Source organism: Halichoerus grypus, chromosome 15 (assembly GCF_964656455.1).
Source record: "Halichoerus grypus chromosome 15, mHalGry1.hap1.1, whole genome shotgun sequence".
Lineage (NCBI taxonomy): Eukaryota > Metazoa > Chordata > Mammalia > Carnivora > Phocidae > Halichoerus > Halichoerus grypus.
This window is the reverse complement of record NC_135726.1, coordinates 25,754,313-25,881,277: the sequence shown is the minus strand read 5'-3', so window position 1 is coordinate 25,881,277 and position 126,965 is coordinate 25,754,313. Positions and strand designations below refer to the sequence as shown.

General features: G+C 42.9%; 3 protein-coding genes and 2 long non-coding RNA genes across 17 annotated transcripts in view; 3 read left to right on the top strand and 2 right to left on the bottom strand.

Annotated features, from left to right (window-relative positions):
• CSNK2A2 (casein kinase 2 alpha 2) overlaps positions 1–3,958 on the bottom strand; it is a 39,777-nt gene extending 35,819 nt beyond the window's left edge. For 2 of the 4 annotated variants that reach the window (XM_078062785.1, XM_078062786.1), the window contains exons 1-2: positions 3,777–3,958; positions 2,874–2,985 (exon numbers count right to left, since the gene is read on the bottom strand). In XM_078062785.1, the coding sequence (XP_077918911.1) occupies positions 2,874–2,985; positions 3,777–3,880 (216 nt within the window). In that variant the 5' untranslated portion in view covers positions 3,881–3,958. The remainder of the gene's footprint in view (positions 1–2,873; positions 2,986–3,776) is intronic. The other 2 variants (XM_036124308.2, XM_078062787.1) reach the window with 2 other exon arrangements.
• Positions 3,959–34,448: 30,490 nt separating this feature from the next.
• Positions 34,449–35,933, top strand: LOC118555872 (uncharacterized). Its single transcript, XR_004927192.2, has 3 exons — positions 34,449–34,569; positions 34,958–35,060; positions 35,805–35,933. It is a non-coding gene; the product is annotated as an uncharacterized LOC118555872 (long non-coding RNA).
• A 3,794-nt stretch (positions 35,934–39,727) lies between these two features.
• On the top strand, positions 39,728–71,996 carry CFAP263 (cilia and flagella associated protein 263). 9 transcript variants are annotated; one of them, XR_013444168.1, is made up of 10 exons: positions 39,728–39,928; positions 40,999–41,125; positions 42,124–42,285; positions 44,973–45,128; positions 46,175–46,255; positions 48,612–48,767; positions 53,206–53,313; positions 63,252–63,423; positions 64,395–64,523; positions 71,363–71,996. XR_013444168.1 is itself a non-coding variant. In XM_036124299.2 (10 exons), exons 1-9 carry the CDS (start codon positions 39,828–39,830, stop codon positions 64,479–64,481), a joined length of 1,134 nt encoding a protein of 377 aa, XP_035980192.1. In that variant the 5' UTR covers positions 39,728–39,827; the 3' UTR covers positions 64,482–64,523; positions 71,363–71,993. The 9 variants fall into 9 exon arrangements, 8 of the variants coding, with proteins under 8 accessions (XP_035980192.1, XP_077918910.1, XP_077918908.1 ...); XM_036124299.2 differs by having other exon boundaries at positions 63,268–63,423; positions 71,363–71,993; XM_078062784.1 differs by lacking the exon at positions 64,395–64,523.
• Positions 64,809–76,439, bottom strand: PRSS54 (serine protease 54). Its single transcript, XM_036124312.2, is given in 6 exon segments — positions 64,809–65,458; positions 68,636–68,767; positions 69,363–69,621; positions 72,873–73,044; positions 76,351–76,399; positions 76,401–76,439. Coding segments are annotated over 6 exon segments (1,185 nt in total). The 5' UTR covers positions 76,437–76,439; the 3' UTR covers positions 64,809–64,921.
• Positions 76,440–89,293: 12,854 nt separating this feature from the next.
• Positions 89,294–122,723, top strand: LOC144380312 (uncharacterized). 2 transcript variants are annotated; one of them, XR_013444398.1, is made up of 4 exons: positions 89,294–89,615; positions 104,100–105,995; positions 107,252–107,362; positions 122,471–122,723. It is a non-coding gene; the product is annotated as an uncharacterized LOC144380312 (long non-coding RNA). The 2 variants fall into 2 exon arrangements; XR_013444399.1 differs by lacking the exon at positions 89,294–89,615 and adding an exon at positions 101,369–101,417.
• The last annotated feature ends 4,242 nt before the right edge of the window (positions 122,724–126,965 follow it).

Genomic DNA, 126,965 nt, shown 5'->3' with positions numbered 1-126,965 from the left:
CAAAATGCCACAAGTTGTCCGAAATGGCCAAATGCTTTTATTTCTATGTATACCTTCCAAAGAGGTACTACAAAGGAACTGAGGCAATGGATTGTTCGGAATCAAAAGATGAAACTTTCAGCACTAAAGTGGATTTCTGCCCTCCTGTTAACCCTTTCCATCCACCCTCTCTTTTTTTTTTTCTCCTCAAAACAATTTTGGCCAAAAAAGATATAACCTTCCTATTGACTGGAACATTTAAAAAATTTCAACTTCAGAATTTTCACTTCAAAATAGACAATAAAATTTTGCTCACCAACTTCTAAATTCCTAAAACCTCTTAAGAGCTCCAATATGTTTTGACCAAAAAAAATACTAAAAAAAAAAGTCCATGGATACAAATTAAATGATAGAATTCCTCTGTGGTCATTCACCATCTGACCATCCTCATATACTGGAAAGAACTGAAGGAAAATGTTATTGACCAAAAGGGAAGACAGCCCTGTCTTCAAGGAATATACCTTCTATCTCGGTCACTGTGTGTACATGAATACATAAGTTCCTTCCTGCCATTGAAATATAGTAGGCCTTTTATGAAGAGGAAGTTTTTTCTAAATTCCTCTAAATTATGAGCAGCTGGTACTCTGTTAAGGACCTAATGTCCTATGACCAAACACTGTAACAGCAGATGTTAGTCATAACTTATCTGAATAGGGGTGCACAACTTGGGATCAAGACCCTGTCCTTTTTTTAAAAACAAACAAACAAACAATACTTTTAATCCACTTTAATGCAGCCTGTGAAAACGAGAAAACCACAATACCATTAGTAGATTCTTACCCCATCCTTCAGATAGAACAAAATCTGGATAGAAATGCCACAGGGCTTTGAAAAAAAAAAAGTGAGGGTGGTTTTCACCAGTGGCAACGAAGTTGGTTCAGGCTGTACCCTGAAAAGAACTTGTATGGAAAAGATACAAGAACACTTCATTAACTAGAGCATCCAAGGAGCCTCCCAAGTCTTATTCCAGAACACGGGAACTTATTCTGAAGCTCTTACAAACCCATGCTAAAATGAGGAAAGAGAGGAAGACGTAGGAAACAGTTCTGGCTAAGGGTCATTTCTACATAGTGGTATCAGGTAAGTTTTCTTGTGCCTAGGTTTCTTGTCCGTAAAAATAACCTTTAGCTTCCACGTTGGGTTCCCTAAACATATCCTGTGAATCTTTAGGGGGAAAACTATCCAGGAACGGATGCTATGAAGATCTCTAGAAGGAAGACTAAAGAGCAACTCGATGTTCTTTTGCATGAATGTGCTGTCACTTATATATATACCTAAAGGCCATTCCTCCAAAAAAGACACCACAGGAAGTTACACACGTATTCTAAAAATGTTGCTATTGCATAAAAGTTTAGTTATTTTTCTGAAATTGTTCCGGAGTCAGCAGTTCATTCTTCCAAATGCACAGCAGTGGAATATGGATATTCCTAAGTTCAATTTATGCCTTGCTCACTTCCTAGAAAGATTTTAAGCAGCTTACATTAAAAACATTTATGCTTATGTATAAAGGAAAAAATCATATGGCTTACCCAGGTGACTTCCCTGAAGGGAAAATTTCTTTAAATATTTATGCTTGTAAAGAAAAAAAAAAAAGACCATGTGACTTTTCAGGTCCAATTCACATTTGGGGAAGAGGAAAGTCAAACTCCACATCTTCAGTATCAATTCCTCACTTCTCACCCCCAGTGCCTCTGAGGGCACAGATAACTTTGCCTACTTCTGTCCACTGCAACTCTGCTTCTGCATCACTAGGCTCGGATGGTACTGAGTAACAGAGCTGATCACTTTTCTGAAAACTGATTTTCAGACAGTGTAAGCCTGACCAGGGACACAGCTGCCCTAACTCTATCCTTAAGACACAAAAACAGCTTTCCAATTCCATATCCTTATTCACAGAGCTTCTCCAAAATGGCCACACTGGAAATCTTGTATATGCAAAAGTGCTTATATTAATCATTCTTTAGTCTTTTCGATATTTCACTGAATGACATGCACACACATTAAATGATCTGGCAACAATGAAGACCCTTCACGGAGTCTAGAATTACCCTTTTTTTTTTAGTACACCCTATAAAATATTATTAAAGCCATCCAACCAGCTACCTGAAGGAGAATTTAGCCAACTCTTCATGCTCATTAAGATCCTGTCTTCACCGAAGAGACAACAAAATATCTTTATCAAACTTAGCGCGACTAAACCAGACACAAAGACTGCTTGTTTCAACTATTAATTTTAGCGATTGTAAGCGTACTCTTCTACTGCTCCCAATTTCACTTTTACTATTTGATAAGCAACAATGAACCTTCTGGGCACTATTGGTTCACCATATCCAACCCCACCTGACACACTTTTACTGCCAAAGGAGACGAATCAACTGATCATCCACTGAGGTGTTTCTACCCAAGCTTCAAACTCATCTTTGGAGCTGCCCTAATTTCTTCCAACTTTCTTTCTGGAATCATTTTAAGCACCAAGGGTAACAAACTCCGTGCTCAAGGAGCCCTTGAATTGATGGGATCTTCACTGGAAAAACTTTTCTTTCATATGAATCCCTATTTCTTTTTGTAACAAATGGACCCCTTTGGAATTTTCACTTTGGGAGCCCACAATGACATTTCAGGACAAGTACGTTCCTCAACGATCATGCTTTGATTTCAAACAGGTCTACATACTTTCTTCAAAGGAAGAAGGAAAACAGGTGGGAGGAGTAGCAAAGGGACATCAGACAGAAGATGTGTGAAATGAGAGCTTGCACTGCTCATTCTACAATGTGGCTCGAGTTTACCTCGGGACCCGTGCACAAGATTTTCAATGCCACTCATAAGGCACTCACCTTGAGAATTTTTACAACCACTCTCTCATTGTTGGTGATGTTAATGGCCTCAAATACTTCACTATACTTTCCCCGACCAAGTTTTCGAACCAGCTGGTAATCATCTTGATTACTGTGAAAGGCAAGAGTGACACATAAATGCCAGGACTTGGGATTAACCAAGCCTATGCCCACTCTACACCCCCATCCAGTCACTTCCATTAATCAAGCATTGGAAGCGTCTATACGTCAGGACACAACTCATTCCCTAAATGAAAGCCACAACATAAACTTGGCTCCTTTCACTCTGCTCACAGCTCCTAACCTAATTGGTCAATCACAACTTGGGGAGCAGAGGCAGGAAGGCACGGCTCTGAGCCAACCTAGAAGGGTGAGCAAAGCATCCATCCTGGAGGCTCAGAGGGTGCCCCACTGCCTGGGGCTCCACAGCAACTGCCTTATACCTCACACCCCAAAGGTAGACAGCGCCTGCTTTGAGAATGTGGATGTCTTTAAAAGATTTCCTCCCACCCAGCCTCATTTCAAAAACTAAAAAGACAGAGAATTTTAATAGCTCCAGAGGACAGCTGCTGACTGCCCACCCCAAATAGAAACCCAGAAGTGTAAGGAGGAAGGGCTGCTCTCTCATTTTCATTAGGCTCCGGTCCCTGGACCCTACACTTCTCAGTAAGAAAGCATTCTTTGGCGTAAGGGGGAGAGAGGGGTGCGCAAGGCGGGGAGAAGGGGGGGCAAGGAAACGAGGACATGTGCAGCGGCGGGGGGGGGGGGCTCTGCCTCCCACCCCACACCCGAGAAAGCGCCGGCCAGCGGCGGGGCTGCTGGGGAGGCAGACCGCGCGGGGTGGGGGCCAGTGCGGTTTGCGCCGGGGGGGCGGCCGGGCGGGGGTGGGGGCGGCGGCTTTACCCCCAGCTCGGAACGTGAGCCTCATAGTCCCAGTACTCGCGGCTCCTCAGGCTGTTCACCTCGGCGTAGACCCGGGCCCTGCTGCCCGCGGCCGGGCCGGGCATGGCGGGCGGGACCGGGGGGCGCCGCGGGGCGCAGAGGGCGGCGGCGCGGCGGGGGGCGCGGGGCGGCGGGCGGAGGAGACGGCGGGCCGCGGGGCGCCGGAGGAGGAGGAGGAGCGCGGCGGCGGGGGGCCACGCCAGGCCGGGCCCGCGGGGGCGGGCGGGCTGGGGGCGCAGGGGGCGCCGGCCGAGCCGGCCGGGCCCTGGAGCGGCCGGCGGGGCGGCGAGGCGGGCGGCGCTCGCGCTCCGCGTCGGCCTCCGCTCGGCTCGCGGCCCCGAGGCGGCGGCTGCGGCGGCGGCACCAGCAGCGGCGGCCGCCGGCCGGGAAAGGGGCAGCGGCGGCGGCGGCGGCGAAGAAGGAGGAGGAGGAGGAGGAGAAGGAGGAGGAGGAGGAGGAGGAAACCCGGAAAAGGGGCCGCGCTCACTAGGAGCGGCCGCCGCCCGGCCCGGGGCCGCCCAGCCTCACAGCGCCCCCTGCAGCGCGGGGGGACCGGCCGGGCGGCGCCGGCCCCGCCCCCGGCCCCGCCTCCGGCCGCCCGCCACCCCGAGCCCCCTCCCAGAGCTGCCCCGCCGAGGTGCTGCGTGGTGCGCCCGCCACAGGGCCTACCCCACGCGCGGACCGCTGCCTTTGAGCCTTGCAGGTCGCGGGCCCTTTCAGGACTGTCCTGGCGAGACCCCTACCTCAAGCCCTCCACCCTCTCGTCATCCAGAGTTTGCCCGCCCCGTACCGACCCCGCTCTGACCCTCCTGTCAACCAACCCGTCCCCATCAAGCCCCTCCCCAGTGACTCACTCTTACCACCGAGAACGTCCCCCACCTCAAGATTTCTCCCTCCCTCCCGGAGACACCCCCTCTTTCTCCGATGGACCCTGCGCTATCACCCATGGATTCCTTAACCTCAAGACTTCCCCTTCGCCCTTCAACCAGAGCCTTCCTCGCAAAACCCTTCTCTTTCACTTGCCCCTAATTCCCTTCCAGAGCCTTCCCTGAGAACCCGCTGAACGCTTACTTCTGTCACTCGGTTAAGCTGGAGTGGGCCAGGTAGCTCGTTGTAAAGTTCCTGTTTTTCCCTTTGAAGTTCATAAGCAGTCTGTGGGGAGACACTTTGAGGCTATGAAAATGTCCTGTTTTGCGGGGGAGGACAGAGTGGAAGAAGAATAGTGAGTCCTGCCCGAAGGGACCGGCGAGCCTTTGGGCATGGATTGAGGTGGTCAACCAAACTTTGTCCTATTTTATTATGTCGCTTTTTAGCTCCTAACACTCTTCTCTCTTTGATCTTCTGGGCCTTTTATCTTGCTTTCCCGTTCCATATCCTTTATCAACAGCACTTCTGACTCAGCCCAGGTTGCTCTGACTCGTCTTTATATTCTGTTTTCTAGGTGAGACCCTGCTTCTCCTTCTTGATATAGTTAAGAGCATAGACTGTAGAGTCAAATCCCATCCTAGCTGTGTTGCTTATAAACTGTGTGACCTTGGCCTGATAACTTAGCTTCTCTGTGCTGCAGATTTTACAGCATAAAAACAGTAATGGCCTTCTTCACAGGGCTATAGGGAGACTTAGAAAAGGCAAACCATGTAAAACACTTAAAACGAAGTGCTCAGTACCATTATTAGCAGACCCGGAGCCTTTTTCCTATCACTTTTCCCTCCCTGAGACCACCACGTGGTCAGCATTTGGTTCCTTCCACCCTCCAAGCTTGGCCATGGCTGCCTCCTCTCCCTCCATCCCCACCTTCCCATGCCTGCCTTCTTTCTCCTCCTCAAGTCTCACCTTTTAGGCTCATTTTATTTACTTGGATGTAGATTATATCTAGTTGTAAACATGGAATGGCGTGAGCTCAAGGTCCTCCTACTCCGCCATCTTCCCAAACTCTTTTTAAGTTCATTTTATAATTTTTTTAAAAAGTTTTATTATTTTTTAATGGATTTTTTTTTTATTTAGGTGCACCTGGCTGGCTCAATTGGAAGAGCATGCCACGCAATCTCAGGATTGTGAGTTCAAGCCCCACATTGGGTGTAGAGATTACTAAAAAAAAAATTTTTTTTAAAGATTTATTTATTTATTTATTTATTTGAGTGGGGCAGAGGGAGAGGGAGTGGGAGAATCTTAAGCAGACTCCTGGCTGAGCGTGGAGCCTAACACGGGGCTCAATCTCGCAACCCTGAGACCATGACCTGAGCTGAAATCAGGAGTTGGACGCTCAAGTGACTGGGCCACCCAGGCGCCCCATGTTAAAAAAAATTTTTAATGGATTTTTTATTTAAATCTGTACCTTTTTTTAAAAGTAAGCTCTACACCCAACGTGGGGTTCAACTCAAAAGCCCAAAATCAAGAGTCGCATCTCTATGGACTGAGCCAGCCAGCCAGGCACCCCTTTAAGTTCACTTTAAATGGTAGAGTTGATACTTCTCTATCTTAGCACTCTATCCTTCAGAAAACTGCTTATTTTGTAATTGTAATTCTTTTTCCTCCAGTGTAAAACAGCATGAGAGCAAGAACTGAATCTGGATGCTTACCACTGGCTCACCAGCATTTGCTACATTTAAGGCTTTCCACGAATACAGTGTAACCCCATAGGTCACTAACTAATTAGAAAGTGGAGGTCACTGCTTTAACCAAATTTAAGTCAAGTCAAATTTAACATCATCAGTAAGGGATCAACAGACCCTGTGATGTGATGCACCAAGAAGGGACATGGCATCTGCCCAAAATGCTTACCTTGAATCTCGTTATGAGGACACAGACAAATCCAAACTGGGAAACATTCTGCAAAATAGCGAAGTCTGGTACTCTTCAAAACTGTCAATGTCACAAGAGAAAACAACACAAAAGAAAACAAAACTTTGGAGTAGTGCTCTTGACTAAAGGAGCCTGAGAGAGAGAACTGTGTAATTCCGGATTCAATCCTGAATGAGAAAGGTAAGAAGGAAAGGAGGGAGGGAGGGAGGGAGGGAAGGAAGGAGAAATACAGCAAAAAGGACCCTAATGAATGGGACTACTGGGGCAATTTGAATATAGGATGTACGTTACATAATAGCATTGCATCAGTGTTAAATTTTGTGAGTGTGAGGATTATCTTGTGGTTATGCAGGAGTGTCTCTTGATCTTAGGAGTTACATGCCAAGTGTTTAGGATGAAGTATCATAATATCTGCAATTTATTCTCAAATGGTTCTCCAGAAAAACGTGGGTTCCCTAGAGCACAAGCGTACATGGGAAGAGGAGTGCAATTAGGCAAAGATGTTGACAATTGTAGAATATAGTTGAAGACTACATGAGCTCACAACTTTTTGGTAGATTTGAAAATTTTCAAAACAAAAGCTGGAAGAAGATAAATAAAGCATTTATGGAGTAAGTAGACTTTGGAATTTAAGTCCCAAACTGGCAAACCTCTCTAAATGTCTTCCACGCAAGAAGGCACAAACATTCTCCAGCTCTTAACGCAGCGTTTGGATTTTTTTCTGACAAGTCCCTGTGAACTAGTTTAGGCCAGAGGTTCTTAATCCTGAGCCTCTGGATGAGCTTCCTGGGTTCCAGGAATCCCTGACACAGTAGGCAAAATGTGTGGGTAACTGCGCATGCGTGTGTTTGTGTATGTGTGTGCATTCTTTCCTTAGCATCCATCAGATTCTCAAAAGAAGCTGTGACCCAAAAATGGTTCCAAACCCCTGGTCTGACTACTAGGTCCAAGGTCCAACCCCAGTGGGGGCCCCATTCCTTGCCCCCACCCCCTCCCACCTCTGACCCCACACACCCTCTCTGCACCTTCCTCTCTTCCCTCACCACCTAACCCACACCCATCTCACGTAACCTGCTCTCACACCTGCTGGGATGCCGAGGATTCACCCACACATCACTCTGGTGCAACATGCTGCTGGATTTGGCTAACACTTCGCTAACTCAGCCCTGAAACCTGCAGCCAGTCCTCCCACGGCAGCACTGAGTATGTTTTTATGATGTGTTGGTGGTAGGTAGGTTGGGCTCCCCATGGCCTTGGTGGAGACCAACCACCTCTCCTTCCTGCCAGCCCACTGTACGGTGTGCTTGGTGTGAATTAAGATTGGCAGTTGGGAATGGTACCAATGCAGTCCTCACTGGAGTAAGTCTCACCAGGATATGAAGAGGGACAGGCCGGTGGCTCTGCAGGGTTGGATGACAGTAAACCATAATCGACTTTTCCTAATTACCGTGTGTGTGGGTTTAGGGGTGAGTACAATCCAGGATTACACAAGGGAGAATGAAAGAGAGCATCTTGGGTCAAATAGGCCAACAATTTCATACCAACTCTTATGCTCCCAAATTCTATGTAAACATACACACACACACACACCACAAAAATATAAAACCCTCAGAAGAACATCTTCTATCTTCACAAGGTCTATTTCTAGAACATTTGAGAGAGCTACAGGCTTTTATCTCATAGGGCTGGTTCTAAGAACTTAGTCCAAGAAAATAATATAAATTACGATCAAAGAAATATTAAGAGTGGTGACAATTCATGTGTTCAATATCACTGAATCCTGCAAAAACCCTGAGACTAAAACCCACTGAATTTGTACTTTAAATGGTTGAATTATATGGTATGTGAATTATAGCTCAAGAAAGCTGTTAAAAAAATGCTGAGGTTGGAGTTGTAAGGATCCTGTTTTTGTAGTCGAGGAAACCAAGACTCTAATGACATGGAGAATTGAGGCAGAGCCTGGATTTGAACCAAGACTTTTCTGACCACCAACTCCATTTCTGTAACCCTTTTCTAATTCTACATATCCCCCTCCCGAAAGAACCAAAGACATTCATCATGAAAATCATGAAAGACAAAACAACCCAAATATCCCAAATTGCAGGACCACTTAAATAAATTGTGTTATATCCCTTGCAGTACAATATTAGGCACCATGAAAAATTATGATTATCCTGAACTTTTAGTGATGAGAAAAATTTTATTATATAAGGCTTTTTAATGAGGGTTATTTATTTTTTAAAAAGATTTTATTTATTTATTTGAGAGAGAGAGAGAGCGCTCGTGCATGCGCGAGCACGAGCACAAGTAGGGGGGAAGGAGTAGAGGGGGAAGGACAAGAAGACTCCACGCCAAGGTTGGAGCCTGACTCGGGGCTTGATCCCACAACCCTGAGATCATGACATGAGCCGAAATCCAGAGTCAGACGCTTAACTGACTGAGCCATCCAGGCACACCAAAAAAGGTTTTATAAAAGTTACATAAGTAATGGTGGTAAGCAGAATAATGCCACCCTCCCTGCCTTGTTCCCCAAAGATAATCTGCTTCCAAATCTCTGTAGCCTGTGAATATGTGACTATGTTACCTTACTCAGAAAAAGAGACTTTGCAGATGTGATTAAATGCAGGATTTTGAGGGGCACCTGTGTGGCTCAGTCGGTTAAGTGTCTGCCTTCAGCTCAGGTCATGATCCTGGGGTCCTGGGATAGAGCCCCACGTGGGGTTCTCTGCTCAGCGGGGAGCCTCCTTCTCCCTCTCCCTCTGTCTGCTGCTCCCCCTGCTTGTGCTGTCTCTCTCTCTCTGTCGAATAAAAAAAAAATCTTAAAAAAAATAAATGCAGGATTTTGAGATGGAGAAATTATCCTGCATTATATCCAGGTGGGTTTAATGTTGTAGGGATCCTTAAAGGGAAGAGGGAGGCAGAAGCATCAGAGGTAGATGTGGTGATGGAAACAGAGGTCAGGAGGGTGGGCCTGCTGGCTTTAAAGAAGGAAGGGGGCCATGGGCCAAGGATTGTGGGGAGCCTTTAGAAGCTGGGAAAAGGCAAAGACATGAAAATCTCACCTAGAGCCTCCAGAAGGAACCCAGCCAGGCCAACACTTTGATTTTAGTCAAACGAGATCCATTTCGGACTTCTGAGCTCTTGAACTCTAAGATTATAAATTTGTGTTGTTTTATGCCACTAAGTGCAGTGATTTGTCATGGCAGCAATAGGAAACTCACTCAGTAGTATGTGGTTACTAAACATTTACCGGTAAGTGCACAAGTCCATGACCCGAGAGTTGCTCTTCTTTGCCTTTCACATTCCCACAAGTTGGCGTGTATCTTTCAAGGCCCTTTGCTGTGCAGTAAGGACAGAGACTACACGCATGTTCTTTTGTATTGCTTCGCTTAGTTTCAAAAGCAGGATTACTGGAGTGTATGTATAGATTTAGCAGGTAAGTTCTCGGGCATGTAACAAATGCATAGGAAAAGAACTGGAAGGAAATACACTAAAGTGCCTTTGAGTCTTTTATAATCAGAAAAAATAACCAATGTTTACAGGTTGTTGACTATCCTAGCCTTTCCCCCAACAACTTGTGAGTTAATGGGGGCTTTTTGCCAGTTGGGAAGGGAATAGAGGGTAGGGCAGTAGGATCTTAAATTCTCTCTGTAACCAAGGAGTCTACAGGGAATGCTGGATCCTCATGTCAGGGTGTCTTTGAGGCTCCAGACAGGTGAATAAAATAGGTTAATTAGGCCCCCACTGGCTGCACTTCACCTGGGTACGTTTATATGCAACTTGCTTAGAGCTATCACTTTTTGATTCTTTTTTTTCTCCTGATTATCCTTAAAGGGTGACCCACTCAGCTCTCCACCCAGAAAGTGCCTCTGAGGGGACTGGGGTGGGGGGCCGGGGAGGATGGGGCAGAGCCTGCCCAGGCTAGAAGTGATAGAAACAGAAATTTTCGGCTGGTGCTCCAGTGAGGTCCCCTTTTATTCAACGTTGCCCGACTGGGAAAGTGGGCACACTTTTAGCCCCCATCCCTCAATACCCACCTATTCTCAGAAGCTCAGTGAACTCAAATTCTCCTAATACTCTCAGGGAAGGATGGATAAACTCATTTGGGCTAAACTGTGAATAACAGCTCTCTAAAAGGGATTTGTATTTCAAGAGGGTCAGGACTAAGAGGTCTTGCAGAATGGGTCCTTAATCCTGGATGGGGGAGGGGTATTTTGGAGGGTAGATGGTACTTTCCCTGGGGGCCACACCTGGTCTGGGAGGTTGTGGGAAGCATTTGGAGGGAAGTGGGCTAACCTCTAAAGTAGCAGGCCCCGGGCCTACGGTAAGGCCATTGTACTTCGCAGACATTCATCTGCTTCCTGCCCAACTGCTCTTCCAAATTGTCCAGAATCAACCATCACCTTTCATGCCCCTTCTGTCACCAAGCCAGTTGGCTTTCTGTCCAGATGACAGCTCCCTTCTAGCCTCCCGTCTGGGCGCCCATAGCCTTTGCCCTGATTTAAGCCCGTTTTCTGAAGGGATTTCTGGGCTGTCAGACTCACCACGTGATAACTCAGGATCCTTAACCTGGGTCAGTGGCTAGGACTCAGTGTGTTCATAAACTTAGATGAAAATAATTTCATCTTTATTCACAAACCTTTAAATGAAATTTCGCATTTCTTTCCATGATGGATATAGTAAACACTCAAAAACAAAAATAAAAGCCAAGCACACGAGCTGTACCTGAGAGTCCGTCACCACTAGAAATCACAGATATTTGCTTATCACTTTGCAGTTGGTGTTATTTTAAAGTAGAAAAATTTGCTCTCCAAAAGGACCAGCTGCTCTAATTGTTGGAGGCAAAAGAATATGAAGGAACCTCCTGACATTGGGCTTTCCTCCCTAGGTTCTAACCCCCACTCTCTTCCTTGTCTTAGGGTATCTGTTTAGAAGATTCTGAGCCTGAGATTTCATAGCTTTTTATTTCCCCCAATAGATACTAGTGACTCTATCAAGGAATTAAAAACACACACACAAACAACAACAACAAAACTAAAAGATGTTGCACCTGCAGGCTCTACTTTTTGTTTTAGGAAACGCATCATTTCTGGGTACTTGCAGAAATCTTCCTGTTTGACTGGAAGATGACCTGGGAAGCCCAGATGCTAGCAATGGGCCCTGGGAATGTGCAAGCCTGGCAGCCCAGATGCCCACGTGGGCACAGAGGACAAAAGAAGTCTGCACAGAGGAACTGCCAGCCCCAGAAAGCACAATCCAAGCCCAGGAAGAGAATCCAAACTCCACACCCCTAAGGTGGGGATCAATCCCTTCCCCGAGAAAGTAGAGGAGGGGACACAGGTGACAGTGGCACAGATGGTTGGGATAAGGAGGCCCTGCCCATAAGACATCGGTGGCATTGTGGAACCATCATGGAGTCAAGCAGGGACTCCCCCTAATTCGAACAAGAATCGTGTTATTCTGCAACACCCTAATGCTTAGACCGTGTTCTAATTTTGCCATTTGCCCCAATAATGTCCTTTAGAGCCAAAACATCCCCCTCCAGAACCACGGAACCACAGTTAGTTGGCATGTTTATTTTTTTTTAAATCGAGGTATACTGACATATTATTAGTATTAGTTTCAGGCGTACGACATAATGATTCAATACATGTATGTACCATAAAACAATGATTGTATGAAGTCTAATTAACATCCAGTGCCACACATAGCTACGGAGTCCTCGCTCATTCATCTCGGTTTAGAGCAGTTCCTCCATTTCTTGTCGAAGATGATTATCAGTTATTTTGTAATCTGTTCCTCAATTTGGGGTTATCCAATGTTTTTTCATGATTTGATTTAGGTTATATATCTTTGGCAGAAATCATAGAAATAATACATATCACAGGAAAAATTTGTATATAATCACCGAAATAACATATATGTCACAGAAAAATACATACAGATATATATATGTTATATATATATTATATATATATAATCATGGAAATAATGCTGTGTACTTCTCATTGCCTCCTATCAGATGGTGGACAATTTCTATTTGTTCCATTACTTGGGGTATTAACTTCAATCACTTGACTAGCATCTGCCAGATTTCTCCATTGTAAAGTTACTCTTTTTACCTTTTTAAGAACTATTTTACGGGGAACTATTTTATGGGGAGCTATTTTGAAAACTGTGTAATTATCCTGGTCCTCATCAAACTTTTTATTTATTCGTGTTGGCAGGGACTCGCAGATTTCTAGTTTATTCAGTGAGTTAGAATCGATTCTTGTCATTAGTTATGTTGATGTTCAAGCTGTCCTTTATTTGGCTAGTGGGAGACCCTTCAAGCTAGATCCTGTATCCTTTTGATGTGCCACACCATCCTTTGAGCACTTTCTTAGTGGGTTTTTTGTTGTTTTTTTTTTTTTTTGATATTTTATTTATTTGTTTGAGAGAGACAGAGAGCATGAGTGGAGACGGGGAGAAGCAGGATCCCTGCTGAGCAGGGAGCCTGATGCGGGACTCAATCCCAGGACCCTGGGATCATGTCCCGAGCTGAAGGCAGACGTGCAACCAACTGAGCCCCCCAGGCACCCCAGCACTTTCTTAGTTTTTGGCACAAAGAATGTTCCAGGCTCTTCTTGAACTTTCCCTGCCCCAGGCCTGGAATCAACCATTTCTCCAAGGGGGTCCTGATTCCTTGTAGTGGAGAATAATATTTGGAAGTGAAGATCTGGACATGAGGTGTGTTCATTGTTATTGGACTGTTGCTCCCCAGGCCTTCTCCAGTGGCCTGAGCTAGAGAATATATGTATGCGCGCGTGCGCGCACACACACACACCCATTTCCATCTGTATTTATTTCTATATATATCCGTGTCTATTGAAAACCATGAGTTCACTCCATATCTCTGATTCCAATCTATCACCATAAAATTCATTCTCGTCTTCTCCCTTTCTATATTCCTAACCCTCTTTTCTGACCGTGGGCAATCTGGCGCATGCGGGGCTCTTTTAGGTGGAGGAGGGTGTGCTAAGAAAGGTCTCTCTAAGGAGGTGACATTTAAGCTGAGACTGGAAGGAAATGAGGGCAGAAGCCATGCAGATTCTGGGAGAACGGTGTTCTAGGCAGAGCACTGCAGTCACTGTGGTGACCCTGAGCAGCCGGACTCCTGCGGCTGAGCCAGTGGGCAGATGAGGTCAGCCAGGTAAGAGAAGGTAGTTCAGGTAGCGCTTTGTAGACCATTGTAAGGACTTTGGTTTTGATAGTGACAAAGATAGGAAGCCAACAGAGCATTTCAAATATAGAAGGGACGTCCTTTGGTAAAGAATTGCTCTGACTGCAAAATGGGGAGGCAGGGAGACCAGAGGGAGATCTGCAATAAGACTGAGAGGAGGCGTTGGCTGAGAAGGTGGTGAGAAATGGTCAGATCAGGGAATCATTTTATAGGGGAAACCAACAGAATCTGTATGAGATTATAGATGTGGGACATGGAGTGTGAGAGATGGGTGGCAGTACGTGGGGCTCTGTAAGTGCTTGTTACGTAAATAAAACAGAAAAATTGTATGCAAAGCACTAGTACACCACGCAGCATGTAATAAACTAATTATGATCCCTGTTTATCTTTGATGAATGAAGGTGAAGGTGAAGGTCCCGCAGATCCAATGCTGGCCCCGTCCTGGCATTCTGGAATGTTACCTCTTGAGCAGAGCTACCCGTTTTCCACCAGAGCTCCTTCCCATCCCTCCCCACCCTGTCCAGTGAGTCAAAACGCCCACTTGCTCTGAGCCCTGTCTCGGCAGGGTGTGGGTCGGCATCTGATAAGCTCATTCACAACCAGCTGTTGACTTCTTGCAAGATGGCTACCCCTCCCAGAGGTATTCACATTTTCAAAAGGCGTCAACTTATTTACTAAGTTTGGGGATGTGGTAGAATCTCTGACTGTGATTCTGAGTGGTGAAGGAGGAGGTGAAGGAGGTCATTTGATTGTGGGCAGCACACAAATGACCCCTTGCAGAACTTGGGGACATTCTTGAAAGGGCCCGGCCCAGGGCCAGCCTGCATGTCTCCTCTCCCTTGCCTCACACAAAAATCCTGGGCATTTACCGCCTCCTTTTACCCTGAGGATGGTACAGTCCATGTTTGGCCAGAAGATCATGCATTCTAGTTGCTTCCTCCTAGGTGGGTAAAGTTTGGTCTAGGCTTCCTGCCCCTTTGGGGGCTCTTATCTGTGGGATGGCTCAGCAGGGCAGTCTTCACTCATCCGTCAGACTTAACCCACAGTAGAGGCTTAGATCCATGAGGCCACTGTGCTCCATTCCTCGATTGTGTGCAAAATTGTTTTCTGTGCAAGACTGATTTAAGAAGCAAGACCATGAAAGCACCATAATACCACTTCCACCCACTAGGACAGCTATAATCAAGAAGGCAAATGATAACAAGAGTTGACAAGGATTTGGAGAAACTGGAACCCCAGTTTCCCATCCTACACTGTAGGTGGGAAAATAAAAGCCACTTTCGAGAACAGCTTGACAGCTCCTAAAGAGGTTAGGTATTTGTTACGATTATGGCTAAGAAATTCCACTCCTAGGTAGATATGCAATGAAAACATGGGTCTTCACAAAAACTTGTAACTCAGCTTTATAGCAGCATTTGTCCTAATAAACAAAATGGAAACAACTCATATGTTCACCAACTGATTAAAATGAGGTATATCTGGGGCGCCTGGGTGGCTCAGATGGTTAAGCGTCTGCCTTCGGCTCAGGTCATGATCTCAGGGTCCTGGGATCGAATCCCGCATAGGGCTCCCTGCTCCTTGGGAGCCTGCTTCTCCCTCTGCCTCCCTCTCTCTCTCTCTCTGTCTCTCATGAATAAATAAATAAAATCTTTAAAAAAAAATGAAGTATATCTATCCAGTGGCATATTATTTAGCAATAAAAAGGAATGAAGTAGTGATGCATGCCAAAGCATGGATGGACCTTGAAAATATTGTACTAAATGAAAGAAATGAAACACAAAAGACCCACATATTGTATGATTCCATTTGTAGAAAAGGTCGTTCAGAAAAGACTAATACATAGAGATGGGATGTGGATTACCAGTTGCTGGGGGCTGGGAGGAAATGGGGAGTGCCAAGGGCACCACATAAACCATGGCCACTTTCCCTTAGGGAAATCTTGCAAAGAATTTGTTTGGGGAACCAGGGAAAAGAATGAGAATATTAAGAAAAATTATCCCAAACTTGGAAATAAGGCAAAAAGAGGACTGCACATCCTTTCAGTGTGGACTGGAACACTGTCTAACAAACAGACCACCCTGGGATTATTTCATTATCTGGGGGATATACCCCTGTTTGACTTGAACTTTCCTCTTGACTGGGGCCCTGATTCTGTAAGGCTGTGTGCTAAGTTGTAGAACTTTTTTTGGTGGAGATGCAAATGATTTTCGTTTGGAAGATAACCTGAAAGGTTACGGTTTTATTGCCCTGTAGGAGATGAGTCCATTTTGCCTCTAACCCAGCACACTGATTTTCGTATGCCTTTCCTGATGGACTATATAACCTCCTTTCCTCTACTTCTCCTTTGTACCGGTTTTTACCATCCTGCTGATTCCTTCATTAACAAGTTAACTATATCTGGGGTGGGTGCTCATTTGTCTGAGGGTACCATGTTTTTAATGTTCTTCACGTTATATTTTGACAAGGAACAGAGGTCATTTGCTGTATTTCGACAATGGTACAGGCAAGGGAACTCCTGATCAGTGCCATCAGAACCCGAGCAGTAGGACAGAGCCCTCGGGATGCACCAATAATGAGTGATTCCAAAGGATTCTGTTGCTTAAAGCAGGAAGAGATATTACAATGTTATCATATATTTTTAAAAGATTTTATTTATTTGAGAGAGAGCAAAAGCAAGAGCGATCACAGAGGGAGAGGGAGAGGGAGAAGCAGACTCCTCGTTGAGCAGGGAGCCTGAAGCGGGACTCGATCCCAGGACTGTGAGATCATGACGTGAGCTGAAGGTAGATGCTTAGCTGACTGAGCCACCCAGGCACCCCTATCATATTTTTTTAAAAGAGGATTTTGCTTAAAATTTTATGCACACACATAGGTATATATACAGATTTTACACAGGGGAAGAGAGAGAAAAAAAGACTGGAAGGCTGTCCAAATAATCACCAAAATTATGTTATCAGTGATTATCTAGAAGGGGTCCAGAGGGAAGATTTTAATTTTTTATTTATAGAAATTTCTTTTTTTTTAAGTTACATTTTTTAAAAAAGATTTTATTTATTTATTTAACAGAGAGAGACACAGCAAGAGAGGGAACACAAGCAGGGGGAGTGGGAGAGGGAGAAGCAGGCTTCCCACTGAGCAGGGAGCCCGATGCGGGGCTCGATCCCAGGACCCCGGGATCATGACCTGAGCCGAAGGCAGACGCTTAATGACTGAGCCACCCAGGCGCCCCTATTTATAGAAATTTCTATATATTTTTTTCTGTGTGTGTGTGTGTATGTGTGTGTGTGTGTGTGTGTGTGTGTGTGTATATATATATATATATATATATAGCATGATCCATTTTTGTAAAAGTAAACTATACAAAGAGGTACTAATGCTTGCTTATGTGCATAATGAGGCATTATTGCAGCAATTTCTATTAGGGAAAAAAATGGAAACATAGCACTTTTAATTGAAATAATAGATTGAGGATATATATTTTCCTTTGCCCCCTCCCCAAAGCCTGACCAAAATCAGAGTAAATGAACCAAACAGGTATTATTAGCTCACAAAAGAACCAAAAAGAACAGGAGAGAGGACAATAGCAGATGAGAGGTGTTGACAAATTTGGGGGTGGGTGGAGAGCAGAGAGTGAGCAGAGCTGAAAATGCCTGCAGAAGGGGGTGCCAGCAAGCAGCCTTAGGCTAGACATGTGCTGCCCAGCTTGCGCATCTGCACATGGGGGCCCCCACAAGAAGCAGGCAGATTCATGGCCCAAAACCCAAAAATGCCAGGAATTGAATCAGAATGATGTGTCAGAGATGGGGAGGGAATGCCAACAGAAGCACGACTGGAACCCTGTGTGAGAAGCTGTGGCAGGTTGGATTTTCCAGAGATGACCACAGCCGTATCTCCCATTGCACATGATGTGTTCCACAATGTGACTGTGACACACCTCCTATTGAGAGATGGGGTCTATGTCCCCTCCCCTTGAATGGGGCAGGCTTGTGACTCACTTGTGACAACTGAACACCCTGTGTAATTTCTTTTTTTTATTTTTTAAAAAATTTTTATTGTTATGTTAATCACCATACATTACATCATTGGTTTTTGATGTAGTGTTCCATGATTCATTGTTTGTGCATAACACCCAGTGCTCCATGCAGAAAGTGCCCTCTTTAATACCCATCACCAGGCTAACCCATCCTCCCACCCCCCTCCCCTCTAGAACCCTCAGTTTGTTTTTCAGAGTCCATCGTCTCTCATGGTTTGTCTCCCCCTCCGATTTCCCCCCTTCATTCCTCCCCTCCTGCTATCTTCTTCTTCTTTTTTTTTTTTTTTTCACCCTGTGTAATTTCTGAAGCTGGGACTCTTGGCTGGAACCCTAAGACTCCATATAAGCAGTAGGACTATCCTGAGACCATGATGCTCTGAGGAAGCCCAGATGGAAGAACCCATGGAGTGACCCTGAGACCAGAGAGAGAGAGACAGAGACAGACAGACAGACAGAGACAGAAAGAGACAGAGCGGTAGATACCTGGCCCCTGTTATTCCAGCTTCTCACCTCACGAGAGATCCCAAACCAGAAATGCCCATTCTGAGCTTTTCCCAAATACTTCAGCCACAGAAACTATGAGAGATTTTTAAAAATGAATATTGTTGTTTTGATTAGCTTTGGGTGATTTCTTACTTATCAATTATAACTGGAATAACCACCTACTTAGGGCCCCTTTCAGATAAATTACCCCTTCCCGACCTTGGCAGAAGTTTGTTCTACAGAAAAATGGGACCAGGGAGGCTCCAGACCTAAGGGCACCAGGCAGAGCAGAAGGCAGGAGAGACACTACATGAGAAACAAGGATGTTATGTGAGAGGCTGTGTGCTGACCCGGGAGAACCCTGCCCCTCAGCCCCCTCGCTCTTAAGGCTGCGGCCAGTCAGGCACATGTCCTCATCACAGTGGGAACCGGGAGAGTTACCTGTGGAGAAACCCCAGAAAACTAACCTGTACATATTATGAGCCAAGCTAAGTCTCCATATAGCAGCAGGAGTGAAACTTTTTAAACAAATGTTAGATCTCACTGTAATTAACATCCTCAGAGAGATAACAAGGTATCACATCCATGAAACACAAGATTCTATTTAAAAAGAAAAAAAAAAAAGGAGTGTTTTGGTTTGGGTTTCCCCAGATGGCCGTTTCTGAGGTAATGATTCCAGTGCAAGTGATTTTTGGCAGGTAATCCCAGAAAATATGGGTTGCGGAGTTGGGGAGTGAGGCAGGGAAGGGAAGGAAGCCCGCAAAAGGTGTGTTATCCTAGGCAGTTACTACTGCAGGCACCTGGAGCTTGATATTTCTGGAAACTTGGGAGCCAGTATAGAACCTGCCTCAGAGGTATCGCAACCAGTGCCCAAGGATCCACTAACTGCTTCCAGGGTGGGGGTGACCTTCTTACTTCCAGCTTGTCCTGCACTCAGGCTGAAGATGCTGTTGGGAAGAAAATAGCCCCCAGGGCAGAGCGTCACAGATATTTGTAGTAAACAGCCTTGGGCAGCACTCAGGGGTGAATGCTAAGGGCCTATGCCTACAGTGTTTGCTGCAAGATGCAATCAGAAAGCAAGAAAGAGTTCTTGTAAATTAAAAATGTAAGAGCAGGAATAAAACATTCAGTGGAAGGTTGACAAGGAAAAAGTTGAAGATAGCCTGACTTAATCGATCTGGGGTGCAGGCTGGGCTTCAGGATTATTTAAAGCTCCCTGGGTGATTTAAAAGCTCCCTGGGTGCCATTAACGTTAAGAACCTCGGCTTGGCAGGAAAAAATAAAATCACAATAATGTAAACAGAGAATACTGATTTAACCAAAAAATTGTCATGTAATTATATAGGAAGAACAGAGAGAGAAAGCAAGTGGGTGGGTGTGGTATGTACAAAGCACACCTATCTCAGTAGGAAGGCAGGAGATCATGTCTCAGGTGGATAAATCAAGAAATAGCATATAAGCGTCTGATTCACAAATATGGAGGTCAGTGCCAGAAAAAACGGCTGGAAGAGTAGAAAGTAATTTTCTCAGAGGAGCAGGACTCAGGTTGTGTGTGTGTGTGTGTGTGTGTGTGTGTGTGTGTGTGTGTTGCATTACTGATATTTGCTAGAAACCTTGTAATCTTATTTGATTTTTTAATACCAGTAACATACATGCATTTGATCAAAATTTTAAAAGATCATTTTTACAAAGGGACTAAAGAAAAAATCAGAAGTCACCTAAGCATCTATCAACAGGGAAAGGCTAATTACGTTGTAATATGTTCATTTAATGGAATACAACACTACGCTTAAAATGAGGTAGTTGTTTATGTGCTGACATCGATGAATTTTCAAGACTCGGTGTGACTGTAACTGGCAAATAATAGATGTGATATGCCAGCATTTGTGTAAATTGCACGCACACAAAATAGAGCTATTTATTCCCCCATGGAAATAGAAATATGTACAAATAAAAACACGTGGAGAAAGGTGAGGAAGAATACACTCAGAAGAGATAATAGGCATAACCCATGGGCTGTAGTGAGAATGGACTCAGTTGGAGGATAAACATCAAGGCAGATTTTGTACTGTTTCATTTTTTTCCCCTACAGACAGTACATTTTTGTTTTACTTGTAAAATCAAATTAAATTTTTAAAACTGAATATTCATCAAGAAACCGAGAAGATAAGCCACAGATTGGGAGAAAATATTTGCAAAAGGCATATCTGATAAAGCACTATTTCCAAAATATACAAAGAACACTTAAAACTCAACAATAAGAAAGCAGACAACCCAATTCAAAAATGGGCCAAAGACCTTCACAGACATCTCACCAAAGAAGATATTCAGATGGCAAAGGAACATATAAAAGATGCTCCACGTAATATGTATCAGGGAAATGCAAATTAAAACAACAATGAGATACCATCACACATATTTTAGAGAGGCCAAATTCTAGAACACCGACGGCACCAAATGCTGGAGCTGATGTTGGGCAACAGGAAACTCATTCATTGCTAGTAGGACTACAAAGTAGCGCAGCCACTCTGGAATACAGTTTGGCTATTTCTTACAAAACTCAGTATACTCTTACTGTATGATCCAGCAATCACACTCCTTGATATTTACCCAAAAGAGTTGAAAGCTTATGTCCACACCAAAACCTGTACATGGATGTTTATAGCAGCTTTATTCATAATTGCCAAAACTTGGGAGCGGCCAAGATGTCCTTCAGTGGTGAGTGGATAAATTGTGGTACTTCCAGACAGTGGAATATCATTCAGAACTAAAAAGAAATGGGCCACGAAGCCATGAAAAGACATGGAAGAAACGTATGTGCATATTCATAAGTGAAAGAAGCCAATCTGAAAAGGCTGCATACTGTATGATTTCAGCTATATGACATTCTGGAAAAGGTAAAACAGTGGAGACAGTAGAAGGATCAGTGGTTGCCAGGGGTTGGGAGTGAAGAGAGGGGGTGATTAGGCAGAGCACAGAGGATTTTTAGAGCAGTGAGGATAGTCTGTGTGGTAGCAGAATGATGGATACAGATCATTGTACATTTGTCCAAACGCTTAGAATGTACAACACCAAGAGTGAACTGTAATGTCAACTATGGACTTTGGGTGATTATGCTGTGTAACTGTTGGCTCATCATTTCTAACAAACGTACCACCCTGGAGGGGGATATTGGTAATGAAGGAGGCTGGGCATATGTGGGCAGGAAGGATATGGTAAATCTCTACACCTTCCCTTCAATTTTGCTGTGATCCTAAAACTGCTCTAATAAAATGAAGTCCTAATAAAGAAAATTGAATATGTATTATACAGAATCTGGAATGTTCCACACGAAGCTGTTAATAATGGTTTCCTCTAGGAAATGGATTGAGGTGGAAGGCAGAGAGGAAGGGAAGGGTTTCTCTTTACTCTATGTCAGTCAGTAAGAATTGTTTGACAAAAACTATGATAGTCTGAAAGACTTTGCAATAGAATGGGGTTCTAGGGTCCTGGTACTTCTGGCTCGCAGGTGTCTCTTGCTTTTGACAGAGGACAAGGGTGAGCGTTCTGGCTTGGCAGGGGCAGGGCCCAGCTCCAGGGGGATCTGGTAGAACCAGCTGTGACATCAGAAGGGCATGTTGACAGGGTGACTCACTTTTCAGGAGGGGTGGAGATGGCTCCCTCCTCTTCTTCCATGTGAGCGGCCCGTGGGACTGGAGCCTGCAGAGCACCCTATTTTGGCAATCCTAAAGGAGGAGTTCTTTCCAAATCAATAGAAACAGGAGACCATTTCAACCCAGGCCTTTACACAAAGATCCCTTGGAGCCAGCCTGGGGTGGGGGGGTATATATTGCTCAATCAGGGTTCATTGATTAGAGCAAAAGAAAAAGAGGAGGGAAGGACGGGGGCTGGGGACGAGTCTTAAAAATGGAGATCTGAACACCCTTGGGCCTATAGGTGTGTAGGGGGGTTTGGGGATAGCAAAAGCTTCTCATCATCTGTTGAGCTTCATTAGTGACCTTTCATTTAAAGGAGTTTTAAGTATAACCATTTCTTATTTGGCCCTCAGGACCACCTGTGAGGTAAATGGAACTGGTTGTAAATATCCCCATTTTCCAGATGAGGAGACTGAGACCTTGAAATATTAGACCACTTGTCTGAAGGGCAAGGACAAGTTAGTAGCTGTGTGCCATGTCCTCTCAGCGAGGCCACAGGCCCTCTTTGCTTTTTTTTATCTGTTGCAGAGTCCCTCCTTAAGACACAAGAAAGATGCCTCTGTCCAACGCATTGGTTTCCCTCCTTGGGATCCGGTGTTTGCTAAGCAGCTGATGCTAGGCTAGTAGGAGCAGAAGAACCTTCAGACAAGCACTGGTCTCTGAGTGGGTCATTGCTTCTGCATCCACCCAGGGTTGATGGGACCCTTGCTCTGGGCTGGCTCGGCGCCAAGCACCCTACATGCACAATCTCATATCAGTCTTACAACGAGCCTACAACATAGGTGTTCCCATAGCCAGACTGGCCATGAGGGCAATTTTTATAACCCCGTTTCTATGCTTCTTCATTTTGCTTTTTAACATATAGGAGTCAAACAGCAACCGTTGGTCTTTCTCGATGCCTGTTTGCCTGTGTTCATTCAACATGTACTTACTGAGGACTTGATCTGTGCTGGTGGGCGTATGGCAGGGGACAAAGTATGGTGTCCCCGCCTTCAAGGAGATTACAGTCTCCTGCTGGTGGGGTGGCCCAGAGAGACCATAAACAGACATTATTGCTCTTGATCTTCATAGCATGCTGTGACGGGGGGATGGGGGTAAGGGAGATCATCTCTAAGGTCACGTAGAAAGTGGCTGACGGAGGACTGGGATCTTCTGTGGTCAAAATGGAAACAAACGGAACAACAATAGTACTTATGGGAAAATGGTACTTATGGGACAGTGGTACTAATGGGTGCCCCATAAGTCCTGAGGCCCTGCAACACACAGTAGATGGAGAACTCCAGACATCAGCCATTCCTCCCCATAGCCAAGTTTATCCAATTCTGCTAGCAGCCCTTTGAGAGAGGTAGGCAAGTTTTCTTCACTTAAGGGAGGCTCGGAGAAGCTGAGTTCCTTGTTCAGGTCACACGATTATTGGGAGATATAAAAAAGAGGGGGTGATTGGCCTTGGACTCCAAATCCAGTTCCCTTTCTCACCCTACCACTCAGCGGAACTTAGAAGAAGGAGGATGAAAGTAAGACCAGGAGGGACCCTGGCTTTCCAGACTGATGCCCTCACCACGGTCCCATGCTTTGAGGTTGACAAGGCACTCTGACATTCACATCTTTGTTGCACTCTGTTCCTTCTTTTGTGGTCACTGAAGACCTCACCTGTGCTCCAGAGGTGAGCATGGGCATCAGCAGGACACAGGTTGCATGCTCAACTGGGTCACTGAGGAAAGTATAATGAAGGGTCTTTTACAAAGGTGAAGGCAGGATCCAGGGAAACCAACAAGAGCTGGTAGTACCCTGGGGCCTCCAGTGGCTAGTAGCCATCATCCCCCCTAACCTAGAAAGGTAAGAAGAGGGACTGATTGCAGGGTCCAGGAGGAATGGTGTTGTGTGGAGAAGGTCCCTTGGCAGGAGCTGGGACCTTTAGTGGAAACACACAGCCAGCTCAGAGCAACCTGGAAGGGAACGAGCTGGAAAATCCACACCCTGACTATAACCTCTTTCTATCCTCCAGGCTCTTGCATATGCCTCCCATTTGCTGAGCCCAACCTCAACCCAGAAGGCAAGGGAGTCTGTTTTTATAGTCTGCATGGGTCAGTCTCCCAAGGCACAGAGGCGGGTGGAAAGGGTGGAGAGTGGCCATGGAGGAGCAAATAGGAAAGATCTAGCATCACATGACCCAAACAGACCCATAGGCATCAGCCTTAGGACCTTTGCTAAAGCTACTAGGAGAGACGCATTCTCTCTCTTTTCTGGGGCCCCTCAGCTGGTAAGATGTGAGGCTGGGGCCGTTGGTCATCTTGCTGCCACATAAAAGCGAAGCTTCAAAGTAAAGCCAACACAGAGGAAAACTGAGTCCAGAGAGATGGAGGGCATTGGTGGTGTAATTGTGTCCCTGGATCCAGCCATGCCTGAAGGTGGAGAAAACAGCCTTGGAGCCAATGGGTCCTTACTTTGTGTCACCTGGTAGGAGCTGGGATTCTGTCACTTGCCCTGGAGAGTGTCGTGACTGATGCAGACGTCTGATGCACAGGTGCCTGCAGGTGGCCAGGACTGAAGAAAGGCTGGAGTGGGCCATGACTTCTGGTTTATGAGCTCCAGTTCTTGAGGGCAGGGAGAATCCTGAGGCCCAACTGAAGTGATGAATCTAGAATGGGAAGCTGTCTCTAAAGGCAGCAGCCTTCAAGGGAAGTCATGACACCGACATAAAAGTCTTATGTGCCAGTGCTGTTTCTTGTGCTTGACATACATCCGATAGTGTCACCCTCTTCAAAATCCTCTTACAATCCCCATTTTACAGATGAGGAAACTGAGGCATAGAGATGTTAAGTCACTTGCCAGAGCCAGCTTTTAAAAAGATTTCATTTATTTATTTTAGAGAGGCAGGGGGCAGAGGAGAGAGAGGGAGAGAATCTCCACATTGAGCATGAAGCCGGATGCGGGGTTGATCCCATGATCCTGGGACCACAACCTGAGCCGAAAACTGAGAGTTGGACACTCAATTGACTGAGCCACCCAGGCACCCCCAGAGCCAGGATTTGGAATCAAGTAGCCTGGCTCTTCTTGACCACCTTCCCTACCCCACTGCCCTAAAACGTCCCCAAATAAAACTGAGTAAAATCCCATTCTATCAATATATAAAACAAATATTAGCACAGCTGTTCTGGGGGTGAGGGGGTCAAGGTCAGGGTTCAGAGAAGAAAGACCTCAGCTCCCTGAGATTCACCCTTGCACTGTGGGTTTCCCTCTCCCCCACATTTAAGCACTGCTGGCATAGGACCATATGGACTGTGCTGCGGAGGCAGGGAGGTGATTTGGACCTGTACTCAGGAAGAACCTCAAATGTAGACTTGGTGTAACTATCTTATGAGGAGCACCATTATATTTGCATCATGCTTTTTGTTTCAAAACCACTGATTTGTTGGGGCACCTGGGTGGCTCAGTCAGTTGGGCATTTGACTCTTGATTTCAGTTCAGGTCATGATCTCAGGGTTGTGAGATGGAGCCCCGAGTCAGGCTCCCCACTGAATGGGGAATCTGCTTGGGATTATCTCTTTCCCTCTCCCTCTGCCCCTCCCCTGCTTGCATGTGTGCGCATGCTCTCTCTCTCTAATAAATAAATAAAAATCTTTTTTTTAAAAAAACATTGATTTATTAAAACACATACTATAATATTTGTAAACCTCCCTGCCCCCTTTTTGGGTATTTCTCCTCCTCTTCCTCCTTTTCCTTCTTCTTCTCCTTCATTGTTTTTTAAAGTTGAGGTATAAATTCTCCATTAAAAGAAACTAGGGCTGTTTGGAGAAATGGCTGATTCCAGATTTGGGTAAGGGAAATATAGATGAACATCTAGTTTGCTAGAAAGTAAGCAAACACACAAAAAATGGTGGAAACGTGTCAAAAGGACAAAGGAACCAGCTTTAAGGAGCTCCCACTGGCCAAATTTGGTATAAACTGAACATCAAATTAAATAATGATAGTAAGGGATTACAACTCATGGAATAAAATAAGAATCCATGAGTCCATATTGATATAAGTAAATAAAGTAGAATCCCTTAAGAAACATAAAAGGAATGGTGGAATTAGAAAAATCGCCATTTGGCAGCCGTCATAGTAACAATTTACTCAGGCAAGAGTCAACAATGAATGAAACTGGTGGGTGAAGGTATGATGGGAAACAGGATATTTACATAGACTTAAAGTATCTCCCTACAAGATACTTAAAAACAACAAAGAGAAAAATAGTAACTTTACAGCAGAGAAATCTGGCAGGCAACTTAACCTTAACCAAGTGATCAAAGTTAAAACCACGTGGTATCACATGCCTCCTGACACATTGCCCTGAGAATGACACATCACTTCTGCAATATTCCTGCCCAACATGCAGAACCTGAACGTAATCACGAGGTAACATAGGATGTCACGAGGTAACATAGGACAGGTCCAAAGTGCAGAGTGCTGTTCAAAATAATCAGCCTTTACTCTTCACAAATGTCAAGGTCACAAAAGACAAAGACTAAGAAACTGTTCCAGATCAAAGGAAACTAAAGACACATGACCACTTAATGCAATTCTGGACCAGAAAAGTTCATGTTGTTATTTTGCTATAAAAGGCAGTAGTGGCCAATTGAGAAAACTTGGGTATGATCTCTAAACATTGATTTAATGTTTATGTATTGATTTTTATAATCTTGTAAGAAAATGTTCTTGCTTTTAGGAAATACACACTTGAGATATTTAGGGATAAAGGGGACACATCAGATCTGCAACTGGTCTCAAATGTTTCAGAAAAAAGGAAACATTTGGGTAAGGGATATAGACCAACATCTGGTTTTATACATATATATATGTATATATATAGACATATATGTCTATATATACACATATATAAATTTATATATGTAAGTTATACACACATATGTATAACTTATATATATAAATTTATATTTATACTTATATTATTATATTTATATATATTGCATGTATAATTTATTTAATAATAAATATATTACTATATATACTATTATATTATAAATATTTTCTATATTATATATATTTTATATATTTATATAAAAATAAAATATAAATAAAATAATATATAAAATATATATAAATATAAATATATATAAATAAAAGAGAATGATAAAACGAATCTAGTAAAATGTTAACCTATGAATAAAGTGGAATATCTGTGTAAAGGGTGTATGGCAATTCTTTATTATATTTTCCAACTGAAATTATTTCAAAATAAACAATTTAAGGTAGCACAGCATTAAAAATACACCTCTTGGATTGGGATTTTTAATGTGATCCCAAAAAGGGTAATTTATGATCTGAGGTTGGTGTCTGGGGTAACATAGGCAAATTCCAGATGAATGGAATAAATGCCAGATAAAATAAATTAATTATTGTCTAGTTAAATCTGAAGGTCATAACTTATTTACAGGCCACTACTAATCATAAGTATATGATTGCAAAACCATGAATTGTTAACATATACGCACTAAAGTATAATTTTGCATTATATGTCAAATGTATATATAAACACACATATTTAAATCTTGCAAGCTCTACTACCATTGATGCTCACCCATTACTTAATCTGCTCAGGAATCAGGGGAGGTGGGCATCATTAACCCTACTTTACAGAAAAGAAACTTAGGAAAATCACAGACAAGCAAGGGGCAGGATTCAGATTCAAATTATCGTCTTTTGAATTCATTTTATTTTATTTTTTTAAAAAGATTTTATTTATTTATTTATTTGAGAGAGAATGAGAGAGAGAGAGAGAGCACGCACACATGCATGAGCGGGGAAAGGGGCAGAGGGAGAGGGAGAGGCAGAGAGTCTCAAGCAGACAGACTCCCCATTGAGTGCAGAGCCTGACACAGGTCGGGGGGCAGGGGAAGGGTTCCATCATGACCCTGAGATCATGCCCTGAGCCATAACCAAGAGTCGGACGCATAACTGACTGAACCACCTGGGTGCCCCCAAATCATCGTCTTTGGAATTCCAAGGCCAGCATTTTTAAGCACTCTGCTACACTAATTAATGATGCTATTGTCATCAACAAACAGCGATTGAGTATCAGTTACTTTAGCTCCTATGCTTCAATTCCTATCTGTAAAATGTGATCATAATACCACATGCTTACTGAGTTAAGACCTGTCCAGCGTGCAGACCCATACTTGCACATAGTCAATGCCTCATGTGGGAATTATTAATATTTACTGTGCATAAGGCACTGGGAACACCATGAAATCTAAGATGCCATTCTCCAATCCAGAAACCGCTCCCCGCAAAGGTAAACAGCCACCACAGGCGACTCACTCTGAGGAGCAGCCTGCAGATCTCTGGTCCATAGAACCAGACAGAGGGATGCTTTGGAAGGAGCGGCCTCGGCCAGTAGGGCACTGAGGTGGGCATGCCAACACTGCTCCTTGGTCTGGGAGGAGCAACTGACCCTATTTGATGAGGTCCTCCTGGTGACCACCCAGGCAACCTAGAGCAGGTGCAACTGGCCACCCTCCCTCCCCCCATCTACGTTTCTTATCTGCTACCATCAGTGCAATGGGCTTGGTGAATGAGACTTATCCTTTTCTCTGAAGATCTCCCCACTGACCCTGGAGGTCTCTGCCAGGATCAGTCAGGGTCCAACCTAGAAAAGAGAAATCATTCTAAAGCAACTAAAGAGGGTATGATGACAGGGAATTGATTGGATGCACAGGTGGTGGAAGAGGGGAGAAGCCTAAGAGCCACCAAGTGTAAAAAGCCACTGCTCCCCATCAGCCAGAGGGGCAAGAGTCCCCTGAGGAAGTTGGAACCACAACAGGCCTGTCTTTGGGAGCTGGAGCCATGGAAGAAGTGCAGCCACAAACAGAAACATTGTCCCAGGCCGAGAGAAGGAGGAAACCCTTTACCCCCAGCTTTTTCCTCTCTCCTGTCTGCTGAGCTCCAGCCAGTGCCCACCAGCTGACCCAGGAGCCTGGGAAATGCAGCTTGAAGGGCTCCCTAAGCTACCCCTGCCCTGCCTTCAGATACACATTCAAAGGGAAGAAAAAAAGAGGGGGGATGGAAAGGAGATAGATCTCAGGGCACACAGGGCCCCACTAGCCCATGGCACTTCCACTGTGGCCTTCTGAGAGCTCATTCAGTGCCCGGCACAGATCCAGGCTTCATAAATGTGTGTGAAGAAATGATTGTGGGGAAGGAGGGCACAAGGGCCCATGTCACAGACTGTTTTAAAAAGTGAACACCTGGTATAATCACTCTGGAAAACTACTGGCAGTATCTCCTAAAGTTGAACATATTATGACCTAGCAGTTGCACTCCTAAGTGCATACATAACAGAAATGTGTACGTATGTTTGCCAGAAGACATTTACTAGAATGTTCATAGTAACCCTTATTACAATAACCTCATACTGGAAACTCCCCAAAAGCTCATCAACAGTGGAATGGATAAACACAGTGGAATACTGTACAGCCATGAGAACGAACGATCTATGATTACCCACGTCAATGTAAAGGACTCTCATCAAAATGATGGTGAGTGTAGGAAGCCAGACCCAAAAGAGTATGAGCTGCATGATTCCATTTGTATAAATAGAAAAAGGCAACACCAAGGTCTGCTTCAGAAGTCAGGGTCATGGTTACCCTGGGAGGTGGGGGTGACAGTTAAGGAGTATTTGGAGGGCCTCTGGGGTTACTGGTAATACTCCGTTTCTTCAACCTTGTGCTGGTTACACAAGTGTGTTCAGTTTTTGAAGTTTTGTCAAGCAGTGCATTTATGATTTGTGTACAGTTTCCTGTACAATATTCTTTTTTCCAGTTTATATATATTTTTTATTATGAACAATATTCTTTAATAAAAAGCTTACTTTAAAAAAGTGATCCAGTGAACAAACACTAATTTGAAAAGATATATGCACCCTGATGTTTATTGCAGCATTACTTACAATAGCCAAACTATAGAAGAAACCCAAATGTCCATTGATAGATGAACGGATAAAGAAGATGTGTGTATATATATATATTAGAATATTACTCAGCCGGGGCACCTGGGTGGCTCAGTCATTAAGCATCTGCCTTCCGCTCAGGTCATGATCCCAGCGTCCTGGGATCGAGCCCCGCATCAGGCTCCCTCTTCCACGGGAAGCCTGCTTCTCCCTCTCCCACTCCCCCTGCTTGTGTTCCTGCTCTTGCTATCTCTCTCTCTGTCAAATAAAGAAATAAAATCTTTAAAAAAAAAAAAAAAAAGAATATTACTCAGCCATAAACCAGAATGAAATATTGCCATTTGCAACAACATGGCTGGATCTAGAGGATATAATGCTAAATGAAATAAGTCAGTCAGAGAAAGAAAAATACCATATGATTTCACTCATATATGGAATTTAAGAAACAAAACAAATGAACAAAGAAAAAAAGACAAATAAAAGAATAGACTCTTAACTATAGAGAACAAATTGATGGTTACCAGAGGGGAAGTGAGTTATACTGGAATTTTTTAAAAAGTGACTACCCTAGTGGAAGGACTGTTTTCTTTTTCCATTTTCTGCTTTCTCCATCTCAGCCCAGGGAGCTTCCCTGGAAACTGGATGAAGGAGGAGGGTGGGTCTGGGTTCATGGTCAAAGAATGAGAAAGAAACGAAGCTAAAGGCCTGGGTGCCAAGTCCTGTGCTAATCTCTTACTGGAGTGGTTTTGTGATTCCCTCAATTGCATACACACATGCTCCTCTAGGGGCAGCACTATGATAATGAGAAATGAGGTGACTCGTTTCAAGTCACACAACTAGGAATGGTCTAGGGCTGGATTTGAACTCAGGTCGTTGGCTTCGGAGCCCAGGCTCTTAACATCTTTGCTCCTCCATGATCCAGAGAGAGCGCGAGACACAGTGATGTTGACTCTGGGTCCTGGTCCTTAGCTTCATGCCTCTGCTTCTGTTTTTCAAAGTGGGGGCTACCTTGTGAGGGAACTAGCCTCAGCTCTGGTGCTTACTCAGGACTTTCTGCCTCTGCCTCACCCTGGCTGGGACAAAGCAATTTCTACACATTTTATAAGACACCAAAGATATCTGGTTATGCCTGATGTTCCCTTCTGCTTCTGGATGAGGTCAAAGGCCCTTGTCCTGATCTGGGGATCAGATCTAGATGGGGGTCCCTGAAGCTGAGAAGGGAGTCAAGTTCAACATGGACACCAAGAGAAAGCATCCAATAGCAGCTCACATTAGAAAGGGAGGTCAAAGGCAGTCCCTGGAGGACAAAGAGGAAAACCAGAAGGTGGACCTTAGCAATGACCTTCTTTGCTTTGTTCTTCTGTGGGGGTGAAGCCTAGACTGACCTTCCTTCAATTCCCCAAACGTGCTTGCTCTCCCCTCTGGGCCTTTGCACAAGCTCTCTCTTCTCTCCCAATCCTACTCTTCCTTTGGTCTTTGCCTGGGGGCTAAAGCTGTGGTTGACTTTGGACTAATGAGCCCGACCCACCTGCATTTGAATCTTACTCAGTCTTCAAATCTCAGCTTAGACCTCACTTGCTCTAGAAAACCCTTTATGACCCCTTGAAATCTGAGCACCGTGGATTTCCCTCCTATAGCACTTGACACACTGAATTGTAAGTGTTTATATCAGACTGGAAGGTTCATGTGAGCAAGCACACCAGCCTTGCTGCTCACTACTGCATCCCCAGGGCTAAGCACATAGTAGGTGCTTAACAAATATTTGTTGAAAGAATGGAGGAAAGTGCCTTGGCAGCCATCAGATGATGGTCAACCTCGCAGGGCTGGTCCCTTTCCCATAACTTGCAAAGAGTCACTTGTCCACAAGCTCCAGTTTCTTTCTCTAGTTTTTGAGTATCTTCCCTTTTGGGAAAGAAGAAGCCAGGCATTTCTTATTTATGACTGAAGCTTAATACTTTGGGTGGATCTGACCATATCATTCCTTTTTTTTTTTTTTTTTTTTAAGATTTTATTTACTTACTTGAGAGAGAGAGAATGAGAGAGAGTGTGTGTGTCAGAGGGAGAAGCAGACTCCCTGCTGAGCAGGGAGCCCAATGCGGGACTCAATCCTGGGACTCCAGGATCATGACCTGAGCTGAAGGCAGGTGCTTAACCAACTGAGCCACCCAGTTGCCCCTGACCATATCATTCTTAAGTCAAAATGCAAAGTGCTGTAAAAATGCCAGGCAGGGGGCAGCATCCACATGGAGAGACTGGAGGCTCTCAGAAGAAAGAGTGATCCCAGAAAAGTGGAAGGAGAGGGTGACCTCTGGACTTTCAGGCACTCTGAGACCCCTTCTGTTTGTAGTGGTGTGGATTAACAGAGGCACATTCTCCTTGCTTCCCAGAGAAGAAATGCCTCCCTCTAAAGCAGGGTTTCTCAACCTCAGCACTACTGACATTTTGAACCAGATAACTCTTTGTTGTGGGGGGCTGTCCTGTGTTTTGAAGGGTTAGTGGGTTGAATAGTGTCCTCCCAAATTCATGTCCACATAGAATTTCAGAATGTGACCTTGTCTGAAGTAAGGATCTTTGCAGATGTAATTAGTTAAGGACGGTGAGATGAAATCATCTTGGATTTAGGGTTGGCCACGAATCTAACAACTGTTGTTCTCATAAGAAAAGGAGAGGATACACAAAGACACAAGGAAGAAGGTCGTGTGAAGATGGAGGCAGAGATTGGAGGGAAAAAGCTACAAGCCAAGGAAGGCCAAGGATTGCTGGGAGCCACCAAAACCTGGGAAGGATTCTTCCCTAGAGCCTTCAGAAGGAGTGTGACCTTGCTAACACCTTGATTTTGGACTTCTAGCCTCCAGAACCATGAGACAATACATTCTTGTTGTGTTCAGCCACCTGTGGGTGATAATTTGTTACAGCGGCCCCAGGGAACAGATGTAAACACCACCACTGTCTACTGTCCTCTAGATGCCAATAGCAACCCCCCTCAGTTAAAACAAAGTATCTCCAGACATTGCCAAATGTCCCCTGGGGGTGCTATTCCCCCTCACCGCCCCCAACTGAGAACCACTACTCTAACAGGCGGATATGATGAGAGAACAGAGTAGGATGAACCTGCGTTTGAATTTCAGCCCCAGGACAGCCATGTAATTTGGGGTAAGTTGCTTAACTTCTCTGAATATCAGTTTCCTCGCAGGTAAAATGGGAGTTAAGAAGGTATCTGTATCTCACAGAACCATCAAACTGATGCAATGAGAGAATGTGTAGAACGTGCTTAGCCCAACGTCCGACACATAGCTAGCAGTCAATAAATAGTAACTGAAACAATAATTGTTATAAGTGTTTTCATTAAGCAATAATAATATTACCTAATTGGTAATAAATATATTAAGAAATAATAATGGCAATTATCATCACTATTATTTAAGGCCTGCAAACTGAGTCAGTTTTTCACTTAATAATCTACTACAGATGATCAAAAACTAATGATGTAATGTATGGTGATTAACATAACAATAAAAAAATTAAAAAAAAATCTACTACAGATGGTTGTCAAACTGGGGTTGTGGCTCCTTCCAGATGGAAGAGTTGCTGGGTCCCCATCTTAGTGTCATACTTTCCAAACTACTACTTTTTCTTCCTCCATCTCATTTCAGCCTGAAAATACACTTGTAAAATGCATAGGGTAGTCACTTAAAATATGTCATCCTCATTTTACAGAGGTGGAAATTGAGGGACAAAAACAGAGTGACCTATCCAAGTTCAGTGGCCAGTAGCCAAGCCAGCCTGGAACCCTAGACCACTAAACCACTCCGCTCCTGACTCCCCCACCTCTAAGTTACTCCCTTTCCCACTTCTTTTAGATATCTGATACTACCTGCCTAACAAGACTTGACTCGTAGAAAGGGAGCTGATGGCCTACTGTTTTGAGTGTCTCCATATTTAACAATTGTCTCTCCCAAGGGTATCTTCACAGCAAACATCTGTGGCTACTGGGCAGATAGTTTTTGGAGCTGAAATGAACTCTTCAGGAAGGTGGAGTCCAGTTGTATTTATTAGTCAGAATTCCACTGACTAATGAAACGGAATTCCACTCAGTTCAACCTTAGTGAAGGGACTATTTACACTCATGTGGGCAGAGCTAAGGAACCAACAAGGATGGTGAGGTATCCAGGGACCAGCAGCACTTTAGATATGAAAGGAAGGGAAGGGATGGTGAAACCAGTGTCTATCAATGGCTAGTACTGTGATTGAGGGGATGCCAGACAGAAGGTGTGGTCACAGAGGGGTTATGCCCCACCAGGACTATGGTGCTCAAGCAGGCAAGCAGCAGGGAAGAAATCCCCCCGATGCTCTCTCTTCCCACCCTCCTGTCTCCTGTGGGTGCCTCTCATTGGTTGAAGCCTGCAGGAAGTCAGCCAGCAAGGGAGCCTGGGAAATGGAGTCCACAGGAACTAGTCTCCCAGGGCATAGAGGATGGAGGGATAGGGTTGCAGGAGTGGAAAATACACCAGCACAAAGATGGAGGGGTGCTGATGTGAAGGGGGCAGAGGTAGAATCAGCAAGCAGCACAGGTGAGGAGTTGATGTGATGGTGGGCTATATTTGTGTGAACTCTTTGGTCATGTGCAGGAAGGCTGAACATATTGACTCCATCTTTTGTATCCTAAATGTTTATTTCAAAACCAACCAATTTTGCTTACTAAATTGCCAGGACTCTATAGGGGGCAAGAAGAAGGAGATATCCTTGAAAGATAATTGAATCTAGTAATTTATGTCCTCTGAAAACAAGCTGTCCAGTTAACTGGTGCTCACAAGGGGTGTGAGGAGAATAGAGATTATGTGCTTTAATTGGCTTTTTGAAGGGCATAGATGGTGGGGGTAGGGGTGGGGATGTGAGTGTGCAGGGAGAGCCAGGGAAGCTGGCAGTCAGATGGCTGAGTTTGGCGGTGCTCTTGTGAAGAAGCAGATGCTTTCTGAGACCAGCTACACCCACCCATCCTGGGGAGAGGAACCTACTGTCATTTACCTGGCAAGGCTGGATTCTGGATTACAAATGGAAGGAGGTAAAAGGGGTTGTGCATGGAAGGTTGTCTTTGGGAGCAGTCTCCACCTCTCCTTCCTTACCAGCCCACCTCAGGGGAGGATTCGACATCTGATTTAAGCCCAGAAGAGGGAGGCATGCCCAGTTGACTTAGCTTTCCTCCCTAGTGTCTAGAAATTCTCAACTTGGTGCTAGCTCAATGGCCTCCCTGCTGGTCCCCAAGGTTTACTGTCCCCTCCCAGGTGGGAGTAAAGACAGTGGCAATGCAGTGTCAGAATTAGATCAAGAATGACATCTTCTGTCACCTCTCTTCTAAACCTCCCCTCTGCCTTAGTGAATCTCCCTGGCTGCCCATGAGCTAGGTATTTATCCCATTTATTGACCTTTCTCTGAAGGAAGAGACCTTGGGACGGAGGTGATGAGGGACTTGCCCAGAGTCACTCATACAACAATGGAATGACTGTGCCCAGATTCCATCCTGAATCTGTTTGATCCCAGAACCTGAGCTCTTAAACCCCTCATAGTCTTGCCTTCACATTCTTGCATGTATTTAACAAATATCAGGCATCTACTATATGCCAGATGCTGTTTTAGGTACTGGGGATAAAGCTGTGTGCAAAACAAACAAAATTCCCTGCCCCCGTGGAGCTTATATTTTAGTTGCTAGGGGTAGGGTGGGACTGGGGAGGAAAGACAGATAAATGAATAAGTGGGGCGCTTGCATGGCTCAATTGGTGAAGCGGTCTGACTCTTGGTTTTGGCTCAGGTCATGATCTCATCATGAGATGGAGCCTGCGTCGGGCTCCACACTCAGCAAGGAGTCTACTTGGGGTTCTTTCCCTCTTCCTCTCCCTCCTCCCTGCTCATGCTCACGCGTGCTCTCTCTCAAATAAATAAATAAATAAATAAATAAATAAATAAATAAATAAAATCTTTAAAAAAGTTAATCGGTAAGGGGCACCTAGGTGGGTCAGTTGGTTAAGCGTCCTCCGACTCTTGATTTCAGTTCAGGTCATGATCTCAGGGTTGTGGGATTGAGCCCTGAGTCGGGCTCCATGCTCAGTAGGGAGTCTGCTTCAGATTCTCTCTTTCCCTTTACCCCTCCCCCCGTTTGCACGTTCTCTCTCTCTCAAACTAAATAAATAAAATCTTTTCAAAAAAAGAATAAATAACATATACGGTAATTTATTTATGATAAGCATTACAGGAAAAATAAAGGATAGAGAATACCAAGGGTGGCGTGGAGAAGGGGGTAGGAAGGGGGCTTCATTTTACCAAGGGTGATGAAGAGAGACTCATTGCAAAGATACTAATTTAAGCAAAGACCCAAAGGAGGTGAAGTACAAAAGGGGTGAAAATTTGGCAAATAGGTAGTGTTTTCTCCTCCTCACCCTAGGTTTTATAGGGGGTATGACTGACATGTAACAAACTGCACAGTGAGGGGTCAACTACAATAATTCAGGCAAAAGATGATGGTAGGTTGGACTAGGGTGGTCATAGTAATGAGCAGAGTTCTAGATTTATTCTGAATGCACAGTCAGTGGGATCTGCTCACAGTTCCAATATAAGGGTGAGAAAAAGAGGGGAGTCAAGGGTAATTGAGGATTACTCCCCGTTTTCTGGCCTGAGTCCCTGGAAGGATGGAGTTGCCAGTTACTGAGATGGAGAAGAATGGGTGAAAAGCAGATTTGGAGGAAGGAGAAAAATGATGAGTTTAGTGGCTGTATGTCAAGTTTGACATGCCCACTACACATCTGAGTGCAGCTACTGAGTAGGTGCTTTGATGTATAAGGCTGGGGTAGAGAAGAGAGTGTGTTTGTTTGCTTGCTTGCTTTACAGCTTTACTAAGGTATAATTGACATACAATACACTGCACACATTTAAATATTGAACAGTGTACTACTTAATAAGTTTTGAAATTTTGTGTTTATTTGTGTTTAAAACTTAAAGCACTATGAATGCAACCCAAGTGTCCATTCATCTGAATAGAGAAGCAAAATGTGGTGTGTACATGCAATGGAATATTATTCAGCCTTTAATAGGAAGGAAACTGACACGTGCTATACATGAATGAACCTCGAGAACATCATGCTAAGTGAAAAAGCCAGTCACAAAGAGACAAATACTTTCTGATTGAGCTTATATGAGGAATTTAAAGCAGTCACAAAGGGCTTAGAGACAGAACGTAGAATGATGGTTGGCAGAGGCTGGGAGGAGGGGGGGGGAATGGAGAGTTATTGTTTAATGGGTACAGAGTTTAAGCTTTGCAACATAAAAAAGCTCTGGTGATTGGTTGCACAACAATGTGAATATACTAAACACTACTGAACTGCACACTTAGAAATGGTTGTTAAATTTTATGTTATGTGTTTTTTACCACAATTTAAAAAGTAATGCAGTGAAACAGAGTGCAAACAGCAAGGTATTTTTTTAGTAACTGCAGATTTCAGTTCATACATGTATTATGTTGTTAGCTCAATTTGAATAATATCTTTATGATGGAAATTTATTATTTGTATTAGTTCAGGTCCTCTAAGCCAAGATGGAATTCAAAAGAAGAAATTTATTTAATGGGGGAAATGCCTGTGGTGGACAAAGGAGATGAAGCTGGAGTAGCCAGTGAGAGTGTTCAGACCATAATACAGGTCACGGAAAGAAAAGAGGGAGGATTGGAGAGGAAATTTCTCAGATGATAGCATCTAACAGCATTTCAGCCAGGCAGATGGGGAGTCCCTAAGCCAAAGTTGCCCATTAGATGAGTCCCTGTAACCACTTCTCACCTGAGATCACTTCTCCTTCCATACAAAATAGATGACCAGGTGAACCACTCACAGCTTTGCCCCTTGAAAAGATTTTCCTGCTTTACTGTCTTTCAGGGCCTCCCACGAATGTGGTTGTGATGCAGCCATCCTCCATGTTTGACTTGTACCCACATTCTAAACCAGCCCATCTCTAAACCAAGCTCAGGCTTTTCCCTCCTTTTTAGCTGGTCGTGACCCTGTCCCCTCCCTTAATGTGGTCATGAGTGTAAGCTGGTGCAAGTGTGGTGGATGACAAATTGGCCTGGACTTCCTGCTCATGCAGCTTACTCATGCTCTCTGGTCCTACTGGGACTTGATCCTGGACAGAACTTTTCCATTTTACGATGGACTGAAGCTGGGCCTGTCCAACTTTATGCCTCGGTGGATCCAACACAACCCAGGTCACGATGATCAGGGCTGGATGCATGCTTAAGCATTCCGTCTCTACCAGGGTCTAGTAACAGGCCAGGAGCTGTTTTTCCAAAGGTGTGAAATTTCCTCCTGTGGACATCATGGTCTTTTTCCAAAACCCCAAGTCCTGCATTGTGGTCCCTCCACTGGATCTTGCTTTAAGCTTCACACTGCATCTTTTCCCACCACTGATACCTCCAACACCGTAGGGTCTGCTCTATCATATAGTGCAATTGACAGGGCTGTTTGCACCATAGCCTGGACCTGCAGCAGAGTCCTTTCTTACCCCAGGCCCTTTTGGGGCTGGCATCTATTTGTATCACCTGGTGTATGAGCATATGAAGTATTTCTAAATGTGGTCTGCATTGCTCCTGGGGAGGCCTACCAGTAGAGAGAAGGTGATGGCAGGGCTCAGCCTCTCTGCTATCATCTCCAATAAGTCCACTCTGGCCCCCAATTTGTGCACCCCATGCAAAAAAACAAAAGCCTTTCTTTAGAGTTTAGTGACTATATGTTGTTGCTAAGGCATGTCCCTTGGTAGGAGAAGGTGGCTGACCTCCACTCCAAGCAGTTTATCAAAGCTTGCTTTCTAACCACATCCAGTGCCCACCTCCACCTCAGAGAAGATTGCCCCCTTCTGCCCTTTGCCCTCTTCCATCCGGGTGGGAGCAGACAGAAAACTACCCTGCTGCCTTGCCTATCGTTGCCATGACGCACATCAGTGTGGAAGTTAACAGCATGGATTTGGGGTTCTGTCAGAGCTGGATTCCATTCCTGTGTGACCACGGACAACTCGCCTAAGCTACTCTATTGCTCAGTTCCTGATCTGTAAAATGAAGACAGTAATACCCATTTCATAAGACCGTTTTGAGGATTAAATGAGATGATGATTATGAAAACGTGTTAGGCGAGACAGTGTTGCTATCCTCACTCCACTAGCAACAGTGGGTTTAGGGGCTCTTTTCCTCATTTAACTGGAAGTGAGAGCTGGAATTGTCTGTTTCATACATTCCCCCAGGATGTAATCCCTATTTAGGGATGTCTCTTGAATTTATGCCATTTAATAATCAACCAGGTTTTTTCCTTCTAGGAATGCAGGACGTGGGGATCTGAGAGAAACTGCAGTTAGAACGTATGAAGCACCAGAGGGTGAATGGAGTAGAGGCCTCACAGTGAGGTAGGGGAAGGCAGACACTCCGACAAATCCAATTAACTTTCTGGGTCTGTTTCCTCTATTTGGAGAATACGCAGAATAATAGATAATATTTCAAGGTTGTTGCAAGGATTTGCATAAACTATGCTTAGCACGGTGCCAAGGGCATAGTAAGTGCGGAGCAAACAGTAGCTGCTAGTATTAGCATGCTAAGAATGATTGTTGAAGAAGTGTCTGCGCTCTAGTGAGCACGGGGGTGGGTGGAGCAGCGCTGGGCGGAGCCTCTGGAAGCCCCGCCCCTCACGCACGCGTCCGGTCGCTCCGGCAACGCTCTGCTAGGTCGCAGCCCGCGTGACGCTCGGCCGCTGGCACACGGCGCTCTTGGCTTCACTGAGCATTGGCCAAGGGCCACTTGGGCAGAGTGATGACTGATGAGGACTCTGAGACCCCTGTCAGCGAGTTGCAGGGCGGGGAGGAGAACGAGCTGCCTGTTATCCAGCTGTGTGGGCTGGTGGAAGAGCTCAGGTACGGCCGGCCGGCTTCTGGAGGTTCAGAGGTCAATTGTACTTCTTGGTCTCACGGCGTATCCCGTTCTAGCAGCTGAATAGATGTACCTTCTATATGTCTGTACATAGTTTAGATCAGAACTGAGGTAATATTACTAATAGCTGCAATTTTTTGAATACTTGTTATGCGCCAATTATTTTGCACGTAGGACCTTCTATAATGGCACAGTAGCCCTAGAAAGTGGGTGAGGAACCAAGCCACAGAGGTTAACTCACCTTCCTAGTCAGCGGTGGTGCCGGGATTCAGACGCAGGTGCGACTCCACAACTGACACTCGGAGCATGATATGCTAAAAAAAAAAAAAAAAAAAAAGGCGTTTTGATTTTCGGCCTTTCCATTGAACCTTTTCCATTAATCTTAAAATTCAGCCTACAGGAATTCACTCAGTAATATATGAAAATATCCAAGCTGTTCATATATATATGTATACATGCACGCATAACCTGTATGTTATATATATGGAAAAGCTAAAAAGGTCAAAATCTTGGCAGGCACATACAGGATAAACTCTAGTTGTCATCTCTAGTTGTTTAAAAACCATCTGTTCAAAGCTTTTCCACCATTTATAATACACTTCTTGTGGATACTTCATCTCTCTGGTGCTGGAAAGAACAGCTGAGAAACAAACCAAAGAAACATCCGAAGATTGTGCCTATGTAGTCATCTCAAGCATGTAGTAGTTCAGAAGGAATTTCACAGATGGGTTAGAGGATACTGGAAGGTGGAACTTGTAGCTTCATCTCAGCAACAATTTTCAATATAATCCCAGTTCTCTCAACTTTGTGGCTCATTAAACATTTTTTAAAAATCACATACTTAAATAGCACTTACTGTGTGCCAGGCACTGTTGTAAAGGCTTTGCATTCCTTAATGCAACCCTAAATAATAGGTGCTGTTATTATTCCCATTTTACAGATGTTAAGTGTCTTGCAGAAGGTCATATGTAGGTCATATTAAGTGTTAAATACTAGTTATTTGGGATTTAAACTCTTGTTAGTAGCACTTACTCAGGTACCCTCTGTCTTGCAGCTATGGAAACTCTGCTCTCAAAACTGAGACAGAGATGTTTGAGAAATATTATAATAAACTGGAGCCCGGAGATCAGCGACATCCACGATTATCAGAAATTAAAATATCAGGAGCAGAATTTGCACAGGTACACTGTGGAGACCTAAGAATTCTTTTATTTTGTTTGTCCCTTTAGATGCAAGTGGTATTTTGTATCTGCCTTTGGTCTTTGTGTATTTCTTTGGCCCAGTGGCATGTGATTTTCTTCCTGTTCTACTTTTGATTCTTCCTTCCCTCCCAAGGTTCTCTTTCAAGTGAGTGTGAAGGGAATCAATTTCAATTAATAGTGGATTGACTCACCCAGAATATCTTTGTTTGAAATAATTCCCTTAAATTGGGGGACTCAAATGTTTACAAGGCCTAGCTAGCCACATATAGGAGTGAAGTGGGTCTGCTGTGGACACGGGAGAGTTCCTCGCTCGTCTAAAAGTACAACCAGGTGGCCTGGCATTGCCAGAGCAGCTGATTTTACAAGAGAAGCTGGAAATCTAGATTATTTCAGTGGACTCTCCTGATTTTCAAATGTGGGTAATTAATTTTTGAAAATTTAAAACTGGATGTAGATCTGTCTTTTGAGGGCCAATCTCCTCTTTAGGCCCACACGTTCCCTTGGGCCATCTGCTGGTGACCTTTGGCTTAAATGTGTAGGGAATCAAAATATTTTTGTCTGTTTGGTTGTGTGTTTTTTTTGTTTTGTTTTGTTTTTTGCTTAATACTATGCCCCCAGATAGCAATTTCTCTTCTGTGTTCAGTTTAGGAAGCATTGAGCTCTGGGCTTCCCCTGACACTGACTTGAATGCTAGTCTATAGCAGGTTCACAGTCCTTCCACACCCTCAAGACACTTTCCCTTATTTATTTTCAGTTCATTATCCAACATAAGCCTTTGAATTCTTTAGCACAGGATCTTAGGCTGACTTGTGAAATAAACATCACCTTGGGCCTAATATCCCGAATCCTTTCACACTGAGTTTGTTCTCCCTGGCTGTCACTCAGAGTAATTTCTAGCAGGTCTCAGTAGTCATTTTGATGCCCAACTTGAGCATCAATTCCTACCTGACAATGGTTTGGTTTTCCTTGTGTTGCAGTTACGAGGTAGGCGTAGATCCAAATCCCGCATAGGTATGGACCGTGTGATAGGCCTCAGTTGCGACCAAAAATGTGAGCTTGTACAAAAGGAGCTGGAAGACATGAAGGATGAAATAAGGCACATGAGAGCAAATGCTGAACGAGACCTGCAGCATCATGAGGTATACCGTTTTCTCTGTAGCCCACCCTACCTGGGCTCCCCACTTCCACCTCATTGAGAATGTTCATATAATTTTTATTATTTTGAAAGAAACATAAGTAGAAGACAAATTTAAGGCCTACTTTTAAGGAACTTCCCACCTGCTTGAGGAGACAACAAATTTTAAACATTTATTTACTTATTTGAAAGAGAGAGAGGGAGGGAGAGCAGGGGGGAGGGGCAGAGGGAGAGGGAGAGAGAGAATCTCAAGGAGACTCCGCGCTGAGCGTGGAGCCTGACACGGGGCTCGATCTTGCGACTCTGAGATCATCACCTAAGCTGAAACCAAGAGTCAAGTGCTTAACCGACTATGCCACACAGGCACCCCTAAACTTTTTTAAATGGAAAATTTCAAAAATGCACACATATAGAGAGGCTAGCACAATGGACCCTTGTGTACTCAACAGCCACATGCAACAGTCATGAACATATGGCCACCCTTGTTTCCTCCATATCCCAACTTCTCCCTCATGATAGGCCACTGGGCTATTATGAAGTGACACCTCAATATATCATTTATCTATAAATATTTCAGTATATGTCTCTAAGATATGGATTCTTTTTTTTTAAGATTTTATTTATTTGAGAGAGAGAGAGTGTGTGAGAGAGAGAGAGAGAGCATGAGCTGGGTGAGGGGCAGAGAGAGAAGCAGGCTCTCTGCTGAGCAGGGAGCCTGATGCAGGGCTCAATTCTGGGTCCCTGGGATCATGACCTGAGCCAAAGGCAGATGTCTAACTGACTGAGCCACCCAGGTGCCCCTAAGATATGAATTCTTTAAAAAAAAATAACCATAATAAGCATAAATTCACTTAAAAATGTATGGTAATTCCTTAATAATATAAGGAGTCTGGGGTTTAAGTCAGTGAGTTGGATGAAAAATCTTTAAATCGCTTTCTGGGTGCAGCACGCATGACCATGGTCCATGTCTTGTTGGAGACCAATAATGGTCAGTTTTCCTCCAGAGAAGAAACATCACTGTTAGTTCAGTTGCCCATGGATGGAGTTGTTGGCTTGCATTGGAGAGCATTATTGTATGAAGAACAAATATTTCTGTTCTATTTAAAAATTTTTCTATTTCTAAATGTGGGCACACAGACTCACACTCATTGCCTCCAGAGGGATAGATCAGTAGACTCATGTCTTTATTGGTAGAATCATCTGTACCACATAAACCTAACTTTCCTTCCCTCTCTCCCTTCTTTGTGCCCTCCCCCCTCCTTCTTTCTCTTGCCAAACATGCATTGTTGAATTATAACATGTTAATGTGGGATAGAGTGGCCAAAGAAGACTTTTTTGAAGAGGTGGGGCTATACATAGGGCTTGGCATGGTCTTGAAGAATGATGAGAAATAAAGTAGAGGACTAGGAAAAGAAGGGCACCCTAGGTCAGGTGAATGACATGAGCAAGGAAGTGGAGGTGGGAATGAACGTGGCAAGTCCAAGGTATCGAGGGGGCTGGTGTGATTTGGGGGCTGTATGAGGAAATTGGGGCTGTGAGACCTTGAGAGCCAGGCAGGGGAGTTTATCTTTGATGCCTTAGAAAGCAGGACCCCAATGAGGATGGCTGAGCGGGAGAGTGAGTGACCAGTTGAAAGTGGCAGTTATGGTGGATTGATGTTCAGGCACGTGAAGACCATGGGGAGGGCAGAGACTGGCCAGTGAAGGAAGATGCTTTCGCTTCTTGGTGCCCAGGGACAAAGCTGGGACTAAGGTGATTTGCTGTGCAGCTACAGATGCCTTTTCATCTTATTCTTTCAGATAACGTGTGTGTGTGTGAGTGTGTGTGTGTGTGTGTGTTATTAAAGAGTCTATGTTGTAGCAAGATTTGAATGTAGAGATAAGCTAAAAGAACATTTGTAAGCATCCACAATCTACCTAGAGGTGTTTATCTCCTAGAGTTTAGATTATTTTCTAGGTATATATGAATTTTTTTATAAAAAGTATTATATTATTTTGTAAATTGTATTTTGCACTTACTGTCTTTCCATGTCAATACATATATTCATTGATACCATCTTCTTTCAAATTACTGAAGTATATATATATTAAGAGTGTTGGTCTCCCTGGTCATCCGTCTCTCCGGATGTGACTGTGGCTAATGTTTTGGTGTATATCTTTCCAGATTATTTTTTATATCCTATCACATTATATTAATGTTATAATTTTTAATGGATAAGTAATATTTCAGATATGGAAATATATGTAGAGATGCCTGAGGCCCTGTTTTTATTTATTCACCCCCTTCTTACGGATGCCCCCTTTTTTTTGAGGCCTGCTTTTTAAAAAAAATTTTTATTTGTTTGAGAGAGAAAGAGTGCCCCAGCACGGGGGAGGGGCAGAGGGAGAGAGAGAAGCAGACTCCCTGCTAAGCAGGGAGCCCGACGACATGGGGCTTGGTCCCAGGACCTGGAGATCATGACCTGAGCCTAAAGTAGACGCTCAACCGACTGAGCCACCCAGGCGCCCCAAGGCCTGCTTTTTAATAATAACATTCATATAGTCAAAGTTGTATCTTAGAGATGTATTTCTAAGGCTAAGAAGAAACATTATGTAGTAGGACACAAAGAGGCCTGAGAACTTAGGTTTCCTTAGAGGGAGATGTCCCTGAGGATTTTTGGAAACTGTTCTTTCTTTGTGCTGACTCCTCCAGGCTATCATTGAGGAAGCTGAAATTCGATGGGCTGAAGTTCAGAGAGCAGTGCATGAGTTTAAAAAAGATATTCTAAAAACCATATCCAAGAAGAAAGGGAGTATTTTGGCCACTCAGAAAGTGATGAAGTACATTGAGGACATGAACCGCCGGAGGGTGAGTTGGCAGGAGGCTGGAGCTTAGAAAGGGAGAATAGATTCATAGGGTGAAGACATAAAAATGATCCATGTGACGCAGCCCCACTCCATTTGGTCTACCATAAATGTCGTCCACACGTGGAGATTTATTGCAACCCACGAAGTGTGTGTCTTAAAATGCACGTTTATCAAGGCTAAAATCAATCAGGCCAGGTGAATATTAATAGTATCTCAGACTGATTTTTTTTTCTTTTTTATTGTTGCTGTTTGTTTCAAGATCTGATGTTTTCTAGAGAAAAGTGGTGTGAGTCTATCTAGTCAGGTGACTCTATGGAGGGGGACAGGTAAATCTCAAGCTCTTTAAGTTCCATTATTATAACAATGAGATATAAAATGTTCCTTCACTTTCAGAGATTTTGTAGCATGTCGAGCTTTGGATCCTTGATATAGGTAGGGTTACTAACCTTAACATGTTATAAGTGATGAAAATTATGTAAACTACTAAGACAATAAAAGACCAAAGGATCACAAGGTCATTTTGTCAGGCATGGCCCATATATCCAAATTATCTATATATATCTAATATATATATAGATATATATACCTATATATATAGATATATCTATATATATCTAATATACCCAAATTATCTCAAATTTAAAAGCAGTAGAGAATTTGCACAGAGCAGACCTAGTTACCTCTGCTTCTTGATCATGAATGAAGTGTTGTTGTTGTTGTTGTTTTTAAGATTTTATTTATTTATTTGAGAGAGAGAGAGAGCACACACAAGTGGGGGGAGGGGCAGAGGGAGAGGGAGAAGCAGACTCCCCTGTTCAGCAGGGAGCCCAATGCGGAGCTCGATCCCAGGACCCTGAGAGCCACCCAGGAGCCCCTGTCATGAGTGAAGTGTTACAGCAATGCCAGCTTGGTTAATGTAAAAAGACCTAAAAATAAGTGACTGAATGTTAGGGCTCAAGGTTTAGTTTGTAGCCCCAGACCTACCAACTTTTCAAACCAACAGGGAAGACAAAGAGAAGTGGATTAAAATTTACTTGTCTTTTTTAGGATAATATGAAGGATAAATTACGTTTGAAAAATGTTTCTCTCAAAGTGCAGAGGAAAAAGATGCTTTTACAGTTGAGGCAGGTATGTGGCTGGCTCTTCCTTCCTTCCTTCCTTCCTCCTTCCTCTTTCATTTGTACATTCGTTCGTTCATTACCATGGAAGGTAGAACAACTCATTCCCAAAGATGTCCATGTCCTAATCCCTGAAGTCTGTGAATCTGTTATCTCACATGGCAAAAGAATTTTGCAGAGGTGATTAAGTCAAGGATCTTGAGATTATCTTAAAATAATCTCCCCCTGATTCAAAGGAAGATTATTTTGGATTATCTAAATGGGCCCAATATAATCCCAAAGGTCCTTGTAAGAGGTAGACAGGAGAGAGAGATGGGATACTGGAAGCAGAGATCAGAGTGATGAACTTTTAAGATAGAGGAAGGGATCATGAACAAAAGAGAGCAGGCAGCCTCTAGAAGCTGAGAAAGGCAAGGCAGCAGATTCTCCTCCAGGGCCTCCAGGAGAAATGCAGCTCTGCCAACCCCTTGAGTTTAACCCGAGGAACCATTTTGGACTTCTGACCTCATGAGCTGTAAGATAATCGATTTTTGTGTTAAGCCACGGAGTTAGTGGTAATTTGTCACAGCCGCGATCGGAAGCTCCTGCAGTTCTGGTGCCGGCACATCTGTAGACGGAGTTGGCTTGAATTTAAAAGGCCCTCGTGACGTACTTGTTGACCTTTTTTGGTGAGTATGGCCTGGGTGGCACAGTTTGAGTGTGCTTTGGTCGCCTGTGCAGCCGACTAAAGGCTCCTAATTAAACGCAGTAAGCAGACCGGGCACGGGGCCTCTCAAGTGTGATTACACGGCTCCCTCCCTCGAATTAACTCGAATATGGGCACCGACAGCGTGTGCATTAGAGGTGGCCACTGACAACGACACAGAGTCTGGAACTATTGCCTGATCGACTTGGGATCCTGAAAGACAAACTGGGACAGCTTCAACAACATGAAGTGACTGAGCACAAATGTAAGCTCCTCCATTTGGATCCCCAGGATCAGGTCTGCACAGGTACCAGGTGGCTTAACCGTAGAGTACCTGCTAAAGTCAGCTCAGCTGGAGGCAATGCTGTGGCCTGGGCTGCACCCAGAGAACCACAGGGCCCCCCCGCCCAAGAAAGGGGTGGGCTTGCTCCTCTCGTTCTGTGTAGCCCTACCTGGAGCACCACGTCTCCGTGAGAGCTGTACTCTTGAAAGAATTGGTAACCTAGGGCTCACACAGAGGGAGCCGGAGAGCAAGGGGAACGAAGAGACCATCAGAGAGGACCTGGGGCTGATGGGCCCAAGCAGACTCAGGAGGGCTGGCTGCGGGCTCCAAGAGCGCGGGCTGTGGGGAGGAGAGAACGCACAGCTCTGGAGGTCCCCAGTGGAGTGAAGGCCAGGGTGGCCATGTCATTGAAGGAGATTTGAGATTATGAGATTAGTGTAAGAAAGTAGAGAGGAGCGGCCTCCAGGTAGAGAGTTCCTGGTACTCTGGGCTTCATGCAAGCTCAGGCATCCTGAGGAGGGGATTTAAGTGTGAGGGAGGGAGGAGATGGATGACTTTTAGCCTAAGCCATTGCTGCACAGAGCTGACACTGAGGTGGTCCTGACCTCAGGAGCTCACAGACTAGCGGGGAGTGGGGGTGGGAGGAAAAGGCAGGATGCGTCACTGCTAGCCAGGGGCAACGCAGAGCCACAGTGGGGGATTCTCCTCCTAGGAGTGTTTAAGCTGGAGGACGGGTCATTACTGGGGCTTAAGGAAATTGTTGTGTTGGTTCAGGGGAAAGGGAAGAAGCCTCCTTGGAGGTAGTATTGCGTGGGTAGAGCGCGGGGCTGAGGAATAGTTCCTGGGTTTGGCTGTTGCCTACCACCAATGTAAGATGGCCTAGACCTGGTGGGGCAGGTAAGGCAGGCCAGGTCGGGGAGGGAACCCTGTACAGTACAGAAATGTCCTGTGATCACAGGAAGGGAATTTATGGGCTGCTGGTCCTGGGTTTTCCAGGGTAAAAATAACTTTTATATGGTCTCCTTCTTATTCTTCTTTCATAGCCCTGTTTAGATACTACCTTTTAAGTGGGAAGCTTTTCCTGACCCAGCCTTCCATTCTTCTCTGGCCTGGCTGAGGGGCTTCCGTGTGTCCTCTGCCCCTCCCACTACACCACACCGTGACCTGTCTGTGAACCCTGGTTGAATATGTGCTCCTTGAGGCCAGGGGGTATTGTATTTATTCAGATTTCCACTCCAGTGCCCTGCACCATGCCTGGCACCAAGCAGATCCCCCACCCATGTTTGTTGAATGACTGAATGATGACTGACTTTCAGAATCTCATCTGTAACTGCAAGGTGTGAGTCAGATTCTGAAGTCACAACCTCACATCATTTCTTTCTTCTTTCTGAGCTATAGAAGGAAGAGGTGGGCGAGGCTCTCCATGAGGTTGATTTTCAGCAGCTGAAGATTGAGAATGCTCAGTTTTTAGAGACCATCGAAGCAAAGAATCAAGAACTGATCCAGCTAAAGCTGGCGTCTGGAAACACCCTGCAGGTCCTCAACACATACAAAGTAAGGTCCGCCCTGATGCCCAGGTCCCCGAGGCCTCCCACACCCACCTTTCCAGCCACAGTGAGGTTGCCATGCACCGCTGAGGTGCTACACAAGGGCTTGGGGTCCTTCCGTCTACTGTTGCTCCCTGATTTCTCTTGACAAAGCCATTCTCCTCAAATACTCTGAGTGTTCCTGCAACCCTAGCTGTGCATTGCATTTTTAAAAATATACAAACACCCTAGTCCAGCCCTGACCAGTTGAATTATGGCGTGAGGGCCATGCATCTATTTTTTTTTAATGCCCCCAGTGTTTTTTATGCACAGTGAGTTTTGAGAACTAACCACATTTAGGGCCCTGTTTAATTTAGGCCTATAAGAAGGACTTCCCTGCTTAAAACCCTCCAGAAGAAAACTCTCTTAGCTAAAAATCAGAAAACTAATATATGATTCCTCATCCACACAGAACCCTTTTGGGAGAGAGAGAGGTACTATTAATAATTAAGCAGGGACGACAGCCATAAATGCCCAGCCACCCTGCTAGCAAATTGTATAACGCAGTAGTCAGCTAACTGTGGGCCAGTGTATCCTGCCCGCTGGCCTGTGAGCTAAGAATGGTTTTTACAGAAGGATATTTGTAACCGATTTGATAGAGAATGCTACCTTTGAAACCTAATTAAGCAAAATTGGTTTCTCCCCCAGAAATTCCATTCTTCTCATTCGTAGACCTGTATTCCAAAATGTACTTAATGATTATATTTTGAATTCCATCAATAAAATGTGTGGAAATTTGTATTTTTCTTTTGTGAATATAAGTAATTACACAGTATCCTCCGTTTTGCCTCTCGGCCCACAAAGCGTAAATATTGGCTGTCTGGCCTTTTACAGAGCAAGGCGGCTGACCCCTGGCCTGGTGCCTGCAGGACAGTGGTGGCTACGGGCTTAGGAACTCACAGGTGGTCTGCATTCGGCCCACACAGTGTCAGTTTAAAATGTAAATGTGGAAGTGTTTAGATTAGACTATTACGTCTGTCCAGCACTTTCCTTTTACAAATGAAAAACCTGAAGTCCAAAGAGAGTAACTGCCAGCTTCAAGCAACAAGTTTTTGACAGGGTTGAGGCTCCTAGTCCAGGGCGTGTCCCACCTAACCCAGCTGCCCGTCCCGGGCATAAAGTGCATAGACAACATCGTGCTGGCATTTTGAAATTCATGTGTCCTCCGTCTGCAACAGATCTTCCACTTTGATCTCAGCTTATCAGTAGTTAGCTTATCTGATCACTGTAATTTCAAGATGAAGCCAGTCCCCGTGACTTGAGCCTTCGTTGGCTGGAGAGCTGGGTAGTACGTGGCTACATCGCATTGGATCTTGATCGTATCCTGTGGAATCAACTTAAGTAGCACAGGGCCTGTCTGGTCTTGTGTGGAAAAGCCAGGGGTTTGGAGTGGAGCTACTGGTTTGTAAAATGAAACTGCCAGGTCCAGGGCCTGAGCTCTTTAGGACAGGTCTAAACGCAGAGGACAGATTGTTTGCGATGCCCATGCAGCAGCAACACGGGCCACAGTGGGTAGAATGGGAGCTTCTCCAGGCAGGATCCCAGGGGTCATCATGCCTGTAGGCCCGTTTCAAATAATAGTGAGCAGATGGTGGAGCTCGGGAGGAGATGCCTACAGGAGTCCTCCGGTGGACACAGCGACGGGTTGAGGGAGAAGCGGGCTTATTTCTTCTGTGTGTCAGTTCTTAGGTCTTCTGGGAGAAATGGAGGCCGAGTTTTGGAGTCAGGCCTCACCTGGGTTTGAATGGGGATTCCACTAGGCACCATGGGTCAGAGGCAGGTTTTTGTGACTCGCCACCAGGATAGAGCTCCAGCTGGTCTCTGCTGTGTTCCTAGCACTGAGCACAGTGCCTGGCCAAGCAAGTCCTCGGCCAGTATTGTCACGTGAGCTGCTAGCAATTGAGGTGTGTGTTTAGGGGATGGGAGGGTGGCAGGAGGGACCACTTCCATATGAATATCAAATACCCATCTCTAAGACCTTGTGAAAGCATGCACAATAACTGTTACCAGTGTGTTCGCTTCAGCAGCGCATATACAGAATAAATGTTACCAAACACACAAGGACCTGTGGAGTGCCAGGCACCGGGCTAAGTGCTGAGGATATAGGTATGAAGGAGACAGACATGGTCTCTTCTGTGAGTTTGGTGCGTGAGCTTCAACCAAAGGGGCACCTTTATCTCCAACTTTATGCTGTCAAGCCCTGCCTCGTGGAATCTGGTAAAATATAAGCGTGTGATGGCAGCCATGACGTGTCATTCCTAACTGACTGTAAACTAGTGGTCCCCATGTAAACTAGTCCCTTGTTGTAGGTGGAATTCCAGGATGTCCCCCAAGACTCCCCACCCCCTGGTGTATATACCCAGTACAATCTCCAAGGCTGTGGGGATGATAGGTTCTATTATTAGGTTCTGTTCTGTTCTGTGATTATGTAGTATGATTCTGTTCTGCCATCGTTGATATTAAGAATGGGAGATTATTGGATGGGCCTGACCTAATCACATGAGCCCTTTAAAGGCAAAGAGTTTTGTCTGGAAGAGGAAGTCAGGAATTTGAAGCACGGAGGGAATTCTCTAGGCGAGAAGTTCTCCACTGCTGGCTTGAAGGTAGAGGGACCACGAAGAGCTGAGGGCCACCTCCTGCTCACAGCTAGAAAGAAACAGAGACGTCAGTCTTACAACCTCAAGGAAATGCATTCTGCCAACAGTCTGTGAGCTCAGAAGAGGACCCCAGCTCCAGAGGAGAGCCAGCCCTGGCCAACATCCTGATTTCAGCCCCAGGGGACCCTACCTGGGCAGAGAATCCAGCCACACTGTGCCTGGACTTCCGACCTATAGAAACTGAGATAATAAATAGGTGTTGCTTTACGCCAGAAAATTTGTGGTAATTTGGTACACAGCAAGAGAAAGCTAAAGTGCCTTTTCAGAAGTAGCCACCTCAAGTGGCCGACATCCTGCTCAGAATCACAAATAGCTCTCCTCATACCTTCTGGAGAGCCCAGCCCCAGTAGAGCCAGGGACTGCCTTGCAGTAGCCTTTGCAATTCCATTCTTTCCTGCCTTGGCTCTCTGCATTGTGGGGTTAATGCCTTCCCTCCACTCTCCTTTCCCCCCACCCAAATTTCTGGTTTGCAGTGGAGTCCTGTGCTGCCTCCCCTCCCCCGCAGCCCACCCCCTCAGTCTGGTCTCTTACTCACGGCACTGTCCTAAGCAGAGCGATGTCGTGCAGGATGTGGAGCAGGACATGAGCCTTAAAGAAGGGAGGATTGGCGAGAAGAGAAATGAGGGGGATGGCTCCCGATGCCCTGAGGTCCCCAGGCAGGTGGCTCCAGGCTTTTCTGCCCGGTCTAAGATTTGATACCCTGGGTATATTGCTCCAGCATCCCCTGTCTCAGGCTTTTCCTTAGCTTGGCATGTTCTCCCTTCCCTTTTACTTAGACACACTCGACAGCCTTTCAGCTCCCTTTCCAGTATCCTTTCCCCCAGGGAAACCTCGACCACTGTCCTCATATTCTCAGCGCCAGGCACAGTTGCGGCTTTATATGGCTTCTGGCTCCTCCATCTAGGCTGTGAGCCGGCCTCTGGCGGGCAGGGCCTAGGCTGCCGTGCTGGTCAGTGCCTGGTGCAGGGTGAGTGTGTTCTCAGAGTCCGTGAAGTGATCCCCCTGGAGTCACTGGCTTCTGTCACTTGGCTCACTCTTCAGCCCAGCAAAGCATGTCCCAGCTCCTCCAGGCTGTCCCTTCCCTGCTGGGAGACAAAGGTGCAGCAGAGGGGGCGAATCGGAGAAGCAGGGGCCTGGGGGGGAGCTGGCGAAGGGCAGTGGCGAGTGATGCAAGAGGAAGCTGGGGGGCAGTTCGTGAAGGAGCCTTCCAGGGTCAGCGGTGCTGGAGCCCATGGGCCCTGGAGTCAGACTGCCTGGGTTCAAACCCTGCTTAACCTCTTATCTCTATGACCCTGGGCCAATTGTTTCACCCTCCGAAGAGTCAGTTCTTTCATCTGTAAAGTGGGATGCCAGTAGCTCATGGGGAGTGTTTCTCTCTCTTCATCCAGTAATGGCAGCCATTTGTATGAGTGTTCTCCATGTGTCAGGCTCTGCTCAACACTTTACCACCATTATCTCCCTTGAGCCTCTCCACAGCCCTATGAGGCAACCAGCCCAAGTTTAGAGAGGTTCTGGGACTTGCCCAAAGTTTCTTTTAGTAAATGATGGGGCAGAATTTGCGTCCTGGTGTGTCTGGCCACTCTGCAGGTCTTTACCTCCCCTACCATGTAGGCACCAGGATTCTGAGAAGGGCAGACCCAAGTTCCTGGATGGTCTTGCTGTCGTCCTGCTTAATAAAGAGCTGTCCGTCCTTCCTGTAGTTCTGAGTGATCATCTTTGCTCAAGACTTGCTGTGTTGTTATATTTCAGAGCAAGCTACACCAAGCAATGGAAATGTCCATCAATCTGGACAAGGAGATCTTGCTGAGAAATGAGTTACTTGAAAAGATTGAAAGAGAAACTCTACAAGTAGAGGAGGTAGGAGAGGGTAAAATATGCTGTTTCTGGTGTTTATCTCCTTCTGTCTAGAAGGGCTTGAGCCAATGTACACCAAGACCTAAGCCACCTTGGTTTTTGTCTAGAAAAGCCTAGACCATGAAAGTCAAAATAACTCTGGGTCATTGAAAGAGGAAATGGTACCTGGAGTATTAGTAGTATTTTAGTCCAGCAGTATTTAGTCCGGTAGTATTTTACTGCTGGGTTAGGGTCTAGAGTTAGAAGTTGTGTAGAAATGACAAAATCATCTAGAAATCATGTAGAGTCCAAACAACCCTCGAGAATTCCTTAAGTGACCTGAAAAGTACCATACTCAAAGTGTCGTGTATACAACATCACAAAAAAGCCTATAATGCGTGTAATTATCTAATTGGTATGAGAAAAAGTACACATGCCAAAATACAGTGTTCTTTGTAAAGGATAGAGAGTTCTTTAAATATGTAATTTTCACTCGGTACAGTGGATGCTGGGATGACAGACCTGTGACTTCTGTCCTGAGCCCACTCCAGGGCCTGCGGTCACTGTGTGAACAGACGTGTGGCATTTTCTGAGCTCCCTACATCTCCACTGTGCTTTAGTACTCTCACTATTTTGCTGAGTACCTACAGCTGAATTTCAGCAAGCTCAGTGTACAAAGGGTGTGACTCAGAGGACTTTTTTGGAAAGATGGGGGAAAGAGCATAAGCTTTGGTGTTGCCAGGTTCTAGCTTTCAACAAGCCTTTTAATGAGACAGGCCTCAGTTTCCACATCTTTGAAATAGGTGTCACAGGCTTTGTGGTGATCCGTTAGGACCAGGATAGTGATGCTTTGACAATTGTCAGCCTCCCAAGCCATTCGTACAGTTATTAGTGGCCTTGTCTTGAAGGGGCCTAAGTATCCCCAGCAGTATGCGTGGCCCCATATCTGTCCACGATAACCGAAAAGCCACAGGATGACTACATCTGACTCAGTTTTGTCATGGCATCCACGTCCTATCCTCGATGGAGAACCGACACCTGCAAAAAAACCGGTCTCAGTACAGAGTGGCCGGTAACAAAGTTAAAGTAATAGTCTGTGTGCTCTCCTCATGCAGGATTTCTGTGGTATTTGTTTGGGTGGACATTTATTAGATTATAAGTAAAACATAACATCAGTTTTTAAAAGCCTGGCAGTCACTGCTTAGTATATTTTAGTTTTCTTGTGAACTTTTTTAACAGCTCTGTTGGGTTATAATTCACGTACCATATTATTCACCCATTTAAAGTGCACATTTTAATGGTTTATAGTATATTCCCAGAATGGTGTAACCATCAGCACAATATTTTAGAACATTTTTGTCACCCTAGAAAGAAGCCCTGTACCTGCAAGAAATCCTTGTCCATTCCCCACCTCATCTCACTCCCACCCTCCAGCCCTGTGACCACTAATCCACTCTCTGTCCCTGTGAATTTGCCTGTTCTGGATGTTTCATTTAAAAGGGACCATACAGTATGTGGTCTTTCACGACTGGCTTCTTTAACAATATTTTCAAGATTTGTGCTGTAATATGTGTCGGGACTTTGCTTCTGTTCATGGCTGAATCATATTTCCTTGTATGGATACACCTCATTTTATCCATTCATCAGTCAAGGGGGTTGTTTCCCATGGGTTGTTTTTGACTCTTATGAGTAATGCTGCTATGAAGCTTCACATACAAGTTTTTGTGTAAATGTATGGTTCCTTTTCTCTTGGACATACAGCTAAAAGTGGGACTGTGGGTCATATATGGGGATATTATGGTTAACATTTAGAGAAACTGCAGAACAGTTTTTGGAAAGTGGCTGCACATTTTACATTCCCACCAACATGTGAGGGTTCTGATTTCTGCACATCTTCACCAACACTTGTTATTTTCAGGGGTTTTTGTTTGTTTTTTAATGGCTGTCCTAGTGGGCATGAAGTGATATACCTCGCTGTGGTTTTGATTTGAATTTCCCAAATGAATAATGACATTGAGCAGCCCTTCATTTGCTCATTGGCCATGTGTGTTTTTTTTTTTGAGAAATGTCTATTCAAACCCTTAACCCCTGAGTAAGTTTTTAATTGAGTTGTCTTTTTATAATTGAGTTGTAAGAATTCTTTATGTATTCTGGATTCAGATACCTTGTTGGATATATGATTTGCAAATATTTTCTCCCATTCTGTGTGTTTCCTTCTCACTTTCTTGAAGATGCTATTTATAGTTTTTAATTTTGGTGAGCTCCAGTTTATCTATTTTTTCTTTTGTACTGGAACTTTCAGTACTGTATCTAAGAAACCATTACTTAATATCATGAAGATTCAGTCCTATGTCTTATGTTACAAGTTTTATAGATCTTACATTTAGGTTTATGATGCATTTTGAGTTAATCTTGTGAGTGTGAGGAAGGGGTCCAAAAGCTGAGAGAAGAAAGGAGATGAAGTATAGGGGCTCCATGCTTAGTGTGGAGCCCAATGCAGGGCTTGAACTCATGACCCTGAGATCAAGACCTGAGCTGAGATCAAGAGATCAAGAGTTGGACGCTCAACTGCCTGAGCCTCCCAGGTGCCTCAGAGATGAAGTATGTTCATAGTGTTTGTTGTATTAGTCTTCCTCTTTACCATTGTGTGGTTCTCTCCATTTCTCTCTCTGGATTTGAGTTACCATCTGATGTTATTTCCTTACTCAAATATAGCTTTGTTTCACCCTGCCTTCTTTTTGCTGTTATTGTCAAATATATTATATTTTTATATGTCACAGGTCCACAGTAGAATTATATACATATTGCTTTTATGAATTGCTTTTTTTAATGATTCATATTTTTTAAATTTTATTTTATGTTAATCACCATACATTACATCATTAGTTTTTGATGTAGTGTTCCATGATTCATTGTTTGCATATAACACCAAGTGCTCCATTCAATACGTACCCTCTTTAATACCCATCACCAGGCTGACCCATCCCCCCACCCCCTCCCCTCTAGAACCCTCAGTTTGTTTCTTAGAGTCCATAGTCTCTCATGGTTCATCTCCCCCTCCAATGCCCCCCCTTCATTTTTCCCTTCCTACTATGAATTGCTTTTTAAATCAGCTAAGAGAAGGAGAATATGCAATTTTACTGTTCTTTATAATTATGTACCTAATTACCTTTACGTGTTATTTGTTTTCTTCACATGGTTTTAAGTTACTTTAACTTAAGCTACTTTCACTAGTTAAACTACTTTCACTAGTTTTCAGCCTGAAGAACTTCCTTTAGTATATCTTGTAAGGCAGGTCTGCTTGCAACGAATTCTCTCAGTGTGTGTTTATCTGGGAATGTCTTTATTCTTCATTTAAAAAAATAAAGTTTATTTTATAATTGTTTTAGAAAATTGTGGAGAGTGTAGTGTTCCCAAAAATCTCACACCCATTTTCCCCCATTGTTAACATCTTACAGTGGAATATTTATTAAAATTGACAAACCAATATTGATGCCTTATAATTAACATTTATAATTAATATTATTCATATAGCCTTGATTTTTACCTGATGCCCTTTTCTGTACTAGGATCCATCCAGGATAACACATTACATTCAGTGTCACATCTCCTGAGGTTTCTCTTGGCTGTGACAGTGTCTCAGGCTTGACTTGTTGTTGATGATCTTGACAGTTTTGTGAAGTGGTCAAGTATTTTGTAGAATGTTCCTCTATTAGGATTTGTCTGCTGTCTTTCCTGTGATTAGACTGAGGTTAAATGGTTTTCGGGAGGAAGATCGCAGAGGTGAAGTGCCATTTTCATCACATTATATCAAGGGAGCATACTGTCAACATGACTTACCACTGCTGATGTTAACCTTGATCACCTGCCTGATGTAATATTATAAGGGTTTCTCTGCTGTACAGTTACTCTTTCCTCCAATTTTCAGATTCAACTCTTTGGATGTTATCATGTGCAGCTCGCACTTTAAGAAGTGGGGAGTTATAAACTATTTGGAATTCTTCTGTCTGGGACATTTGTCTATTCTCCATTTATTTTTTAATCATTTATTTATATCAGTATCAATTCATGGATATTAATTTTAGTATATGTGTTGTTGAAGTGAGCATGGATATTAATTTTATATGTTGGGTTGTAATCTAATACTATTTGTTTTATTACTCACATTGTTTCATCTTGGGCATTGGGAGCTCTTTCAGTTGGCTTCTGCGTCCCTTCGACATACCCCATTTGTGTGTGTGCGCGTGTGTGTGAACACTTTTTCTTTTCTGGCACTAGAAAATGCTTGAGACTCATCTCCTATATTTCCTGCTCCAGCCCTAGAATTAGCCATTTCTCCAAGGAGTCCTGGTTCCTTTTATTTGAGAATAGAATTAGAAACCAAAATTTGAGTGTGCTCATTGTTTGCTTTCATTTTTGAAAGATAGTTTTGCTGGATAGAAGATTCTTGTTTGTTTTTTTAGAAGATTCTTGTTTGACAGGTTTTTTTTTCTTTTCATTGAACCCTTAGAATATGTCATCCCACTGCCTTCTGGCCTCCACTGTTTCTGATGAGAAGTCAGCTATTGCTCTTATTTGGTTTCCCTTGAATGTAATAAATTGTTTTCTCACTGCTTTTGATATTTTCTCTTTGGCTGTCATTCAACATTTTGGGTATGATGTGTCTGGGTGTGGATTTCTTTCCAGTTTCTTATTCAGAGTTTGTCGAGCTTGGATGTGTGGCTTATTATTTTTCATCAAAATAATATTTTTCATCAGATTTTGGAAGTTTTCGACCATTATTTCCTTGAATATATTTTCCTTTCTCTTTCTTCTCTCCTTCTGTTACTTCCATTACGTGAATGTTGGTACACTTTGTAGTGTTCCACATATTTCTCTGAGACGAAATTTTTCTTCTTTTTTCTCTGTGTTTTCCATATTGCATGATCTCTATCAGTCTACCTTCAAGTTGACTGATTGTTCTGCTGACTTAAACCTCTGATCTCCTCTTACGAATTTTTCATTTCAGGTATTGTATTGAAAATACTCCAAATTTTCCATTTGTTTTTTTAAAAATAATTTCTCTTTATAGATATTCTCTATTTGATGAAACATTATCATCATATGTTCCTTTAATTCTTTAAAAATGGTCACCTTGGTTCTTTGAACATATTTATAATAACTGCTTTGAAGACTTTGCTAAGTCCACCATCTGGACTCCCTCAGAGGTAGTTTATGTTGCCTCCTTTTTTTCCTGTGTAGGTCACACTTGCCTTTTGCTTAGCCTATCTTGTAGTTTTTGTTGAAGACTGGACATTTTAAATAATATTATAGCAATGTTGGATACTAATTCCACCCACTGCTTGCTTATTAAGTAATTTGGCTGGATTGATTTAGTAAAGTCTATTTCTCCTGCTGCTGGTAGCCTCTGGTGTTGCTCCTTAGAGGGGGCAGCCTTGATCATGGATACAGTATCCCTGACAACCAGGAATGATTGGTGTTTCTGCTGAGTTCTCTTTGACTCTTTCCTTCATCTTCCCACCAAGCTTCTGGCTGGTCTGGTTCTATTGGTATCATACCCAGCTGTTAGCCTTCATTAATTACTAGCTTATTGCTCTGTTGCTTTCAACAACACCCTGGGACATTAACTGCTGCATATTCTGATCTAATCAAAGTCAGACCCCTTTTCAGGGACATTTTTGGCAGTCTTTGAGGTTTGCTTCAACCCCAATGGTCTCTTTCTCTGGTTCTGTTATACATCTAGCTGGTCCTCTGTTTTGCTTGTTGCTACTAATATTGTGGAATTATGGTCTCTTAATGGTTCTTTCTCTGGTTCTGTTAAATGTCTAGCTTGTCTGCTGTTTTGGTCTCTTAATGGTCTCTTTTTCTGGTTCTTTTAAACATCTAGCTGGTCTACTGTTTTGCTTGTTGCTACTAATATCATGGAACTTCCAGCTGCCTCTTAATTGCTCACCCCAAAGATCTCCATTGTTTTCCACAAAGTACTTAGGCATAAACTCCCCACACTTTGTTCCAAAGAAAGTCAGTCCTGCCAGGCAGCATTCTAGAGCTCTCTATTTTATAGCCTCTCCCCTTGAGCAAAACTTCTGTACTGCTGCGCTGGATCTGGGGATGGGAACAGTGGCCCACCTGTCTTGTGGTAACAGCCCTGTTCTACAGTGGGATGCTGGGTAGGGACCGCAGTTCCTGGGCTTCTCAGCACATCCCTCGTAGCTATAGAACTTATTTTCTTAAAAGATTTTATTTATTTATTTGAGAGAGAGAGAGAGAGCATGAGCAAGGGAGGGGCAAGAGAGAGGGAGAAGCAGACTCTCCACTGAGCAGGGAGCCCTATGCGGGGCTCAATCCCGGGACCCTGGGATCATTACCTGAGCTGAAGGCAGACGCTTAGCTGACTGAGCCACCCAGGTGTCCCTGTAGAACTTTTTTTTAATGCCTTGGTTCTTGCTCCTTCATTATATTTTATCTTAAGTATTCTTTAATCATTTTCCTCACAAGAGTGTCCACTGATGGTTCCAGGTCCATGTTTAGATCTCCCTACAGGAATATGTCTATGCTAGACACAGCAGATACTCGCTGAACACTTCTTGACAAGTTTTTATTGCATTCTGATAAGTTAATTAAAAATAATTTGATTGATTTGCTCCAAAGTGAATTAAAGCAGTGCTTCTCAGACTAGAAGGTACAAACCAAACATCTGGGGATTTTGTTAATATGCAGATTCTGATTGGACAGGCACAAGAGTCTTCATTTTTACCAGTTCCCAAGTGATGCCAGTGTCCTAGACTGTACTTTGTGAAGCAAGGAATGAAAAGACGGTGCTAAGCTAGGAAGATTCAGCAGCATAAAAATGTTAGCTCTGTTTAAGTTGAGGTGCGAAATCATGGTATTCCAATTAAAATAACAAGGAGATTTTTTTTTTTAAGGACTTAAATTGGCTCAAAAATTCTTTTGGAAAAATAAATAAGAATATCCCCCAAATTCTTAAGTAGATGAATGGACTAGCCCTACTAGATACTGAAACATGATAAGAAGTTACAGTATTTAAAACAAGCTCATGAATAGACTGGCAGATCAAAGAAAAAAGAGAAGTCCTATGATAAGCCCCAGTACAGATCACAGAGATGTCATGTGTATGATCAAGTAGCTGATAAAGTTTTGATATTGATGCATTTAGTTTATGGTAAAGGTATTGCAGTGGGGCACAACCAGATTATTCAATAAGTGATTTGGGATGACTAGGTAGTCATTTAGGAAAAAACAAAGTTGGAGCTATATATGTTATGGGGAAATTAATCCAGATGTATCACAGATTTAAATATAAATGATAAAACCATTAAAGTCCTAAACTTAATAGTGGGAACATTTTTATTATAATCTTGGATCGGGGAGGACTTTTGAAGTATAAAACCCAGAAACCATGAAATCAATATATAAAGTCAGTTATATAAAAGTAAGTTTTTCTGCATAGCAAAACCATCATATGCAAAGCCAAAAAATAAATAACTGGAAAAATGTGTTGGCTAGTATCACAGGGAGTAAATTTTCTTAAAACACAAATATCTTTTATAAATTAGTGGAAAAATCTAACAAAAAAATAGACAAAATGGGCAAAAGATTTATACAGTTTACAGAAAAGCCAGAAAGTCTCAAACTTATGAAAAATATTCTACCTCACTCATAAGGAATGCAGAATAAAACTGTAATGAGAGACTACTTCCCCTTCTCCTAGATTAGCAATGATAAAAAATTTGGTAAGACTGTTGAGAGAATGGTCAAAAACACAGGCAGCCTCAGACATTGGTGCAGAGGCTTAATCGTTAGAGAAGGCAATTTAGCATTCTATACCAAACATACATATATGCTCATGGCAGGGCTTCTCAACCTAGACACCACTGACATTTTGGGTCAGCTAATTCCTTCTTGTGGGGGACTGTCCTGTGCCCAGTAGGGTGTTTCGTGGCATCCCTGGCCTCTACCTACTAGGTGTCAGTGGCCCTCCCATAGTTGTGACAATCAAGAATGTCTCCAGACATTGCCATGTCTCCTGGGAGCAAAATTGTCTCCCCTGCCCCCCCAGTTGAGAACCACTGTCTTAGAACAGGCAATTTCACTTTCACTAGTTCATCCTATTGATGTACTTGCACATTTACAGTATGACTCCACCCAGAAGATTAGTAATCACAGCATTGTTTATCGTACTAGCAGGAGATTGAGGAGCTGAGTTGACTGTGAGGACTTGTTAAAATTAGGGTACATCTACACAATGGAAAATGATGCAGCTGTTAAAAAGGGGGTTTTTTTATGTGCTGATACAGCTGGACTGATATTTATTGAGGGAAAAAAGTTGGCGGAGTAAAAGTGAATAGCATTGGCTACTCTTTGGACAAAAAAGGTAAATTTATATGTTTATATGAGTGTAGATCTCTAGAAGAATATGCAAAACCTAAAAATAGTGTATGCTTCTGGGAAGAACTGTGTGGCTGGGGACAGGGTAGGATGGGAGATTGTCACTGTATACTTTTATACCGTTTAAATTGCATGTATTGCCTATTCAAAATAATTGTTTAAATGAAAAATGGGGCGCCTGGGTGGCTCAGTTAGTAAAGTGTCCCACTCGCCTTGAGATAGTGCCCAGTGACAGGCTCTATGCTCAGTGGGGAATCTGCTTGAGATTCTATCTCTCTCCCTCTGCCCCTCCTGCTCATGTACTCTCTCTCTCTCTCTCTCTAAAATAAATAAATCTTTAAAATAAAATAAAAAACAGAAGGACATTGCTAATTCAAAAAATCCACTCAGAAGAAAAGACTAGTTAATTTTACTGAATGATCATTTTAAAAATAAAACTTAAAAAGACAGAGATTCGGGGCGCCTGGGTGGCTCAGTTGGTTAAGCGACTGCCTTCGGCTCAGGTCATGATCCTGGAGTCCCTGGATCGAGTCCCGCATCGGGCTCCCTGCTCGGCAGGGAGCCTGCTTCTCCCTCTGACCCTCCCCCCTCTCATGTGCTCTCTCTCTCCCTCATTCTGTCTCAAATAAATAAATAAAATCTTTAAAAAAAAAAAAAAAAAAGACAGAGATTCCTCAAACAATAACTATTGATCCGGCAATTCTACTTCTAGGTACATACCCAATATCACACTGAAAGCATGAATTTGAAGAGATGTTTGTACACCCATGTTCATAGCAGCACTATTCATGATAGCCAAGGGGTAGAAGCAACCCAAGTGTCCATTGGCAGATGGAGAAGCAAAATGTAGTATATACACACAATGGGATATAGCTCAACCTTAAATAGGAAGGAAATTCTACATACGCTACAACACGGATAAACACTAAAGACATTATACTGGGTGAAAGAAGCCAGTCACAAAAGGACAAGTATTATACGATTCCACTTACACGAGGTACTTGAGTGAAATTGATAGAGACGGGAAGTAGATGGGTGGTTGCCAGGACTTAGGGGAAGGGGTTCTGGGGAGTCAGTGTTTCGTGGGTACAGGGGTTTAGTTTTGCAAGATGAAGAAAGTTGTGGAGGTGGATGGTGGTGAAGCTCGTACAGCACTGTGAGTCTACTGAATGCCACAGAACTGCGCAATTAAAAGTGGTCAAAATGGGAAATTTTATGTTACATATATTTTACAAAAAGACAGGAAAGTGAGTTGAGACTGGTCAAAGTGTACTTAAGTACACAGTTTTCCCCCAGAAAACCCACCAAACCTAAGAAATCACAATAAGGAAAAACAAATTCCTTAATAAAGGAAGGACAGAAGAGAAAAAAGTCTGTTTTAGACCTCACTTCAGTGTTTCTGAGCTGGATGAGAACATCACCATTTGTAAAAAAAAAAAAAAAATCATGTTGAAAATTTCAACATTATTTTGAGAACTACATTGAAACCGGGGAGAGATGTCAGGGCCAGTAAGTCCCATAAGCCAGAACTGCCAGGATCCTTGGTTTAATAGGTCCTTCCCAACCCAGGACCGGGCCAAGGCCGAGGCTGTGAACCAGAAGCTCCGCAAACAGCTGGCCGAGTTCCGCGCGCCGCAGGTGATGTTATACGTGCGGGAGAAGGTCTTAAATGGGGACCTGGAGAAGACCGTCAAGATGTGGGAAAGGAAAGTGGAGATTGCAGAGGTAAGTCTCAGAGAACCCCAGGACAGGCAGTCTTTTATGTCCTTCACATTCTTGTCTAGGGTTTTGCTTTTCAAGCTAAGAATACCAAAGTTCGGACATGTGATGTCTGTGCGAAATTCCAGCAGTCCCTTCAAGTCTTGTAGGAAAATGAAGGATACCCCTTTTTTTTTTTTTAAGTTCCCTTTTCAGTGTTAGGGACAGGGTCTTTTCAGGTGATCAGGAAGAGACTCGGTAGTAATTGTGTGTTTCTAGTTGCTTGTTTTCTTAATGAATTCTGGAAGTTTCTGAATCCCTTCCCCCACCATTTGGTGATTTAGGGATTGCTACTTTATACATGGAGAAGCCAGTTTTTTAAAAAAAATGAGGTAATAATGGATTTTTAATATCACTCAGAACCCGATTCCATGCATTTACATAGTTGCCATGGGTCTTTCATTTTTGATAACCCCGCAGCCTTTCCGTGTGATACAGTGTGCTCAGAGCACCCTAGCCCCTTGTGAGTGCGGAAGAGAAACGGGAAACATGCAAAGGGTCAGAAAAAAGGAAAGGAAAGCACCAGGTCTGCCACAGGCTGGGTTGCATACTGAGGACACTGGAGACATCAGCAGAGTAGCTCAGAAACCCAGGCAGGTCACTTTGGAAGCCTGGCGTTTTCACATCTAGACCCAGGCTCCTTTTCCCACAGTACTTTCTCCTGCCCTTCCGGTGGCCACTTGGTGGCAGGGAGTGAATTAGGATCCAAACTTAGGCCCGTCAGATTTGGAGCTGAGAAGTAGCACCGCAGGAACCTGCAACTTCTCACTTCACTGAACAGAAACAAGCTCTTTGGAAGTCTTGCAGCCTGGCACTGCCCCACACAGATTCCTCTGCATCCTCACAGGGCTAGATGTGGGTTGCATTCTGAAAAATCACAATTGCTTTTTCCCAAATAACCTTCTCCCCACCCCCCACCCCCTTTTTCCTTTTTGCAGATGTCCTTAAAAGGCTACCGCAAGGCGTGGAATAAAATGAAAACCACCAATGAGCAGTTGCAGGCAATTTGCCCCCCTGAGAAATAGCCAGAGAGAGGCCACGGCTGCAGACCAGAGTGATCCATTAAAGTAATCATCTCCTTTCCAGTCAAGGGGTCCTCTCACTGTTTCCTGTGCTGCTTGGTGTCCCCGACTCCCCGGCCGGGCACTTCCCTGGCCACATTTGCCCGTGGGGAGTGTTTGCACAGCCTGGCCCCTGAAACCGTTAACACTGAAAGAACCACAGGGCACTCTAATGGTTTGACACTTGTTAGCCCACATTTAGTTCACAAGCACAAAAGAAAGTGACCTTCCCGCATGTGGGAGTGGGACAGAGAAGAGAGAGCCAGCCCAGTATGCACTGTGGGCCTATCCGTGGCAGCCCAGGTGTGCCAACTATAAAAAAAACAGACACCAAAACAGCATGGTGGCTGCCTGACACTCAGCATTCTGAGCTCACTCTTCAGTTGGGAGGGTTAGCTCCTAGACTAGATATCATTGCAAAAGAAAACAAGCACAAAGAAAAACAAGATAATTTCTTGGGGCTGATGTAACCTGTTCTGACCTGAAATAGGCCCACTACCCTCCCCAGCCTCCCCATAATAGTCAGAGTAAATGGGATCTCCGGACACAACAGAAGACTTGCCTAATTCCCCTAACCCTTTCTCCTCAAGGTCTGGAGACTCTGTAGAGCTGTTTGTTGGGAATGTATATAAGGTGACCTTATTTTGTTCTTGCACGTCTGCTTGGGACTGTTCACCCTGGCCCAGCCCAGAATGTTTTTTCGATGTCACGATGATATGTGATGAGTAGCTGGAGAAAGGAAATGGTTCCTCCCAGTGGTGGAAGGAAGACAGAGGACGGCTGGTTTTCTTAGTCTTGGACATAATCCAGTCGCTATAGTCTTCCACCTTGATGTACAAAAATAGGCCAGGGCAATTCTCACCACCGTGGGACAAGATTCCTCTCAGCACCCACATATTCAGTTGCTGTGGCTGGCACATCATCGGGTTTCCTGGGTCCCCCTGTGACAAAAGACAGAAGGCTTCAGGTCTTAGAAAAACTTGTTTGTTTTTTAAAATATATCCTTGTGCAATTTACTATTTGTTCTAGAAATGTTTTACACTAGTTCTCACTGGAGATGGGGTAAATTATAGGATACCAATTCCAAACTAGGCGGCCACTACCACAAATTCCAAAAAGATGACTTTTTCTTTTATTATGCAAATTAGTTGTAGGCTTCTGCAGTTTGGCTCTAGCTTCCTGGTTGCCATTTCATTTTCATGCCTCTTTGACTAAATCCTCACTCTCTTTTGGTTTCTCTTTCCTCAAATGTTGACTCCCCCCCCCCTTTCTGGCCTGGAATGCTCCCATTTTTCCTTCTCCTCTCTGCTTTGTTTCCGTCCTTCATTTAATCTGCTCCCTCCTCCGCACACTCCTGCGGAGGTCAGAGTCACACTTCCCTGGGAGCACTGGCCAGGCAGCTTCACAACCTGGCCACCCTGACGACTGTCTGGGTCCCCTGCTCATCAGCCCTGCCCATGCTCCCACAGGAAGTCCTCTGCCACTCGGCGATTCTGCCACACAGACCTTATCTCCCTTCAAGGGAGTGCCTGGAAGCTTGGCACCCTTCCCCACATACGTGACCCTGGTGAGTCACCTACTGGTCTCCGAGTTAAAGTGCCTGTACCTCATGCAGAGCTCCTAACACAGTGCCTGGCATACAGTCTGCATTCAATATAGAATTAGTTACCATTATCCTCGTGTCTAGAAAAGGCCATCATTTTTAGGTGGAAAGCTGAGAAATACGGGAATAGTAACAAGACAACTGCCAGGTATAATTTACCTTACCTGCCCCACCGCAAGCCTCCCCTTAAGGGAATACCTGACCCCCCACTCCAGCCCCGTGGTCCATTTTGCCCCAAGAGGGGTTGTCATTCAAAGGCTAGACAGCCCCTTTGATTTGCGTGGTCTGCCTCTGTAGAAGGACGGGGCAAGCCCACATTGCTCTTGCTATCGCAGGGTGCCATGGAGCAGAGGGAAGAGATTTCATCCCAAGTTCTGGCTGGCAGTGAGAAGGACTGTTGAACCGGCTCCCGTCTGCACCCGATCATGTCTGCCTGGGGCAGAGAGGCTCTCGGGCCAAGCATGGCCTAGTCGCCCCTCCTGTCACCAGTCCCGCCTCCAGTTTACTTTAACTGTGGTTTCGTAGCTTGAAGAAGAAAAACGATGCAATTTAGGACAGATGGTTTGATGAATGACTGTGTAGCAGACCTGCCCGGCCGTGGCATGGTTTTGCATGTTGCCATTCCACCCCAGGGGTAGAATGCACTGCTTTTCTCTTCCTCATAACCTGTGGGACAGGACTTCTGAAGCCCAAGCAGCTGAGAGAAGCAATACAGGGGCTCCTCCGGAGCAGCCCCCCTCATCTCCCAGGGGAGCAGCCCCCAGCTTAGAGGGGCTCTTTCATTGTGTGATCCTCAACCTTGACATTGAACGAAAGCCCTAACAGTTGTGGGGAAAAGGGAAGAGGTGAATTCAGAGTGATTCTGCTTTGGGTTGGGTTTCTGGGGACCCATTAGACAGATACTGGACTTGGGTGGTTTATTCTACCACCATCTACGTATTTGAATGACTTTGAGGATCTCTGGACACTAGAACGCTTTTCTGAGAGAAAAGGATCCTAGGTAGACAAGTCGCTGTTTGTCTGTCTGAGCCAGTTTGCAAGCACAGTTCAAAAACAAAGGACTGACTGCGGGGGTGCTCCAGGTAAAAACCAATAGATAAAAACCAATCTGAACTTCGCAGTTAGATTTAAAGAGGTAATCATTTAGAGTATGAGCAGCTTACCATATTCCTTTGAATCTAAGATGCTCTTGAAAAATGAACATCTTTGGAATGAGATGTGTCTTTTAATTGGTTGATGTCAGAGTTCAACTGGCAGCATTTTCTCTCTCTTGATATTCCATTAAATAATGGTGCATTCTACAACTGACAGCATCTTAGGTTTGATGAAATAAGGTGCTGGATCGATGGAATGGCTGATAGCAGGATTTTGATAAATAGCTATGTTTTCTACTGTATTTTAACACATTATCTACTTTAAAAAGTTGTTAGTCTTCCACCTGGTAGAGAGTCCAGTACAAAGTAGGCACTCAGGGGCGCGTGGGTGGCTCAGTCAGTTAAGTGTTAAGATCCCAGGGTCTTGGGATCTAGCCCAGAGTCAGGCTCCTTGCTCAGCGGGGAGTCTGCTGCTCCCTCTGCCTCTCCCCCTTCCCCCGCCCCCACTTATGCTCGCTCTTTCTCTTTTGCTCACTCTCTCTCTCTCAAATAAGTAAATAAATAAAATCTTAAAAAACAACAACAGCAAAGTAGGCACTCAATAAATGTTGAACCAACTTTGGAAAGGCAAACTTACTGCCTAATGAAAGGCAGTCCTTCACGCATTTGCAATAAAATTACTTTTAGAAAGAATTGTCCCCTTTCTCTAAAATGCTTTCCTTAGATCATCTGGAAAAAAAATTTCCCCACCAGGGAATCCTGAAAGTTACTTGAAGGAGAATAGATGATCAGCACCTTAGAAATTTTGGTGTAGAAGAGAGAAACTGCCTGGAAATCTGGTGGACCTATGTTCTCATCCTTACTGTAACATTAACTGTGTGAGCTCTGTAAACCACACCTCCTCTGGGTATGGACATGAGGGAGCCTGGGCCAATGGTTTCTGAATTCCATCCATTTTGCTGAGGCAGTAGAACAACCACATCTATACAGCCCTCATCTGGATGAAGGGCAGGGCTTCTTACAGAAAAAAACGTCAATAACTGATGAGCAATAGCATCAGAGTCGAGGTTCCATAGAAGCTGAATACAATGACCCCACCCTGTGGACATACCCGAAGTATATCTGCATGCATGGTTTGGACACACACTTTCAAACTTTTAGCCAGTGAGAAACATCTATGACTTAGACATGCTTAATCATGTCACATTGAAAATGGTGACTGTTTAGTCCATTCAGTAGATTTTTATTGAGCATCTACTGTCTGCCAAGTGCTGGAGACAGCCATGAATCTCAAGTGCCAGTCCCTGCCAGTCCCTCATGGAGTTCACCATGCAATGAGGGAGAGTCTCCCTTCTCCCACCTCCCTTGAAGTGACCACTGCTTACTCTCAGCCTTTAGCTTTTATTCCATCATGTTCTTACCAAGCAGACAGCATCGGTTTCCTGCTGTATGTGATTGCCACATCCTGTTTTCTTGATTTTGTGTAAGGGACACAGGTCGATGTCTTTCACGGAGATTTTCCTCAGGATACTCATCGTCATGTGATTTCCTGTCTGGACCATGCAACAGAGAGCCAAGAATTATTAATAAGAATACATTGCCTGTATGTCAACTCAACTACAGCTCACATATCCAGATGGGAACGAGTAGAAAGTGCTCTGATAAACCCCTTTTCCTTATAGAAATTAGAATCTGTGTCTGAGTTTTTCTGAAAACTACCTTTGCTTTGAACTTGAATGTGAAAATCAAGAACATATTCCACCCTTCTTCCACATCTACGGAGAATACATTTCCTCGTTCATTTCCCAAGAATAAAAGAAAACAAGGATGGCTTAGCCAACAGGATAATCAGCTCCAGTTCAGGGAATAATCTCCCCTGGCCCCCCCAAAACTTTGCACTCATTTCAGGCTGTTTGCTGCCTACGTACTTCTAATTTTGGTGTAGGACTAGAAGAAAAAGGACCAAATGTAAGAATGGTCACAGAAAAGGCAAGCATTACAAATCTTGACTGATTACATGAAGTTTCCAGCCCAACTCCAGAATCTTGAGCAACCTGAATTACTAAGATAAGCCCTAGAATGGTTCATCCAAGTCACCCCCTCCGCTAGCACAAACACAGCCTCCTCTAGGAGAAAGCAGGCATTAACTGCAGATGTGGGATTCCATCCTGCCACCCAGCAGTTCCGCAAGGCTGGGGGCATATTCAGGTTTCTGTCGAGGAAGCAGATGGGCTGGATCAGGTTGTTGAACCCTATCGGCGTGTCTGTCTTCAGGAGGGCTATGTTATTTGTCATGGTTTTATTATCAAAATCCTCATGGATGATGATGGTATTGACTGGATACTCTTCATGAGCAATCACTTTGGCATCCATCTTAGCTATACCAACTATAACGGTGACGTCCTTCCTAGAGAGAGAGAGCGAGTAAGGGAATCTTGAGAAGCCAAGGCACGGTGGAAGAGTCACCCTTCCCTGTTTCCGTATTTACTTTTTTTTGCTTGGAATACTCATCCAACTCATTTTTCCTGGGCTAATTTTTACTGACCCCTTTGGACCCAGTGCCTAAGAAATCTTTTCTGAACCCCTAGGCTTGTGTCCTCCTTTGTGAGCCCACAGCATCTTGGGAATCCTCTATCTGAACATCATTTGTCCCACCACCCAAAGATAATCTGTTAAGTTATGGCTGATTATCTTTTTTTCATGCTTTTTCCATGTTTTTTTTTTTTTACATAGTCATTGTTACCCCCAAGATGTAATCTTGACTCTTGATTTTAGCACTTAACATTTTAACATAAACATCTTTTCATATTACCTACTCTGTAAATACTCTTCAGAGAAATTCCAATTTTAATAATGATGGAGTTCCTTTTGGGTGTTTTCCCTTTCTTGTCTTGGGAATCACCCAAAGAACTACAGCAGAGTCTAAGAGGACAGTCCAGAAAGAAACTGAGGATGTAGTCGTCTTCCATGAAATTATAACTCTTAAGATGAACGCCAGAACAAAAACTGAAACTTCCCAAATTTGTCAGAAGAGACATACAAAACAAAACAAAGGTGATAGAGTGCAAAGAAAAACCAGAAACAACAAAAGCAGAAAACATAACCTAAAATAAAAACGAGAAGCAGGATTTTCATTCTGACCATCAGTTCAGAAGAGAAGAGCACAAAGTAAGACAGAGAGGCTCTGACTGATGAGAAAGAATTCAGTCAACGGTGAAAACATCATAGTCATAAACATCTGTAACACATGACATAATGTTCACAAAGGGAACACTCCAGGAAATAGAAAAAGCCAGACGCTTGTTCATGATAGATTTTCACTTACCTTTAGCAGCCTAGGACAGATCAAGGAGATTACCTCCCCCAATTTTATATATTAAATTGTACCCAAAGACAGAGAATGAAATTTGAATTTTAACTGCGGAAAATATTCACATGGATCACATATAGTAGACCACAAGGACAACCCCAACAAATTCCTAAATAGATCAGATCACCATGCAGTATAACTCAAAATTCAATAATGCCAGAAAACAAAACAGACAAAACACCCCTCTACCTGGGTATTTAAAAACTGTCTTTAATAAAACCCTGAGGCAAAGGGAAAATCAAAACCAAAACAGACCAGGTAGAAAATAGCAATAATGAAAACACTCCATGGAAAGCAGAACCTTTCTGGAAGGCTAGTTGGCAACAGCTACCAATATTTGGCCCAGTCTTTCCACTCCTGTGTTATTCATGCTACAGTATATTGCATGCGTGTGAAATAACATATGTACAAGCATATCTACTGCAGCATTTTTTTGGTACTAATAAAAGATCGGAAGCAACCCAAATTTCCATTAATAGACGACTCTTCAATTATAGTAGATCCATCTTGGGATACTGCGCAGCTGATAAATGTGGGAGCTCTCCATGTAACGGTAAGAAAAGATGGCTCAACATTCCTGATAGAGTGAAAAAGGCTACGAGTGTAACACTGTGTTGGTGTGCTACCAGCTTTATTGAGGTTGTTATAGACTGAGCTGTGTCCTGCCAAATTTGTAGGTGAAGTCCTAGCCCCAAATGTGGCCGTATTTGGACAGAGAGCCTTTAAGGAGGTAATTAAGTTTAAATGGGCTCCTAAGTGTGGGGCTCTAATCCAATAGGTCTGGTGTCCTTATAAGAGGAAGCAGAGACACCAGGAGTACACGCACCGAGGAAGGGCCATGTGAAGACACAGCGAGAAGGCAGTGGTCTGCAAGCCAAAGAGAGAGTCTTCAGGAGAAACCAGTCCTGCTGATCTTGGACTCGATCTTGGACTTCCGGCCTCCCAAATGGTAAGAAATAAATTTCTCTTGTCTAAGCCACCCTGTCTGTGGCATTTTGTTATGGCAGTTCTAGCAGATTAATACAAGGGGAAGGAAAATTCTTTCTCTGTTGATAGATGTAAGAATCAATATAGATAAACCTATAGTTATATAGATATCCATAAATGCATTAATTAAGGAAGAATATTCAAGAAACTGATGACGTGACTATGGCTTAAGGGAGGGAGTTAGTCTCTGAAGGCCAGGGGAAAGGAGGAGTTGCTTTTCCTTGTGTACCCTTTGGTTCCTCCTGAACATTATACTATGTATATGTATTTTCACTTAAATGCATGTATTTTCAAAAAAATAAATGCATGTATTTTCAAATAATATAAATCATAGGTGTGAAAAATTCAGCAGCTGTACAATATTCCATTAAGGTTTATACTATTATTTAGCCAAGTATAGTAATTATAATCTCTCCCCCCATACTTTGTGTATATACATTTATACACATATAAGGCATGTAAACAGTATATATAGAGATATATATGTAATTATACATATTATATACTATGTATTATATGCTATACATATGAAAGAGTAACTAATTTATTTATTTATGATAATTGGACATTACATTTCCAGTGTTTTGTGTGTAACAAACCATCCTATGAACTTTGTGCATAAAACTTTTCCAGTGGTTAAAGTTATTTCCTTAATGTTGATTCTCAAAAGTGAAATCATTGGGTCAAAAAGTAAGATGTTTTACAAAAAAAAAATTATTCCTTTAATAATATTTGGGTTTTTTTCCCCTGGTTTACAAGAATGTATATTTACTGTATAGAATTTGAGGAATAGAGAAGTTCAAAGATGAAAATAGAAGTCATGTGCATTCTGAGCATCCAGAGATAAGTGCGCTTAAAGTGTTTGCGTATTTCCTTCAAGTCTTTTCTCTGTGTACATGTATTTGTCGCAGACACGTTGTTATGGCTTGAGGTTAAGTATTTTAAGGTACAGGCTCCTATCAATTCACTTAACAAGACTAGAGTAAGGACCTCTAGTATCAGGAGTCAGTGCCTGTGATTGCAGTAAAATGGGAATGGATATCCTTCCTGCGGAAGATGGAGGAACAATCATTTCACCTTGTAGTCCCCACCGCAGAGAACACATTGGACAGCATGACTTTGGCAACAGGTGATTTTAAGACCCCCAAGAGTCCTGGCAGAGCAAGCACCGAGCCAGTAAAAAGCCCTGTTGCCCTGTTACCAGGAATCCACCTTCCAGGCCTCCCCAAGATGAGCAGGAAAAGGTCCCTCCACCCCCACCCCCAGGGGGCTGGGTAAGTCCCAAAGGCAGGGGTACTGGCCTGTTCTGCAAGACGGATGCGATGCTGATGATCCAGAACTCACTAAGGATGCTGCCAAAAGCCAGGTGGGTGTACTGGGAATCCTGCAGCGACACCACCCATGGGAATTCCTTGTCCTTGACCAAACCTTCCTCGGAAATTTCTATAACGTTGGTTTTCTGAATGCCACAACCTGCAGGGAAGGTGTGTGTGGGCCTCACCATTGGGGCAAAGATCAGACCTCAGGACCCCCTCTCCTGTTGGCTCCCCACTCCTTCTGGCTCTCCATCTTGGTCACCACTAACTCTGACACCGCCCCCTCGTTTCTCTTCCTAGTGGGTCTTCTTCTCCATATAAGATGCTTGATGACATCTTTGAGTCTAAAAATAACCTTAGGCTATCGATAATCACTCTCCTCTATGGGGCACTTAGCAGCCCACTTGCGGCAGTATCTGAAAACTTCTACGTACATCAGTGGTCCTCGACATGGTCTGGCACCCTGGGAGTCAAGACCCTTTGCAGGGTCTGCAAGATGTAAACCGTTCTCATAAGAACACTAAGACGGTATTTCTTTTTCTCACCCTCATTCTCTCACTAGCTTGCAGTGGGCTTTCCCAGAGGCTGCATGATGTCATCACTCTCACGGCTAATAACATGTGTGAACCTGTGTATTCTTGTGTTTTACAATTGTCCCAGTTTTTAATTGCTAATATGGTATAGATGGGAAGATACAGCCTCATAACAAAAATTCTTTGTGGGGGTCCTCAATAATTTTTAAGAGTATAAAGGAGTCCCGAGACCAAAAAGTTTGAACACTGCTGATATATACTACTTCATATAATTCCTCCAACACAACTGGAGGCGGACACTGTCATTCTCCATTTGCGGATGAGAAAATCGAGTTCTAGAGCTGGTAAGCACTGTCCAGGTTACACAGCTGGTAGGATACAGGGCCAGAATTCAAACTCCATACACCTTCAACCCCTCACAGTCTCCGTTCTAGCCACATTTCACATCCTCAGATTTGCCTGTGCTGTTCCCTTCCTGAGCAGTTGGCATGCGTGGCTCCCCCATGTCTGTTTTGCTCGCCAGGCCCCTAGGGGTACACTGGCAAGCTAGTACACTTACGGTACTGGCCCGCAGTAAGTGCTCAATAAATCACCTGGTGAATGAACAAAAGTGTTTTGCCATATCCAGCACTTCCTGAGGTCTTGTCATCAAGGGGTTAAAAGGCCCCACCAGATGGAGGCTGTATCTGGCCCATTCAGGCCGGCTTGGCCTTTGACTTCCCAAGCCCTCAAGTGAGTTGCCTCCAACTGGGCAGTCTCTTGGGGAGTCTGGACTTTGTTTCAAATGAGAGTTAAATGTGGACTAAAGTTTTAAATAATATTCTCCCCCTGCCAGGTCTGGTTTCACCCGAGATGCTGTATTGCCCTGTATTTAAAAAAGCGGTCCATATTCCTAGAATCATGGAGAGTGTAACTGTGATAGAGCAGGCAGGACCCTTGAGGTACAAAGCCCCAGGCTGGGTGAGCCAAGCCTCCTGCTTTCCAGGCACCATTATGGAATGGCATACACATGGGACGCTTTGCTCTCCTTGGCTGCTGACTTCCTCCCCGCCCTGTGTCCTCCCTCCCATGCCATATGCCCTGTCCCAAGAGTCCCCGAGCCCAGCCTCCTTATTGGACCTAGAGGTGCCTGTCTCGTCCGCAGTATGTAGAGTGGAGTGCAGCGATTCTCAACCTGCCTGCATATTTCATTCATGTGCTGCCCAGCACTTCCCAGGCCCCTGGGGATGGGGCCTGGGCACTGACATTTGAAACAGCCTCCCCAGGTAGTTTCTAATGTATATTCAGGGTTGAGAGCCACTAGTGTTTTGGGAGAGCCCTGGATGCAGTGTCCCAGATACAGTTGGCCCCTATGCTCTGAGACCTGGGACAAGCCACTTCACTTATCTGGGCCTCAGTTTCCTCTTTTTTTTTTTTTTTAAGATTTTATTTATTTATTTGACAGAGGGATAGAGAGAGAGTACAAGTAGGCAGAGAGGCAGGCAGAGGGAGAGGGAGAAGCAGGCTTCCCGCGGAGCAGAGAGCCTGATGCGGGGCTCGATCCCAGGACCCTGGGATCATGACCTGAGCCGAAGGCAGCCGCTTAACCTACTGAGCCACCCAGGCGCCCCTCAGTTTCCTCTTTTGAAATGCGTGGTAACACACCTCTTGGAGTTGTAAAGATCACATGAGGTGAGGTTATGGGAAGGTGCTTTGCAAATTGTATCCTCATGACTGATAATGCTAAACCCAAAAAGGATTTTTTTTTTTAAATGTAAACCACTACTCTGGTTGCTGTTTATAAATCCCAAACCACAAGTACTCAGTACTTGTTTCTAGATTGGTGGCCCTGGATGATGGGTGTGACATGGTGGGCACCACTAGCCAACTATGGGTCAGATCATTGGTGGCTACATTTTCAGCCATTTATTCAATTCATGGGACATTGCAATCTCTAGTGAACAAGGTATGAATCTTACCAACCCAACAAGAACCTACAGGTGGGTGGTGACTTTTGCTTTCTCAAAGCTCTAGTTGGCTAGTTTATTTGACATTATAAAACCCTTGGATATAATGAGGAAATCTGACCCAGAGATGAAATGTTTGCCCTGGGTCACTTGCCTGAGGCTTTTAAAGAGGGAGGAGAGGTGCTTTGTGTTTTGTGGGCATCCCTTGGTCTCTGGGGCTGCAAGGAGATGGAGTAGGCTAGGAAGGTAGGGGGTTCTCCCCTTGATGTGTGTGTGGTGGGGGGTGGAGGGAATTGGATGCTCTGTCATGTCTTCCATCTAACTCTGGGAAGATAGGACAGAGCCAGCTGGGGTGGCAGCCAGATATGACAGAGCTTGCTTGAGTCAGGTGCCCCCTCTCCACCTGCCCCTTTCTAGGCTGGAATCTTAGTCCTGGACAACCTGGAGGTCAGGGAAGGACTGAGGCCCCAGCAGGCTCCAAGGTACCTCCTTGCTCCTGGGTCCAGCCCTGCAATTGAGGGTCAGTTTAGCAATACAGTCTTTTGGTTTAAAGAGAAAAGGTTTCATTGGAACAACAATGCTGAAGTAGAAACACAGGGAGGGTGTGGTTCCCAAGTGTACCAGACTCACCGCAGGCCGCCCCCTCCAGGCATGGGGGGGACATCCGCCACCTGATGCTGCCTGGGGGACGAGCCCCAGGAAGAGCAGGGGGGCATTCTGAAGAGGACTCTCAGTAGCCTAAGGCTTACCTTCCTAAAGACACTCTCACTGGAGGATCAGCTGACATCAGACTGCTGAAGCCAGTCGCCTACATCCATGCCCCATGTTCCCCTTCTTTGCCTGATCCCACCACCCATGTAGAGCACTGTGAGTCATCTTCCCCCTGGGTCCCTCTCTGGACATCAAGGGCCTTTTCCTGGACAATTCCCCCTGCCATGTGACATGAGCCGCTGAAGTCCTTATGGAAGAAAGAAGCACACTCACTGGCAGAAGAGTGAGAGACATAGAGCAGGACTAAGAGCATCCCTTGCATCTCTGCCATCCCCAAAGCGAACTGCAGCGGACACCATGGGCAGCTGTGAAAACACAATATCCAAAGGCACAGGCTTTTCCTCTCCTCCCCAAAGTGGTGATTCCCTACTCCACCCCCGGCATCGGATGCCCTGCCTCTTTCCTTTCCCCTGATGAAGCTTCCAAGACGTGGGAAACAGACCTGTCACGTCCCAATTGCTTGGTTCCGTGCAGTGAAGAGCTCCGGGATCAGCTGCCCAGCGCTGATATTCTTAGGATTGGTAAGGTGGCCCACGGAGAGGAGGTAGCCCGAGCTTGTCAGTTTTCTCCTGGATCCAGCCAAGGTCCCCGGGCTCCCCAGAGTTTGGGGTTCAGAAAAGAGTTGTTTTTTAACTCATGGAATTCGACCCTTTTCTTAACTCTGTAGCCATAAAATGCTGCTGAAAGGAAAAGCAGGGTTTAGTGCAAGCTCACCCCCAGTTTTGCCCATCCTACTACCCTCGGAAGGGCTTAAATAATGCTGGGATTTCTTTTAACTACTGAGAGCTTGTACTTTTACATAGTAACCGCCCAACATTTAGCTCAGTTAATTTGCACAATAACCCTGTGAGGTAGACAAGATCACTCTCCCCATTTTACAGATCCAGAAACTGACATTCGGACACTGAGAAGCCTGCCCGAGGTCACGTGACTGCCAAATGGTAGAGCTGGAATTTGAATGGGAGTCTGAGTTCAAAGCCCACACATGTCTCATCATCCACCATACCACCAGGCCCACCCTTGCCTCAAACAATGCACAATAGCCGTTCTCAGTCACCATGTTCCACTCATGACACTGGATGTTTCTTGTCTGGATGGCTCTCAGAGTCTTCTGTGAACTGCTACTGCCAAAGGAGAAATGAACTCACTCTGACCTTACACAGCAGAGCTCAACAGAGGGATTCCTTCTACCACCTTGGGAAGAATGTTCCATTGTGGCATCATCGTTACCATGGTGTCACCAAGGAAACGTCTAGACATGGAGACCTAGGAGGAGCCAGGATGAAAAGCCTGCTTGTTTCCTAAACTTGGCAGGGCTCTTCTGGAAGCCTGGCTTTCCCCAGGCCTGGCCAAGAAGACATCCCTTTTGCTAGATCACAAAGCCCTGTCCATGTGGCCGTGGTCTGTCTACCTCTTCAGCACCCGCCTTGTGTCTACACGACTTTGTCAGACTGGATGGAGGAAGCCCACGACTAAGCTGGTTTGGTTTTTCTGATCCCCATGAACATTCTGACACTCCTGGTGTGGTTATCTGGGGCTCAGTTTCCCTTAGCCTTTCAGCTTGCAGGTCCAAGCGAAGCCACCAGACTGGCTCTACCAAACCATGGGGCCAGATGGGATGTGCACTCTGGCCACCGTTAGCAGCTTTGGTTTCAGCACAAATGCCAGGACCCGAGAGAAGTGTTGGCAACATCGTGGTAAGAGGTAACTCCATGGAATCAGAGGGCTCACAGGTTGCTTGCTGGCTCAGTCGCGTGAAAGATATTTATTGGACGGGTAGGTGAATGGCTGATGGAAGGAAAGATGGCTGGTTAGAAGTGAAGCCTGACTCAGGAAGGAGTCACCATCTCTTTCCCCTCGAGATTCCCCTGACATCCTGCGTGCCCTCACAATAATCCGTCACCTTTAACACTGAGCAATGGTTGGCTTCTGCTGGAGAACAGAATGGGAAAGATTTGGGGCAGTGGGAGATACGGGAGTTGACCCTTCAGTCTGGTACACATCGCAGGTGTCAAAACACTCACATGTGTTTTCTCGTTCACGATGCACAATCACCCCGCCAGGATGAAGGAATTATGTGAGCTTTCCCCATGGGAACACGGTGGCTCAGAGTGGGAAAGTCACTTCCCTACAGCCACACATCTGGAAAGTGGCCGGGGCAGGACTCCAACCCAGATCCCTCCAACTCCAGGATTGTGAGCTGTGTCCAAGTCTGCGTTTCTCAGCCTGGACCTTGTGCTGCCTAATAGAGGACTGAAGCAGAAGCGGTGATTAGGGCAAAGCCAGGGGCTGCTCTTTGAGAGTGGAGATGCTGAGGGTAATGTACAAGACCCCAGCTCTCTCCCAATTCCTCTTTAATTCCTGCCTAAAAAGAAGCCAAGTGGAGGCCACCAGAAACATTCACTCTTAACAGGCACGATCTAGCATAACTTGATAATGATAAAGGCTCAGAATCTTGCAGGGGCCCAGCAGACTGTGTGAACAGAGGGCCTCAACTCTTCAGCCTCTCTGGGTCACTTAATGCAGACCCATCAACTTTAGGTAAACTTTTAAAGGACCCATCACCATTTTGTAAATAACTATTTAATTCTTTAAGGTTAATAATAATGATAAATAATAATAATAATGTTAATAATAATAATAGTTTTGTATCTTGGAGAGAAATTCATTTGCAATATTACACCATGGGCTGCATATCCAAGATTATGACAACATGAAACACATGTAGTTTCTCAACGTGTCACTTTCTATTTTTACTCTTTATTTTTATGAAGTTAGAAAACCCTAACTCTCAGTTAAAGGACATCTGAAGTTGCAGCAAGTTCGGGAAACTCTGGCAGATAGTTCTGGTTATTCGGATTGACTGAGGACTCCAAAATCATGGAGAGATTTTTTTCACTCTGCTGATGATTGCCCTTAATTATTCATGGGCCTGCCCCTCAAGCTCAAAACCTGGGGTGTTGAAAACTTCTTCTGAGTAGTTTGAAAGTTTCATCCTAGGGGATAGTGATGGTTGGATTTCTAAATCACTTGGTTGCTTTTCCCTCTGGGAAATATGTCTTGATGTTCTGTTGCAGATTTGGAAAAGGATGTTTAAACATGCTTTACTACATTTCAAAACCTCTTCTCTTGTGAAATTAACAGAACAACAACAACAACAAAAAATCAAGTACTATTTCATTTATGTATCACCCATTTTCCAACTGTGGCCTGCTACAAACCACTGGCTTGTTAAACTGTTAAGCAAGATGTCTGCCAATGCAAATATGTCATAGTTTCTGCACCCTGCATAGTACGACTTGATATGGATGCAACATCCTACAAAGTCTTTTTTTTTTTTTTTAAGATTTTTTATTTATTTATTTGAGACAGAGAGAATGAGAGAGAGAGAGCACATGAGAGGGGGGAGGGTCAGAGGGAGAAGCAGGCTCCTTGCTGAGCAGGGAGCCCGATGCGGGACTCGATCCAGGGACTCCAGGATCATGACCTGAGCCGAAGGCAGTCGCTTAACCAACTGAGCCACCCAGGCGCCCCCTACAAAGTCTTTTGAACAGGAATTTTGTTAGTAGTTCCTGCTGCGTTTTCTTTGAATTATTTTTCATTACTATCGATGCTCACTGAAAGCTTCCCAGCAGCGGTATGACGTCTATGCTGAAGAATATAAGTTTGAATTAGGTTTTTGCCATTTAAATATCTTCTCCCCTGAGCAAAAAAAGTTCAAGAATTTCTTGGAGAACATTATAATGCCCTCATTCTGGAAAAAATGTATCTACAATTTATATACCAAAGAGGTCACTGTGCTCGATTAAAAATGACAGAAAAGCTTTAATAGTTTCATGCTATTATTTGGCAGTTTTATTTTCAGATATCTGTGTTGGATTTGCAGGTTTTTCGTTAAATAGATCGTCCAAAGAATGTTTTTATTTTCCTAGAAGTTTTTATTTTTATTTTTTTTTTTAAGATTTTATGTATTTATTTGACAGAGAGAGACACAGCGAGAAGGGAACACAAGCAGGGGGAGTGGGAGAGGGAAAAACAGGCTTCCCACGGAGCCGGGAGCCCGATGTGGGGCTCGATCCCAGGACCCTGGGATCATGACCTGAGCCGAAAGCAGACACTTAACAACTGAGCCACCCAGGTGCCCCTATTTTCCTAAAAGTTTTTAAAACAGAATGTCATGTTTATCATATTCCTAACCCCTAAAGAAACAGCTTGTGTGCAAGAGTTTTTCAATTTTTATCTAAATGAAATGCATTTCATTAACCACTGCCTCCTGCAAGTCAAATTACCCAATCAATAATCTTTGAGATTGTCTGACAACATTTCTACCACATGTAGCTAATCTATTAATATAAATTTCCCCACTGAAAAATTTCCATTTTAAGTTATTTAATTTGAAAGGAACATTTAGGAAATTTGATTATTTATGTCATCCAACTTACAGCCCTGGAGCTGAAACATGTTCCACCCTCTCATTCTCTTGCTCTTTAACAAGTTTATCCATAGGTATGTATGCCTAAGCTATCTGCTAGAGGTTCTCTAGGGTGTATATACTTAGGAATAGGATTGCTAGGTCAGAGAATGTGTTAGGATATGCCTCGCTCTAGAAGATAATGCTAAATTGTTTTCCAAGATGGTTGGCCCAATTTACACTCATACCAGCAATGTAAGGTGATCCTGCTGACTCATGTATGTCCACTCCAACACTTAACTACTGTCAGCCATAATTTGTGGTCAATCCAATGGATATAAAGTGATATCTCATTGCTAAGTTGAATTTCCCTAATTACTAATAAGGTTGAGGAAATCTTTTCCCATGTGTTTATTGCCTGTATGAGTTAATGCTTATGCTTTTTGTCCTTTTTTCCTATTGGGGTGCTTGCCTTTTTTTTTTTAACTGAGATGTAGAAATTCTTAATACATTCTGAATAGTGTTCACTATATGTATTGTGAATATCTTCTATGCTGTTTTCTATTTTAATTTCTTTATGATGTTTTCAAATAAGCAGAAGTCTTAATTTTAGTTTTAATGAAACAAAAATGTATTAATATTATAAGTTAGGGCTCTTTGTGTCTTGTTTAAGAAACCTTTCCCTAGATCCACATCAGCAATTTATTCTGCTATATCATCTTCTCAAATATTTAAAGTTTTGTTCTTCACACATGAGTCCTCAATCTGTCTGGAATTTTTTTTGTGCGCATGATATGGACCCACTTTTTCCCACATGGATACCCAGTGATGGCACTGTTTGTTTCTCCACAGGTCTCCAGTGTGACCTCAGATGTACATGGTGGGACTGTTTCTGAGATCTCTCTGCTGCTACACTGGTCATTTTATCTATAGCCCTGCGCCAAGTCCACACAATCTTAAGTATTACAGCTTTGCGATGTCTTGCTGTTTAGTAAGGCGAGTGCTCCCACGTAATTCTTTTTCTTTAGGAATTTCTTAACTATTTTTGATTTGTACTTTCATGTATTTTAGAATCAACTTGGCAACTGCCACCAACCAACCAACCAACAAAACCTTCTAAGATTTGGATTAGAATTGCATTGCATCAACAGTTTAATTTGTGTCTACATTAACATCTTTACAATATTGAATCTTCTTATCCATAAGCACAATGTATCTCTCAATTTAATTAGGTCATTAATTAACTCAATTTAGGTCATAATTAGCTCAATTTAAGACTTTTCAGTAAAATTTTATGATTTGCCCCATAAAGGTCTTGCACATCTTTTGATAGGATTTATTCCTAGGTATCTTACACTTTTTGGTTGCAATTAAATGGTATCTTCTTTTATTATGCTTTTTAACCATTTCTTACTAAACTGTTATTATTTGTAATAATTTATCATTAGATTCTTTTGGGTTTTCTATGTAAAGAATCATATCACCTGCCAATGACAGTTTTGTTTCTTCCTTTACAATTGTTATGCCTTTCACTTCTTTTTCTTGTCTTACAGCCCTGGCTAAGACCTCCAGTATAAAGTTGAATAGGATCCGTAAAAGTGGGCATCCTTGTCTTGGTTAAAGGGAAGGCTTCTAACACTTCCTCATTTAGAATAATATATAGTATAGATTGCTAAATAGATTTCCTTATTAGGTTAATGAACTCCCCTTTTATTTCTAGGGTCTTTTGTTTGTTTTAATCAAAATCTGGGATTGAATTTTGTCAAATAATTTTTTTGGCATTAATTAAGACAATCATATGGTTTTTCTTCTTTACTTTGTTAACATGATTAACAAAACTTAAAGATTTTCTCAAATTAAGCTACTCTTGAATTTCAGGGATTAATGTTTTATCATCTTATCTACTACTATTCACCAATGTTTTGTATAGGGTTTTTGGCATCAGTGTTTATGAATTGGATTGGCTTGTAATTTTCCTTTCTTGTATGTGCCTTATCAGTTTTACTGGCCTTGTGGAATTAGTTGGGGAGATAGAAATGGTCTGTTATCTGAATGTTTGCAGAACTCATCTGAAAACTATCTGGGCCTGGTGTTTACTTTGTGGGGCAATTTCTAACAGCTGCTTAATTGATTTTTATTTTTAGTGTTTCTAAGACTATCCACTGTTTATCTTGAGGCAGATTTGGTAAGTTGTTTTTTTAGGAACTTTTCCATTTTGTTTTCAAATGTATTAGCACAAGGAGTATAGTACTATCTTTGAAAATCTCCATTTTCAAATTTAACATTCTTTTTTTTTGTTCCTTATATTGTTCATTCATGCCTCTATCTATTCTTTATCAGTTTCTCCAGAGTTCCAGTTTGTATTTTCAGGATAAACTTTTGTCTTTGTTGGTCATCTCTTTGCTTTGTTTTTTGTTTGTTTGGTTGGTTGGTTTTTGTATCCTGTAACTTTATCTTGTAGCTTATTACTAGTATCTTTCTTATTGCCAGTACCAGTACTGCTTTATTTCTTTGTGTCATTGTTTTCTTGTTTGTTATTCTCTGCCTTTATATTTATTATTTCTTTCTTCTAACTTTCTTTGAGTCTATTTTGTGTTCTTTTTCTAAAATTTAAGCTGGACATTTAACTCATTAATTTTTTCCTCTTTTCTAAAATAAACCTTTAAAGCTATCTAATTCCTGTTAAGTCCCACTTTCTTGGCATCTCGTAAGTTTTGATGCATTGTTCCTTCCTTATCATTCAGTTCTAAGTATTTTTACATCTCCATTATAATGTGTTTTACTCTTGAACTGTTTAGAAGTGTGTTTTTAAATTTCTAAATGTATGACTAGCTTTATTTAACTTTTAATATCCACTTCTATCTGAGTTGGTTGGAGAATATCTGTGTAATACTGATTCTTCAAACTCTCTGAGAATTGTTTTGTGGCCTAGGATGGGATAAGAAATTTTCTAACTGTTACATGTTTGCTTCTGGAAAATGTATAGTGTCCATACCCATCAATTAGCCTTAAGTTTGTTAATTGTTCTATTCATATCTTCTGTATCTTTCTTGATTTTTTTTGTCTGCTCAACCTATCAATAATTAAGAAAGGTGCCTCCTGTTATGATGGTGAATTTAGCAATCTCTTTCTATAGTTATAGCAATTTTTGCTTTCTAAGTTTTGAGGCTATTTTACTAGATATACAAATTTAGAATTCCCATATCTTTGTGAATTAAACTACAGTTTATTCTCCTTATTCTCTGTAACTTTCTGTAGAATGTGGCAAACACCAAATTAACAAATACTGAACCATTGCTCCTAGAGAAAATATAGAGTTAGGTTCCTATGAACCTCTGGTCATAACATTTTCATCCAGTCAATCAACACATAACCTTGTTTTATGTGTGCTTCTGTCTAAAGGCCTCTCATTTAATATATGTTGTTGATTCGTGAACATTGAGCTCATGGCCAACAGCACTGTAACTCATGCCTGAATGAAGCTTATATAATACGTGTATTTTCTCCATAAAGCACATCACAGCCTTCTTGTGCATAGGATCACTAGACAGGTCTTCAGCAGTATGCTTGGGGGACATTTTAAACAGCAAAATCACCAACGAAAAGCACAAAAATGCTAAAAATGTGGCACTAAAGGGACTCAGAAAGGACACTTGTTTACAGGATGTGCTGCCACAAGAACGCAGAGTGTCACCTTGTTCAACCTCAGCTAGGAATGTGTGCATTGAGTCACTCATATTTTTTGCCACTCTGAGCCCGTCTGCAGATGACTGCAAAGCTCTGCAAGTATTGATTTGGGAGTTAAAATAAATTTTAATGAGTAGGCAAATTTGCAATATGGAATCCACGAATAACATGGATCAACTATATTTATGATTTCTATCCTTAATAATACCTTTTGTCTTAAAGTTTATCTGATATGAAAATAACTATGCCTGCTTTTTATTTGTTGATATTTCTTTTTCCATGCTTTTATTTTTTACTTTCAAACTTTCTGTATCCTTATGCTTCAGATATATCTCTTATAAACAATATACAGCTGGATTTTTAAAGAGGAAGCGAAATTGACAATCTGTCTTTTTAATTGGCAAATATACTATTTTGGGGATTATTGATATATTTGGAATTGTTTTATCATCTTCCTTTAAAAAATTATTTGTTCTGCTTTTTCTGTACCCCCCAGTCCTTCTTGCCTTTTTTTGTTTTTGTTTTGTTTGGCTTATTTTCTTGCTACAGGTTTGGAATTTGTACACTCTCTGCTTATTCTTGTAGAGGGTACCATTGAAATTTTACCATGTACACGTAACTTAATCACCCCTAACATCAATTACTGTCTTAACTCCCCCATGATAATACTACAACCTTGGAATGCTTTAGCTCCAGTCTCCCTGGCATGCTACTACATGCTATTCTCATTCCATATTTTTGCTCTTTTTTTAACCCCATACAATATGCTATTATTATTTTATTCAATGTTTGGTTTTAAATAGTATTTACTATACTATTTGCTCTCTGTTCCTTCTTAATCTTAGAACTTGTATCTATGGTTAATATCTCTTCCCTAAAGAACACCCTTTAGAAGTGTCTTTAGTACAGATTTCTTGATGGCAGATGTTCTCCATTTTTGCTAGCCTGTAAATGTCTTTTTTTTTTTTGTACCATTTTTCTTGAAAAATTGTTTTGATGATACACAGTTCTAGGTTGAGAGTTATTTCCTCTCAGTTCTCTGAAGATGTTCTTTCCCTGTGTTCTGGATTCCACTGTTTTGAAAAACTCTACCCTCAATCTAATTGTGTTTCTTTATAAAAGAGATTCTTTCTCTCTGGCCCTTAAGACCATCTTGTTTCTGGTGTACTATGGTTTCATTAAAGTGAATTGAAGTATATGAATTTATTTTTATTTATTCTGTTTAGAATAGGTTATGCTCCCTGGTTTTCTGTATTTATATTTTCTTATAGACTCTGGAACTATCTCACACATTATCTTCTCAAATATTGCTGCGTCTTCAGGCTCTCTATTCTTTACTTTCGGGATTCCAAATAGATATGTTAGACTTTCTCATTCTATCCTTCATATCTCTCATTATCACTTTCTTTTTTTTCTTCACCTGAACATAGACTTTATTTATTTAAATAAATTAAATTACAGTTGACATACAATATTATATTAGTTTCAGTGTACAACATAGTGATTCAATAATTCTATACATTACCTAGTGCTCATCACTCTAAGTGTACTCTTAATCCCCTTCACCTGTTTCACCTGAGTCTGTTTCGGGTGGGGGGTTGTTCATATGTTTTGTTTTTTAGATTCTACATATAAGTAAAATTGTATGGTATTTGTCTTGTCTGACTTATTTCACTTAGCATAATACCCTTTAAATCCATTCATGTTGTCACAAATGGCAAGATTTCATTCTTTTTTATGGCTGAGTAATGTTCCATAATAAATAAATAAATAAATAAATATATATATATATATATATATATATATATATATATATACCATATCTTATTTATTCACTCATCTACCAGTGGATACTTGGGTTGCTTCCATATTTTGGCTATTGTAAATGATGCTTCAGTGAACATAGGGGTACATATATCTTTTTAAATTAGTGTTTGCAATTTCTTCAGGTAAATAGCAGTGGAATTACTGGATTGTATGGTATTTCTATTTTTAGTTTGTTGAGGAGATGCCATACTGTTTTCCACAGTGGCTGTACCAATTTACATTCTCATAAAAAATGCATGAGTGTTCCCTTTCCTCCACATCCTCACCAACACCTGTCATTTCTTGACTTTTTGATTCTAGCCATTCTGACAGGTGTGAGGTGATATCTCATTGTAGTTTTGATTTGCATTTCCCTGATTATTAATGATGTTGAGCATGTTTTCATGTGTCTTTTGGCCATCTGTATACTTTCTTTGGAAAAATGTCCATTCAGGTCCACTGCCCATTTTTAAATTGGATTGTTTGGGGTTTTTTGGTGTTGAATTCTATCAGTTCTTCATGTATTTTGGTTATTAACCCCCATCAGATATATAATTTGCAAACGTCTCCTATTCATTTGCCTTTTCATTTTCTTGACGATCTCCTTTGCTGTGCAAAAGCTTTTTAGTTTGATGTAGTCCCAGTCGTTCATTTTTGCTTCTGTTGCACTTGCCAGATGAAATGGAGCCAAAAGAGATATTGCTAAGGCCAATGCCCAAGAGTTTTCTGCCTATCTTTTCTTCTAGGAGTTTTATGATTTCAGGTCTTACATTTAGGTCTTTAGTCCATTTTGAGTTTATTTTTGTATATGGTATAAGAATGTAGCTTTTGCATGTGGCTTTCCAGTTTTCCCAACACCATATATTAAAGAGACTATCTTTATTTCGTTGTATACTTTTGCCTCCTTTGTCATAGATTAACTGACCATATAAGCATGGCTTTATTTCTAGACTCTGTATTCTGTTCTGTTGATCTATGTATCTATTTTTGTGCAAATACCATACTGTTTTGGTTACTATTGCTTTGTAGTATATTTTGAAATCTGGGCTTGTGATACCTCCAGCTTTGTTCTTATTTCTCAAGATTGCTTTGGCTTTTTGGGGTCTTTTGTGCTTCCATACAAATTTTAGGATTATTTGTTCTAGTTCTGTGAAAAATACTATTGGTATTTTGATAGGGATTGCATTGAATCTGTAGATTGCTTTGGGGGGTATGGACATTTACAATATTAATTCTTCCAATCCATGATTATGTTATATCTTTCCATTTATTTGTATAATCTTCAATTTACTTCATCAATGTCTTATAGTTTTCAGAGTATTAATCTTTCACCTCCTTGATTAAACTTATTCCTAGGTATTTTATTCTTTCAGATGTAATTTTAAATGGGATTATTTTGTTCATTTCTTTCTGGTAGTTTGTTATTCGTGTATAGAAATGCAACAGACTTCTGTATATTAATTTTGTATCCTGCAACTTAATTCATTTTAGTTCTAATAGTTTTTTGGTGGAGTCTTTAGGGTTTTCTTTTTTTAAGAAAAGAGAGAGAGAGAGCATGAGCAAGAGGAGGGGCAGTGGGGAAGGGAGAAGGAGAAAGAGAATCTCAAGCAGACTCTGTGCTGAGCATGGAGCCAGGCTCGATCTCATGACCCTGAGATCATGACCTGAGTTGAAACCAAGAGTTGGACACTTAACTGACTGAGCCACCCAGGCACCCCTGGAGCCTTTAGGGTTTTCTATATATAGTGTCATGCTGAAAGCAAATAGTGATGGTTTTACTTCTTCCTTACTAATTTGGATGTCTTTATTTTCTTTTTCTTGTCTGATTGCTGTGGCTAGGACTTCTAGTACTATGTTGAATAAAAGTGACAAGAATGTTGACAAGACTGTACATTCTTGTCTTGCTCCTAATTTTAGAGTTCCTGATTTTAGAAAAGCTCTCAGCTTTTCACCATTGAGTATGATGTTAGTTGTGGGTTTGTCATATATGGCTTTTATTGTGTTGAGCTATGTTCCCTCTATACTCACTTTGTTGAGAGTTTTTCTCATGAATGGAGTTTGAACTTTGTCAAGTGCTTTTTCTGCATCTACTGAGATAATCATATGATTTTTATCCTTCATTTTTGTTACTGTGGTATATCACATTGATTGATTTGTTGATATTGAACTCTTGCATCCCTGAAATAAATCCCACTTGATCATGGTTAGTGATCCTTTCAGTGTATTGTTGGATTCAGTTTGATAATATCTTGTTGAAGATTTTTGCATCTATGTTCATCAGGGATATTTGCCTGTAATTTTTTTTGTAGTATTTTTGTTTATTTTTGGTATCACGGGAATGCTGGCCTCATAGAATGAATTTGGAAGTATTCCTCCTCTTCCATTTTTTAAAAAGATTTTATTTATATGTCAGAGAGAGGGAGAGAGCACAAGCAGGGGGAGCGGCAGGCAGAGCAAGTAGAGGGAGAAGTAGGCTCCCAGCTGAGCAGGGAGCCCAATGTGGGACTCGATCCCAGGACCCTGGGATCATGACCTGAGCTGAAGGCAGACACTTAACTGACTGAACCACCCAGGAGTCCCAACTTTTTGGAATAGTTTGAGAAGGATAGGTATTAACCCTTCTTTATTTATTTTTATTTTATTTTATTTATTTATTTGAGAGAGAGAGAGCACAAGTGGGAGGAGGGACAGAGGGAGAGGGAGAGAGAATCTCAAGCAGGCTCCATGTTCAGTGCAGACCCCTATGTGGGGCTCGATCTCAGGACCCTGAGATCATGACCTGAGCTAAAACCAAGAGTCAGATGCCTAACGAACTGAGCCACTCAGGCGCCCCAGGTATTAACTCTTCTTTAAATGTTTGGCAGAATTCACCTGTGAAGCCATCTGGTCCTTGACTTTTGTTTGTTGGAAGTTTTTGATTACTGCATCAGTTCTATTACTAGTAATTGATATGTTCGCATTTTCTTTCTGATTCAGTCTTAGAAGATTTTGTGTTTCTAGGAATGTATCCATTCTAGTTTGCCCAATTTGTTGGTGTATAATTTTTCATATTAGTCTTTTATAATCTTTTGTATTTCTGTGATGTCAGTTGTAACTTCTGCTACACAAAGTGGCTTGCCTTCCCATGTGCCTTCAGAATGATTGTTAGTTTCTTGTTCTTAATCGATGGGTATCCTATGGGTCTAAATCGGACATACTTTCTTCCAGAGTTTGCTTCTGTATCTAGTCACCAGAGGGCATCGCTATCAGGGACTGAGGCTTGGCTTCACACTCTTTCCACTAGTCCAGAATTTAGACAGCTGTGCTGCTGAAGCCCCTGCCCTAAGGCAACAATTCCTCTCCCAGCTCTGAGAACTCCGGCCTCAGCCCACTTTTCTTGGAGTCATCTCCTTTAGTGTGTAAGAGCAGAGATAACTTGAAGGGTGTGTCCTCTGTACTGTTTTGCAGCTAGAAGGCTCTTCAGACCACCTAGTCTGCAGCGATGCTCAAAGCCAAAAGGGACTGAGCTTTACAACAAGCCACACTTTAGAAACTGGCCGAAGAGATTCCCAGTAGAGGAAAATATAATTTCCAGGTAGTCATTGTTGTACTCCCTCGTTCACTTTTGGATTGTCTTGTTGCTGTTGTTTGGATTTATTCATTTGGATTTTTGGCTGCTTACTGGAACTCATCGCACGCTCAGAGCCACTTATCCCACAATAAGTGAATCACATTTAAGTCCTTTCCACTCTCTTTCTAAGTTACAGTATTTATGCTTTTATCTTTCACCACTATTTTTATACGTCACGGAACCTCTTCACTATCCCCTCATTTTGCGAATTGGAGCTGTTAACACCACACAGTCCTACTATTCCCGCAGGCCCGGGGGTGGACCTGTGACCTTAGCCAGGCCCCGTAGACCCTCCCGCCCCTGGAATTTGATTCTTGAGCCAAAGGACCGAAAAACCGAAACAGCTGGGGCCGCCACGCCAGGCCAACAGCAGGCCCTGCTGGCTCTTCCTTCCTGTCCTGGCTTCCCCGAGACCGGGCTCTTCTGTCAACGAGCTCATGTGCCCCCTGCAGAGCTCTCTACTATGTAAGAGTCAGGCGCTGTTTCTGTTGCTTCTGACCAACGAAAACTTGACCACTCCATTGGCTGAGGGCTCGGAGTTATCTTTTATGCCTAAGAATTGTCATCGCCTGTCTGATGAGTGACTATTGCCGAATAAGGTCTCTTCAACGATAAGAACAACTGCACTCACTGAAAAGCAGTGATATTTCCCCACGGAAGTCCGTGACTGGGTGACACATGTTATATAGCAGTTCTGCAGCAATATCCCTTACGACCAAAGTCAAAACTTTCTGAAATTTTTATCTGTTTTTTTTTTTTTTAGATTTTATTTGTTTATCTGAGAGAGAGAAAGCATGAGTAGAAAGGGTGGATGCGGGGAGAGGGAGAAACAAACTCCCTGCTGAGCACGGTGCCTGATGCGGGGCTCAATCCCAGGACCCTGGGATCATTATTTGAGCCGAAGGCAGATGCTTAATGACTGAGCCACCCAGGTGCCCTGAAAGCAAGGTCTTGAAGAGATATTTGCACACCCATGTTCACAGCAGCACTGTTCATAATATACAAGAGGTAGAAGCAGCCCCAAATCCATCAAGAGATAAATGGATAAAGAATACACGGTGTATATATAAACAATGGAATATTATTCAGCCTTAAAAAGGCAAGAAATTCTGACACATGCTACCACATGGATGAATCTTGAATACATGATGTTAAATGAAATAAGCCAGTCACAAAAAGATAATTATAGTATGATTCCATTTATATGACATGCCTAGAGTAGTCAAATTCATAGAAGTAAATAGAACGGTGGTTACAGGGGTGGGGTGGGGAGTTACTGTTCAATGGGGACAGTTTCAATTTTGTAAAATGTGAAAGTTCTGGGGATCTGAACTATACACTTAGAAATGGTTAGGATGGGGGGCACCTGGGTGGCTCAGTCAGTTATGTGTCCAGCCCTTGGTTTCGGCTCAGGTCACAACCTGGCAGTCGTGGGATCAAGACCCATGTCGGGCTCTGCATCAGCTCAGAATCTGCTTCAGATTCTCTCTCCCTCTCCCTCCTGCCCACTCACTCTCTCTCTCTCAAATAAAAGATAAAATCTTTTTAAAAAGAGAGAAATGGTTAACATGATAAATTGTTATGTGTTTCTTATAATAAAAAAAGAAATTAACATCATAGGTGCAGGCAGTATGTGATGTGGTCCAGGCAGGCAGTCCCTTCTGCATCACCCATCCCAAGATCAACACAATGACCTCTGATGTTTTTTACACTTTTACGACAAATCACACACATCCATAAACAATATGCAGCATTGTCTGTGTTTTTAAAACAGTCTTACACCATACCTGACAGTCTGCTGCTTGCTCTTTCACTCAACATGATTTCAAGATTTAGTCCATTCATTTTAATTGCTGTCAAGTGTTCTAGCCTATGAATATGCCTCAATTTATTTATTCATTCACCTGCTGATGGACATTTGAATTGTGCCCAATTTTTATTTTATTTTTTTATTATTATGTTAATCACCATACATTACATCATTAGTTTTTGATGTAGTGTTCCATGATTCATTGTTTGCATATAACACCCAGTGCTCCATGCAGAACGTGCCCTCTTTAATACCCATCACCAGGCTAACCTATCCTCCCACCCCCCCTCCCCTCTAGAAACCTCAGTTTGTTTTTCAGAGTCCATCGTCTCTCATGGTTCATCTCCCACACCGATTTCCACCCCTTCATTCTTCCCCTCCTGCTATCTTCTTTTTTTTTTTTTAACATATAATGTATTATTTGTTTCAGAGGTACAGATCTGTGATTCATCAGTCTTACACAATTCACAGCGCTCACCATAGCACATACCCTCCCCAGTGTCTATCACCCAGCCATCCCATCCCTCCCACCCCAACCCCCACTCCAGCAACCTTCAGTTTGTTTCCTGAGATTAAGAATTCCTCATATCAGTGAGGTCATATGATTCATGTCTTTCTCTGATTGACTTATTTTGCTCAGCATAACACCCTCCAGTTCCATCCACATTTGTGCAAATGGCAAGATTTCATTCCTTTTTAATTGTGCCCAATTTTTAAAATACTAACAAATAATCCAGCAGAAACTGTTCTTGTACAGGTCTCCATATGCAAGCATAAAGGATTTTCTTTGTGTTTCGTAGAACTAACCCACTACACTAAAGAAACATCATTGCTTGACTGCGCTGAGCGAATGTTACCATTAGTTTTCCTGGGAGGAACTTTTCCTCCACATAAAATAAATCAACTTGTCACATTTCTTATTGTCAATGACCAAAGCCCCAGAGGAAATGGAAAATGTGACCAAAATATGCTTTGTTGGGGCTCTGGGATCCCCTACAGCAAGAATCTAATCCAGCAGCACAGCTCTATCTTGCCCCCGCCTTCTCCGCTGGGGGAGATTTGCAGCTTCCATGAGTCTGAGGCACATGGCATCCAGCCACAGGCTGGCGCTTTACAAAGGACAAAAACTGCCCTTTTTCCAAGGATCCCCTTGCAAATTGTATTGACGTCTTCGAGGTCTGCTTTTTTCTAATACAGACGGCTGTGCTCAAGGCCACCTGTGCCTTTAAGAACAAATTCTGCCTGGACAGGACTCATCAGCCAGTGCATAGGAGGGGGTGCAACTCAATGCCGGGAACCCCAAAAGGCCTGGCCATCTATTGTTGAAGGAAAAAGGCAAGTTACAAAACAGGGTGTAGAGTGTGAGCTCATTTCTGGTTTTGGTTTTTTTAAAGTACATTATAGAAAATGTCTGACAGACCACATCCACACCCCTGAGGAGTAGATTAGGAAGGCGGGGGTGGTGGAGAGGAGATAAGAATCTTTTGCTTTGGGCTTCATTTAATTGTGTACTTTCTCTTGAATAAGCACAGTTACCCTTATAGAGTAAGGGACATTTACCGAACACAGGCTGAGGTCCTTCCAGCCCTTCTGTGGAGCTCAAAGGAGCAGAGTTAATTTTAAAAACATTCTATTATAAATAATTAACAAAGACTATTGTACTTCAAAAACTACATCATATCTTTAATATTTATTGGCCAATAAGCACTTACTGAATAAGAGTTAGAACAAGAAGATCTTTTTTCTTTGGAACAAAATGTGATGTATCTAAACCAGCCAATTAACTAATTAAGGAAGGGTTCCAAATGTCCCTCACTATAAAATAAAGCAGCTTAAGAGACTGTCAGACTGCCTGTTAAGATACTCTGCCTCATTGCTGAAATTGACATCCTGGATTCATCCACATCACCTTACTGAGACAGACAGGACAGGAAATTTGGGGCAACAAGTATCTCAACTGACAGTTGCATGAGATGGCACAAAAGCAAGAAGAGTGTCACAATCATGGCCTAAGTCCCACGCATGGCCCTCGAAGTCCTCCCCAGAGCAGGCTTACCCCCAGCCTCCTAGTCTGCCCCCAACCCCTCCACTATCTCCCACGGATCCTGTCCCCACGGATCCTGGTCTCCTTCCCTCCTCCGTCCATCCTGCACATTCTGCCAATCATCTGACTTGCTGCTTTGCCTCGGTCTCCCCTCCCTGCCCACAGACAAGAAGCCCCCAGCATGGTCACAAACTCCTATGCCATTAGGCTCCTGGCAACCTCTCAAGCCTCATCCTATCACTCCCTGCTCGGGCACCCACGTCACCAAATCCCCTGTGTGAGCAGTGCCCCAGGCAATGTCCCACCCACCCTCATCCAGGAAGGCCCCCCTTATCCTGCTGCCACCCTGTCCCTAACTCTGGTGAATTCTATATATATATATTTTAATATATAGTCCTTAAGACTCAAATTCCACCTTCACCACTTAAAACATCTACATTAGTAATCAATATGTGAGATATGTCATTATATTATTAGCTCATCTGATTCTCACAACCAATCTGAGCAGCAGGTCCTGTGGTTATTGCATTTTACAGATGAAGAAACTGAGGCTCCAAAGGGTTAAGACTCTGAACTCAGGTCTCTGTCACTCTGAGTCCTGGGGTCCTATCCACTGAGCCACTTGAGAATCACGTGTGGATGTGTGTGTGCTCTGCACGGAAACTTGAGATTCCTGAAGGGAGAGACTCTGTCTTGTTTGCCTTTATCTTCCCAAGGTGTAGCACAGGGCATGGCCCCAAAACACAAGGCAGGGAGGGAAAGAAGAGGAGAGGGAACACGTCTTTGGGGAGTTGAATTAGGCAGAATTGGGCACCAGCATCTCTGAGCATTCACTTCTTCATTCATCCCACACATGTTCCTTGAGCAGTTGCTCTCTGCTGGACACAGCCCTAGATGCATGAACCAAATAAAGTCCCAGCCTGCTGAGCTCACCTTTAGGTAGTAAAAGTAAGAATAAATAAAACCCCATACAGAAAAAATATAATGTCCACGGTAAGTGCTAGGAAGAAAACACAAAGCAGGTGCAACAGGGTGTTGTGTGCTTTTCTGGAGGGAGCAGTCAGGGAAGGAGGCTGCTGTATGGGAGGGAGTCGACGGTAGGGTTGCACTCATGGCCCAATGCACCACCAGTGCGGTGGTATGAAGCCAGTTAGGGAGCTGCTGGAGCAACCTGAGGGGGATGGCCCAGGCTCAGACCAGGGAGGGAAAAGTGGGTTCAAGAGAGAAATGCTGGGGCGCCTGGGTGGCTCAGTTGGTTAAGCGACTGCCTTCGGCTCAGGTCATGATCCTGGAGTCCCTGGATCGAGTCCCGCATCGGGCTCCCTGCTCGGCGGGGGGTCTGCTTCTCCCTCTGACCCTAACCCCTCTCATGCTCTCTGTCTCTCATTCTCTCTCTCTCAAATAAATAGATAAAATCTTTAAAAAAAAAAAAAAGAGAGAAATGCTGGGATTGGAGATATACTTCAAAGGTATCACAGTTAAACACAAACTTGGCCTCATTCTCCACCATCGCACACTCATGGTGGAGGAGGGGGACCATTTTCACTTAATAATGTCTTTGATGAAGCCATTTAAATTATTTTATTAAATCTTGACCTTTGAGTACATGGCTTTTTTTTTTTTTTAAAGATTTTATTTATTTATTCATGAGAGACAGAGAGAGAGAGGCAGAGGGAGAAGCAGGCTCCCAAGGAGCAGAGAGCCCGATGTGGGACTCGATCCCAGGACCCTGGGATCATGACCTGAGCCGAAGGCAGACGCTTAACCATCTGAGCCACCCAGGCGCCCGAGTACATGGCTTTTTAAAGATTCTGCTTGATGAACTATGAACTAGGAAGTAAGCATAAAACATGTCTTCTGTAAACCGAGGGACAGTGGTTATGCAGAGGAAAAGCATTTTGTGATTGAACTGCCGGCCAACTAGCCCCTTTATCTACACTGTAACATCACTTGTACTTGAAAGAATGATTTACAAACTGTGATTATTCAGACTTAAGTATTTGACAGACATTTTCTTGAAAAGGAATGAAGGAAAGCTGTCAAGTCAAGGAAAACAACAAATATTTGTGGGCAATGATGAAATTTGAGCTTTCAGGTAAAATTAGCATTTGGAAAACTTGTATCGATTTCTGTGAGGTAGACAGCTTCCAGGTACTTAAATGAGATGGGCAGTGATATTAACAAACATGATTTTTACAATTTATATAATGAAAACATTGGGAAAATCTGTACAACTCAATGAACCAATATTTTCTAAATGACCCAAACATGATGTTACAAAATCATGCATGAATAAAAGATCCATTCAAAGAGCAAGTGGACCAATGGATTTTAATATAACAGAGTAAAAAACAAAATCATTGATATGGTTTCAGGTTCCACACTGCGATTAACCTTTAAGGAAAAATTATCAGTTGTCAAGTTTGAGTGTAGTATCAAAGAAGGATACCTACAATTATCTAAAAAGGCCATTAAAATATCCTACTTTTTCCAACTACCTATATGTGGGGGCCAAATGTTCTTCATATACTTCAACTAAAATAACATAGTGAAGTAGATTGAATGCAAAGGGAGATATGAGAATTCAGTTGTCTTCTACTGAGCTAGATATTAAAGATGTTTACCAATAAATGTACAACAATGCCACTCTTTTCCCAAATATTTCTTGTTCTGGGAAAAAAATTTTTTTTCAAATAATGTGCTATGTCAATATATAATTGGTTTATTATTTTTAAAAAATTAAAATTTAAAAGTTTTTGAACTTGTTTTAATTTCTAATAGGTGGTTTATTTTTGGTAGGTATACTCTATATAAACGAAAGCTCTTTGGAGTCCCCAATAATTCTCATAGAGTAAAAGGGTTCTGAGGCCAAAAAGTTTGAGAACCACTTGTTTACAACAATAATTTGTGTTTAGATCTTTTATGGGAATGCCCCGTTAGAAGACTGACCTCGGGACCTTTGCACTTGCTCCCTTTGACTGTGTCAATTATCGCGTCCAGTGTTGGTGAAAAAGGGGTAAGTTTGGAGAAGCCTTCTCCATCACCTCCCCTTTTCTGACATGAGCAATTGGCCTTTTCTCTAACCTAAATACTGTCCTGAATCATCTCTACAGAAAATCTGGATGGCTGTTGTTCAGGTCTTAGTTTAAATGTCACTTCCTCAGGGAGACTTTGCCTGAACCTCTCCCTCCCCTACTCCACCCCCCAGAGGAGCAATAGGCTCTCATGGTACCCCGTATCCCTCATAGCACTTAACACTGGGAGATTGTAGAGTTACTTCTGAGAGTGTTAGTTTCATTTCAGCCTCCCCCATTCAAGGTAGCTCCAAGAGGCTAGTTGCCTTATCTTTTTGTTCATGGCTGGATCCTGAATTTCTAGGACATTTGTTCAAAGAATGAATAAATGAAAATGGGTGTTCATCTACATGTGGACCAGCTGAAGCTATGGGTTGTGGGCTTTGCAACTGTGCTTACGGGCATGCAGTGTGGAAGCATGGATGGATACTTAAAAAAAAATCAGACCACAGCAAGCTTCATTACAGAATTTATTTTCCAGAGCATCTGTAGACAAGATATTGCTGTGTTGAGTGAGAGAGACAGGAAGAGGTGGGGGTGTGCCTTAGATCATCAGACTCTCCACCCCTCCCCTTCTTTTGCTCCTGACAAATGACCCCATTGAAGGGAAGAGTAGAAGGACCAAAGAAAGAACTAGGCCACGTTCTTTGTAGATCTCTGTTCAGGCCCTCCTCTACAGGGAGAAGGCAGAGTGCAAATAAGGATTTTTGTCTTATATGGATTTGGAAAATGTGCAATTCAGAGAGGCCTAGGGTGGATTCCGTGGCAGACCCAGAAAATAAGTTTTAATGATGAGGAAAGAAGGAAATGATTGTCAAAATATGAATTCATTAAAGCAGATTCCCTAGGGGCCTGTTTTGGAAGCAAAGGTAATTAAGCTTAACTTTTAAAGGTCAGTTTTAACCAGCTCATGAGGCAAATGGCAACAGTGACATCAGACATCATCCTGGTCCTCTGTATCTATGGCAACTGAATTTCTGAGCTGTGATTAAACATAAAACTAGAACTACTGCATGAGTCCCAGCACCAGCCCCAAATAAGTGTATGAGCAAGTGGCAAACTTGACGCATCTCTTGAAATGTTCTGGCCATTGACTGGGAAAACAAGCAATAGAATCTGGTGTTAAAGCTGCCTGCTAAAGAAGCCAGGTCATCAGCCCCTACCCTCCTCTGGGACCTTGGATAAGAGGAAGATCACCCTCAAATCCATTGCTTTTCATTCATGTATTGGTCTTTAGTTGGGGAGTAAAGGTAGCAGAGGAAGGTGATTACTTAGGCATTTTAATTTTTAAAAAAACTTTTTTTCCTAATCATAGAAATGACTTAAAAAGAAACCAATTCATATTTATTGTAGGAAATTTCTAATATCCAGATGAATGTCAAGAAGAAAAAGTACCTGAAATCTCAACTGGGGTATTTCTTTCCTTTTTTCTGCATGTGCATTTATTTCATAAAATTAGAATTAATAATCCCCATGTCATTATTCATTGAAATATTTCAAATATGTTAAGATTAACAGTGGCATAAAATTCTGTCATGTAAACCAACTATAAATTATTTTTAAGCTTTGCCTCATTTGTTCCTAAGATTAATTAAAGTGTAATTTTTTTTATTTTTAAAGATTTTATTTATTTATTTGACAGTGAGAGACACAGCAAGAGAGGGAACACAAGCAGGGGGAGTGGGAGAGGGAGAAGCAGGCTTCCTGCCGAGCAGGGAGCCTGATGCGGCGCTCGATCCCAGGACCCTGGGATCATAACCTGAGCCGAAGGCAGCCGCTTAACCCACTGAGCCACCCAGGCGCCCTGAAGTGTAATTCTTATACTTTGCATTTTTACAGCCATGAGCATGTCCTGTGCAGGCAATCCTGCCCCTCGCTTAGGAGGTGGGGTTCCTGGTATCTGCTGTGTTGGTCTCACCCCACTTTGGGTCCTCAGCGGAAGCTGGAATGAGGTAGTCCCATTTTAGTCTCCTATTTCTTACATAACAACAAAGTGCAGGAATAACCAAGCAAAACAGATAGAACTACAACAGTGGAGGTAGACTTTCACCCACTTAAGTCAGTCCTTGTCGGACTAGACAGTGGGGAAAAGGTAAGAAAATTATAGATAATAATATAATTAATGATTATTTAAGTATAGTATTTTTAATCATAAAAATTATATACACTAACACTATATTAGTAATAATACGTGTTTATTAATAAACTAAAAGAACAATATAATCAGTAACTAAATATTCTAAATTGCATCCCTTGAAATTATTTTCAAGTATGAATGGAACAATTTTATAAAAATGAACCCAAAGGAAAACTCATTATATATAATGAATTAGAAATAGTACAAATCACAATCTCTGATCATAACACCATAAACCTAGAAATAAGTTAAAAAGTAGAAGCAAAACATCAACCATTTGAGAATGTCAGGACTTTCTATCAAATTACCGTTGGACAAAGAATAAAGTTATAGACTCTTTGGGAAATAATGCTGACGGAAACATCACCTTCAAAACCCATGGCTAGAGCTGCACTCAGAGGAAAATGGGTAGTCTTAACCATGCTCCTTACTGAATAAGAAAGAAATCTAAAATGCAGCAGGCAACCTAGTTTGCCCAAGAAGCAGGGACGAGGAATGTGGGTTTTCCTCTGGGGGTTCCCTGGAAGAGGTGCCCCTTTACTAACCTCCCCCAGAGTCAAAGCTCTAGTCCAGCAAAACACGCCAAGAGGCAAACCAATAAATATCACAACTCCAAGGCTTATTCAGAGCTCAGTAAAGTAGACATTAGTGTTTTGTCAGTTTCTTCTTAAGTATATTGAGATATAATTCACATACCATGCAATTCACCCACCCAAAGTTTAAAATTCAGTGGCTTTTAGCATATTCACAGATTTGTGCACCCACCACCACAATCAATTTTAGAACATTTTCATTACCATTAAAAAAACAAAAACTATACACTTTGGTAGTCACTCTCCGTTTCTCCCCAACAACCCCCGCCCGAGAGCCTGGCAGCCTCTGTCTCTGGATTTGTCTATTCTGGGCATTTCATATAAATAGAACCATTCAATATGTGGGGGGAGAGGGAATGGGGAGTGACCGCTTAACGGGTACAGGAGTGATAAGAAAGCTCTGGAATGCAATGCTTCCAACTAGGTGGAGCTAAGTGGTTGCATGACACTGTGAATCTATTGAATGCCAGTGAATCATACTTTATTTATTTATTTTTAAGATCTTATTTATTATTAGAGACAGAGCATGAGCAGGGAGAGGGGCAGAAGGAGAGAGGCAAGCAGACTTCCCGCTGAGCAGAGAGCCCGATGTGGGGCTTGACCCCAGGACTCTGGGATCATGACCTGAGCCGAAGGCAGACGCTAAACCGACTGAGCCACCCAGGTGCCCCCTGAATCATACTTTAAAATGGTTAAAATGGTCAAGTTGGTATTATGTGTACTTTACTACAATAGTAATTTAAAAAATCTAAATCTGTTATTTGTGAAGTCATTGGACAGGATCATATCTAATTTAAGAATGAGTCATGAATATTTAAGTGACTTATTTTTTGTCACATTGTATTAAGAGAAACAACAAATACTACCAGCGAATTATCACCCGAAACAACAAATATTGAAGCGTATTTAACTGAAACAAGGAGTTTAGGCATTTTGTTTCTTCAACAGCAAGGTACAATAATTTTAACAAAACAAACATATGGAGTTGAAAACTGTTTTTACTATAAATATGAAATATGCTGTTGTTGTATTTCCATAGACCGAGCTATCTGAGTGATCGGGAAAGGCTTGGAACGTTAGGTTATGAGGCTGGCTTCCCCCTGCTCCTTCTCTTTATGTACAGATTAGGGAAGGAAGATAATCCTCCAGCTTCTTCAAGTCCCGGGAGATTTCTCACTTCGGCATGGACATAACAATCTATTGCTTCTGTGGTTGCTGCCCCATCTCTTCCCTCATCCCCCCCACCCCGCCCCGGGGACTGCCTGGCTCAGCCAGCGAACACGGGGCAAATCATCTCCCCCAGAGGCTGTCTCATCCTGAAGGCAATAAGGCTCAAAGAAATGGCATCAAATTCTAGAGCAAATTCAAGGCACCTGCCATGGTTGTGCCAAATGTCCTTCTGTTTCCAGGTGAGGGAACATGACAGTCAGTTTCTGAATGGTTTGGGATTTTAGGAATAAAATTATTCAAGAACACTGCAACTGAGCACACGTGGTTTGTGAGGTAGGCTGCACATTGGAATCATCTGGGGGCTTTCAAAAACCTCCATGCCCTCCATGGTCCCACCCCAGACCAACGGAGTCAGAGGCTGAGGGGACTTGGCTCCCCAGGTGGTCCTGATGCACAGAGGAGGCTGGATGTAAGGGCCCGAGAAGCCTGACAAGAAGCTGCAAATACCTTCAGCTGCCAGCACTGAGGCTGCTCAACTTTGCTGGAATAAACCTGTAGGAGGAACAGAAGTCCCGCTCCCAAAGGAGCCCTCCAGTGGTTCTGCTGGGAAAGCTCTGGGCGCCCTGAGCAGGTGGAGAACACACAGGGGAGCCTGGCTTCCATGCACACCCTCACCTGCTCAGCATTCATTTGTTCACTCGTGCATTCACTCAACATTCCTTAGGCTCCCCCCTGGGCTGGGCCCTGGGGAAACCAAGCCAGAAGGAAGCCTGGTGTCCCCCCCCTCAGAAAGCTCGGAGTCTGGCAACTGAGTACAAAAAGTGCTGGGCTTCGAGGAGCCTTCGCGGGAAGGAGCACGTCACCTAGGTCACCTAGGCAGGAGGAGGGAGCACCGTGAAGACAACTTTCTGAAGGAGAGGACAATTGACTGGGACCAGGTAGGAGGCAAGTGCTACACTTCCGAGATAATAGCCGCAAACCCCCCTGTGAATGTGGTTCTCAGCCAGGGCTGCTCCTGGAACCCCACCCTCCCACCCCCCGGGAGCTTCTAAGCATGTTCACCTCTGGTCCCACCTCCAGAGGCTCTGGTTTCATTAGTCTGCGGTGGGGACTGGGCATTTGTATATTTTATAAATGTCATCATTTTTTATTGAGGTGACTTTCACATAACACAAAATTAACCATTTTAAAGCGAACAATTCAGTGGCATTTAGGACATTCACACTGTCATGCAGCCACCACCTCTATTTGGCTCCAGAACATTTTCATCACCCTAAAATAAAACCCTGTATGCGTTAAACAGTCACTCCCCGTTTCCCCTCCCCCCAGCCCCTGGCAACCATAAATCTGCTTTCCATCTTTATGGATTTAACTATTCTGGATAGTTCACATAAAAGGAATCATACAAAATGGGACCTTTTATATCTGTCTTCTCTCACTTAAGCATAATGTTTTCAAGGTTCATGCACATTGTAGCAGGCGTCAACACTTCATTCCTTCTTATGACTGAATAATATTCCATCATACGGATATTCTAAAATTTGTTCATCCACTCACCCGTCAACGGACATGTGGCTTGTTTCCACTGCGTGGCTATTGTGAATAGTGCTGCTATGAACATTTGTACACAAATGTTTGACATCTATTTGCAATCCTTTTGGGTATATACTCAAGTCTGTAGTTTTTAAAAGCTCCCCAAAGATTCTTTTTTTTTTTTTTAATTCAGTTAGCCATCATTAGTCTCCCCAAAGATTCTAACTTGCAGCCAAGGTTGCAAACTGCTAGTTTGGAACAGTGGTTCCCAACCTGTGGTTCTGGTTTAAAGATTTTATTTATGTATGTATTTATGTATTTATTTGAGAGAGCGCACCCAAGTGAGCACGGGCAGGAGTGGGGTGGAGGAGCAGCAGGGAAGTGAGAGGGAGGGGGAAAGAACTTCAAGCAGATTCTGCACTGAGCCCAGAGCCCAACAGGGGGCTGGATCTCACGACCCTGAGATCATGACCTGAGCTGAAACCAAGAGTCAGACGCTTAGCCGACTGAGCCACCCAGGCGCCGCTCGTTCTGGTTTAGTAGATATCCGGGCCTTGCTCTGGACAGTCTAATTTAGTGGCTCAAGGAATTTTTCTTTCTGGCCCCCTCTCCACCTTGGCATTTCCTTCCTCTGTGTTAACAGGCCAGTGTACCTATCAGCCTCAGGAGTGCCTCTGACAATGTATGTCTTTTTTATTTTATTTTATTTTATTATGTTATGTTAGTCATCATACAGTACATCATTAGTTTTTGATGTAGTGTTCCATGATTCATTGTTTGTGTATAACACCCAGTGCTCCATTCAATACGTGCCCTCTTTAATACTATCACCAGGCTAACCCATCCCCCATCCCCCTCCCCTCTAGAACCCTCAGTTTATTTCTCAGAGTCCATAGTCTCTCATGGTTCTTCTCCCCCTCTGATTCCCCCCCCCTTCATTTTTCCCTTCCTACTATCTTTTTTTTTTTTTTTAACATATAATGTATTATTTGTTTCAGAGGTACAGGTCTGTGATTCATCAGTCTTACACAATTCACAGCGCTCACCATAGCACATACCCTCCTCAATGTCCATCACCCAGCCACCCCATCCCTCCCACCCCCCACCACTCCAGCAACCTCGTTTGTTTCCTGAGATTAAGAGTCTCTTATGGTTTGTCTCCCTGTCTGGTTTCATCTTGTTTCATTTTTTCCTCCCTTCCCCTATGATCCTCTGTCTTGTTCTCAAATTCCTCATATCAGTGAGATCATATGATACTTGTCTTTCTCTGATTGACTTGTTTCACTTAGCATAATACCCTCTAGTTCCATCCACGTCGTTGCAAATGGCAAGATTTCATTTTTGATGGCTGCATAATATTCCATTGTATATATATACCAGATCTTCTTTATCCATTCATCTGTTGATGGACATCTAGGCTCTTTCCATAGTTTGGCTATTGTGGACATTGCTGCTATAAACATCCGGGTGCATGTACCCCTTCAGATCCCTACATTTGTATCTTTGGGGTAAATACCCAGTAGTGCAATTGCTGGGTCATAGGGTAGCTCTATTTTCAACTTTTTGAGGAAACTCCATACTGTTTTCCAGAGTGGTTGCACCAGCTTGCATTCCCACCAACAGTGTAGGAGGGTTCCCCTTTCTCCACATCTTTACCAACATCTGTCATTTCCTGACTTGACAATGTATGTCTTATCAAGTGCAGGAAAAACCCCTTCCCCTCCAAGAGAGGTCCCTCACTTCCCCAGCTCAGTGTCCCCAGGCTGGTTATTCTGGGGCCCACTCCAGGTGAGGCAGAGATGCTGCTCATCCTTCCTGCCTGGGCCAGCCCCTGCTCCTGACCTCCTGTGGGAGATTTTGGGTGCTCTTATCCCCCAAAAACAAATCATCACGTTTAGAGATGGTGCGGTCTGGATTGACCTTTGTGGCCCAAAGCCCTCTGACTCTGTAAGGACGTATTTGGGCTGTAGATGCCCCCACCAGTCACCTGTCTCATTCCTGGGATATCCTGGTCCGAAGCATTGGTATTTTGGTCACAGACGACCACAAATTTGTCACCAAGAATCTTTTATTTGTGTCACTAAAAGGTCCATCCTGGAGATTTTCTCCAAGCAAAGGAAGCTGCTCCAAAAGTGATCACAACCTTCAGAGACAGAAAACTGACCACTTTCAAAAACCACTTCTCCAGCTTCAAAAAAATCAGTGAAGTCCATGGGTACTGGTTATTTAGATAAACCAAAATTTTATGGGTTCTGGCACTAGTGTCCAATCCAAGGACGTCATGGGCGTCTGTGAGTATTCACAAGCATACCTGGTGTGACCTCTTGCAAGGTAAGGAGGCCTCTTTCCTCCCCTGAGAACTGGAAAACTAGGAAAGCTGACTTGTTTCCTCAATAGGAGGGGTCAAAGCGGCTCTAAAGATCTTGAGCAGTAAAAGACAAAAAATTGAAAATGCTGCTATGTCAACCAAGTCCTACTCTATAAGTCACAGAGCAAAACCAGCTTAATATATTTAATCTACGTGTTAAAATACTTATAACATTTATTTTTACTATGGGCCAAACTCTGCTCAATGCATTAACACATATTATCTCATTTAATCCTCACAACTCCCAGGTGAGGTAAAATTTATTATCTACATTTTAAAGATAAGGTGATTGAGGTCCAGAGAGGCTAATCAACTTGCCAAAGGTCACACAGCTATTCAGAAATGTTGCTGGGATGCAAGCCCGGATCTGTTTGACTTCAAAGTATGTGCTCTAAATACAAACATTCTCTTAAAAAATGTATTTTGAGAAAGGAATGACCTACTGATCTGCACAGATGCTGCACCCACTCAGAGCGGTAAGAAGGATCTAAAAAGGATATCTACTGGGCGTGTTTAAAAAATAGAACATGATGTAAGCTAAGTGCTAGACTGTGCCATCTGTGGGAGGCGAAGGACCCGATGAACATCCCTCTTTCCGAACACCTGGCCCAGCAGCAGGTGGGAGCTGTGCTGGGTGAGATCTGATCACTGGTGATGTCTCTCTTGGTCTTAGATTGCTCTTTCAAATTTAATAACTCATAAATCCATAGAGTGACATCTTTTTAGAGCTTCTATTCCACAGGGTGAGTTTATAAAACCTGATTCATTTTGGACAACACCAGTTTGTTCAGAGGCAAAGAGGATTCCCAGAGAGTGGCAGCAGAAATGGGAACACTCTTTCCTCGAGTGGGTAAGTTCTGGGCTCTGATTCCTTCCTGAGGTGACCATATACCTGTCATCACCCATCCATTGTCCAAGCAAGTCCAGCCGGGGAACAGAGTAGGTGAATATTTCCACCCAACCAAAGGCCACCCTGGCACTTGCGTGCGGTGGTCACTTCGGCCGGCAGGCGGCGATCTTGCCTGCAATATTCCACTGTAGAGGTTTCTCCGAAGGGCAGCCAGGTGTGGCCCCCCAGCAAGTTGACCAAAGAGGTTTCCACGCTGCCACGCCGAGGACTCCTTGGCAGAGAAGCTGGTATTTGCGACAGCAAAAGAGAGTGTCAGAAGCAGGTGTGCCTTCTCTGGTCTCAGATCACTGTTCTTAGAAGGAACTGCTTTTTTAAAAAAGGAAACAGAATTGCTTGCTTTTGTCGACATATTGAAAATGTTATTATTACATTCAACTAATTAAAACTTTAACTACCATCTTGGTGGGCTGGGGGTTTTTCACTGACGTCAGCCTGAATTTCCCTCATTTTCCAAGGTGGCTTCGCATTTGGACTTTTCTTTTAAATGATTTCTCAAAGTAGAGGCTGAACAGGCGGACTGGCCTTGCGGGAAAATGTGTGTCTGCAGCTGTCACCCCTCACGGGGTGGCAGCGTCTAAACGTTCTATCTGCTTCACTGAAGCTTGGGGTTCCAGCTGCCCCCCCCCGTCCCCCGCAGAATCTCACGGACAGGCTGTGGGCCCCGGAGACTGAGGAGGGCGCCTGTCTTTGTATCGGAGATCAAAGGTAAGGTTCCATTTGATAGAAATTCTCTGTTGCTGTCAAAACAAACAAAACACCTTTAAAAACCAGTAATGGCACAAAGACCCAGGGGTGTCGAGTGGCACAGAAAAGCCCCTGGGGATCACACTTCAAGACTGGCAAAGACGAAGCTCTTTACAGAAATGTGTTTAAACCGAGTTGTGGTCGGTTTGAATAGATTGACAGAAGTTAGTGTTTGTAAGCTTGAATTGTAAACGAAAGCTCAAAAAAAAACAAGCTTCAAAGGAGAAAACCGGTCATCCAAATTATTTTTGAAAAGATGATCAACCCACAAAAAGAAATACTTGGATGGAGCCTCTGCTTGTCTCACTCAGACCTTTCTCCTGGGAGAGAATTCTGTCCTCCCCTCGCTCCCCCACTGCTCGGGGGAGCCTTCTCTCCTGCCTTTGCCTTCCCCCTAACTTTGATTGAGCTCCATTTGGTTGTCTTAGAGAAAACCACAGGGGCTGTCCTTTTGTTCTGGCCCTGACAAGAGGTAAAGAACCACCACGGGTAATTTTGGAGTTGGAAAGGACAGGACTCAAGATGGTCCAACTCCCTCGTTGACAGAAGTGGGGGCCAGTGACTTGCCTGGGTGACCTTGGGTTACACAGCTGGGCTAGAAGCAGAAGATCCGATATCTAGTTAGGCATTTTTTCCATTGCGTCCCAAGTGCCTAAGCCCAGCTCGGTGGGACACTGAAAATTGCCTTGGAATGAATGTCTCATGACCAAGTCCCCCAGAGAGTTCTCTCTGGGCCATTGACAGAACTTAGTTCCCATGATGTGAAAACCAAAGGAATGGTGAGGTTGCAGAATATTTTGTGGTTTTTTTTTTTTTTATGGCCATAATCTGATGAATAAAAGAGCTTTTTAAAAAATAATTCTTTGTACATATACCCTGGCCCCTTTATGAGAGTATAAGCTCTTTGAGGGCGGATAAAGTGTTACATTTATTCCTGTAAATTCTGTAATTCCCTCTCTATTCACAGTTGATTTCCAAGAAGTTATTCGTTGTTTGATTGAACAGAGATGGCTCTGAATTAAAGACTGGATTCAAAAATTGAAAGCAATGGCAGGATTTTTCAGACCTCTCATTTTTAGGTCTTTTTCTCCCCGAGACCAGGCCTGCAAGTTCTCCTCTTCCCTCTTAACACTTTTTCTCTGTGACACTCACTGGAAGTCTCGTCACCTGCAGCCATTTCCTATTGTTTCATGTACAACGTCTTATCTTCCCACCAGGGCTGTCCTCGAAGGCCAGGCTAATGTTCCCATGCTCCAGCGTCCAGGTGGCAGTGTGCTAGGCCCGTAGACAAATTCCAAAGGCTATCGAAAAGAACAGTTTCTGAATTGGTAAGAATTGACATGATGCTTTTATATGGCATTTTATTTTTTAAGTTCTCCCTCAGACATTATTCCTTTTTCAACAACATAACAAGTTTTTAATTTTCAAATTTTATTCAAAATAATTTTTTAGTTTATGTATTTTATTTTTTTATTGTGAAATTTACAGAACCGAAAATTACCATCTTAACCATGTTTAGGTATACAGTTCGGAGGGAACGAGTACACTGATGTCGTTATACAGCCATCTCCAGCATGTCTCTCATCTTGCAAACCTCGAACTCTGTATACATTAAACACTAACTCCCTCTTCTCCCCTCCCCCCCGCTCCTGGGAAGCCCCATTCTGTTTTCTGTCCAATTCTGTAAATTTGACGACTCTAGTGCTTTATGTTAGTGGGGCTGTACAGTATTTGTTTTTTTTTTAAATTTTTTTATTGTTATGTTAATCCCCATACATTACATCATTAGTTTTAGATATAGTGTTCCATGATTCATTGTTTGTGCATAACACCCAGTGCTCCATGCAGAACGTGCCCTCCTCAATACCCATCACCAGGCTAACCCATCCTCCCACCCCCCTCCCCTCTAGAACCCTCAGTTTGTTTTTCAGAGTCCATTGTCTCTCATGGTTCTTCTCAGTATTTGTATTTTTTGTGACTGGCTTGTTTCACCTAGTATAATGTCCTCAAGTATCATACATGTTGTAGCCTAAGTCAGAATTTCCTTTCTTTTTAAGGCTGAATAATATTCCGTTGTATATATACACATGTATATCATATTTCGTTTATCCAGTCTTCCGTCAGTGGACACTTGGGTCGCTTTCTCCTCTTGGCTACTGTGATTAGTGCTGCTATGAACATGGGTGTACAAATAGCTGTCCTATTCCCTGTTTTTAATTTATGTGGGTATATACCCAGAAAGGTAATTACTGGATTATTTGAAAATTCCATTTTTAATTTTTTGAGGGACCTCCATAGGGGCTATGCCATTCTACACTCCTACCAGCAGTACACTAGAGTTCCAATTTCTCCATGTCCTTGCCAACACTTGTTATTTCCTATTGTTTTGTTTCTGTTTTTGTTTATGACGGTCATCCTAATGAGTGTGAAGTGGTATCTCATTGTGGTTTTGGTTTGCATTTCCCTAATGACTAGTGATGTTGAGCATCTTTTCATGTACTAAATGGCCATTTTTATATCTTCTTTGGAGAAATGTCTGTTCATCCTTTGCCCATTTTAAAATCAAGTTATTTGGGGTTTTTTTGTTGTTGTTGTTGAGTTGTGGGAGTTGTTTGAATAATCTGGATATGTATGATTTACAAATATTTTCTGCCATTTCATGGGTTGCCTTTCCACTCTTGATGGTGTCCTCTGATGCACAAAAGTTTTTTATTTTGATATAGTCTAATTTATCTATTTTTCTTTCACTACCTATGCTTTCAATGTCTTATCCAAGAATAAGCTAACAATTTGATAGTGCAGTGCAGTCCCCAAAATGGTTTCTAACCCTAAAATATAAGAAATTTGACATCGATTCAAGCAGGGAATGTCATTATTTCATTTTTTTTTTAATTGCAGTGGGGGCGCTTGGGTGGCTTAGTTGGTTGAGTGTCCAATTCTTGATCTCAGCTCAGGTCTTGATCTCAGGGTCACTGGGCATGGAGCCTACTTAAAAAAAAAAACAACTAAAATTGCAGGTGAATTGAATTAGTAAGTATCATTTTGATTAGGGATTAGGTTGCCATTACTGGGAATGTTTGAATATTATCTTTGTGTTGTGCCATGATGAGTGATAAGAGAGCCTGAGCCAGCCACTTCTAAGGTTGTTCTGGAAGATGTAAAAGTATGTGTCCTGACCTCTTAATCAGTAAGTTTGGCCTGCAGGATCAATGTAACATATTTTCACTGCTGGGTGAATCTCTGTCCTTCTCAGAATACCTGTAAGAAGCAGAAGGGTACAGACATTGTCTTACAGACATAATTAATGAGGAAAAAATGTCAGGCATCTCAGAAGAGATTATTACTCTTGGAATTTTAACTGGTTCAATATTATTATAAATTTTATCTGAGGGGTGCCTGGGTGGCTCAGTCGTTAAGCGTCTGCCTTCAGCTCAGGTCATGATCCCAGGGTCCTGGGTTCGAGCCCCGCATCGGGCTCCCTGCTCAGCGAGAAGCCTGCTTCTCCCTCTCCCACTCCCCTGCTTGTGTTCCCTCTCTCTCTGTGTCTCTCTCTGTCAAATAAATAAAATCTTTAAAATAAATAAATAAATAAATTTTATCTGAAAAGCATATATATGACAACTATGTAGGATAAAAATTACACCTCAGAAAACAAAGGAGGATTGAGCAAACGTGTAACTCTAATCACAGGAGAGGAAGAGAAGCTTGAAATATGCTCTGATGGCAACTTTGTGCTTACCCTGGTAATGGAACTACCCAAAGCTTCGAGTACAATTTCCAGAACATTCTGCTTAACCCCCAATGTATTTTATCTTGTCACTCATTTATGGTATTAATAAATACCATACTCTACTCTATAGGAGAGTTACCTACTCTATAGGAGAGTAGAGAGAGGGGGGAGGAGCAGAGGGGGAGAGAGAGAATCTCAAGGAGACTCCACTGCTGAGCCCAGAGCCCCACGTGGGGCTCTATCCCACGACCCTGAGATCACGACCCAAGCTGAAATCAAGGGCTGGACGCCCAACTGACTGAGCCACCCAAGCACCCTTACTCTAGGATTTTTTAAAGTTTCTCCTACATTTTCCCCAAATTTGAAAACAAGCACTTTTCTTTTTTGTGAGCTCACATGAAAATATCAAGCTTACTTGAACATGAGGACTTAAAATACAGACTCATTCTCAAGTCACCAAAACATTGGAAGTGTCAAAAATACATTCTTAATTATATTCTGGTTTGGGATTTTCAAACTTTTAAAAATCATGAGTCTTTATATTAAAATGTAAGTTGACCTTTTTCAAACACTAAGCTTATTGATATATAAAAGAGAGATTGTCATAAAATAAAATTTATGTGAGTTGTACCTAGCAATTCATAATAATGGAGAGTTTTGGGAAAATAATAATAATGGCAGGTTGGCTGGGTGGCTCATTCGGTTAAGTGTCTGCCTTTGGCTCAGGTCATGGTCCCAGGGTCCTGGGATCGAGCCCCAAAACGATGTCTTCAGGCTCCCTTGCTCAATGGGGAACTTGCTTCTCCCTCTCCTCCCCACTTATACTCTCTCTCTGTCTCTCTCTCAAATAAATAAATAAAATATTTTTTAAAATAAAATAATAATAGCAATAACATTTTAGAGTTATTACTAAGTTGGAGATGAAGAATATAATAAATTTTTCCTGTTCTTTGATGTTGCCACCTACCCAAGTCAAAGAAAAACAAGTGTAATATATTTTCCACCTATAGGTGGCAATATTTGTACTATTAGCATCGTCTTTATTAAAAGGCAGATTATTAAAAATAATTAGAAATCCTCTTTTAGCAAATTTTTTAGAACTTATTATGAAAATCTAGAGCATACATAAAAGTATAGAGAGTAGTATAATGAACCACCATGTTCTCACCAGCCACTTCAAAAATTACCATGACCAATCTTGTTGTATTGGCCCATATCCCCTTCTCCACCATCTGGACTTTTATTTTTAGAGTTTGTCTATGTATGTATGTATGTATGTAATCTCTATGCCCAATGTGGGGCTTGAACTCAGGACCCCAAGATCAAGAGTCCCATGCTTTTCCGACTGAGCCAGCTAGGCACCCCACACCATCTGAATTATTTTAAAGGAAATCTCAGACAATGCAAAATTAAAACAGAAAAATAAAGTTATGGTACCACCTTTAAAACACCTCCAAGGAATTCTCATAGCACACATGGAATCCTAAAAAATAAATAAATGGACAAATAAGAAACAAACCAAAAGCAAGCTCCCTACTATGAAGATGAAGAAGCATTGAATGTCATACCCTGTAAAACATGGGGTGATAAACCTCCATCTATCAAGTAATGTAAGAATGTTTTTATTATATACATTGAGTATGCAGGTGAAATACAGGTGATACTTTAGGTCTGAAGGAGAGAAACTTCTTTCTTTAAGCAGTGGCTAAGTTACAGAAATACTGAGTGACAGAATATATGATATCCATATCCTTCCTTGGGGCTAAAAAAGTGATAAGACCAAGTTAGAAGTTTTTGCAAAATGAATGACGAAATATATAAAGGGGATACGAGTAAGCAAGGGGAATGGAAAATTACCGACTTGTTAGAACAAAGCAGTGACAGCTGCTAGCTCTAAAATTAGGAACAGAGAAGAAATTCTCGGAGCACCACCAAACAAAGGCGCAATCCACCCAGCACCTCTTCAGATTTTAACCCCTAAGACAATACAAGGCAAACAGCTCTGCCGGGATGACCACTTAGTGTGTTCTCCTCCCCAAACCTTGATGCTCTCTGGGTCCAGGACCATCTCTCTACAGAGGGCTGCCCCCTGGAGGACAGCTCAAATGAACACCAAGGGCAGGGAGCGAGCATCTCTTGAAAGACTTTAGCGTTTCTATGATTTACTGAGCCATTTATGACTTCACAGACCATCTGAAAGTCCAACACATATTGCTTACATCTTCGTCACGCTCTCTGAGCTCTTCAAGCCCAGACTCTGGAAATAAAATGATTCCCAAAAGCACTCTAAGCATCTGGGTTGTAGACTCTTTCACCTACCTGAAGTAGAAACTTAGCCGCTGCTACCGAAGTTTTTTAATTATAAAAAATCCCACATGATGGTCTATAAACAGAGTACCTCCGAATGACTAGAAAGCAACGTTAGAGTCCCCAGACCTGCTTTCTAGTCAGGTCCCTGCCCCAGGATGACCAAGGACATCACACAAGCCACGTGGGGCTTGAGCTTCCTCCCCCAGGGAGAGGGAGTAGCTGTGCTGGGGGTAACTGAGTCACAGGAATATTGCTGAGGATGACTAGGAAAACTACCATAAATACACTTCGAAATTTTTATTTTTTTTAATTTTTTTTTAAAGATTTTATTTATTTATTTGAGAGAGAGAATGAGAGAGAGCGAGCACATGAGAGCGGGGAGGGTCAGAGGGAGAAGCAGACTCCCTGCTGAGCAGGGAGCCCGATGTGGGACTTGATCCCGGGACTCCAGGATCATGACCTGAGCCGAAGGCAGTCGCTTAACCAACTGAGCCACCCAGGCGCCCACACTTTGAAATTTTTAAAACGCTGAAAAGTTAGGTGGCTCAAGGGTTTCTTTTGCTCTGTTTCATGATTGGTTATATATGTTTTTACACTGGTGGTCATTTGCTCTCTTAATGGCCTAGCATCAACTTCTCTCTGATAACAGTCAGCAAATTTGCCCCTAGGGCCACCCCGCCCCACTCTCTGCCCTGGGCTTGGGTACACTTGACCTCACCCTCCCCACCAGAGCAGGAGCCAGTCTGACCACAGGATGGCACGTGCCCAGTGGGAGCCTTGTGACTTTGGGTGGTGCTTAAAGGGAGTGATGAGAGTCCTTTCTTCTCTTTTCCTGCTGGACTTGAACCTGGAAGAATGGGAGGGTAAAACTGCAGCCACGTTACCTCAACATGAGGCCTGAGAATGAAGCCAACACCCAGAGAGAACAGAGCCAACAGACCAAGAGGTGGAGGCCTGAGCACATCACTTTAAGGTCCCTAACCCAGCTGCCCCAGGACTGCTCAGTTACGTCAGTATATTCCCAGTTGGGGTTGGGTCTTCTGAAACTTGCAGTAACAAGAGTCCTAACTGACAAGACACTCAGTAACTTGGCACAAAGTACCCAACGGCATCCTTTGGGGAAGCTCACTATATCACAAGGTATCTCACTCAAAATCAGGGATTCATTTGGTCATTGACTATCCCATAGATTCTGGGGGCGAGTCTTGGTTACCTCTGAATCAGAACTCTTAAATAATGTCTGAAGTGCCTAGTTTCACTTCCTCCTTTGCTCTCAAGAAATCAGGGAAATACCACTACTTGGAATTTCAAGGATTTCTAGCCTAGGATGGTGGCTACCAGCTAGAGACAATTACCTGGATCCTATATATTTCAGATTCATTGCTACATGGTGGTGCTAATGTGGAGATATTTGCTGCAAACAAATTTGTGGATTATATCCATTTTCCAAACCACCTGAGAGTGAAGAATTTGAAAGTGCTCTTGCTCAATAGCTCAAAGGAGTCCTGACCATCACCTCTCCAAAAAGCTAGAACACTGGTACAATTTATAGCTTCCACTACAAAATGCCAACAATGTAAAGTAAGATGTAGGAAGAGGTTGTAAAAGCATCGTGTAAGGTCAAGTTTTGGAATCATTAAACAGGAGAAAACTTTTTTAACATAACTTACTGTTCAGAAACGTTTTCCTTGGTATTAGACTGAAGCTGTTAGAACCTTCCTAGATCCCCTTTAAGGAAAGAAGGCACTTTTCAATTCCATTATGTTCACTGTGAGTCCTTCATTGGAAAATTATGGTCAGTATGGAGCAGGGAAATGCCACCACTGTGCAGATCAGGATTTCTTAACTCCAGTACTATGGACATTTGGGGCCAGATAATTCCTTGTTATGGGGGGCTGTCCTGTACACTGTAGGATGTTGACCAGCATTCCCAGCCTCTACCCACCAGATACCAAGAACACCCTTCCCCAATTGTGACGACCAAAAATGTGTCCAGAATGTCCCTTGAGGGGAAAATTGCCCCCAGTGGAGGACCACTGGTATACGGTTTCAGCCACTGAAGCAGAACTGTCACCGAGTTGAAACTGAGCTGGTTACATACCCGCAAGGCCTGGGCTACCATCTGGTGCGGTCATTATGAAGATTAATGAAGAAGCTGTCTACTGTGGCTCATTTGGGAAATTCCAAAAAGTAAAATATGGGCTGATAATCCTACAGTGGTTAAATAAACAGACTATAATATATTTAGAGTATTTATAAACTGTAAGCAATTTCAGCTCAGTAAAGTTCCTTTTCTTTAAATCATTTTTTTAGTGTAACTAAATGACAAAGCTATAGTGTTTGTATGATTCCACTCATCCTAGGTACCTAGAGTAGCCAAACACATCGACACAGAAAGGACAAGGGCGGTTGCCAGGAGTTGAGGGAAAGGGGAAGTGGGAAGTTACTGTTTAATGGGCACAAGAGTTTCCATTTTGCAAACTGGCAAAGAGTTCTGGGGCTGAGTTACACAGCAATGCATGTATTTAACACTGCTGAACTGTACACTTAAAATGGTTAAGATGGTAAATTTTATATTAAGTGTATTTTACCACAATAAAAAAATTATAGAGTTCACCTCATTTGTGGTGGAGAGAGAGTAACCTTTTCCACACATTTAAACATCCCTCTTAGTTGATCCCAGGAAGATAAACCCAGAAAAGGGCTCTGATTGGCCTGGCTTTGGAAATGCCCATGTGTGAACCAATCAGGGGTGGACAGGATGGGGGTAGTATGATTTTCCTAGGCTTCAGGAGAAAAGGAAAGGTCATATACCCATCCCTGACCCAGTTAACTCTAGCCAAGGGTGCGGAATCTGTCACAGCCAGCTTTCATCCAAACCATATGGCTGGAGTGGGCAGAGACACAAGTTCCAGAAAAGAGAGGGAAAGGAGGTTCAGGACAGACAAAGCAATAACTGAATATTCCTATCTTCAACCACCATAATTATGATCTAGTGTTCTCTTTCCTAGTTCCCTCCTGTTATTGCTGTTACCAAATTGAAACTGAGCTGGTTACATACCCACAGAGCTTGGGACACCATCTGGTACAGTCATCATAAAGATTAATGAAGAGTTCCAGACTTTTGCAAAGGGAAATGTATGACTTATAAAAGCTAAGCCTGTGTTGAATAAGAGTCTGCATTGTATAGCCTGGGAAGAGACTGGAGTTGACTCAGCTTTATTCATTGCCTTATCAGTGAAAGCATTAGACATTAGAATGCCTGGATAGAGCTGAACCACCGTGAACTTTGCGGTCAGGGAACCTGAGTTCATAGCCCAGCTCCACCACTTTGGGGCAGGGGGTCACTTCCCCTCTCGGAGCCTCCATGTTCGGATAAAAATTAACCCAGGTGGCAATGTAGAACATCCCTACCAGGTAGGCTTTGGAAGAACACAGTTGTAGGCAGGTAATGGGGCATATCATGAAGGCCTCAGCAGCAGGGAAGATTGGACGCTCACCCAGGCACTGCCCCTGCAGGAGCTCACAGAAAGAGCCCCCAACTGGCCTCATGGACACCGACGTCCTTTTTGGTAGGAGGACTGCAGCCCAGCTGAAGTTCCCAGGAGAGAATCTGATGGGCACAGCTAATCGCCCCCGACCCTTGATTGGGTGGGTTTTTTTCAGTTGGGTCCTTCATAGGGTGCTCTCCTCTCTGGGAGGACTGGTCTGAACCAGTTCCTCCTCCCTGGGTTGGGCATCTGTGGTCCAGGAGTAGGGTTTCATGATGTAGAAAGTGGCCCCCTGTGGCTATTCCCTCTGCATAATTAGGGCAGAGTTGTTTATTAAGAGAGGAGGACTGGGAGGACTGGTACCATCTTAACCTAGCTCAAAGCCCACATATACAGTAGGCCCTCAACACGTGTTTGCTCTTATCCTTAAAACATCCAAGTACTGTGTTCCAGTGACTGTGTTGGGCACGAAAGAGATGTGGACAGGATAGATTAAATCTCTAACTCCCTGAGCTCCCCCATTGAGTGAGGGAAGCATGTAGAAGTTTCATATGGGTAATATAGATGTTGGCGGGGGGGGCTCTTGGAGTCTGGCAGAATGGCAGCACAGGCTAAAGAAAAGTTCAGTGGAGAAGGGCAAGATCAAGGAGAGCCTTGAATGTCACGAGCATTCTCCTGTGGCCACTGGAGGGCTTTAAAGCAGAGAGCAATACTTTGGTATAACCAGGGCAACAGTGTTCATGAAGGAATGTTCCCATTTCCCTTCCCATTCCTTCATCCTATTCTGCTACTGATGCTCGTGGTGAGGTCTACAGATGAGCAGTTTCCTTACAAAGACCAAAAGAATAGAGGCAGAAGAAGGAGAAAACAGTGTGTGTGTTGGGGGCGGGGGTGTGGAGAACAATACAAATAGTACACAGGGATTTTTTTTTTAATTCATTTTTTAGAACAGTTTTAGGTTTGGGGCACCTGTGTGGTGCAGTCAATTGAGCGTCTGACTCCTGGTTTCGACTGGGGTCGTGGTCTCAGGGTTGTGGGATCGGCCCCACGTCGGGTTCCACATGCGGAACTGCTTGGGATTGTCTCTCCCTCTCTCTCTGCCCCTCTTGCTGGTGTGCTCTCTCAAATAAATCTTTAAAAAAAAAAAAAAACAGTTTTAGGTTCACAGCAAAATCAAAGGGAAGGTACAGATATTTCCCATACCACTTGCCCTGACACATGCACAGCCTCCCCAACCATCAAAATCCCCCACCAGAGTGGTACGTTTATTACCACTGATGAACCTACGATGATACATCATTATCACCCAAAGCCCATAGGTTACATTAAGGTTCATTCTTGATGGTGTACATCTTATGGGTTTGGACAAATGTATAATAATATGTATTAATTATTATAGTATCATACAGAGTAGTTTCACTGCCCTAAAAATCCTCTGTGCTCCCCCCTATTCATCCTTCCCTTCCTTGAACCCCTGGCAACCACTTATCCTTTTATTGTCTCCATAGTTTTGCCTTTTCTAGAATGTCATATAGTTGGAATCATACAGTGTGCAGGCTTTCAGATTGGCTTCTGACACTTAGTAATGTGCATTTAAAGTTCCTCTGTGTCTTTTTATGGCATGATAGCCCATTTCTTTTTAGCACTGAATAATATTCCATTGCCTGGATGTACCACAATTTATCCATTCCCTACTGAAAGACATGTTGGTTGCTTCCATGCTTTTAGCAGTTATGAATTAAGCTGCTATAAAGACTTGTATGCACGTTTTTGTGTGGACATAAGTTTTCAGCTCTTTTGGGTAAATACCATAGAGTGTGATTGCTGGATCATATGGTAAGAATATTTTAAGTCTTGTAAGAAACCGCTAAACTGTCGTCCGAAGTCGCTGTACCATTTTGCATTCCCACCAGCAATGAATGAGAGTTCCTATTGTTCCACATCCTTGCCAGCATTTGATGGTCTTTGTTTTCTTTTGTGGCCATTCTAATAGATGTGTAGTGGTACCTCATTGTTATTTTAATTTGCTTTTTTTTTTTTTTTTTGATGATGTGTGATGTTGAGCATCTTTTCATGTGCTTATTTGCCATTTGTATATCTTCTTTGGTGAGCTCTCAGGTCTTTGGCCTATTTTTAAATTGGGTTATTTGTTTTCTTACTGTTTAGTTGTAAGAGTTCTTCATGTATTTTGGATGCCAGTCTTTGTCTTTTGAAAATATTTTCTCCCAGTCTGTGGCTTGTCTTCTAATTCTTATGTCTTTCACAGAACAGAAGTTTTTAAAATTAAGTCCAGCTTATCAATTCTTTCATGGATAATGCCTTTGTTATTGTATCCCAAAACATCGTCACCATACCCAAGGTCATCTAGGTTTTCTCCTTTCCTATCTGCTAGGAGTTTTATAATAGTGCATTTTACATTTAGGTTGTGATCCATTTTGAGTTAATTTTTGTAAAGGGTGTAAGGTCTGTGTCTCAATTCATATCTTTTTGCATGCGGATGTCTACTTGTTCCAGCACCATTCATTGAAAAGACTATCTTTGCTCCATTGTATTGTCTTTGTTCCTTTGTCAAAGATTAGTTGAATATCTTCATGTAAGTCTATTTCTGGGCTCCCTATTCTGTTCCATTGATCTGTCTATATTTTTGCCAATACCAAACTGTCTTTATTACTGTAGCTTTATAGTAGCTCTTGAAATCAGGTAGTGTCAGTCCTCTGACTTTGTTCCTCTCCTTCAATATTATGTTTGCCATTCTGGGTCCTTTGCCTCTCCATAAAAACTTAAGAATCAGTTTGTCGATATCCAGAAAATAACTTGCTTGGACTTTTAATTGGGGTTACGTTGCATCTGTAGGTCAAGTTGGGAATAACTGACATCTGGACAATATTGAGTCTTCTTATCCATGAACATGGAATATCTCTCCATTGATTTAGTTCTTCTTCAATTTCCTTTCATCAGAGTTTTGTGGTTATTCTTATATTGATCTTGTATATATTTTGCTTGATTTATACCTAAATATTTAATTTTTGGAGTTGGTAATGTAAATGGTATTGTGTTTTTAGTTTTGAATTCCACTTGTTCATTGCTGTTATGAATGGAAAGCAATTGACCTTTGTATATTAGCCTTGTATCCTATAACCTTGTGGTAGTTGCTTATTAGGTCCAGGAGTTTTTTTGTGGACTCTTTCAGATTTTCTACATGAACAATCATGTCATCTGCAAATGGAGACACTTTTATTCCTTTCTTCCCTTTTATTTATTTTTCTGGTCTTATTGCATTAGCTAGGATATCCAATATAATGCTGAAAAGAAGTGATGAGGGGGGGCATCCTTGCTTTGTTCTGGAACTTAATGGGAAAGCTTCTAGTATCTCAGAGAATTTTTAAAAAAAATTATTAAACAACACAAAATAGTTTAAATGATCCATAATACCTGTATGTGTGTGTATAAACACCCTCCGCTCTTCTAATCTTCCTCCCTCCCTCTACCATCATTTTGCTCTTAAGTCACCACCTATTAATTATTTTGCGCATTTCATGCTCAACTTTTCCCTATATATATTCACATATGCCTTTTGAAAGCATAGATGGAATTGTAGTCTACATTTTTGTCTGTAACTTGTGGGGTTTTTTACTTAAGAGTGTACTAATCATTTTAGCTTTCCAGGCTAGTGTATATAAATTTATCTTATTCTTTAAATGTTTGCATAATAGAGAAAGAAGATTTGGGGAGGCAGTGTCTGGGATTAAAAATAAGACCTCTTTTGATGTTATTTAAGATGTAGAAGAGAACATCAGAAGGGTTTTTAATTTCCTTTGGTCACTGGGTTGTGTTTCTTTGAATGCCACACCAAGCTGAGATGGGCAGTGGAGACCCCAAGATTTATTCAAGTTATATTAGAAAGATTTCTGGGGCAGTGGGGTGGAGGATATATTTCTGGAAGATGGTGGTTAAACTAGAAAGGGAAAGGGGGAGTAAGGACTATGGAAAGAGAGGGGAGAAAAAAATGAAGTCAGCAAGAGAGACTAAAAATTAGTGCTGAAAGGTAAGAGACGTACTGAGGGAGCATGCTATCTTGAAATGCAAGAGGAGAAAAAATGTCAAGAGTGGAGTGGCAAATAGTATGCTGCAGAGAAACCAAACCAGGTAAGATCTTAAAAGGGCCCATTGGGTCTAGGAGATCATGGGTGAGTTCAATGACATGGAGGGAACAGAAGCCATAGAGCCAAGCTGCGAAGGGTAGAGAAAAGAATGACTGGGTGGAATTTAAGAAAAAAACAGGTGAACAAAGGGAAGGGACAGAAAAATAAAATAAGATAAAAACAGAGAGGAAGGCAAACCGTAAGTGTCTTTTAACTATGGGAAACAAACTGAGGGTTGCTAGAGGGAAGGTGGGTGGGGAGTGGGGTAATTGAGTGATGGGCATTAAGGAGGGCACTTGATGTAATGAGCACTGGGTGTTATATGCATCTGATGAATCACTAAATTCTACCCTTGAAACTAATAATACAGTGTATGTTAACTAAATTTAAATAAAAAAATTTTTAAAATATTTGAAAAGCTAAAAAAAGAAAAAAAGAAATGACTGGAGAGCAAATGATGGGCACAGAAAGGATATGCTACACTTTTGAGAAGTTCCACTCAAGACGAAAGGAGAGCAATTAAGCAGTGACTAAACTGAAGTCACATGAGGCTATAGGGCTAATTTTGAGCTCCTATTATTGTTATATATAAATATGAAAAAAATCAAAGTTTGGACAGTCCTCTTCAATTTTATAAAATCAAACTCTGTCAAGTTAATGAGCTTACAGAGTTAATGAGCAAACCCATCTCTTTACCCCATTAGAGCTTATGTCATTTGGCTGTTATGGGTACCTGGCCATGACTCAGAAATGCACACACGGAGCCACATGACACCATGTATTACTAGGCATCCCCTATGCATTGTCAAACAGTGATTTAAAAGCCTGCATAGTGGTATACAGCTGGAAGACCAGACCAGGACTATGGAAGCTACGTTTCCTTTTGTGGAAACTTGGGGAGCCCGTATTTGATTCGAAAATGCCTTGAGATTATGAACGCCAATCCATGAATACACAAAAGTTATAACTTTCTTTATATCTAAGCCTATGTAGGACAAAATATCTCAGAAATGTATTGATTCAGTTCCATAGAATATTTTCCTGGCGCAAGTAATTCATCTTTCTAAATAACTAGATGGCAGTGTGGAATAGTGGTTAAGACCACAGGCAGTGGGCCCCACCCGACTTGGAGTTTGAATCCCAAGTCAACTTCTTATGAGCTGTGAGGTCTTGAGCAAATTCCTGATTTGCAGAATAAGAGTAATAGTACCAACACAGAGGGGCTTTATGCATATCAAATGAGGCCATGTGTATGCAGAGCTTAGCACTGCATGTGGCACCTAGCAGGGGCTCAGTAAGTATGAGGTGACATTCAGTTCACTGGGCCCAGCAGGTAGACAGTGGTACGAAGGGGACTACAGGCAAAAAGGGCTGAAGGCAATAAGGACTGTGATTCAGCTGGGAGAGGAGAGGATATAGGGAGGGACCCAACAGGGAATAAAATAGGTAGGGTGGAAGCAAGGTATATGGATCTTCTGCTGGGAAAAAACAATAAAGCAAGGCTCCAAAGAGTATCTACATTATATATAATTGTGTCTACACACACACACACACACACACACACACACACACACTCTCTACATGTTACCATAGGAGTCTTTCCTATGCTTTGCTAAACCTATGCCTATTATCTGAGCCACTCTGTTTCTCAGTATTAAGTGACAGAAACCCAGCTTCAAGTAGCACAAGTCAAAATTATAACGTACCAGCTCACGGCATTGAAAACGGCAGGGGCGGGGGGCTCTGGCATAGCTAGATCTAATGCCTTCAAAACAACCCAGCCTCACCCCACCTCACAGCTCACTTGTCTCTGTGGGCTCCCAGGCTAGGCAGGTGCTCCCTTCCAGGTGGCCAGCAATTCAGTTACCTTCCCAGCAGCCCCCACTGGAAGACAATGTTCCTGGTGCCAGGATTGGTCTGGTTTGGTCACAAACCCATCTCTTTACCCTGATCACTTTTGAAGATGCTGGTGGGAAGAAGGTATTGGTAATTCTGATTGGCCAGCCTGAGACCCCTGACCCTGTGAGGGTCAACCTCACAGAATCCGCATGGCCTGAGAGCGGGGAGTGGGGACAGAAGGTGGGGAGAGGGTACCGCAAGTGAATAGATCCTGAGCAAGCGAATACAGCTCGTGTCCTCCATCACCTTCATCTTGGTGGTTGGAAATACTTTTAAATGATTTAAATTTAGGAAATTAGGACTTGAATAAATTCTTGTGCGTCTTTTTTAAAGATTTTTAGATTTGCCAATCCTCTACAGCAGAGTTTTCAAACTCATCACTGTTGACATTTTGAGACAGATAATTCCTTGCTGTGGTCCACTGTCCTGTGCATCGTAGGATCTTTAGCAGATCCCCAGCCTATACCCACGAGAAGTCAGTAACACCTACCTACCTTCTCCCTTCTGTTCTGACAACCAGAAATGTCTCTCAAGATCAGCAAATATCCCCTGGGAAGCAAAATCACCCCCTGTTGAAAACCACTGCTCTAGGCTATGTGATTTTTCCCAGGCTTATTTTTATTATAATGATGCAGCTAAAATGCAATTTTACCAAGTGAGTCTAACTACAGAAGGCTTCTCAGTGAGTACAACTGACTTTTGGGGAGTTTGGGGGAAGAAATCCTGTCCAAGTAGCTCAAGTAAAAGGAGGGTATCATGAGAATAGGGTCCTCTTGCAATCCAAAGAAGGCTGAATAGGCAAGCTTCAAGGAGGGGTCCCACTGACCCTTCTCTGTCTCACTCTGTTTCTGTTTCTCACTCCAGAGCCCAGTGACACCTGCATCTGCACTTTGTGTCAATTAGTTCAAACTGTCAAGGGACAAATCTGACTGATCCAGCTCATCTTTTCAAGCCACACCATGAGTCGTGCTCTGTTTAGACCAACGGTCAACCTATCCAATCAGCTATATCCAGGGCTGGAAGGAAAGTGGGATCTGGTGCTTCAGAACCTGCCCTTGCGAACAACAGGGGCTGAGACCAGGAAACCCTCCACCTATGGGACCATGGTTTGAGTGCTCAGCAGGTGAATCAAAATACATTCACTATATGATAGAGGTGTGGAGGGGACAAGCACAAAGGTGCAAGACACGGGTGGCCCACTGTCCCAGTTTGTCTAGCACTGGCTCAGTTTTCTTTTTTGAACTAAAAAAAATTTTGTAGTGGTAAAATATGCATAAGAGAACTTATCATTTTAACAGTCTAAGTGTACAGTGGCATTAAGTACGTTCTGTATAGAATATGTATACCAAGTGACACTGTGCTATTAAGTACACTCACATGGTTGTGCAACCATCACAACCATCCATCTCTAGAACGTTTCCATCTTCCCTAACAGAAACTCTGTGTCCATTAAAAAACTCCTCAGTCCCCAAGCCCCTGGCAATCACCATTCTACTTTCCATCTCTAGAAATCTGACTCCTGTAGGCACCACACAAAAGTGGATCATACCGTATATGTCCTTTTGTGTCTGGCTTCTTTCATTCAGCATCATGTCTTCAAGGTTCACCCATGTTGTAACAGGTGTCAGAATTTCATTTCTTTGGAAGGCTGAATAATGTTCCATTTTACGGATATACTACATTTTGTTTATCCATGTATTTGTCGATGGATACTTGGGTTCCTTCCACCTTTTGGCTATTGTGAGTGGGACTGACTCTTTTTTTAAAGAAACTCTAGTATTTTAATCTTAAAATAGGGACTGAAGGTTTCATTGAGCAGATTTCCATATCAAAAGTATCAAGATTATACAGATCTGCTGCAGGACACTGACTGAGCAAAGAGCATTCATAAAATTATACATCTTCTCTTGTTTTTATAGCTTTTTAAAATTTTTTTAGTTTTATTTAGTTAAATAATCTCTCTACCCCATGTGGGGCTCGAACTCATGACCCTGAGATCAAGAGTCGCACGCTCCTCTGACTAAGCCAGCCAGATGCCCCCTTCTTTATAGCTTTATTGAGGTATAGTTGACATACAAAAAAATCATATGTATTTAATATACATTTTAATGAGTTAGGATATACGTATACATCTATGATATCATCACCACCACAATCAAGGAAATAAACATATCTGTCATCTCCAAAAGTTTCCTCGTGTCCCTTCCTTTTCTGTGTGTGTGTTTGTTTGTCTATGTGTGTGTCATGTGTGAAGAATATTCAACAGGAGATCTACCCTCTAGACTTTATAAGTGCATAACACCGTATTATTAACTATAGGCACTATGCTGTAGTGGGTCTCTAGAACTTACTCATCTTGTATAACTGTAACTTTACACCCATTAAACAACAACTTCTGAGAGCCCCATCCCCCTATTCCCTGACAACCACCATTGTATTTTCTGCTTCTATAAATCTGACTATTTTATAGACTCAGGTAAAGTGGGATCACATAGTATTTGTCCTCTGATGACTTATTTCACTTAGCATAAGGTCTTCCAGGGTCCATCCATGTTGTTGCAAATTATAGGATTCTCTTCCTTTTTAAAGGCTGAATAATATTCCATTGCATGTATATACCTCACTTTCTTTGTAAATTTATCTGTTGATGAATATTTGGGTTGTTTCCACATCGTGGCTATTAATGAATAATGCCACCATGAACATGGGATTGCAGATTCTCTCTCCAAGATCCTGATTTAAATTCTTCTGGATATATACCCAGAAATGGAATTGCTGGATCATCTGGTAGCCCTATTTTTTAATTTTTTGAGGAACCTCCATACTCTTTTCCATAGCAGCTGTACCATTTTGCACTCCAGCCAGCAGTGTATGAGGTTCCAATTTCTCCCCATCCTTGCCAACACTTGTTACCTTTTGGTTTTTTGGTAACAGCCATTCTAACGGGTGAGGTGATATCCCATTGCGGTTCTCATGTGGTCTGCAAATATTTTCTCCCATTCCAAGGGTTGCCATTTCTTTCTGTTGATTGTTTCCTTTGCTGTGCAGAAGCCTTTTAGTTTGATGTAGTCCCACTTGTCTATTTTTGCTTTTGTTGCCTGAGTTTTTGGGGTCCTATCATGAAATCATTGCCAAGACCAATGTCATGAACCTCTCCCTCACGCTTTCCTCTAGGAGTTTTACAGTTTCGGGTCTTAAGTTTAAGTCTTTAATCCTCAGTGCTTAGTTTTACCACTAAAAGTCCTGTGTCCCAAGAAACCCCTCAGGCCCAGACAACCTGGGACAGGAACCCACCCTGGACAGGAACCCAGCTAACACACTGGAAGCCAGGACCTCAGCACAAGCAGGTGAGAGTATCACCACCGGGGCAGCTCTGTCCACTCAGAGCATCATTTCCGTGTTCTGGAAAGGTGGCCCCTCCCACACAGCCTCGGAGGACCGAGCAGGCTAAAGAGAGGTGACTCTCAGAGGCCTCCAATGGACTGCCCAGTTCTCAGTGACACAATCCATGTCCAAAGGGGACACCAAAGAGAACTCTCTCTCACACATTCACACGACAGGAGTCAGTTTTGCCTAAACCTGGCCTTATTTACAAATGCAGTGCATCAAAGACCTAACTCTTATAAAGCTAAGAGGGTTTTCCATTAACAAGAAACTTTATTACAATCATGCATTTTCGGTAAATCTGAGATCTGATTCTTCCTTTGTGTTTTCGTGCATTATTTCTTAAACGTGTAGCTGCCAAAGGCATCCCTTTTCTGTATATGTTTTTCACACTGCATTGGTTGTGCAGTGTAAAAACTGAATGCTCAATTTCTGGCATCGGACGCGTTCTTTGGTATGACTGTCGGTATAACCAACAGGGGCTTCTGTTTTTCATGGTCTGTAATGTGGCTTGTTGCGTGGTAAGAACAGGAACAGTAAGTTTTGGGGAGGTGTAATGTTCTATTTGTGTCGGTTTCCCAACTTAAACGCTGACAGATTGGGCATCTTTCAGGTCTGAAATATTTTAGATCTTTGATGACATTGGAGATGGGGAAAGGGAAAGAGAAGTTTTAAAGAAATAAGTACTTTTGTTCTTTAAATCTCACGTTTTAAATTTCAACCGTGCAATACTGGCTTTTATCTACTGGTAGTGTGGGATGCAGGATTTTTTTTTATACACTGCTCAGCTAATTTTTCTATTTTTGTTAAATAAAAATCTTTACCTCCTAAAAAAAAAAAGGTTTCACCAACCAATATTAGGTGAACATGATCAGTGGGGGAAAAAAAAAAAATGAAAAGAGCTCAGTCATGATGATGTGATATTGATCATTGTAAACTGAGTAAACAGGGTCTATTTCTAAAGATCAAACTGCCATAAGTAGCTTCACTAGGAGGATCGGAATCGGCAAGGGGGGCGTTCCTGGTTCCTGCGGGAAGCGTGGGCCTTCTTTACCTTCAGCACACCTTCCAGCTCAACGTGTTAATACATAAGAACACCTACGTAGCAGGGACTGATGATTGATTTTAAATGTTAAATTATGTGTAATGATATTTCCGAGGATAAAAGCTTCCCCTGGGACCGAACCACGGGGCGCTTGTATAGCCCGCCGCAGGATGTCGGCAAATGCTCTTGTTGGTACAAGTAGAGTGCAGGGGTTGTCCCTGCCCCCCTGAACTCTTAAATTAGACACAGTGGCCTTCTGGCAGGGGTGTGTGCTGCTGGAGCTTCCCAGAAATCATCTCTTTTTTTCCCAATAAAAGTCCTGATTTCCCCCATTATAAGGGGCATAGGATCTTTATAATACGTAAGGTGATGGCTTATATTTTTGCTTTCACTACAAAAATACATATTTAAGATTCAAACTTTCTTTATTTTTAAATTTCTTAGAGTTTTTCTTAAAAGATTTATTTATTCAACACAGAGAGAGAGAGAGCACAAGCAGGGGGAGCAGCAGGGGCAGAGGGAGAAGCAGGCTCCCCGCTGAGCAGGGAGCCCAATGCGGGGCTCGATCCCAGGACCCCGGGATCATGACATGACGCTTAACGACTGAGCCACCCAGGCGCCCCTAAATTTCTTAGTTTTTAATGTAAAAGTAATCCACGTACAGGTTTAAAATATCAAACTATGCAGAAGATTATGCAGTGAAAAGTAAGTCTCCCTTCTCCCCTGACCCTCAGTCTGCATTTCTCCTTCCTAGAGGAGACTGGCTACCATTTTTATGAATATCTTTCCAGAAATAGTCTATGCAAAGACAAACAGATCTGTAAATTGAGGGTCCCCACTTTTACAAAAATGGTTGCATGCTATACACATTGTTCTGCATCTTGCTTTTTTTAAAATTGAGATTTTAAAAAGAACTGTAGATGCACATGC

Coding starts and splice junctions, on each gene's coding strand:
- CFAP263 (XM_036124299.2), top strand. CDS start 39,828: ATGACTGATGAGGACTCTGAGACCCCTGTCAGCGAGTTGCAGGGCGGG. Junction 45,129..46,174: donor AGGACATGAACCGCCGGAGG/GTGAGTTGGCAG, acceptor TGTCTTTTTTAG/GATAATATGAAGGATAAATT. Junction 48,768..53,205: donor AGGTCCTCAACACATACAAA/GTAAGGTCCGCC, acceptor GTTATATTTCAG/AGCAAGCTACACCAAGCAAT.